General features: G+C 43.5%; 7 protein-coding genes and 1 long non-coding RNA gene across 9 annotated transcripts in view; 5 read left to right on the top strand and 3 right to left on the bottom strand.

Annotated features, from left to right (window-relative positions):
• Positions 1 to 19,469: 19,469 nt before the first annotated feature.
• Positions 19,470 to 21,321, bottom strand: LOC120110123 (uncharacterized). Its single transcript, XR_016396457.1, has 3 exons — positions 21,214 to 21,321; positions 20,629 to 20,733; positions 19,470 to 19,670 (listed from the first exon to the last, which is right to left on the bottom strand). It is a non-coding gene; the product is annotated as an uncharacterized LOC120110123 (long non-coding RNA).
• A 4,686-nt stretch (positions 21,322 to 26,007) lies between these two features.
• Positions 26,008 to 40,322, top strand: LOC120108112 (glutamate receptor 3.5-like). Of its 2 annotated transcripts, XM_039121667.3 has the most exons (7): positions 26,008 to 26,294; positions 26,425 to 26,896; positions 27,553 to 28,898; positions 29,026 to 29,303; positions 38,310 to 38,341; positions 38,925 to 39,331; positions 39,420 to 40,322. In XM_039121667.3, the coding sequence occupies exons 2-7, from the start codon at positions 26,545 to 26,547 to the stop codon at positions 39,876 to 39,878; spliced, it is 2,874 nt and encodes a 957-aa protein (XP_038977595.3). In that variant the 5' UTR covers positions 26,008 to 26,294; positions 26,425 to 26,544; the 3' UTR covers positions 39,879 to 40,322. The 2 variants fall into 2 exon arrangements, with proteins under 2 accessions (XP_038977595.3, XP_088560526.2); XM_088704400.2 differs by lacking the exon at positions 26,008 to 26,294 and having other exon boundaries at positions 26,720 to 26,896; positions 27,454 to 28,898.
• A 15,245-nt stretch (positions 40,323 to 55,567) lies between these two features.
• Positions 55,568 to 60,668, top strand: LOC103717151 (uncharacterized). The gene is made up of 2 exons (XM_008805434.6): positions 55,568 to 56,076; positions 60,188 to 60,668. The coding sequence occupies exons 1-2, from the start codon at positions 55,753 to 55,755 to the stop codon at positions 60,362 to 60,364; spliced, it is 501 nt and encodes a 166-aa protein (XP_008803656.3). The 5' UTR covers positions 55,568 to 55,752; the 3' UTR covers positions 60,365 to 60,668.
• A 22,221-nt stretch (positions 60,669 to 82,889) lies between these two features.
• Positions 82,890 to 86,743, top strand: LOC103717153 (septum-promoting GTP-binding protein 1-like). Its single transcript, XM_008805436.6, has 6 exons — positions 82,890 to 83,828; positions 83,926 to 84,046; positions 84,198 to 84,294; positions 84,607 to 84,646; positions 84,798 to 84,881; positions 86,387 to 86,743. The coding sequence occupies exons 1-6, from the start codon at positions 83,520 to 83,522 to the stop codon at positions 86,549 to 86,551; spliced, it is 816 nt and encodes a 271-aa protein (XP_008803658.4). The 5' UTR covers positions 82,890 to 83,519; the 3' UTR covers positions 86,552 to 86,743.
• Positions 86,744 to 108,914: 22,171 nt separating this feature from the next.
• MEE40 (Pentatricopeptide repeat (PPR) superfamily protein) lies at positions 108,915 to 112,881 on the top strand. Its single transcript, XM_089925401.1, has 2 exons — positions 108,915 to 111,838; positions 112,441 to 112,881. Exon 1 carries the CDS (start codon positions 109,363 to 109,365, stop codon positions 111,658 to 111,660), a length of 2,298 nt encoding a protein of 765 aa, XP_089781527.1. The 5' UTR covers positions 108,915 to 109,362; the 3' UTR covers positions 111,661 to 111,838; positions 112,441 to 112,881.
• On the bottom strand, positions 109,248 to 116,180 carry LOC149752871 (uncharacterized). The gene has a single exon (XM_089925402.1). It carries the CDS (start codon positions 114,334 to 114,336, stop codon positions 113,788 to 113,790), a length of 549 nt encoding a protein of 182 aa, XP_089781528.1. The 5' UTR covers positions 114,337 to 116,180; the 3' UTR covers positions 109,248 to 113,787.
• Positions 116,181 to 116,185: 5 nt separating this feature from the next.
• On the top strand, positions 116,186 to 121,189 carry LOC120112416 (putative disease resistance protein RGA4). The gene is made up of 2 exons (XM_089925400.1): positions 116,186 to 120,699; positions 120,843 to 121,189. The coding sequence occupies exon 1, from the start codon at positions 116,973 to 116,975 to the stop codon at positions 120,684 to 120,686; it is 3,714 nt and encodes a 1,237-aa protein (XP_089781526.1). The 5' UTR covers positions 116,186 to 116,972; the 3' UTR covers positions 120,687 to 120,699; positions 120,843 to 121,189.
• Positions 121,190 to 123,832: 2,643 nt separating this feature from the next.
• The window catches only part of LOC113461820 (condensin-2 complex subunit H2-like), a 63,859-nt gene continuing 43,512 nt past the window's right edge, over positions 123,833 to 144,179 (bottom strand). Inside the window, exons 6-8 of the mRNA XM_089925648.1 lie at positions 124,534 to 124,635; positions 124,259 to 124,414; positions 123,833 to 124,159 (exon numbers count right to left, since the gene is read on the bottom strand). Coding sequence (XP_089781774.1) covers positions 123,833 to 124,159; positions 124,259 to 124,414; positions 124,534 to 124,635 — 585 coding nt within the window. The remainder of the gene's footprint in view (positions 124,160 to 124,258; positions 124,415 to 124,533; positions 124,636 to 144,179) is intronic.

Here is a 144,179-nt window from a genome sequence, read left to right on the forward strand (position 1 = left end):
CAAAACCGTTGGAAGTCCAATTAGAGATGAATTATAAAGAGTAGAAGTCTCAATGCTACGTAAAAAAGCCATTGGAATATCAAAGAAGTGATAAGTTCGGTCTAAAAGTGGAATGCATAAATAATATTCTATATTATTTAATGAGAAGGAATTTTATTAAAGTTTCGGCAAAAGGTTGATACAAATAATATTGTCCTAGTATGATGAATTTCTACGGGTCTTTCATACTTGTTGGGGGGAAAAACCCAAATCAAGTTATTTTAGAGGCGCTCGACTAGAGAGCGCCGACCAGAGAGGCGCTCGACCAGAAAGCGCCGACCAGAGAGGCGCTCGACTAGAGAGCGCCGACCAGAAGCAACCCCGCCACAGGACACTCCGCTAGGCGACTTGCTCGGCTCGGCACCTGTGCTAGGCCCATGCCTTAGCCGAAAACCCAATCCCGCCTAATCCTCCAAAAGATCTGACGACTAAAGTACATGACTCCATTACAATCTGCCACCATCCCTAAGTCATCAAGGCACGAGATCTCCACAGGAACTCGGCACGACCTATCATTAATGCATAAGACCCCCTCAGGCCTCCGATGCACTCAGTCATTAAATGAACACAGCTCAAGACGATCTCCGGATCACTGAACCGTCAAAGCGTGTGGTTCACCCTGACCACCGGTTCACTCAGCAATTAATGCACTTACCATCTACGAACCCCAGGCCCGCCACGGCCGGCGGTTCGACCACCCCCAACGGGTCCGATCAACCATGACAGCTCCCTGACTCCAGTCTGATCCGGCCTTATTCTCCACAACGCCATTAATGAGCATGATCGTGCCCAATTATTACAAAAGGAGACAAATTCCCGTCACCTCCCAGGTAACATAATATCCCTCTATAAAAAGGGAACCTGGGGGAGAGACAGAGGGACGAAAAAAATACGAAAACATTCTCCTCCTTTATCCCCCCATATTAGCCCCCTCTGACTTAAGCTTCGGAGGGCCGGCGCCGGAAAGCCCGGCCACCGGCTTTCTTGCAGGACTCTCCAGAGGACGCCGCCCGTCGACGTACCGCCACCCCTGCAGCGGAGCTCCTCCCCTCTCGGTTCGCGGCAGCCCCCGGGTCGAATTTCCAGCAACAGTTGGCGCTAGAGGAAGGGCCCGAGTTGCTGCCATGAAACTAAGAAGTAAAGGGGCCTCCAATGCCTCTCGACGTCCTCCACCTAGTCCTGGACACTCTGTCCAGAACTCGCCACCTCCGGCCGAGTCAACTCCTCAAGTTCGGCCGGAGCAGTTTGATGCCCTGGTGCAACAGGTGCAGGCCTTGGCTACTGCCGTCCAAAGCTTGCAACCCAGGGGCGTCCCGACGGTACCGCTCCCTCCGGCCCCGGTTCAACCGGAGCCTCCTACAAGTGGACTTTCCCTTCGAGGTCAGGACTCTCAAATCCGGGCCTCCTTCTGGAGAGAACACCCAGTTAGAGGCCCTGGTGACTGGCCACAACCCTCAGAGGCCGAGTCAGTTCCAGGGCAACTCGCACCAGAACAGACCGCTGCAGCGATCCCTCAGAATGACGAACTCGACAAGAAAGTCGAGGAGCTGGAGCGCCAGATCCATGCACTCCACGGAAGGAAATCGGGACGTAACAGTGACTTCGAGTTCACTACGAAGTCCCCCTTCTCCCTGGAGATCGAAGATGAGCCGGTCCCGTCGCGGTTCAAGATGCCCCAGGTGGAGCCTTACAACGGCAGGGCCGACCCCCTAGACCACCTAGAAAGTTATTGGGTCTTAATGGCCCTACAAGGAGCCTCGGAGGCCATGATGTGCAAAGCTTTCCCAGCGACACTCCGAGGACCGGCCTGGCTTTGGTTTACCGGGCTAAAGCCGAGTACTGTCTCCTCCTTTGAGCAGCTCGGCAGGCAGTTCGCCGGCAATTTTGCCGCTAGCCAGCCCCAGCGGCGGACATCAGACTCCCTCCTTGATATCAAACAAAAGGAGGGAGAATCCCTTAGGGAGTATTTGGATCGGTTTACCGCCGCAACATGGGAAGTCCGGGAGCTCGACCAGTCAATCGCCATGTCAGCACTAAAGACTGGAGCCCGGTCTTACAGGTTCCTCTTCTCTATCGAGAAGAACTTCCCTGCGGACCTCACCGAAATGCTTGTTCGGGCGCGGAAGTACGCCAAGGCTGAGGAAGCCCTGGCCGTTAGGCGGAGCGGGGTCGAGCAGAACCCCAAGAAACAAAAGAGACGCCGTGAGGAGCGCGGCCAGCCCAGAAGCTCGTCCCCGCGCCGAATTAAAAATCCGCCCCGCCTGAAGAGTCCACTCTGATAGTCAATTTTAAAGACCACGCAATAGCACGTATCTGGTAGGATAGTGATTACGGGTATCGATCCACAGGGATTGGGGTACAGTTGTTTTTCTTTGAAAAAAATAAAATATTTAAAAAGGAAGAGTTGGTGAAGAAAATTAAACTAAAGAATTTTAATAAAGCAAAATGCAATTAAAAAGATATCAGTTTGGGAGAACCTAGAGCAAGGAATTCACCACTAACATCGGAACAAGGATTAATTAATTTTTAATTTATTCTTGGATAAACATGCAAATTGGCTACAAGCCTAATAAGCATTTGAATAAAATTTCACAAAAGTAATTTGGGCATAATCCATCTTCAGTTGGCATGAAATGTCTATCCTAATCTAAGGTGGCAGCACATCGCATCTTCCCTAAGCATGGACTATCTTATATTTACCTAGTGATCATGAAGAACAGTTGTATAAACTTCACATTTAAAATCACAGAAATTAAATATGAGATGAAATAAAATATTTATTAGAAGCAAAATAAGGTTTATACAACTCCAAGAATATAAATCAAAAATATAAAACCCTTGGCCCTTTGTTAGGGCTGCATCCAGCCCTAGTGAGGAGATCAGCCTTTCATGGAGTGGTGGACGGCAGCAGCAGCACAGCAGCGGGTTCCCATCTTCATATGAAAATCTTCTGCTTTCGTCTCACTCCCTCTATTCCCAAAATATCACAAAGTATTCTCTCCCTCTCCTTTTTTTTATTCTTTTGTGGGAACTCCCTAAGAAGAGCCAAGCTCTTCTTCTCCCGGTGGGGAACTTGGCCTCTCAGGAGAGATGGGAGAAGCCTCCCCCCCCCCCGGTGGGGGAAGAAGGAATGGGACGGAAGAATGCCTTCCTCTGATCAGAAGTCCTCCCTTATATAGGCTGCATACCTCCTTCTCCTCTTCCCTGCTTCACGTTGAGATAAAGACGGATCTAAGCGGAATGAGGCTTAGATTTGTTCGGGATGCTCATCCCGACTGGCCGCAGGAGATCCGGATGTGGGAGAAGTTGAGCTGGGAGCTGATGTGTTGATTGCTGGATCCTTGAAGCTCGCCGAACGGCTGGATTGGTTAGTTTGAAGTCAGCTTGATCCTCGGTTGCAGGGGATGGCGAGGACGTGGACGTCAGGTTGAGCTTACAGCCGAGATGGAGATGCTGGAGGCTTGAAACCGGTGGATATGGCTGCGAATAGAGGATCTTTGGAACGAATTTGATAGGTTGGTTCTCAGATTATTGGAGTCGGGAAGTTGTTTGGATGGATTCGGGAGATTGAGCTGCTGAGAACGGAAGAAACGGCTGAAGCTCGTGATGGTTTTGTTCCGCTGAAACAGGGGATGCATGCGATTTGTTCCGAAGAGGAGATAAGGATGGAATGCTGGATTTGAATGGGATTGGCTGCGGATGTTTGGGATTAATCCGGGAGTTTGGATGAAGCTCACGGCTGGGAATGGATGTAAAGTGATCCGGAATAGGGGAAATGATGAGAAGATAAGCTTGAATCTTATCCGTGGGAGATATGGAGATGAAGCTAATCCAAGCTTATCCGGGTTGGGAGGAAATCCTTGGACTGCGGACGATGTGGACGCTGATGTTGTTTGGCATGCATCGCGGGGGGAGATGACGCTGGATCCGTGGTTGTGAAGTGATCTGGATGATTGGAATTAATCCAGGTTGAATGAAGGGTTAATCAGTTGGAATGACGGAGTTGTTCGTTTTGAAGTTTTGAATTTGATTCAGCTGGAAAGAGCCAACGGCTCTGTTCTTTGGATTCGGAAGAAAGATATGGGAGCTAGAAGATAAGGATGAGAAGCAGGGGAGGATGCATTTGGACGTTGGGAATTTCATGAGATCAAGCCGTGGACGATGGGATTCTATTCTCATCGGAAGAGGAGTTCTGTCTTGAGGTAGGGAATAATGTGGATGAGGAGTTCTGTCTTGAGGTAGGGAATAATGTGGATGAAACGAGCTGGGCGATGGAGTTGGATCCATGCGGACAGTTTGAGCCGTGATAAGATGATATGAGCTGGGAGCAGGGGATTTTGTTTGGATGCTAGGATCTAGCGGAAGAAAAGTGAAGGCTTGAACTCCGTTTTGTTAAGCTGGGAGGTGACGTGGAAGCTAGAATGTTGCCCATGGCTGAGAAGAGATGAGGCTTTGGGATCTGTGCAACTAAGATGGTATGCCTTGGGATCTAAAAGACAAATAATTGAAGGGATTTTATTAAAATAGGAGAATTGGATCATGTGGAAAAAGAGTTGGAACGAGTGGAAAGAAATTTAGGTGAACATGTGAAGAGTCAGGAATTAATGGGAAGCACTGGGTTTTGGAGAAGAGTTCTTGGAGTCGACTCTAGAGGATGTAAAATGATGCAATGTAGTTTAGGCTTTACCTAATTAAGCGTGACTTAACCTGCATACATTAAGCTCAATCCGTAAATAAGTAAAACTCGAATTACCTTTAATAATTTATTAAAATGCAATGATAAAGGTAACACAATTTTTTAATTGAATTTACAAAATATGTGAATTAAAATAATGATAAGTGCTATGAATAAGATATTAATTTATGTATTATTTAGCACTTATCACACCCCCCAACCTACATTTTGCTAGTCCTCAAGCAAAATAAAATAAAAAACTAACTCACTTTCGCAGAAATCGCGATTGCATTTACCGTATGCAACAAGGCTTTAAACCCCTAGGTGGCCCTAGTGGACGAGTTTTGTCTCGTGAGGGTTTCCGGCTCAGATACCCACAAACTATAGTCGAAAGAATTTATTTTATTAATTTATAAAATCTAATTTCAAATGCATAAGTGCCAAGAATTTTAAAAGCATACAAAGTTTTAATTACTAAGTCAGCCCAAATCCTAGGTCAGTATGCAACTTAAGTTGAAGTTATTAAGTTCTCCGTTAGAGAGTTGTAAGGCTAATTTATACTTGGGTGCTCGGTGATATCTGGACCATACACAAGCTAAGGCTTTAGATTCTCCAAAATACTGCTAAAGCTAGTAGTTTCCAAGAATTGATCAGATAAGACCTAATCACTGATTCAAAATCATCCTATCTTGCAGGATTTCGAGAGTTGTGGATATTTACTTTAATAACTCATGGGCTTTATCTGTAATATTCCAGTTTACTCGAATTTTTACAATGACGGCTTTCACACTATCGTCTTTTTCAAGGTCAATATTATTTTCTCTTTTTTTTTTCTTTTTTTTTATTTATTATTTTTATTTTTATTTTTTTTATTATTTTTTTTATTATTTTTTTATTTTATATTTATTACGCACTTTTAGTCTTGTAATGATTCCTTCATGTAACGAGCATTCAGTCAACACTCCCACACCAGATGGCATAAGGTGTTAGGCATCAAGACTCCCCTACGGACCTATGCTCGGGTTCATCATCACAAGCCCGCTGACCTTTTAACGATAGGTAGCCCTTTTCGATGTACCTGACTAAATTCACTTTTTTTTTTTGGAGGATAATAGTGAATTAAATAGGTATGATTCATCAGGACTCAAGGTTGCTACCAGACTTAACAACATAATGTTGAACTTAACCCTTAGAAGTGCAAGCCATGTGTGTTGTGAAATTCCAAAGTAAAAATTATCTTACAACTCACTAAAAGAACTTTTAATGAAAAGAACTCAAATAGTCTTACTCCTGACTAATCATTGAGCTTTTTAGATTTTATATACTTTGTGTATTTATCATTTCAGCACTAAGGCATGGAAATTAGGTGTTTTTTTTTATAGGTAAATCTTATTCAAAAATGCGAAAATAAAAATTTCTTCAAAAATTTCAATCTTATTTGATTCAACTGGAAAGAGCCAACGGCTCTGTTCTTTGGATTTGGAAGAAAGATACGGGAGCTAGAAGATAAGGATGAAGCAGGGGAGGATGCATTTGGACGTTGGGAATTTCATGAGATCAAGCCGTGGACGATGGGATTCTATTCTCGTCGGAAGAGGAGTTCTGTCTTGAGGTAGGGAATAATGTGGATGAGGAGTTCTGTCTTTAGGTAGGGAATAATGTGGATGAAACGAGCTGGGCGATGGAGTTGGATCCATGCGGACAGTTTGAGCCGTGATAAGATGATATGAGCTGGGAGCAGGGGATTTTGTTTGGATGCTAGGATCTAGCGGAAGAAAAGTGAAGGCTTGAACTCCGTTTTGTTAAGCTGGGAGGTGACGTGGAAGCTAGAATGTTGCCCTGAGAAGAGATGAGGCTTTGGGATCTGTGCAACTAAGATGGTATGCCTTGGGATCTAAAAGACAAATAATTGAAGGGATTTTATTAAAATAGGAGAATTGGATCATGTGGAAAAAGAGTTGGAACGAGTGGAAAGAAATTTAGGTGAACGTGTGAAGAGTCAGGAATTAATGGGAAGCACTGGGTTTTGGAGAAGAGTTCTTGGAGTCGACTCTAGAGGATGTAAAATGATGCAATGTAGTTTAGGCTTTACCTAATTAAGCGTGACTTAACCTGCATACATTAAGCTCAATCCGTAAATAAGTAAAACTCGAATTACCTTTAATAATTTATTAAAATGCAATGATAAAGGTAACACAATTTTTTAATTGAATTTACAAAATATGTGAATTAAAATAATGATAAGTGCTATGAATAAGATATTAATTTATGTATTATTTAGCACTTATCACACTCCGACTACGGGGACCGCCTCGGCAGAGGTCACCACTCCGCCCGAGGTTCCCACCACGGGCTCGTGCACCTGAAGGGAGGTATGAAAGCTACACTCCCCTCACTGCTCCTCGGGCCGAAATCTTCATGGAGATTGAGGGGCAGGATTGTATCCGGCTCCCACCTCCGAGACGAGATCCCAGAGCTCGGCGTGATTTCCGGAAGTATTGTCGTTTCCATCGGGATCACGGCCATGATACTGAGGACTGCTATCAGCTCCGAAACGAGATCGAGGCACTCATTCGCCGAGGGATGCTCGATCGATTTGTGCGAGGCCGGCGTGAAGAAAAGAAGAAAGCCGAGGAAGCCGCACATCCTGAAAGTTCAAATGCCAACAGGCCCATCGCCGGCATCATCAACACCATCCGAGGCGGGGCCTCTGTTGGAGAAGCTTCGGGGGAAGGGACCTCCTCGAAGCGCCTACGCGCCTCTGAAGCTATCTCCTTCTCGGATGATGATCTGAAGGGAGTCGAAACCCCTCATGACGATGCCGTCATCTCCATGATTATAAATAGATTTGATGTAAAACGTGTCTTGATCGATAATGGAAGCTCGGCGAATGTTTTGTATTTTGATGCCTACTGTAAAATGGGGATGACAAAAGAACAACTGCGGAGGATGAATGCTCCGCTGGTCGGATTTACTGGGGATTCAGTCCCAGTAGAAGGCGAGGTCGACCTCCTGGTCACGGTCGGGCTCGCCCCCCGTGAAAGTACCGTAAGGATGAGCCTCCTTGTGATACGCCTGCCTTCGGCCTACCATGCCATCCTTGGAAGACCAGGTCTCAACGCCCTCCGAGCAGTGGTCTCAACTCACCAACTGCTCGTGCGATTTTCCACCAGCCACGGAGTTGGCGAAGCTCGTGGGGACCAGATGGTAGCCAGACGATGCTACATGGCGACTCATGAGACGAAGCGACCAGCCGAGGTGCCTACCCCAGCAACCGACCGGCCTTCAGCTAAAACTCGGGAGACACGAGTCAGCCCTCAGAAGGAGCGGGTGGAGCCCGGTGAGCTACTAATCCAAATTTCTTTATGTGAAAATTTTTCCGAGCTAACCGTGCAGGTCGGCTCTGGCCTCAATGAGTGCAAAAGGGATCGCCTCGTCAACTTCTTGCGATACAACATGGACGTCTTCGCGTGGTCACCCGCGGATATGCCGGGGATAGATCCAGAGATCATGGTCCACCGGCTCCAAGTAAAGCCAACCTGCAAGCCCGTGCGACAAAAGAAGCGAGGCGCCGCCCCTGAACGACAACGAGCAGCAGCCAAGGAGGTCGACAAACTCCTTGAGGCTGGCTTCATCCGGGAGATATCCTACCCGGAGTGGCTTGCCAACGTAGTCCTCGTCAAAAAAGCCAGCGGGAAATGGCGCATGTGCGTGGACTACACCGACTTGAATAAAGCCTGCCCAAAGGACAGCTTCCCACTCCCCAGCATCGACCAGCTCGTGGACTCCACCTCGGGGCACGAGCTGTTGGCGTTCATGGACACCTTTTCCGGATACAACCAGATCCGCATGGCGCCAGAAGATGAGGAAAAAATGGCCTTCATCACCGACAGGGGTACTTACTGCTACAAAGTAATGCCATTCGGCTTAAAGAACGCCGGAACAACTTATCAAAGACTGGTTAGCCGGATCTTTAAAGACCAAATAGGTAGAAATATGGAGGTCTATGTTGATGACATGCTGGTGAAGAGCAAGGTGGCGCAGGACCATGTGGCCGACCTTGATGAAGCATTTTCCACACTCCGAAGGTACCAAATGAAGCTTAACCCAGCCAAATGTACATTCGGAGTTACCTCCGGCAAATTCCTCGGCTTCATCATTACACAACGAGGAATCGAGGCCAACCCTGAAAAGATCCGAGCACTCCAGGAAATGACGCCCCCGAAGACAGTCAAGGAGGTACAACGGCTTACAGGTCGAGTTGCAGCCCTCGGGAGATTCATCTTCCGCTCGGCCGAGCGCTGCCTTCCATTCTTTGCGGCTCTAAAGAAGCCGAAAAATTTTCTGTGGTCGGACGAGTGCCAGCAGTCTTTTGAAGAACTCAAGCACCTTCTGGCCTCCCCTCCCCTGCTCACAAAGCCCCAACAGGGTGAACTCCTCTACCTGTATCTAGCTGTTTCCCCTGTAGCATTGAGCTCGGTCCTGGTCCGAGAGGAGGGCAAGCTCCAAAAACCAGTGTATTACACTAGCCGGGTCTTGAGGGATGCAGAGACCCGATACTCTAAGCTGAAAAAGACTGTTTATGCCTTGGTCGTCTCAGCACGAAGACTCCGGCCTTATTTCCAAGCCCACACAATGGCCGTGCTGACCGACCAGCTAGTAAAGCAGATCCTACAAAGATCGGACCGCGCGGGCCGGATAACTAAATGGGCCATCGAGCTCGGAGAATTTGACCTCGAGTACCGACCCAGACCGGCGATCAAAGCGCAAGCACTCGCCGACTTCATAGTCGAGTGCACTATACCGGGCGAGGTCGAGCCCGAACCCAAGTCTACGCCAACGGAGCAGACCCCGAGTTTGGCATGGACATTACATGTCGACGGCTCCTCAAACTCGGGAGGTAGCGGAGCAGGTCTCATCCTCACCGGCTCGGAGGGGGTGGTCGCTGAGCAGGCCCTACGCCTCGAGTTTCCTGCTTCCAACAACATGGCGGAGTACGAAGCACTCGTCGCCGGGCTCAAGCTAGCCAAAGAGCTAGGAGTGAAGGACCTGGAGGTCTTCAGTGATTCTCAGCTCGTCGTCAACCAAATCCTGGGTGACTTCGAAGCCAGAGACCCCACAATGCAAAGGTATCTTCAGAAGGTACGAGATCTCGCCTCGTCCTTGGGTTCTTTTTGCATTCAACATGTCGCCAGGTCGGAGAATCTCAGGGCCGACCAGCTGTCAAAGCTGGCGTCTTCTCGCATGAGCGAGCTCCCTAAAACAACGGCATTGGAGTATCTCCAAAAACCCAGCACGGAGGAGCCCGAGCAGGCTCTCTGTGTTGAGTTCGAGCCAAGCTGGATGGACGAGCTCGTCAGCTACCTGCAAGATGAAGTCCTCCCCAATGATGAACAAGAGGCTCGCCGAATAAAGCGCTCCGCCACCCGGTACATATTGTATGAGAGAAAGCTTTATCGGAGATCCTTCACCTCTCCCCTCCTCAGATGCCTTCGCCCGATAGAGGCTGATTATGCAATGCGCGAAGTCCATGAAGGGATCTGCGGAAATCATCTGGGAGGATGAGTATTGGCCTATAAAATCTTGCGCCAAGGATATTATTGGCCGACACTTCAGAAGGATACCACGGACTTCGTCCGAAGATGCGACCGGTGCCAGAGAAACGCCAATGTCCAATGCCGACCCTCGGCTCCCCTAACCTCTATCAGCTCCCCTTGGCCTTTTGCCCAGTGGGGAATTGACATTCTAGGGCCATTTTCTCTGGCTACCGGGCAAAGAAAATTCCTGGTTGTCTCCATCGACTATTTTACAAAATGGGTGGAAGCCGAGCCACTTGCCCGGATCACCGAGCAGAAGATGCGGGATTTTGTCTGGAAGTCAATAATCTGCAGATTCGGGCTCCCCCGCATCCTCATATCCGACAACGGCCGCCAGTTCGACAACCTCCATTTCAGAGGATTCTGCTCCGAGCTTGGCATCGACCACCGCTTCACCTCGGTCACGCACCCTCAGACGAATGGAGAAACCGAGGTAACAAATCGTACTATTTTGCAGGGGCTCAAAGCCAGGCTTGACAAATCCAAAGGACAATGGGTCGAAGACCTATACAATGTCCTGTGGGCTTACCGGACTACATTCCGTGTCCCCACCGGCGAGACTCCCTTCAACCTAACATACGGAACGGAAGCTGTCATCCCGTTGGAGATCGGACTCCCATCTCCGAGGGTAGAGCATCATGATGCCAGCTCCAACTCCTCACAGCTCAGGAACAACCTCGACCTGATCGAGGAAACAAGGGAGGCCGCCCGAGTTCGCATGGCGAGGTACCATCAAAAGACAGCTCAGTACTATAACGCCAGGGTCAAAATCAAATCCTTCAAAGCAGGGGACCTTGTCCTCAGAAGAGCCGAGGCCTCCCGACCAACCGAGCAGGAGAAACTGGCTCCAAACTGGGAAGGACCTTACCGAGTCACGCGCATCCGTCGGCCCGGAACTTACAAGCTAGAGTTTCTAGATGGGACTCCCATTCCACGAAGCTGGAGTTCTGAAAATCTCCGCGTGTACTACCAATAGAACCCCGAGGGGTCCCCCACTATCTAACCATAAATTTCATTTTATGAACGGCTTATGCGCTTGTTCGAACTCACCAATTCTCCTATGTTGTCTCACGAGACCAACGAGCTCGGCTCGTTCTCCTACCCCGACCACGGTCGGGATGCCCCGATACAGCGGAATGTGTTCTCCAACCAACGAGCTCGGCTCGTTCTCCTACCCCGACCATGGTCGGGATGCTCCGATACAGCGGGATGCGTTCTCCATCGGCCAACGAGCTCGGCTCGTTCTCCATCGGCCAACGAGCTCGGCTCGTTCTCCATCGGCCAACGAGCTCGGCTCGTTCTCCATCGATCATAGAGCTCGACCCAACCTCCAGTTCGCGATCAACGAAAAGTCCGTGATTGACAACCGGATTCCTCTTATCGGCATCCCCAAAGAACGGACCCCGAGCAGAAGAGCGTCTTCAGCCGCCAGGCAAAATTTTTAGCCTCGGCATAAGAGCGCTCACGGTACCAGGTACCCATTTAATTAATATTTACATTATTTATTTCCGTTCTTGGCTAATTAATTCGACCACCCGCCTCGGCAACTCGAGGTCCAGGCTCAAAGTTCACTAAAGAATTTCAAATCTAGTGACCCAGTCCTAGGGCTCGGTCGAATTCTGAGCCGAGCTCGAAAAGACCCCCTCCCGAACCCAAGCACGTCCTAGACATAAGCATCGCTATATTACTGGTCTTAGGACCCAAGTTCAGCTGTGCCGAGCACTTGCTATGTGACGGACGAGGTTGGAGCCGTAGAGCCTAATTCCTAGGAGCCTAAAAGCGGATCCAAACGAAAGAAATAAGTTAACCGAAAATCAAACCAAAGCACAAGTCGCAAGTTATAACGAATACGTATATTCATTTCAAAAAAGGCCCGTAGGCTTAAGTATAAAGCTCGGACTTGACCTTAACAAGTAGAGGCCACTTCGGCCTACACAAAAAAGAAGAAAAAACCACACTAAGGCTCGGGCTCGGCGACTTTAGGAGCAGTTGGCTCCTCTGCGGTCAAGGCCTCTTCTCCGGTGGCCCCAGCAGCTTCGGGAGCCGCCTCGGCGACCTCAAGAGCACTCTCGCCCACTTCGGCTGGACCTTCCTGGTCGGCCCCGCCAGGCGGAGTTTCTTCCTCCACCCCTGAATCTTCGACCCCTGCTCCTGGTTGAAGCAGGCTAAGGTCAAAGTCTAGAAGAAGTCGCCGCAGCTGGTTGCGGAAGTCCTTGAAACCCTGGATGAGCCCGTTGACGCCCTCCTCTTCCATTAAGTCGCGAAACTCTTCCGAGTCATGGAAGAGTTTGACAGCGTCTTGGGCCTGCTCCCGAGCCTCCTTCTCCCGAGCCTCGTGGTAGGTGGCCTTTCGCTCCAAATTTTTTATTTTCCGTTCGCGGTCGACGAGCAGAGATTGCGCGTCGAGCAGACGGACTTCGAGCTCTTGGACCTTTAGGTGAGCCTCCCCCACCTCCTGCTCGCGTATAGCGAGCGACGACTCGGCCTCCGACCGACGGGCCTCAGCGGCGCGCACTTCAGATCTGGCCAAAGCGTGCGCGCCCTTCTCCTCTTTAAGCTCGGCGACTAGAGCCCGAACCTCGTCCTCGGCCGCCTCTAACTTTGCTTGAAGCACTTTCTGTTCAGCCTCGGACGTGAGGAACTTCGCTTCGGCCTCCTCACGCCCCCTCTGATGCCTTCGGGCTCGGTCCCGATAGTCTTGAATTATGTGTATCATTGTCTCGGTTTCGTGGAGGCGCTGCAAGAGGGAGACGTAAGAAATAGGTTTAATCCGAAACATAGCTTGCACGGAAATGAAGGTCGACTTACTTGGATGGAAGAGCAAATGGCGGAGTCCATGAACGCGCCTTAGTTCAGGGACCGGATTTTGGCCTGGTCAGCCGGGAGCAGCGCGACCCGAAGAACTTCGCGCGCCACTTGTGGGTTATCAAGGGCCGAGTCGCCCTCGAAAACGGCCCATCCAGGAGCGTAAGGCACCCGCTCCCGGGGACCCGACGAACCCGCAAGGCCGGCCTCAGCTGGCCTGGGTGCAGCCGACCCCGTGGCTTCTTGACTATTCCCCGGCTCGGGACTGGGGAGTTGGGGTCGGATAGGCGGCCGACCTGACTGCCGCAAAGTAGAGGCGGAGTGTGCAAGTGCCAAATCCGCCGAAGTCCTCCCTCCCTGGTCGAAATTTGGAGCTTCCTGCCGACCAGGGATTTGCGAAATCGGCACCGGGCATGGGAGTGCCATCGTAGCTCCGCCAGAGCCCACGCCCTCTCCCCGACCAGCTTCAGAGCGCACGGGGCGAGGAGCGTGCACCTCAACTGTTGTGGTTGCCGAGGTCTTCGCCTTCTTCCTCGGCTCGGTTGGTTCTCCCGAGAGCTCGGCCGCCCTCTTTTGAAACCGGGTGTATAGGACCTCGCTCTTAGTCACCATCTTTGCGATATCTGCACGGACGAGCAGGGTTAAAACTTGGAACTATAACAAAATGAAGAAGACACCCTACTGTTACTCTTACCATGGGGACGCGCCGAGCTCAGGCCAACGTTCACTAGAGCGTCCTCACTTATGAGGCCGCTCAGTAAGATCCCGTCCCCGAGGCCGCGGATAGTGTCGGTGATCCCCTGCTCACGTGGAGAAAGCTTGGGGGCTTTGTTGACGGACCTGAGCTGGGTCGGCCCCCACCTAGGGTCAAATCCCCATGTCTGTTCGGAACCTAGGAAGAAGAACTTCTTCTTCCAGTCATGAATGGACGAAGGAGCACCCTGAAAAAGTGGCCGACCCGCCCGAAGGGCGATGTAGAGCCACTCTCCGTCTCCCGGATTCGACTTCAGCACAAAAAGTCGCCGGAAGACGTTAATAGAGGTCGGAATCCCGTGCAGTAAACACAGCGACAGAAAACCGACCACTGTCCTCCAGGCATTCGGAGCAAGTTGCGCCGGAACTAATTGGTATACCGACAGTAACTCATTCACGAAGCCGTGAAGAGAAAACCGCAGGCCAGCCCAGAGTGATTCCAAATACACTCCAATCCGGCCTACCGGAGGGTCGGTTACCCGATCCCCCCACCTGGCGGGCTCCAACCGGAACCCTTGTAGAGGAAAAAACCATTCCTCGGTCATTTCCACCTCCAGTGCACTCATGGTGGACTCGACTTCATTCGGACCGGAACCCATCAAAAAGAAAAAGGGGTTCTGGAAGAAAAAGAAAAAGAAGGGGGAAAGGGACCTGCGAGACGCCGGGGATAAGGAACTTCGGACTGAGAAAAGCTGAAGGAAGAAGACAGTAAGAAAATAGGAGGAAGCCAGGTGAGGATTTATATAAATCCTTCCAACGGCCCAGATCAGCGAGAAAAAACGCTGCTCTCCGTCCGGATCACGACATGTGTCGACCCAAAATATGGAACGCCACATTTATTTCGGGCTGACGCTTCGAACACAGAAGCGCCCCATCAAATCATACGGCCCCATCATGAGCCCACGACGCGAGGACACCTCGGAGAGAGCGTCCCAATAATGAGACATTTTCGGGAAAGAAGAGACGCCGCCTATTAAGGCGTCTCGAAGCACCCAATAATTTGAAACGCGCAATAATTTGAAAATTTCGGAATCCATAATGACCCAACTAAAGCTACTTCCCGCGTTCAAGCTGGTAGCCAGCTGGAACTCGGAAGTCGGGGGGTAGTGTTGGGGGGAAAACCCAAATCAAGTCATTTTAGAGGCGCTCGACTAGAGAGCGCCGACCAGAGAGGCGCTCGACTAGAGAGCACCGACCAGAGAGGCGCTCGACTAGAAAGCGCCGACCAGAAGCAACCCCGCCACAGGACACTCCGCTAGGCGACCTGCTCGGCTCGGCACCTGTGCCAGGCCCATGCCTTAGCCGAATACCCAATCCCGCCTAATCCTCCAAAAGATCTGACGACTAAAGTACATGACTCCATTACAATCTGCCACCATCCCTAAGTCATCAAGGCACGAGACCTCCACAGGAACTCGGCACGACCTTTCATTAATGCATAAGACCCCCTCAGGCCTCCGATGCACTCAGTCATTAAATGAACACAGCTCAAGACGATCTCCGGATCACTGAACCGTCAAAGCGTGTGGTTCACCCTGACCACCGGTTCACTCAGCAATTAATGCACTTACCATCTACGAACCCCAGGCCCGCCACGGCCGGCGGTTCAACCACCCCCAATGGGTCCGATCAACCATGACAGCTCCCTGACTCCAGTCTGATCCGGCCTTATTCTCCACAACGCCATTAATGAGCATGATCGTGCCCAATTATTACAAAAGGAGACAAATTTCCGTCACCTCCCAGGTAACATAATATCCCTCTATAAAAAGGGAACCTGGGGGAGGGACGGAGGGACGAAAAAAATACGAAAACATTCTCCTCCTTTACCCCCCCATATTAGCCCCCTCTGACTTAAGCTTCGGAGGGCCGGCGCCGGAAAGCCCGGCCACCGGCTTTCTTGCAAGACTCTCCAGGAGGACGCCGCCCGTCGACGTACCGCCATCCCGGCAGCGGAGCTCCTCCCCTCTCGGTTCGCGGCAGCCCCCGGGTCCAATTTCCAGCAACAATACTATTTTTTAATCTCTCTCACTTTTGTTGGAGAGCTTTGGACGTCGCTTTGGAGGCAACTATCCTATCGAAAAGGGTTGGAAGTTGAGATGCATGCTTCTACCCATTTTTGAGGGTTGGAAGTTGAGATGCATGCTTCTACCTATTTTTGAGTAGCAATTCGGGACTGTAACTACAGATCTCTACTCCACAGGAACCAATGAGAGACAACAAACATTTCATGTAGTTCTTGATCATCTACCAACAAGATGTAGGGGATTTATTATTTACACTCTATCCTAATAACTTAGCTAGAGGCTATGAGTAAACATCGCATGGACAAGTTTAGATGAAGTAAAGGAAGATGGAAATCACGGGACTTTTATTGAGCTAGATAGGGTTCAGGTACGATGAATCCTACCTGCAAACATACAAACTCAAGAGGAAGAATTCGACCATGATGCTGATGAGTAGCCTAATAAATCAAGACTTAGCCGTGATTAATCACAATATAAGAAGTATAAAGTCGGATGGTCCGTAGGAGTAGACCAAGATGGCTAAATCAATCTCAAAAGTATTCTCTAGTATAGGAGATCATATTATAGGTCGAAGTAAAAATAAACGGCCAATATAAGCCATATTGAGATAAGCTATGGTCAATAAGATATGATTATTGGTCTAACAGTCATTGCCGAGCAATTATGCTAATGAGCATGCATAGTGGGAGGACGATTGGCATCAGTTATTAGAACCGTCAAACGTAGAGGCTAGACATGGATAATAACTATCAGAGTGGACAATTATTATATTATAATATAAATAAATAAAATTGTACTTTACAATCATCCTGCAACAATCTAATTTATCAATGCAATTTATCTTATCTTATCTTACATTACTAGCTGATTTCTGCTTTAGGAGTAGTCTACATCCTATCCTTATACAAATCTATTTTCTTCGAACGGTGGTATGATGATGACGGAAGTTTCAAAGGTCAAGATACTTGCACTCATGCTAGTGTCGTATCCTCCCTTTGACCACCAACTTTTTGGCTGCTTTAATGACGATGGTATGCCTACGTACCTATCTATCCTACCATTTAACTTGTTATTCTTTCCATCCGTCAGCGAGTTTCTTGGCACATCCGGACGGGACTAGGAGAGGGCAAACAATCACAAAAATAAAACACCCATAACTTGGTAAAATTCTTTATATCTTATTACCCCATCATTGGTTTCCTTAGCATGGTCATCAATAAAATTATTAGGCGTTGAGGTTCGAACTCAACCTTCCTTCTGCAACTCGACCTCATCACAAGTGGCCCGTGATCCAAGATGAGGGCAATATTAGGCCTCATGAAGGGCACCAATTATTTGTCAAACCAAATCCCTCCTCCTCGTCACCCAAAAAGGACAACAGAAGACCAAGATAGGGCCTACTTTGCTTGATGTATAGAAATATAAAGAGACTACGAAGGGGCACGGTGGCCACGCTATGCCTTTGTTTAAGGGATATCAGCTCAATTAGAGTGGTTGTCACCGCTACAAAGTGCTTGAAGTAAAACCTCCCATTGACCATATTCTCGGAGCCAATGTATGGTACCTGACCTCTCTTTGAACCCTAGACTTCCTTTGAATTCCTTGACTTGGTTGAGCTATTGCTTGACCCTACCATTCTTGACCAAGTCTATATCTGCATCACAAATAACATTTGCATAAAAACCAGAAGAATAGACTTGCAGAAATAATTTTGGATTTGTATAAAATGTCATACATAAGAACAAAAGATACACAAATTCAGATATTATATAATTGGATATGTTAGTCAATTATCAAATATGAAATATTTAACATTCAAACATGAATATAACAAAAAATGAATCATTTTTCACTTGTGGCATCATCTTAAGTATGTGCAAATAAACAAAGAATGTGTGCAAGGTTTTATACTTGTGTAATTGGTCAAAAAGTGTGTGCATATTTGCACAAACAATAGTCATAAAATAGTAATTATATGCAAAATACGGTAGTTAATAAGTATGTGCAACTTCATATTACTTGTGCTCAAGGGAATCGAAAGTGATGCTTAATTGGTTTATTTTTGTACCAGTGTATAGTAAGTATGTGCATCTTTACATTGTTTCGGCGTAAGAGAACAATTTTTATCATACAGTAGAAAAGAATTTCTGTGACACATTGGAAATTTTGTGCAGGTGAACAATTTTTAAGACATAAAAAGATAGAAAAATTAACAACCAAAATTAAGTGATATAAAATTCAACTTTCTTTTCATAAACACAATTAATATATGGATATAGAATCAACCAAAATAAACAAAAAAAAAAGAAATAATTACAGAAAAACCTAGGGCAGCTATAGCAACGATGAGATGACGGTAGAGTGTAGACAATCATTGCAGCAACGACGAGATCGAAGAGGGGCTTAAGGGTTAAACCTAAATTCTGGAAAAATGAATAAACAAACCCATATAAAATATATGCTATGAATAATCCAAAAATGGCTATACTTACTGAAAAAATCGAATTTGTAAAAAATTCATACCAATTCATAGAATAATTCGAATTTGAATGTAAAAAAATTTGGGATGGGGTTAACTATTTTGATAATATATCAAAATCCATTACTTCTTGATCAAAAAAAAATTTATTAATCCAACGAACAAAGTAAATAGTACTAGGAGTCTAGGGGATATCGGTGAGGATGACATTGAGGTCGAGAGGGGTGAGGCCAAGGCCAGGGGGCCATCCCTAGAGACTAGCTCGATGGTGCATTTGTCGATGAAGTAGAGGAGATAGCTAGGTGCAGGGGTTGGGGGTGGGGAGGTAGGGGAGCTAATGATTGACGAATTTAACAAAAGGCGAGGGAGCAAGGCCTAGATGGATGGTGAGTTTGATCACCAGCGAGACAATGAACTTCATCTTTTTTGTGCGGCCAATCAGGTCGGAGATTCTACCTTTTTCTGATCATTGTTAAAGAAAGTTGATAGCGAGGAGAAATTTTTGTAGTTTATGGCAGTGCGCTAACTAGGACCACATTGGATCGTTCGTGGGCCATAGGACCACATTGGAACCATTTGGTAACTCAAGGAACTCAATTAAAAATGTTTAAAGAAGAGGGGGTGCAAGGGGGAATCGCTCAAACTAGAAAAAGTGAAGCTATAATATCTCCAAATAAGCTGCTTGAGATCCTACACGTAAGGCCTCCCACATAAACTATAATATCTCCAAATAAACTGCTTGAGACCGTGCAGGGTGACAAGCACTGCAGCTTTATGACTCGCATAAATGATAGTTCAGGATCTTCACGGATTTGCATCATTTGCTGGTAACACGAATTTCAAAGATAACCATGCGCTGGTCATACCCCACACCCGTTGCAAAATAGATTAATCCGCCCCTGAAATATATGTCCTATAGAACAATTAGAGTTCAAACTAAGAGTTAAGTGGTTACAAAGCTACCCCTTTCAAGCTGGCATCATAAGCGCTTCCAGGTTGGAGGTGTCACGCCCCGAACCCAACACCCGGGTCCGGTACGCGACCGGCCGCATGAGCCCTAGAGCAGTGCCCTAAAGATCATGCAAGGCCTATGATTAACAAAAATTCCAATAAATCCACAACTAATTTAATAATTCAAATAGACAAATCCGACATGTCCAAATAAACAAATTGGTTCAATTACAAAGTCTTCAAATGTTCATCGACATCAAAGAAGAATAAACAAACTAACTAACTAATAACTCTGGTACTCGCACTCTGCGCCCATCCCATCCAAATCTATGCATCCTGCAACTCTGATAAAAAGAAAAAGAAAAAGAGGGGGGTGAGCTTTACAGCCCAGTAAGAATCCCTACACATCCATACCGACACAATAATAATATGAATTCGAAAACCACGACAAATCGATGCACATTTCATGAAATCATAAACAGTTTCCATAAAAACTCAAATAATCAATATAAGTATGCATGTCAAATATCAATGAAAGTCCAACCACGCAAGAATGATATAGCATACGATAGCTCATAAATCTTCATTAATGTTTTCCAATGCTTTTTCTTTCCATTCTATATTAACTTGATCCGGATCAATTATCTTTCCGACTTTGGGCTACATCCCGGTCACGTTTCCGGCCCGTGACGGGGCAATCGATAGTATCACATTTCCAGCCTGTGATGGGGCAATCGATAGTATCACATTTCCAGCCTGTGACGGGGCAATCGATAGTATCACATTTCCAGCCTGTGACGGGGCAATCGATAGTATCACATTTCCAGCCTGTGACGGGGCAATCGATAATATCACATTTCCAGCCTGTGACGGGGCAATCGATGGTATCACATTTCCAGCCTGTGACGGGGCAATCGATAATATCACATTTCCAGCCTGTGATGGGGCAATCAATAATAACGAGATAAGCCCAAAGTCCCTGTTCATTTAATCAATTCACAAACACACATCCATTCCCTTTTCCACTTTATTTCCGGCCTAGACTAACCATGGTCACGTTTCCGGCCCGTGACAGGGCAATCGCTATAACATGGTTAGTCCATACCACCACATCCATAAATTCAATTATGCAGGTATAAGTTATACACATACAAGCATCCATCACACTACCAACCACAAGCCAACACGATCAAAATATAATTAAATATAAAACTATTTTGCTTTGTCTGGATCATAGCATATCAAACATATATAGTGCAAAAATATGTATATCATGTAGGATTGGCGTACAAGGATTCTTACTCTTTATTGAAAACTCAGACAACTAATCACCCGCCCTCACGGCGATCTATGAACCGGAATGCGCAGGACTCTGCTCAGCGTCCTCTCGTCCAATAGATTGTTCCCCTACAGAACCAAATCATCATTAAAATTTATCAAAGATATATGATGTTCTAGGACCCCAGTTTAATCCTCTAAAGGGTCCTCTAAAATCTAACATCCCAAGACTATCTAGAGTCCTCAAAGCCCTGATCTCCCTGGATTCAAGTGTAAGAAGGGAACCCAACAACAATTAATATAATAAGAGCAAATATATAATAAGAGAAAGGGAGGGGAAAAACCCTCTCTCTTTCTCTCTTCTTCCTTCTTCCCGACGGAAAGGGGAGAAGGGGGTTCGGTCGTAGGTGGCCCACGGCCGGCGACGTTCCCTGGTCGTCGGCCTGTGTGGTGGTGCCGGCGGTGCCACGCCCGGCGACGGCCGACCGGAACGGGAGAGGAGAAGGTCGAACAAGGCATCGGCTTCTCCATCAACCCGGCGGCTTTCCGGCTACATTCCCAAAGAAAACAGGGGCCAAAAGCAATGGAGGAGGAAGAGGAGATGCTCACCTTGCCTCCGGCGAGGTCCTCCCGGCCGGATCGACGGCGAAAGCTCCAATCCTTCCCGCGGCAAGGTAGAACCCAACCTCTTTTTTTTTTCTTTTTTTTTTTTTTTTTGTGTGTGGACGGCTCTCGACGGAAGCCCTAGAAAGAGGAGGAGGTCTCGGCCCGAGATTGCTAGGGTTTTTATCACCCTAGGATCCTCCTCTCCGGTGGATTCGGGAGGAGGGGAAGGCTTCCGAAAAAACAGGGGAGGGAGCTTTTCGATTCGGGAGACTCCCTCCCCCATTTTCACGAGTTGGGCCGCCCTTCTCCGAGGCCGGCCCAACTCAACATGGGTCTCTACAGGAGGAGCTATGAAATTATGAAAAGAACACATAAGCTGGTTCAGCTTATGTTAGATTTTAGTGTCAATCATGCTCCAACAAAACAGATTGCTGCAATTTGTTATTCACTTAATCCATGGGAGTTATGAACTAATCTTACACGAGCAAGTCACACGAATCTCTTTAATTTTATCTCTTACTGGTTGGGATTTTATAAGAAGTTGTCTCGAAGGTTTGCTGAGAACCCAACCCAACCCAACCCATGCTTCTTGTAATAGGTGGAGGAGACCAGAGCGTCAACCAGGTAAAGCTAAGGTCGAAAGTCCACTGAACGAACGCTGACCCACTTGTAGCCCTAACAAGGTGGCTGGCTATTGCCCAAGTTATTATTTCAAAGTGGATTTTTTTTTCTCGAGGAAAGAAAGTGGCAGGTTGACTTAGGAATTCTTAGCAAGGAGAAGGAAGAAAGTATAGTCAATAAAAAAAATAAATAAATATTTTATATTTAGTTGAAGTTTTTAAGGAAGGGAGATGCAGAGTAACTTTTCTATCGAAATAAAAAGAAAAACGTACATGGAATATGAAAAAAATCTAATTCCTACCATTAGGAATTAGTATATTTTTTTTTCTCAAAAATATCTTTAAGCTTTTGGATAGAATGAAATACAGTTTTTTTTTTTAAGGGCATAAAAGATATTTTACATAACTTTTCTAAGAAAGTAGATACTCATCCAAATATAAACTAATTTGAAATGTGTCATTTTTTCATAATCAACCAAATATGCAAAAATTACTTTTTCAAGCATCATATATTCACATATCAATTTTATAAAAAAATATATTTCAGTATAAAAGAATTCTTTCCACGAATCAAACGGGTCTTTAAATATAGTTTCAATACCCCAAAATAGCAAGCGACATCCATGGGACATGTTTTTGCTGCAAAAAGAAATCGACCAAGTTTTGCACCCGACCGAAGCTATTTTCTTTGTCTCATTTCATAAGTCGATTATAAATATAAGGTTGCAAATATCATACAAGAAAAATAGGGCTAATTATACTTGGCACTCATATTATCATCCGATTTTCTTCCAGATTATAGAAGATGTAATAAGGGGTATTTTCTTTTTCTTTTGTTTGAAGCTTTAAGGATATAATATGACTTATGACCTGAAGTCTTCGGTGGGTTTTAGCAGAATCGACGAAATTTTGTGGGTCGCCATATGATATTTATCAAATTGTAGCCCTCGAAATCATTCCCCGACCCACCAGACAAGTCCTGTTGACCATGTGTTAACCCAACGTGTGGTCCGGGTTTATCAAATTGAATTCATTCCAATCTAGATTTGATTCAGTTGAGGTCGACGACATGGCCTTTAATTCATCCCACCCACTCTTTCAACAATATCTTAGATTTACATAGATAATTTATACACATCTTCATCAAGTTGCAGTGACATCTTGGCGGTAGTGTCCGTCAATCATGTCTCCATCAAGTAGTTTAGTTTATGGCTCTGGTGATTAGAGTGTGGAGCAGGAAAGCCAAACTTTGTGAGGATTTACTAAATATAGTCAACGTAACTACGTAAGTAGCATCATCCTTTTCTCTCTGCTATAATTATATATAAAGTTCATTTGTAGATTGATTTGCTATCTCAAAAAGATCCGAAATTTATAACAGTTGATCATTGTTTTGGAGCAACCAAACTGTACCTAAACCTATCAGCCCAAGGCGCAAGTTAAGCAAGCGAAGGGCTTCCAATTTCCTTTACAAGGCAAGTATAGTGCATTAATAGACTGTTTTACTAATATTATACTTTCAATACCTTTTTTGTTATCAAAATAATAGGAGGGATTCCTAATTACTACCTAATTCGCTGAGATTCTAAATTTAAATGTGTGTAAGTAGAGCAAGAACTCGATTCATTGATAACAATTCTAAATAAGTTTATTAACTGAATTAGTTGATACCCATGCTTCTAACATAATTCATAAAAAAATGACCGTGTCACAACGAATCATATTCTGCAATTTCCTAAAATCTTGTTCCAAAAGTCTATCAAGCATAAAGAATCAGATTCATTTTTGAGTTGAACAATCAAGTGACTTTCACTGTTCATGTTTGTTAAATTTTCTTTTCAAAAGAATAAAGTAATGGAATGGGGGATAACAATGTTTCTCACGACTTAGAGGAGGAAGAAAAGCATGGCAAGGATCACAACGTGGCCAATCCCAGACCGTATCTTTCCCTGGCAATGGTGGGTCTCGTTGCGGGTCCAAATAATTAATAAGAGATCTTCGTCATCGTGGCCAAGATTTTGGAGACGAAGGAATTTATCCTTATCTTTTTTGTGCCCTCAGAGGTTTACAAATATCCTTCTTATGCACCAAAAAAATCTTTGTACCTAACGCTGTTTAGACAAACCATACTAATTTTTCCATATTAACAAATGGGTTATGTGCGCAAATATCTTTTTCCTTGGAAGGTCAAAACTAGTTTAGTTATGTGTGGTCCCTTCTCCGACCCGGCTTAATCAATTTCTAATGAGCACGATTGCTAGGAGTGTGAAAGATCTTTTCTACCGTCCAAAAAAATAAAAAGTGAAAAAATGAAAAAAAAAGAGTACGTTATGGAAGCAGAGCTTCTATCTCAAAAATAATCTTAGAACAAAGAAAAATATGGCATTTGTAGATTATTTCAAAAAAGTCAATTTATAGGTTCTATCTACATGACTGAAAAGAGACAATAGTTTCAAAAATACGTGATACTTCGTAAATATCATATCTTTTTGAAAAACAACGTGCTTTTTTAAAGAAACATAACTTTTCGAGAAAAAAATGTTCGGCAAAAGAAAATATTTAAACCAACTAAAATCTAGAAAAAAAATTTAATTTTTTCAATATAATTTTTTTTAAATTAAAACTAGAACACTTTTGGCCTACCATTGTCTCCATGGGTGTCAAGGGACGACTGGTCTTTGTCAAAAAAAGTTAGGGATTTATTAAAAAAAAAATAGTGGGGATGTAAACTACTTGAATTGATGAAGTCTCTGGATATTGGACATCAGTGATAAATGCCCTTTTTTACCAGCTTCTTTGAAGCAAAGCATGCGAGTCCAATACGCATACCCATCCTTTGTTTACTCTTTTGGGTGATCAATAATTCAATATCCCATCCTCCAGTTAAACCCAAGTTGCGGTCCTCCCTCGGCATTGGCCTATTCAGGCCAGGGTTGAACTCAGGTAGGTCATCTCATTGGCAATCAATAGAACCACGTCAACCACACGGAAAACGTGGTAAATAAGAATAATTGGGACCCATATCAAAGGTGTCTGCATCACTGCAGCCAACTTTGGTGGGCCAAAGCAGAGAAAGGTTAAAAAGACTTCAAGTCTTCAACCAAAAAATTAGAAGGAAGGTGAAAAAGAAATAATAACATTCCCCCCCAATGTAGAACCATCATGCAGGAGTACAAGTCACGTTGCATGCTCCCATACGGTTGATATGAAAGTCATGTAGCTACAGTTCGCCGTACCCATCAAATCAAACGGTATGAATCGTATCATATTCGTACCAATTCAGTACCAATATACAGTACGAAAGGCATACTGATACTTGGTATACTGAAAATATTTTCTACCGTACTGTACCGATACTATACTAGTATGATACTAATATGGAGTCCGGCATCGAGACGGAGAACCATACATATAGCCTTGTATTAATGATGTCAATACCAAATAAATAATAATTACTATAATTTCCAGCTTACTCCAAGTATGATAAAATGCCAAATTTCTGATGTAGTTTTTACCCTATGCTAGAACAAGTAATATGGTGTACCAATAATTACTATGGTCGCCTGCAACGAGTTCCTACACTAAGATATGATGTTAAAGTTGCAACGTACAACATATTCCAATTTATAGCACTTATCATGTCAAAAACTCAGAATTATGTCAAAAAAATTGCAGTTTTGCGATATACCAGTTGCTGAAATTTGGACACTATGGATTATGGTTTTAGATAACAATGTCATAACTACTAAAGTTATTGCTGAAATTATTGTTTTAGATTGATTTGCTTAGACATGCTTGCACCATAATAACTAAAAAGAATAGGCTACAAAAATCCATAGGAAGGTAGATTCGGTAATCAATTTGAAGCCTTACATTTATCAGGGACAAAAGTTAATGTCCCAAGCTTTTTACAGGCTATCAATGCATATATATTCCAAAATAAAGCATGAGACATTGGAAGGTAAATGAGGATTTTGCATGGAACAATCATATGCCTTTCTCCGAAACCTATAGGAAAAGAAGAGATTCTTTGACGGCCGTGGACCTCAACATCAATGGGTAGCGAGACAAGTCATTCCTTTCATCAGCACACGGTGCGAACTGTTCCTCCCCACGCACGCACTCAAAGCTCCTGCCATTGTCTTTATATGTCTCCCATCCCATGCCCACTCCTTTTAACCAACCATAGTCGATATATTGCCTCTGGGTTCTCCTGGTATCTCTGGTTCTATCTATGCGTTTGTTTATTCCAACTAGCTCTAGATTTCCAAGTATTTTGTCCCCAAATCCAGTGCCATCCTATTCTAATCACATCCAAACTTATTCCAGTCTTCTTAATTTATACAGCAGGTAGTGTGTTGTCTCAGTAGAGTGGAATCTGGGAAGTCTTGCTATCCCTCTTCTTTGCCCCATGGTGGTCTGAAATCTTGGTCGTTCCATAAGTCTACAAACCATGTCAATCTGGTATCTTTGTTCTATCTATGCGTTTGTTTATTCTAACCAGCTCTAGATTTCCAAGTATTTCGTCTCCAAATCTAGTACCGTCCTATTCTAATCACATCCAAACTTATTCCAGTCTTTTTAATTTATACAGCAGGTAGTGGGTTGTCTCAGTAGAGTGGAATCTGGGAAGTCTTGTTATCCCTCTTCTTTGCCCCATGGTGGTCTGAAATTTTGGTTGTTCCATAAGTCTGCAAACCATGTCAATTTATCCATGAATAGCAAAAAAAACCACCACTCTCCCCTTTGCCGGAATACTGGTGGGAAACTTGGGTCTGTTCTTTTCTCAAAGATGGGCTCAGTTTCCCTTCTGGCTTTGTGTCTCTCCGTTCTTCTGATTGGGGCTGCGGCCGCCGGCCGGAACGGCACCGGCGTGCCCTCGAAGCCGAGTGTGGTCAACATAGGGGCTCTTCTCACCTTCAATTCTATTATTGGGAGGGCGGCGAAGCTGGCGATTCAGCTCGCGGTCCAGGATGTGAATAGCAACCCGAACCTTCTGGCTGGGACGAGGTTGAACGTGATTGCACAGGACACGAATTGCAGTGGGTTTCTTGGAATTATGGAAGGTATGATGATATAATTATTTGGTGATATAGTTTTAACTGTTACCATTGTTTTGCTATTAGGAACTTCTCGGTAGTGACCTTTTTTGGAAATTTAAATATTTTGTTTAGAGTGCTTTATGGCAGTTATTCAAGTTATGACCATAGGATTTCATGAGTCTCCTGCTATCTGCATTCTTTTTAGTTTTTACTAGGATTCTAAATTTAGTTATGTGTTATTGCATTGAATATTTTTAATTGAGTCTCCATCTGTGCAGTGTTGTTTCTTGAGGATGTCGAACTTTAAATCTTTAAGCTATGGTGTAGATGCATATTTAATATGGGAAGTGTGGTCATCATGAACTGTTGTTCTTTTCATGTCCAATTATTATAATGTTACTCTGTTGTAATTTACAATTTCTTTGTTTATTTCTTGTTCAGTTTGATGAAGTATATTATGGTATGTAGTGTTTTTTTTTAGTTCCTACTTCTCTCTTTCGTTATGATGAATAGGGACATGCTCATATCTTTACAAATACAAGGATTGACTAGTTACGGCCTGTAATTTTGTGCAAACATAGGGTGATCTAATGTTATTGGACTGCCTTCTCCTTTTATGACAATTTGTGATGACCAAAGTCTTGGATATGTTTGATGAGGAAAGCTCGTGGTTTGTGCAGCCTTGCAGCTGATGGAGAATGATGTGGTTGCCATAATAGGTCCACAATCCTCTGGAATTGCCCATGTCATCTCTCATGTTGTTAATGAACTCCATGTTCCTCTTCTTTCATTTGCAGCAACTGACCCCACTCTCGCTTCTCAGCAATATCCATTTTTCCTACGCACAATTCAGAACGACTATTTCCAAATGAATGCAATAGCTGACATGATTGGATATTATGGATGGAGAGAGGTCGTTGCCATCTTTGTAGATGATGATTATGGGAGAGGTGGGATCACTGCTTTAGGTGATGCCCTCGCAATGAAACGCTCTAAGATCGCATACAAAGCTGCCTTCCCTCCTAATGCTGATAGAAGTGTAATTAGTCAGTTGTTGGTACAAGTGAACCTGATGGAATCTCGCGTTTTTGTTGTTCATGTGAACCCCGACTCGGGGCTTGATGTTTTTTCTATTGCAAAAGATCTTGGGATGATGGCTAATGGTTATGTGTGGATAGCAACAGATTGGCTTGCTTCTGTTTTGGATTCATCGAAACCTTCCTATCCTGACATAATGGTCTTCATACAAGGGGTCATTGTTCTCCGCCATCATACCCCAGATTCTAATCTCAAACGAGCATTTATGTCCAGATGGAATAATATGCTTCAGAAAGGGAATGCTACCTCAAGCTTAAACACTTATGGGTTGTTTGCATATGATTCGGTATTGTTGGCCGCCCATGCCATTGACCAGTTCCTGAATGAAGGACAGACAATTTCTTTCTCTAATGATCCTCGGTTGCATGACGCAAATGGAAGTACACTGCATTTAACTGCACTCCGATACTTTGATGGAGGTGATGAGTTACTTGAGAAATTGCTGCTTACAAATTTTACAGGCCTGACTGGTCAAGTTCAGTTTAGTTCAGATAGGAACCTAATACATCCAACCTATGATATCCTTAACATTGGAGGGACAGGTGTCCGGAGGATAGGATACTGGTCTAATTATTCTGGTCTCTCGGTCGTTGCTCCTGAAACTTTGTATGGAAAGCCACAAAATGCTTCCAACACTAGCCAACAGCTTTATAGTGTCATTTGGCCTGGTGAAACCACAACAAAGCCTCGTGGTTGGGTGTTTCCAGACAATGGGAAGCCTCTGAGGATAGGAGTCCCATACAGAACAAGTTTTAAAGAATTTTTATCGAAAGATAGTGGTCCTGATAATGTAAAGGGGTACTGTATTGATGTGTTTAAAGCTGCAGTTAGTTTGTTGCCATATCCAGTTCCATTCTCATTCATTCTATTTGGAGATGGTTATAAGAATCCGAGCTACAACGACCTTGTGGAGAAGGTTGCTGATAATGTGCGTATTGCTTCAGTAACAGAATTGCATTTTAGATTTAACTGTACATAGTTTATGGATCTATTTTACTTGAATTTGTATGTTTTATGTTCTATAAGCGTCTTAACCTACAAGCTTTCTTCTTTAGTACTTTGATGCAGCTGTAGGGGACATTTCTATTGTGACAAACAGAACAAGGATTGTAGATTTTACACAGCCATACATTGAATCAGGCCTCGTAATCGTTGCACCTGTCAAAGAGATTAACTCAAGTGCTTGGGCTTTCCTAAAACCATTCACTGTACCGATGTGGTGTGTCACAGGGGTTTTCTTTCTTTTCGTTGGAGCAGTTGTTTGGATTCTTGAGCATCGCACAAATCCTGAGTTTCGTGGATCTCCAAGGAACCAACTTATGACAATATTCTGGTCAGTATCCTTGACTACTTATGTTCTTTTTATGGATAAAACATATACAAACAGTCAATTTTTCGATTGAAAGCTGCTAAACCACATGTTTTGATATGAATTGGTAAAACAAGAAAAAAAGCTTGATATGACTTGGTGGCAACCAATTATTGCAAATATTAAAGATATATTCTACTGCAATTTCTCTTCTCTACTGTTTATACAGGAGTAATAATTTATAGGGGACAACACAATCTCCATCAATTAAGTTGAATCCACGAAATGATTGTTTATGAATTTACAGTAGTTTAGGTCGTTTTCTTTTCAACACATTTTATCAAATATGAGTGCAAGTGCTGGAATGAGTGCTACTATCTCCTTAGAGAAAGAAATCATTATATACACCTATAGAACCTGCATCCAAATGAGCATATAACACTCTAGGATGCATGTGTATTCAAATCATGGTATGCCGTACCGGCCTGAACTGGGCGGTACGGGGCGTACCGTACCGGTTCGGTACCAGTACCCAGTATGGGTGGCATACCGATACTTGATACACCAAAAAAACTCCATACCGTACCGTACTGACACTGTGCTAATGTGGCACCGGTACGGGGTCCGGTATCGAGATGGTGAACCTTGATTCATATTGTATACATACAATTCATATACAGTGTTATAAACAAAGCTACCTATCCACATCAAGGATCGAAGAGATATGCAACAATAATATACAAGACATACATTTTGTGTAATATAGATATGATACTGTAGGTGCTATGCTTATAATTTATTTTCTCAACCACGTGCCCCCTCCCAAAGAAGAAGAAAGATAAAAGGAGAAAACTTTCTCCTAACTCAAGGTGGAACTGATTCTTGTCAACAAAATTTGTTAGGAAAAAAAAGCAATATTTCTGTGATATCCAATCTTTAATTGCAAAGAGCGACAAGCGAAACTCTCTTTTTGTTGACTGAGGGAACAAAGTGAGCTCCAATAGCGAAGGCCTTTCAAAGGTAGACAATTTGTGACCTTGAGCGGTTATATTTTGGCTTCATCCATCCGTCCCCAATCCCACCATGGAGTTCTGGTAGAGCTTACTTGTCTTGGTTTTTGTTGTTGGCTTCAAGCCTTCCAAGTGCCACAAACAGTGAGCTCATTCCATTTTTCATTCTTAGATAGTGAATTGTGAAGCATTGGTGGACTATAGCATAGACTAAGTTGTTAACTTACCACTAGAAGGTGTCAACAATGTATGCTAGGCCTAGAAACGCCCACTCACGTGGAACCCAGACCAAGGTCCGCCGTACTGGTACCGGTCGGCGTACCGGTGGTGGCCCGAATTGGTACGTACCGGTCCCATGCCGGTCCCATACCGGTCCCATGCCGTTCCCGTACCGGTCCCGTACCGGTCCGTACCGGTCCGTACGAGTTCCATACTGGTTCTCCAACGATAAGCTACTAGTACTGGATTTCACGCTGATCCGATACCGGTCCCAGGCCGGACTGGTACGTACTGGTCCATTTCGGCTAGTACGGACCGGTACGGCAGACCATGACCCAGACCATGCATGTGAAAGCACAAATGCAACTCAAGATAACGAGTTTAGAATGACCCAAGTAAATGGGATTTGAACTCATGGCCTCCAACTCTGGTTCCATGTTAACTTACCACTAAACCTTAAAACCTTAAACCATCAAGGAAAGGGACTGACAATATATATTGAGCTTTTACCTGTTGGGGTAGGGTCCAGCCTCATGTGGACCCCTATCCTAGTCTAGTTTTGATCCATGCCTTTCTCCTTTCCTAAAGTGAGTGGAGAGAGAGAGAGAGAGAGAGAGAGAGTGGTGTGATGGGTGTGGTTATCAAAATAAAACACTAAAGCACTGTTGTGGCCATGGTGGAGAGCACAACTGCAACACACATGAGAGAGGAGAGAAAAGTGGGAAGAAAAGAGAAGAGAGAGAAAAAACTCTCCTCGAGTGATTTGTTGTCAGCTCCAGATATTGACATGCAGGATCAGTTCAAGATTTGGCACGTTCTGTCGCATCCACCTGCTCGGTATTGTTTCTGATCTCTACATATTTTCGCTTGTGATCCTCCCTGGTACTTTTATGGTTAGGTGATACTGGCATGTGTTGTGTATACAAGCAGTGAGCCTCAGGATAGGATTAAGTGGCCTGAGTGGTGAATTTGTAACTACTCATTGCTTAGTGGATTGATCTTACTGCCTCTTAGGTTTTCCCTCCTGAGATCCTTCCATGTAAAATTTGTGTGCCTAGTTTATTGCTTATTTTATTCTCTCTTGTGGGTTGGCAATCCTATTGATACACACACAGAAATGCTTTGTCGCTACACCAACTTGCACAAATTTCAGCATGACGTTGCATAATTTGCATAACTACTCAAGATAATGAGTTAAGAATAACTTGAGTAAATAAGATTTAAACCCATGACCTTCAGCTTTGATACCATGTTAACTTGTCACTAGACCCCAAAAATTTAAGCTGTAGGAGAAGGTATCGACAATGTGTATCACGCCTTAACAAAGTTGATGGTGTGGATGAAGAGCAGTTAGAAGGCAGCAAAGTCTGTTAATGGTGGTGCTTGTGTTTGAGTCAATTTATGGGTTTTAGACCTTATCTCTCACGTTGTGGAAGTCAATGTGATGGCCAGTGGGCTGCTGTTGTAATATCTCATTTTAAATCAGGGAATAAAGATAAAGAGACCAGTTTGGATCTTATGCAGAATTTGCCACAACATAAATGGACTGATTGGTGATAAGCAAGGTTTGTTGTACCATACTGAATTGGGCAATGTGGGGCGTACTGTGCTGTACCGATTCGGTACCGGTACATGGTAGAGGAGGCGTACCGACACTTGGTACGCTGAACCGGCTCTATACCATACCATACCATAACGACACAGTGATAGTGTGGCACCGGTACGGAGCCCGATACCGAGACGGCATACCTTAGTGATAGATAAAATATTTGTTATAAAAAATGTAGAAAGCAAAGAACGTAATGTAGCAGCCATTGCATGAACATGATTGGATAGATGGTGGCTTGAGTGCTCGGCTACAATATGAGTTAATAGAATGCTTATATTCTAAGATTAGGAGTCACAAGTACATAAAGGCATTAGCATTGTTGACATCATCATGATGACTTCGTAATGTTGGATATAATGGAAGCCCATCAGCAAGCTTAAATAGTGGCTCAAGAATTTGCACAACGCTGAACAAATAATCATGCTAGGAATAGAAAATAATGAAGGTAATTGGCAGAACTCCTAGCAAGTGGGGCTAAACCAAGGTTTGATGTTTCAACCAAAACCAATCCAAAGTTGACCGAAGATTTCAGTTTGGTCCAGTTTCAGCTAGTACCGGTCAGTTTTGACTTGGTTTTTGTAGTTTTATCTGAAACCAACCAAAACTATTATTTTTCTTTTTTTGTTTAATAAGTTAATGTTGTTAGTATTTTCTAAAATTGACTAGGTACTGTTGAACCATGTTTTTCTAAGGCTTTAAATATCAAATTTGTGTTATTTGTATTGAAGTTTTGTTATTATGATGGGTAAGCTGCATATTGAAATATTGAAATAAAATTTGTTCTTATTTGTATGGGTTTCTTTTTTGCTTAGATGGGTTATTCAAGTGAAATAGAATGAAACATGCTTTTATATATATATATTATTTTTCTTGCTTAGATAGGCTACTAAAAATGGGTAGGTTGAAATGCGTAGATCACTTTTTTTTCTTAGTGAGTTATTAAAATTGGAAATAGAATTAAAATCGATGTAGATGGATTTGTTCTTGCTTAACTAAGCTATTAAAAATTGGAATAGAATGAAATACATAGAGGGAAAAGTTTAGTTTAATAAAAAAAGGAGTAAATATGGGGAATTTATTAAAAGTAAAGAGAAGTGTAGGTAATTTAGCAAAGCTATGTGAAGTGTGGTAAAAACACAATATATCTTATTGTGGGGTAGAAATTTTGTTGTAACGTATCAAGTTTAAATATAGTTTACAGGTAACCTAGATCTACCCAAAGTACACAAATTATAATCCTAAATAATTCAAAATATAATAAATAATATGAAATAACTTTACCTCGTATTATTTTCATAACTTTTTTTCTAAGATTTTTCTAACTTTTTGACGGAAACCTAAAACTCGGTGTGGAACAGTAGAAACCATCGAAACTGCCTACTTGGCACAAGGCTTTTCTTGCCGCCTAGGGATGGGCATACTAAAAAGCTTGTTTCACAACTCCTCGAGGCAAAGGTTAGATAGCTGTGCGGGTATTACACCGACATTCGAAAAGCCAGAAAGAGGTTAATCGAGAGGAGGATACGAGAGTAGCATAGGTCCATGTGCCTTAACCTTTAAGGACTTTCGCCAACGTCACACTGTCGTTCAAAATATGGATTAGATTAGGATGTCTCCTGAAATACAGTTTGAGTATATTCCTACTTTTAAGGTAGAGTTCTACTGGTACTGGTCAATAAAGTGCGAGATAATGTAAAACTAATGCAAAGATAATAAACATAAATTAAGTCTCATTGATGTGTTCTTAGTTGAAAAATCTTTCTTTTAGCATTACAATATAATATTTATAAATGACCCTCATTAACTACCTTGTACTTGTCTATGCCATTGTGTGCCATATGGGCCATTATTGCTAAGATAGGTACTACCGCCACTCCACTCACGTGCTAAATAGTGGTCGATGGGTATTAATACTCACTGTGGCTTATCCTTGCTATTGTGTGGCACATAGGCCAAAATTGCTTTACATGATATGTAGTTCGACCACTCCTTCCATGCATAGGTAGTGGTAACTGCTGGCCAACCACCATCCTTGGATTCTACTCTACTAAGACTTCCTCCTAAGTCGATAGCTTTTGTTCTCTCAGTTTACGTCACTCGGCCTGCATCCTTGGTATTGCGACCTACGCCTTTGGTATTCCGGCCAAAAATATTATTTCGGTCAGAAATCTTAGTGTTTCAACCAAAAATCTTATTATTTTGGTCAGAAATCTTGGTGTTTCAGCCAAAATCTTCTTTTGTGTATTTATTAAAAATCTTGATGTTTCAGCTCGAAACCTGGTGTTTCAGCTAGAAACCTTGGTGTTTCAGCCAGAAATCTTGATGTTTCAGTCACGAACCTTAGTTTTTCTGCCAAAAATCTTGGTGTTTCGGACTGAAATTTTAGTATTTGGGCTTTAAATCTTGGTGTTTCAGCCTGCTCTGACACTTGGTAGGAGACTGCGCAACTTGGCCTGGTGGATACATACGACTTCGGGACAAGTATTTCATCCTAAGATTCTCAGTCTACACCTTAATACTTGAAGGTTGACATCCTTCCAAAACCTTCTATTCAGCTTGCCCAAGATGTCCCTTTGGAAGACTTGCTATTACTCGGTCTATACTAAATAACCTTCTAAAACTTATTGTTGATCAGTCTTTGAATTATAGGTTTTGGTCTAGATGTGGTGTAAACATTGCCAAAACTAAAACTCCGCTTAAGGGACCAAAACTGAAATCGAAATTGGATTTTTAAACCTTGCGTTGAACCATAGTTCGCCGTCTCGGTACCGGACCCCATACTGGTGCCACACTAACACAATGTCAGAATGGTACGGTATGGAGTTTTTTTGTTGTACCGAGTATCGGTACGCCATCTGTATCGGGTGTTAGGAACCCGCCCATGCCGCAGAAAAATTTCAAAAAATTTCAGATGCAGCGGAAGAGGCATGCGCGGGATCAACCGTTCATCGCATGAACGTTGTTTAAAACCGTTCGTAGATAGATAAGGATTAAAAAGTTTTTAAAACATTAGAAGATCAGATCTTCACCTTATGCGGGTAGATGATCACCGCAAACTGATGATCGTGGTTTTGGATGAAGATTCGCTTGAAGCCGTTCAAGTGCCCGGCCTCTACGGGTATCCACACGAAGCAGGAACCGATCCAAGCTTTCTATCTCCCCGGGGTGCTAGCTCCCTTGCAGAGATAACTTTTGATGGCTGATGTCCTCCCTTTTAATCAACCCTTGATTGTGCTTGGGAGGAGGAAGAAGAAGGATGAAGAGAGGAAGAAGATCAAAGCCCCTGCAGCCTTCTTTCTTTTCCCTGCGTTGGAAGGAAGAAGGGAGGAGGAAGAGGCCACCAAACAATCTTCCTTTGCTTTCCCTTGCTTGCGGCTGAAGATGGAGAAGGGGGAGAGGGAGGCCACGGCTGCAAGGAGAGGGAGATCACATTCCTTAGGGCGCCGGCCCTTGCTCCCCTTTTAAAGCCATCTAGGGCTCCTACAATTTAGGAGCCCTAGACTAACTTCCTAAGAGGGGGCGCCGGCCCCCTCTCTTCATGCCACACCAAGAAAAGGAGAGGGGCTCATGCCCCTCTTATTTGGTTAACCTAATCCTCCTCCAAGGAGGATTAGGTGTCCCTCTTGTGGCTTAGTCCTAATCCAATTAGGCTTAAGTCAAATCATGAATCAATTGGGTTCAATCTATACTAGTCCTAATCCAATTAGAACTTGAATGAACCATGACTCAATTGAACCCTTCAATCCTAATCCAATTAGGAGTCATGTTGATTCATTAGATTAATAATTAATTAGGACTTAAGAAACCCTAATCCAATTAGGACTTATTTAATTTTAGTCCTAGTCCAATTAGGACTCTTATTTGAATTCGAAGTCCTAATCCGATTAGGACTCTAGAAATCCTACTCCAAGTAGGAATCCAAATTTAATTCAAAACTCCTAATCTAATTAGGATTGTAGGAATCCTACTCCAAGTAGGAATCCTAGTCCTACTCCAAATAGGATTTCCAGTCCAAGTAGGAATCCCAGTCCAAGAAGGATTCTTGTTTGAAGTCCAATTAATTATTTCCCTCTGTTCCTTCTTCAACTTATTATCAATCGAATTGATTACTTGTGATTCCTAATCACGATTCAACCATCGGATCGGTCAATACCTCTAGTGTGTGTGACCCCATAGGTTCTACTCTGACTGGTAGTGAGATATATTGTGATCTCTATCACAATATCATTAAAAACTCCTTTCAATAGATTGGAACGTTTCCAACTCTACTCATTAGGGTTTATCGATCATCGAGATAATCCCTATGAGTCCCACCATCCACCAGTGACACCTAGCAGCATGTAGTGGCTACCCAGTAGAATAGAATGATGAACCTCTAGGTGCAGTTATCATGTGATACAGTCCTACTATCGTGGATCCCTACAGGACGGAGGTCATGGACAACTCGTCAAACCCCATCGCCTGTCATATGTCAAGATTTATTCGACTTAAGTTCGAGAGTGGAAAACTCTTTCTCCACTGTGCATACTGCCCCGGCCGAGGTCTTACGAACTCAGTCTTATAAATCACATAGGATCTCTCTTTATCTATCAAGGTCGATAGATTCCTTATAGGTGCATACCCTACTACAGGAAACCTACTACAGCCAATCTACACTGCATAGACTCATATGGCTAGAGACCATGCATGTGTGCAGTCAAACTACAATAACCTTACTGTGAGTGGCCGAAGCACCGCAGGTCAAAGGACCAGTCACACTATTGCAACATTAAGCAAGTCACTGACGAGTGGATAGACATCCAAGTGATTTCTTGTCTTGGTGACGCTCAGTACCCTTGTTCTCTAACAAGCACCTGCACTATTACTTCAGTGTCTCCACACCGTGGACTCGAGTCTCGTCCATCCATAGGGAAAGTAATGTGTGCACTGATCTCATCGGATCGATCACCGTCCTCGTGATGATCCATCGATCTTGAGCGTTTAGAAATTAATCACTAATGATATATGGCTCAAATTCTCAACTCTTGAGAATATACATCGTCATCTTATTAATTCCTTGGACGATTCATAGACACAATAACAATATGAATGAAAAAGATGCATTTCATTTATTCAATAATAAATAGTCAAGTACAAAATTATGTTCCTAGAATTAACAATGTGTCAGCCAGATTGGCTTCTAGGGCATACATCTAACATCGGGTATTGGTACTTAACCGGTATGGTATGGTATGCCCTGCACTGTCTGATTCGGGCCGGTACGCGTACCATGCATTGAACCATTTTATAAAGCCTCAAGCTATAATTTCAGTAGTTAGAAGTTCTTTTAGAGTGATAATCACATAACTCTGGCGAACATCTTTTATGTTTTTCTTCTAAGCACAAGGAAGGCTGCATTCAATTGGCTGAAGGAAAATGCCATGTATGATCTGTGGTGAAATTTAATTAGAATAAAAATACTCTTTAATTTTTCAAATCAATCAAAAATGGTTATTGCAATTTTGGAGTGTAATCCCTTCTATATCCCTGCAAAAATGTGCAGTTATGTGTTTTCTTAGTCTTCTCTGATATCAAGAATGGTGATCAGATGTAAATCAATGTTTGAAACCTCACAAATTTAAACAATCAAATATTATGCAATAATTGCTAGGATAGCAGTCCTGGTTTATCTTTTAGATGTAATGGTTGGGCTGTTACTTGCTGAGGATTTGTGATTAGTGTTTCTTCATAATCAAAGCTGAGTGTTTATGTACTACTAACAGTGGTGATGACATGTTTTTTTATGAATTTGGGACTTATTTGAACTTTTCTCTTTTCAGTTGGTTTCAAAATCATGCTGGAGTTTGTCTAGATGTAGATGGCTTAAATCAATCTGTCTATTTGTTTGTAATCTGGATGTTACTCTGTTCAGTCTCAATCCAAAATTCTGGTTGGATACTTTATGATTTGACTGCATTATCAAATAATGGTGGTTAACATATCTGATGGATTTGACTTGGATTGAAAACTATAAATTTGTTACCTGAAAAAAAAAACTTATCATCTTATTCCATTTGATATGCCTTCTTTCACGTTTTAATTTCGTAGGTCTATCATGATTCAATTTCTCTTATATGTATTTGTCTCTTTATTTTTTTTCTACTTTTTTGCTTTGAATACTGAAGAATTCATTCAGCTTTGTTTGTTTTGCAGGTTTAGTTTCTCAACAATGTTTTTTGCTCACAGTAAGTAAACATCACCACTATACCATAATCTTGAGATTTCAGTTGCTGAGGGTTTTGCTTTCTCCCTTAGCACAAATCTCTCAAAAGAGAGAATAAATTTGCGAGCCTTACCGGCGGCGGACCGGAACGATTCCGGCAACCGAAATGAAAAGCTGTTGGAGGGGGAGAAGGAGAAGGAAAGAGAGGAAAAGAGAGAGAGAGCGAGCGGGGGAGGGAGGGAGAGGGAGAGGAAGGAAGAGAGAAGGCCGTGGAGGCCGGCGAGCCGCGCTGAGGAGGGGCTCCGCCTCTGGGTCAGGTCCCCTCCCCTGCCTCCTTCGCAAGCTCGCCATCCCTCTGCCAGCCTCCACCACCCTCTTTCTCTCTCCCTCCCTCCCCCTTCTCTCTCTCTTGTTCTCTCTCCCGTTCTACCTCTCCCCTTCCTCTTCTATTGTGTCGGTACGGGCCCGGCACGGAATGGTGCGAGGGCGTACCGATCCGTGCCGCCGGACAACTGGTCCGGATCTCGGTTTCAGCACAACAAACCTTGCTTTTGAGTATGGAAGTCCAAAATTCCTATGTTAAAGTTGTGTGGGGTCTGTTTCAGGAGAGAACACTGTGAGCACCCTCGGACGGCTTGTGCTGATCATATGGCTGTTCGTAGTGCTAATTATCAATTCAAGCTATACTGCAAGCTTGACATCGATCCTCACGGTTCAACAGCTCTCTTCTAGGATTGAAGGTCTTGACAGCTTGATATCCAGCACTGACCCAATTGGTTTCCAGGTAGGATCATTTGCAAAGAACTATCTGACACAGGAACTCAACATACATGAGTCCAGGTTGGTCCCGTTAAACACTCCTGAAGATTTTGCAAGTGCTCTTGAGCGTGGGCCAAAAAATGGGGGCGTCTCTGCAATAGTAGATGAGCTTCCATATGTTGAGATCTTCTTGTCCAATTACTGCAAGTTCAAGACAGTAGGTCAGGAGTTCACCAAAAATGGATGGGGATTTGTAAGTATCAAAGGTTCATAATCATTCATCGCATTTCTCTTTGCAAATGTATCATATGGTCTGAAAAATTTTGATATCCTTCCCACAGGCCTTCCCAAGAGACTCTCCCCTTGCAGTGGACTTGTCAACGGCCATCCTGACACTGTCAGAGAGTGGTGATCTCCAAAGGATCCATGACAAGTGGTTAACACGTAGCGGATGCACTTCACAAGATACAGGAATCGATTCAAACCGGCTGAGCCTCGGAAGCTTCTGGGGCCTCTTCCTTATTAGCGGCCTGGCATGTTTAACTGCTGTCATGGTATTCACTATGAGAATACTTTGTCAGTATAGCAAGTATAGCAGCCGAGAGGATGTTGAATGCCCCGAATCCGAGGGAAGTAGTAGACGTCCAGCAAGCTTAACTAGCTTAACTAGCCTCAGGGGTCTGATGTCTTTTGTTGACAAGAAGGAAGAAGAAGTTAAGAGTGTTATCAAGAGAAAACCCAGTGATAGCCTGAATCGAAGTGGTCCGGGTTCAGATGGACAGTCCATGTCACCAGCATAGAGGGATTTATTTTTGTTTGGGACCAATGGATGGACTTGATTGTAGACTTGTAGTTTCTGATCAATAGACATCATGATATACCAAGCAAGGGTTCTTTTCGCGCCGCTACAAAATTAGCCTGGAGATGCTGAAGACTTTTCTAGTTAGCTGTTCATCGTGATTACGTGGTAGAGCAGAAGGAATTTCTTGCAAATTTTGCAAGGTTATGACTAGAGATCACTTGGTGATTTAAAATTTGCATTGCTCATATACGTCAACCAAAGTTTCAGTTATTCTGAATACAGCTTTGTAGTGATTACAAAGAGAAATAAACTTGGCTGTCATGAAATATTTGGCCATTTCCCAATTGAAATGCAATACGACCATGCAGATTATGTGTGTACCAAGGTATTGCAACATTTGCTTAAATAGAAAAAGCTTGCAAGATGTATAGAATTTTGTGAATATGTTCCTGTCAACATTGCATAAATGGTTTCATGCATGTGCGTATATTATACTGTATAACTTTATACTGCAATAACTTTATGCTGTATAATTACAGAACTGATTCAAACTTAACTGTCTGTGTTCCAATATATAATTATTATCAAAGATGATCTTCCATTTAAGCTGCATATGTTTAGTGTTAGTTGTGATGTGCTGCTATCTGCTTGTTAAGTATTGGTTTTTCTTATTTGGTAATTGGGACTTCGAAATGACCAAAACTCTCTACAAACACGCATGTATATGTATATTGTTGCTGGAAATTGGATCCGGGGGCTGCCGCGAAACCAGAGGAGGAGGAGCTCCGCTGCCGGGAGGGCGGACGGCGGTGCGCCGGCCGGCTGCGTCCTCCGTGGAGGGGGTGAGCGAAGAAGAGTGCGTTCTGTCCTGCAAAAAAGAGCCGGTGGCCGGGCTTTCCGGCGCCGGCCCTCCGATGCTTAAGTCAGAGGGGGCAGATATGTGGAGAGAGCAAAGAAAAGAATATTTTGTTCAATTGTGTCTGTGCTGTTTTCTTCTTTTTTCTTCCGGTCCCCTTCCTCTTTCCTCCCAGGTTTCCTTTTATAGAAGGGTATTATGTTACCTGGGAGGTGACAGGGGAATTTGTCTTCTTTTGTGATAATTGGGTACGATTTGGCCCATTAATGGCATAGTGGAGAATAATGTCGAATCAGGCCGGAGTCAGGGAGTTGTCGTGGATGACCAGACCCGTTGGAGTGGTTGAACCGTCGGCCGTAGTGGGCCTGGGGTTCGTAGACGGCAAGTGCATTTATTACCGAGTGAACCGGCGGTCAGGGAGAGCCATATGCTTTAATGGTTCAGCGATCCGGAGATCGTCTTGGGCCGTGTTCATTAAATGACTGAGTGCTCTGGAGACTTGAGTGGGTCTCGTGCATTAATGATAGGTCGTGCCAAAATACCTGCGGAGATCTTGTGCCTTGACGGCTCAGAGATGGCGGCAGGTGGCAAGTTGTAGTGGAGTCGTGTATATAGCCGTCTGATCTTTAAAAGGTTAGGCGGAGATCGAGTATTTGGTGAGGGCATCGGCTCGGCAAGGATGCCGAGCCGAGCTGGTCGCCCAGCGGGGCGCCCTGTGGCGGGGTTGCTTCTAGTACTTCTGGTCGGCGCCCTTTGGGCGAGCACCTTCTAACCGAGCGCCTCTACTTGGCGCTTTGGTTGGGCCTCTTCTGATCGGCGCTCTCTTAGCTGAGCACCCTTCTGTTCGGCGCCCTTTGGTCGAGCGCCTCTACTTGCCGGTATTTCCCTCTGGTCGGCGCTCTCTAATCGAGCGCCTTCCTGGTCGGCGCTCTTTCGCCGAGCGCCTTCCTGGTCGGCGCTCTTTGGCCGAGCGCCTCCGTGGCGGTATGACTTGGTTTTTCCCCCAACACTACCCCCCGACTTCCGAGTTCCAGCTGGCTTCCAGCTTGAGCGCGGGAAGTAGCTTTAGTTGGGTCATTTCGGATTTCGAAAATTTTAATTTATTGCGCGTTTTAAATTATCGGGTGCTTTGAGGTGCCTTTAATAGGCGGCATCTCCTCCTTTTCGAAATATCTCATTATTGGGATGCTTTCTCCGAAGCGTCCTCGCGTCGTGGGCTCATGATGGGGCCGCACGATCCGATGGGGCGCTTCGGTGTTCGAAGCGTCAACCTGAGTTAAATGCGGCGCTCTGTCTTTCGGGCCGACGCGTGTCGTAATCCAAACGGGATGCAGCATTTTTCTCGCTGATCCGGGCCGTTGGGGAGGTCTATATAAACTCTCCCCTGGCCTTCCGTCCTCTTCTTATTGCCTTCTTCTTCCAGCTTTTTACAGTCCGAAGTTCTTTTTTCTCCGGCGTCTCTCTCAGGTCTCCCTTTTTCTTCCTAATCTTCCTTTTTCTTCCAATGGGTTCTATCCCAAGCGAAGTCGAGTCCACCATGAGCGTCCTGGAGGTCGAAATGACCGAAGAGTGGTTTTTCCCTCTTCACGGGTTCCGTTTGGAGCCCGCCAGGCGGGGGGATCGGGTAACCGATCCTCCGGTAGGCCGGATCGGAGTGTATCTAGAATCACTCTGGGCTGGCCTACGATTTCCTCTTCACGGCTTCGTGAATGAGTTGTTGACGGTATACCAACTGGTTCCGGCACAACTTGCTCCGAACGCCTGGAGGACAGTTATCGGTTTCCTGTCGCTGTGCTTACTGCACGGGATTCCGACCTCTGTCAACGTTTTCCGGCGGCTTTTTATTTTAAAGTCGAATCCGGAAGACGGAGAGTGGCTCTATATTGCCCTTCGGGCGGGTAGGCCACTTTTTCATGGTGCCCCTTCGTCTATTCATGACTGGAAGAAGAAATTCTTCTTCCTAGGTTCCGAACGGTCATGGGGGTACGACCCTAGGTGGAGACCGGCCCAGCTCAGGTCTATCAATAAGCCCCCCCAGCTTTCTCCACGCGAGCAGGAGATCGTCGACACCATCCGCAGCCTCGGGGACGGCATTTTACTGAACGGCCTCATAAGTGAGGACGCTCTGGTGAACGTGGGCTTGAGCTCGGCGCGTCCCCACGGTAAGGATAGTAACAGTATCTTTTTCGTTTTATTACTGTTCTAATGTTCTAATCCTGCTTGCCTTTGCAGATATCGCAAAGATGGTAACTAAGAGTGAGGTCCTCTACGCCCGCTTCCAGAAGAGGGCGGCCGAGCTCTCGGGCGAGCCCACCGAGCCGAGGAAAAAGGCAAAGGTCTCGGCGACCTCGGCGGCCCTGGCGACAGCAGTGGCTGAGGCGGGCCCTTCTCGCCCCGCGCACTCCGAGGCTGGTCGGAGTGAGGGCGCGAATTCCAGGGGCACGGGCTCCCGGGGAGCTTCGGTGGTGCTGCACAAGTCCCTGGTCGGCAGGATGCTTCAGTTGCCGACCAGGGGAGGAGTCCTGCGGGTCTCGCGCTTGCGCGCCCCGCTTCAGCGATGCGGCAGTCAGATCAGCCGCTTGTCTGACCCCAGCCTTCTAGCTCCGAGCCGGGGAGCAGTCAGGGGGCCTCGGGGTCGGCTCCATCCAGGCCAGCCGGTGCTGACCTTCCAGGCCCATTAGGCTCGGGGGAGCGGGTGCCCCTTGCACCCGTCTGGTCGGTATACGAGGGCGATTCAGCCCTCGACAACCCTCGAGTGGCGCGCGAAATATTTCGGGTCGCGCTGCTCCCGGCCGACCAGGCCAGGATTCGGTCCATGAGCTATAATGCTTTCATGGACGCTACCCGCTGCAATGCCGTCCGGGTAAGTTAATTTTTTTGTCCGTATAATTTGTGAAAATTTTTACTCGTAGCGCCTAATGTTTTTTTTTTACGTCTCTTTTACAGCACTTGCATGAGATAGAAACGCTGATGCACGTCGTCCAGGACTACTGGGAGCGGGCCCGGAGGTATCAGCGTGGATATGAGGAGGCCGAGGCGAGGTGCCAGGCCTCCGAGGCCGAGCGTCAGGTGCTCCAAACAAGAGTGGGAGCAGCTGAGGAAGAAATCCGAGCTCTGACCGCCGAGCTCGATGAGGAGAAGGGCGCGCATATACTGACAAGGTCTGAAGTGCGCGCCGCAGAGGCTCGTCTAGCCGAGGCCGAGCTGGTGCTGGCCTCCCGCGAGCAGGAGGTGGGGAATGCCCGCCTCCGACACTTAGAGCTCGAGCGGGAAATAAGAACCCTCGAGCGGAAGGCCGCATATCATGAGGCTCGGGAGCTCGAGGCTCGGGAGCAAGCTCAGAACGCGGTGACGCTCTTCCGGGAGTCGGAGGAGTTTCACGACCTCCTAGCAGAGGAGGGCGTGAACGGGCTGATTCAGGGCTTCCGGGACTTCCGCAACCAACTGCGGCGACTCCTCCCGGATTTTGACGTGAACCTGCTTCAACCGAGAGCAGGGGTTGAAAGGCCGGAGGCGGAGGCGGACACCCCGGAGGCCGACCAGGGAGGTCTGGCCGAGGCGGCCGAAGCCATCCTTGAAGTCGCCGAGGTCGCCCCTGAGGCTGCTCCTGCTGCCGCCGAGGCCATTGAAGAGGTCCCGACTGCTGAGCCAGCCGCTCCCGACACCGCTGGAGCCGAAGTAGTCGAACTCGAGTCTTAAAGTGTAATTTTTGTTGTTTTTTGTTAAGTCGGGATGGTCCCCACACTTGTAAGGGCCGAGCCTGAATCTTTGTACTTGGCCTACGGGCCTTCTTTTGAAATGAATATATGTTTTTGGAAACTCGTCTGTTGTAGACTGAAGTTTCTCTGCTCGGATCCATTTTAGGTTCCAAGGATATGGGCTCTATGGCCTCAACTTCGTCCGCCACAGGGTTCGGATTTAGGTTCGGCTCGCCGAGCTCCATTGCTCGGTCCTTCGGCCAGCGGTACAGTAATGCTTATGCCTAAAGGGATTTGGGCTCGAAGAGTCTTTCCGAGCCTGGTCTAGAATACGACCGAGCCCTAGGGCGGTTATTAGGACTAACTTTTCAGTAAAGTTAGTGAACTTTGGGTCCGAGCCTCGAGTTACCGGGGCGGACCGGATTCTTTTCCAACGAATGGGTTGAATGCTCGTCAGCTCGTGACGGGGATTCACCAGACTTAGTATAAACTAAGCTTGCTGGTACCGTGAGCATTTTCACGCCGAAGCGACTGAAGACGCTCTGCTCGGGGTCCACTCTTTGAGGACGTCGAGAGAGAAACCTAAGAATAGGTAGGATAATGTAAAAACATTAAATAAATGGGTACCTGGTACCGCGGTTGTTTTTTCGCCGAGGCGACTGAAGACGCTCTGCTCGGGGTCCGTTCTTTGAGGACGTCGGCAGAGAAATCCAAGAATAGGTAAGATAATGTAAAAACATTAAATAAATGGGTACCTGGTACCACGGTTGTTTTTTCGCCGAGGTGACTGAAGACGCTCTGCTCGGGGTCCGTTCTTTGAGGACGTCGGCAGAGAAATCCAAGAATAGGTAAGATAATGTAAAAATATTAAATAAATGGGTACCTGGTACCGCGGTTGTTTTTTCGCCGAGGCGACTGAAGACGCTCTGCTCGGGGTCCGTTCTTTGGGGACGTCGGCAGAGAAATCCAAGAATAGGTAAGATAATGTAAAAACATTAAATAAATGGGTACCTAGTACCGCGGTTGTTTTTTCGCCGAGGCGACTGAAGACGCTCTGCTCGGGGTCCGTTCTTTGAGGACGTCGGCAGAGAAATCCAAGAATAGGTAAGATAATGTAAAAACATTAAATAAATGGGTACCTGGTACCGCGGTTGTTTTTTCGCCGAGGCGACTGAAGACGCTCTGCTCGGGGTCCGTTCTTTGAGGACGTCGGCAGAGAAATCCAAGAATAGGTAAGATAATGTAAAAACATTAAATAAATGGGTACCTAGTACCGCGGTTGTTTTTTCGCCGAGGCGACTGAAGACGCTCTGCTCGGGGTCCGTTCTTTGAGGACGTCGGCAGAGAAATCCAACGATGGAGAATGAGCCGAGCTCGTCTGGTCAATCAAGACCGCACCTCGACGTCTCAAGTCTTCCCGACGTATCGGGGCATCCCGACGTCTCGGGGCATCCCGACCGTGGTCAGGGTAGGAGAACGAGCCGAGCTCGTTGGCCGATGGAGAACGAGCCGAGCTCGTCGGTGGAAGTCGATGGAGAACGAGCCGAGCTCGTCTGGTCAATCAAGACCGCACCTCGACGTCTCGAGTCTTCCCGACTTATCGGGGCATCCCGACGTCTCGGGGCATCCCGACCGTGGTCAGGGTAGGAGAACGAGCCGAGCTCGTTGGCCGATGGAGAACGAGCCGAGCTCGTCGGTGGAAGTCGATGGAGAACGAGCCGAGCTCGTCTGGTCAATCAAGACCGCACCTCGACGTCTCGAGTCTTTCCGACTTATCGGGGCATCCCGACGTCTCGGGGCATCCCGACCGTGGTCAGGGTAGGAGAACGAGCCGAGCTCGTTGGCCGATGGAGAACGAGCCGAGCTCGTCGGTGGAAGTTGATGGAGAACGAGCCGAGCTCGTCTGGTCAATCAAGACCGCACCTCGACGTCTCGAGTCTTCCCGACTTATCGGGGCATCCCGACGTCTCGGGGCATCCTGACCGTGGTCAGGGTAGGAGAACGAGCCGAGCTCGTTGGCCGATGGAGAATGAGCCGAGCTCGTCGGTGGAAGTCGATAGAGAACGAGCCGAGCTCGTCTGGTTAATCAAGAGCGCACCTCGACGTCTCGAGTCTTCCCGACTTATCGGGGCATCCTGACGTCTCAGGGCATCCCGACCGTGGTCAGGGTAGGAGAACGAGCCGAGCTCGTTGGTCGATGAAGAACGAGCCGAGCTCGTCGGTGGAAGTCGATGGAGAACGAGCCGAGCTCGTCTGGTCAATCAAGACCGCACCTCGACGTCTCGAGTCTTCCCGACTTATTGGGGCATCCCGACGTCTCGGGGCATCCTGACCGTGGTCAGGGTAGGAGAACGAGCCGAGCTCGTTGGCCGATGGAGAACGAGCCGAGCTCGTCGGTGGAAGTCAATGGAGAACGAGCCGAGCTCGTCTGGTCAATCAAGGCCGCACCTCGACGTCTCGAGTCTTCCCGACTTATCGGGGCATCCCGACCGTGGTCAGGGTAGGAGAACGAGCCGAGCTCGTTGGCCGATGGAGAACGAGCCGAGCTCGTCGGTGGAAGTCGATGGAGAACGAGCCGAGCTCGTCTGGTCAATCAAGACCGCACCTCGACGTCTCGAGTCTTCCCGACTTATCGGGGCATCCTGACCGTGGTCAGGGTAGGAGAACGAGCCGAGCTCGTTGGCCGATGGAGAGCGAGCCGAGCTCGTTGGTTGATGGAGAGCGCATCACGAAATCACGAGCATCTTCAGGGAGCCCACGTAGGTACTCCATCATCCCGAAACATCGGGGCATCCCAACCGTGGTCAGGGGAGGAGAAATAAACCTGGCACCATGGGATAATCAGAAAAATTGGTGAGCTTGAAATAAGTACGCAGGCCATCATAAAATGAAATCCATAAAATGAAATTCATAGTTGAATAATGGGGGACCCCTTGGGGTTCTACTGGTGGTACACGCGGAGATTTTCAGAGCTCCAGCTTCGTGGAATGGGAGTCCCGTCTAGAGACTCTAGTTTATAAGTTCCGGGTCGGCGGATGCGCGTGACTCGGTAAGGTCCTTCCCAATTCGGGGCCAGCTTCCCTTGCTCAGTTGGTCGGGAGGCTTCAGCTCTTCTGAGGACAAGGTCCCCTGGTCTGAAAGATTTGACTTTGACCCTGGCGTTGTAGTACTGAGCTGTCTTTTGCTGGTACCTCGCCATACGAACTCGGGCAGCCTCCCTTGTTTTCTCGATTAGGTCAAGGTTGCTTCTGAGTTGCGAAGAGTTGGAGCTGGCATCATGATGCTCGACTCTTGGAGAAGGAAGCCCAATCTCCAGTGGGATGACAGCCTCCGTTCCATATGTTAGGTTGAAGGGAGTCTCGCCGGCGGGGACACGGAACGTGGTCCGGTAAGCCCACAGGACATTGTATAGGTCTTCGACCCACTGTCCTTTGGATTTGTCGAGCCTGGCTTTGAGACCCTGCAAAATAGTACGGTTTGTTACCTCGGTTTCTCCGTTCGTCTGAGGGTGCGCGACCGAGGTGAAGCGGTGGTCAATGCCAAGCTCGGAGCAGAATTCTCTGAAGTGAATGTTGTCAAACTGGCGACCGTTATCAGAGATAAGGATGCGGGGGAGCCCGAATCTGCAGATGATGGACTTCCAAACAAAATTCCGCATCTTCTGCTCGGTGATCCGGGCAAGGGGCTCAGCTTCCACCCATTTTGTGAAATAGTCGATGGAAACGACCAGGAACTTCCTTTGCCCGGCGGCCAGCAGAAATGGCCCTAGGATGTCAATTCCCCACTGGGCAAAAGGCCAAGGGGAGCTGATTGAGGTTAAGGGAGCCGAGGGCCGGCGTTGAATATTGGCGTTCTTCTGGCACCGGTCACATCTTTGGACGAAGTCCACAGCATCCTTCTGGAGTGTCGGCCAATAGTATCCTTGGCGTAGAATTTTATGGGCCAATGCTCGTCCTTCCAGATGATTTCCACAAATTCCTTCATGGACTTCGCGCATGGCGTAATCAGCCTCCGTTGGGCGAAGGCATCTGAGGAGGGGAGATGTGAAAGATTTCCGATAAAGCTTTTCCTCATGCAGTATGTACCGGGTGGCGGAGCGCTTTATTCGGCGAGCCTCTCGTTCGTCAGTAGGGAGGATTTCGCCTTGTAGATAGCTGGTGAGTTCATCCATCCAGCTTGGCTCGAACTCAGTGCAGAGGGTCGGCTCGGGCTCGTCTATACTGGGCTTTTGGAGATACTCCAGTGCTGCCTCCTTGGGAAGCTCGCTCATACGGGAGGACGCCAGTTTTGACAGCTGGTCGGCCCTAAGATTCTCCGACCTGGCAACATGTTGAATGTAAAAAGATTCCAAGGTCGCGATGAGATCCCGTACCTTCTGAAGATACTTTTGCATGGTCGGGTCTCTAGCTTCGAAGTCGCCCATGATTTGATTGACGACGAGCTGAGAATCACTGAAGGCCTTTAAGTCCTTCACTCCTAGCTCTTTGGCTAGCTTGAGCCCGGCGATAAGCGCTTCGTACTCCGCCATGTTATTGGAAGCAGAAAATTCGAGGCGCAAAGCTTGCTCGGCGACCACCCCCTCCGGGCTGGTGAGGATAAGTCTCGCTCCGCTACCCCCCGAGTTTGAAGAGCCATCGACATGCAGAGTCCATGTCAAACTCGGGGTCTGCTCCGTTGGTGGCTCGGGCTCGGGCTCGGCCTCATCCAGTATGGTGCACTCGACTATAAAGTCTGCGAGCGCTTGTGCTTTGATCGCCGGTCTGGGTCGGTACTCGAGGTCGAATTCCCCGAGCTCGATAGCCCATTTAGTGATCCGACCCGCTCGGTCTGATCTCTGCAGGATCTGCTTGACAGGCTGGTCGGTCAGCACAGCCACTGTATGAGCTTGGAAGTAGGGTCGGAGCCTCCGAGCCGAGATGACCAGAGCATAGACAGTCTTCTCCAGCTTGGAGTATCGGGTCTCAGCATCCCTCAAGACCCGGCTGGTGTAATATACTGGCTTTTGGAGTTTGCCCTCCTCTCGGACCAGGACCGAGCTTATTGCCATAGGGAAAACAGCTAGATATAAGTAGAGGAGCTCACCCTGTTGAGGCTTTGTGAGCAGGGGAGGGGAAGCCAGGAGATGCTTGAGCTCTTCAAAAGATTGCTGGCACTCATCCGACCATAAAAAGTTCTTCGGTTTCTTGAGGGCTGCAAAGAATGGAAGGCAGCGCTCGGCCGAGCGGGAGATGAATCTCTCGAGAGCTGCAACTCGGCCTGTTAGCCGTTGTACCTCCTTGACCGTCACGGGAGGCGTCATCTCCTGGAGGGCTCGGATCTTCTCAGGATTGGCCTCGATTCTCCGTTGCGTAATGATGAAGCCGAGGAATTTGCCGGAGGTGACTCCGAATGCACATTTGGCTGGATTGAGCTTCATCTGGTACTTTTGGAGTGTGGAGAATGCTTAATTGAGGTCGGCTATATGGTCTTGCACCATCTTGCTTTTCACCAGCATGTCATCTACATAGACCTCCATGTTTCGGCTTATCTGGTCTTTAAAGATCCGGCTGACCAGCCTTTGATAAGTTGCCCCGGCATTTTTTAAGCCGAATGGCATCACTTTGTAGCAGTAGGTTCCCCCGTCGGTGATGAAGGCTGTCTTTTCCTCATCCTCTGGCGCCATGCGGATCTGGTTGTATCCAGAAAAGGCGTCCATGAATGCCAGCAGCTCATGACCCGAGGTGGAGTCCACGAGCTGGTCGATGCTAGGGAGTGGGAAGCTGTCCTTTGGGCAGGCTTTATTCAAGTCGGTGTAGTCCACGCACATACGCCACTTTCCGCTGGCTTTCTTGACGAGGACCATATTGGCGAGCCACTCCGGGTAGGATATCTCCCGGATGAAGCCAGCTTCAAGGAGCTTGCCGACCTCCTCGGCTGCTGCTCACTGCCGTTCAGGGGCGGCGCCTCGCTTCTTTTGTCGCACGGGCTTGCAGGTTGGCTTTACTTGGAGCCGGTGGACCACGATCTCCGGATCTATCCCCGACATGTCTGCAGGCGACCATGCGAAGACGTCCATGTTGTCTCGTAAGAAGTCGACGAGGCGACCCCTCTCACGCTCGTTGAGGCCAGAGCCGATCTGCACGGTTAGCTCGGAAAAGTTCTCACGTAGAGGAACTTGGATTAGTAACTCACCAGGCTCTACCCGCTTTTTTTGAGGGTCGGCCCGTGCCTCCATAGCCTTAGTTGAGGGCTGGTCGGATGCTGGGACGGGCACCTTGACCGGTCGTTTTGCCTCGTGGGTCGCCAGGTAGCATCGCCTTGCCACCATTTGGTCCCCTCGAACTTCACCGACTCCCTGGCTGGTGGGGAATCGCATGAGCAGGTGGCGGGTCGAGACCACTGCTCGGAGGGCGTTGAGACCCGGCCTTCCGAGGATGGCATTGTAGACTGAGGGCAAGCGTATCACGAGGAAGCTCATCCCCACGGTACTTTCACGGGGAGCGAGCCCGGCTGTGACCAGGAGGTCGATCTCGCCCTCCACTGGGACTGAATCCCCAGTGAATCCGACTAAAGGAGCATTCATCCTCCGCAGCTGCTCTTTTGTCATCCCCATTTTACAGTAGGCACCAAAATACAAGACATTCGCCGAGCTTCCATTATCAACCAAGATGCGTTTTACATCAAATTTATTTATGACCATGGAGATGACCACGGCATCATCATGGGGAGTTTCGACTCCCTCTAGGTCATCATCTGAGAAGGAGATGGCTTCAGAGGCGCGCAGGCGCTTCGAGGAGGATTCTTCCCCTGAAACTTCTCCAGCCGAGGCCCCGCCTCGGATGGTGTTGATGATGCCGGCGATGGGCCTGTTGGCATTTGAACCTTCAGGCTGTGCGACTCCTTCGGCTGGCTTCTTCTCTTCACGCCGGCCTTGTACGAACCGATCGAGCACCCCTCGGCGGATGAGTGCTTCGATCTCGTTTCGGAGCTGATAACAATCCTCAGTATCATGGCCGTGATCCCGGTGGAAACGGCAATACTTCCGGGGATCACGCCGGATTCTGGTGTCTTGTTTCGGAGGTGGGAGCCGGATGCAATCCCGACTCTCAATCTCCATGAGGATCTCAGCCCGAGGGGTATTGAGGGGAGTGTAATTTTCATACCTCCCCTCGGGTGCACGGGCCCGCAGTGGGAACCTCGGGCAGAGTGGTGACCTCTGCTGTGGCGGTCCCCTCAATCGGGGTGGACTCTTCAGGCGGGGCGGATTCTTGGCTCGCCGCGGAGACGGGCTTCTGGGCTGGCCGCGCTCCTCGCGGCGTCTCTTCTTGGGGTTCTGCTCGGTCCCGCCCCGCCTAACAGCCACGGCTTCCTCAGCCTTGGCGTACTTCCGCGCCCGAGCGAACATTTCGGTGAGGTCCGCGGAGAAATTCTTCTCGATCGAGAAGAGGAACCTGTAGGACCGGGCTCCAGTCTTTAGCGCCGACATGGCGATCGACTGGTCAAGCTCCCGGACCTCCCATGTTGCGGCGGTAAACCGGTCCAAGTACTCCTTGAAGGATTCTCCCTCCTTTTGTTTGATATCAAGGAGGGAGTCAGATGTCCGCCGCTGGGGCTGGCTGGCGGCGAAATTGCCGGCAAATTGTCTGCCGAGCTGCTCAAAAGAGGAGACAGTACTCGGCTTTAGCCCGGTAAACCAAAGCCGAGCTGGTCCTCGGAGTGTTGCTGGAAAAGCCTTGCACATCATGGCCTCCGAGGCTCCTTGTAGGGCCATTAAGACCCGGTAACTTTCCAGGTGGTCAAGGGGATCAGCCTTGCCGTTGTAAGGCTCCACCTGGGGCATCTTGAACCGTAGTGGAACCGGCTCATCTTCAATCTCCGGGAAGAAGGGCGACTTCGTAGTGAACTCGAAGTCGCCATCACGCCCTGATTTTCTTCCGTGGAGTGCCTGGATTTGGCGTTCCAACTTCTCGACCTTCTTGTCGAGTTCGTCATTCTGGAGGATCGTTGCAGCGGTTCGTTCGGGTGCAGGTTGCCCCGGAACCGACTCAGCTTCTGAAGGTTGTGGTCAGCCTCCGTGGCCTCTGACTGGGTGCTCTCTCCAAAGGGAGGCCTGGACTTGAGAGTCCTGACCTCGAAGAGGAAGTCCGCTTGTAGGGAACTTCGGTTGAACTGGAGCCGGAGGAAGCGGTGCCGTTGGGATGCCCCTGGGTTGCAAGCTTTGGACAGCAGTGGCCAAGGCTTGCACTTGTTGCACCAGGGCATCAAACTGCTCCGGCCGAACTTGAGGGGTTGACTCGGCCGGAGGCGGCGAGTTTCGAACAGAACGTTCAGGACTAGGTTGAGGACGTCGAGAGGCATTGGAAGCCCCTTTACTTCTTAGCTTCATGGCAGCAACTCGGGCCCTTCCTCTAGCGCCAACTGTTGCTGGAAATTGGACCCGGGGGCCGCCGCGAAACCAGGGGAGGAGGAGCTCCGCTGCCGGGAGGGCGGACGGCGGTGCGCCGGCCGGCTGCGTCCTCCGTGGAGGGGGTGAGCGAAGAAGAGTGCGTCCTGTCCTGCAAAAAAGAGCCGGTGGCCGGGCTTTCCGGCGCCGGCCCTCCGATGCTTAAGTCAGAGGGGGCAGATATGTGGGGAGAGCAAAGAAAAGAATATTTTGTTCAATTGTGTCTGTGTTGTTTTCTTCTTTTTTCTTCCGGTCCCCTTCCTCTTTCCTCCCAGGTTCCCTTTTATAGAAGGTATTATGTTACCTGGGAGGTGACAGGGGAATTTGTCTTCTTTTGTGATAATTGGGTACGATTTGGCCCATTAATGGCGTAGTGGAGAATAAGGTCGAATCAGGCCGGAGTCAGGGAGTTGTCGTGGGGGACCAGACCCGTTGGAGTGGTTGAACCGTCGGCCGTAGTGGGCCTGGGGTTCGTAGACGGTAAGTGCATTTATTACCGAGTGAACCGGCGGTCAGGGAGAGCCATATGCTTTGATGGTTCAGCGATCCGGAGATCGTCTTGGGCCGTGTTCATTAAATGACTGAGTGCTCCGGAGACTTGAGTGGGTCTCGTGCATTAATGATAGGTCGTGCCAAAATACCTGCGGAGATCTTGTGCCTTGACGGCTCAGAGATGGCGGCAGGTGGCAAGTTGTAGTGGAGTCGTGTATATAGCCGTCAGATCTTTAAAAGGTTAGGCGGAGATCGAGTATTTGGTGAGGGCATCGGCTCGGCAAGGATGCCGAGCCGAGCTGGTCGCCCAGCGGGGCGCCCTGTGGCGGGGTTGCTTCTAGTACTTCTGGTCGGCGCCCTTTGGGCGAGCACCTTCTAACCGAGCGCCTCTACTTGGCGCTTTGGTTGGGCCTCTTCTGATCGGCACTCTCTTAGCTGAGCACCCTTCTGTTCGGCGCCCTTTGGTCGAGCGCCTCTACTTGCCGGTATTTCCCTCTGGTCGGCGCTCTCTAATCGAGCGCCTTCCTGGTCGGCGCTCTTTCGCCGAGCGCCTTTCTGGTCGGCGCTCTTTGGCCGAGCGCCTCCGTGGCGGTATGACTTCGGTTTTTTCCCCAACATATATATATATACATGTATATATGTATATATATACATGTATATATATATATATCTATATGTGTGTGTATACATGTATATATGCATGAATGGGTGCATGCATATGATATTAAATTTTATTTTTTTATAGTATATCATAAAAATATAGTATATCATAAAAATAACTAATTTGTGCGATTGGTAAAGTAGGTGCGGTGTCTTTATATGTATACATATAATATTAATTTTTTGTTTATTTTTTTATAGTATACCATAAAAATAAATAATTTGTGCGATTGGTAAGGCATGTCCGGTGTCATTCACTAGAAGAGTGGTGCGAAGATGACAATCTTCCAGTTAACACGTGAAAATCCAGAAGTGTAGAAGAAAAAAATTAGTAATCGATAGGATCTTTTTTATTATTACTTTTTCTGACATTTTTTTAATTATTACTATTATTTGGTTTCTTGATGCCTTGCTTCGAGCGCGGTCCACACGTGCAAAATATTCCGGGCTCCAGCTAGCTGGCAGGAAACATCAACCTTTTGGCTCGACCTGCTTGCATCAAATTTGAAATAAATTCAAACTACGTGCACTCCACTGTTCACCCACTTGCCTCGCCACCCACGCTCCTGGCCCGATGGAGTCATGGAGATGTGTCAGAGACTGTCCCTTTTGCTTTCCTTTACGGGTGATGACAGTTGGGTGTAATCGAACGGTTTTAAATCTATTTTCTTCAATACTAGAGATTCGGATCCAAGTGGGCCACGTGGACATGGAGTTTCGGTAGCCATGCGCCTCTGAAGCATTTTAACTAAGATGATCCGCACCTACTTTCCAAGGCGACTGATCCTTGCACATGAGGGTTGGCTTTCGTTCTTTAATTTTGATTCCTGACCGGTCTGGTCTGCCAACTTCCAACGCTTCTCTGCTTTTTTTAATTAACCTTTCTTATTTCATTCAAAAAAAATACACTTTCTTATTTTTTTGGAAAACAATCTGAAGTTTAGAAATGCCGGAACATGAATTAACTACAATTATTTTTTTAAATTTAATCTTTATTATTTTTATTCAATTATTTTTTCTAGATTTCTTGTTTTTCTCTGAGTGTACACATATTTATTGGATTGTGTAATTTTTTTGTATCTTATGATTTAATATTTTTGTTTTTTCTAGTGATTAGCAAATTAAGAAGCTTTGCAAGATAAAACTCAAGACAGATGAGACATTCCCACAACTCCATTGCCAACATTTATTTTGATTTAACATATCTTACTCCTCATTTAATAGGTCAAACAAAGCCTAACAGTTTAACTTATAAGTTATAGATAAGTCAACTCTTATTCTAGGTGAGATTGGTTGGCTTATGTCTAATTTGATTGGTCTAACAAATTCTAGGCTTGACTTGACTTGACTTACCAATATTGCAGTGATTTAGACCCATGTCCAAGTTGTGTCCATCTTCCATAAAGCAACGGTTCATGTAAACCGTCACCCGGTCGGTGTTGCTCCGACCCGGCTCGGCGGTCTACGAGCGCGGTTCGGTTCATCTAACCATCCCGGATTCCCCCGGTCCCCGATTTCAGGCAGCCAACCTACCCTCTACGTTTACTCGATATAATGACTCGCGGGACAACAGAACAACGCCAACCATTCCCATCGGTCCGTTCACCGGTTCCGCTTTACCATGTCACTCGCCTCGGGCGAACGGAGAAACCGAGAGACAGACCCAGAGAGAGAGAGAGAGAGGGAGAAAGAGGGACAAAAACAGAGACCCTTCGTAGAACGGTAGAAGAAGAAGCCGAGAAAGATGGGGTTGATCTCGGGGCTCGTTGATGCCGTGGTGGTGCTGTTCTCGGCGGTACTGGCTGTGGCGGTGCCGCTGATCGACTCCCAGACCGTCCTCCCCAGCTCGCTCTTCCCGGCGCCGCTGGTGGAGCTCAAGAAGTGGTACGGCGAGGAGTACGGCGACTACCTAATGGTCGAGAAGCCCCACTTCTTCGTCGGGCTCGTCTGGGTCGAGATCGCCTTCCTCTGGCCCCTCTCGCTCGCCAACATCTACGGCATCCTCGCCCGCCGCCCCTGGGCCACCACCACCACCCTCATGGCCGGCGTCTCCGCCGCCACCTCCATGGTATGCCTCCTTCCCTTCCTTCATCGAACACCTCCCCCCCCCCCCCCCCCCCCCCAACGAAAGATCCTATCTTTTCTCGTATTTATGTCCCGTTTCGCGAAGAATTATATATTTTTGAAGATTAATTAGTTGTTCGTGTTTTTTGTAGGTTAATTAGTGAGATTCGTTGTTTTAAGTACTCTATATGACTATGTGATAATCGAATCCCAATAATGACGAAGATTGGGTTCGGTAAAAAGTCTTAATGTTCTAATTAATGTTCTATAAATCTTTTGGTTTCTGCCCTTACCACGAAGAAAAGATCTTAATTTGATTTCTTTCGGGATGGTAGAGAAGTGGGTATTTTGGAGCCAAGTTGGGAGGATCAAGTTGCTGCAAGAATGATATTTTGGTTATCCTGCAAAGATCCTAAAAGGATTGCACTAGGAGGTTCAGGTTATCCTGAATTGCTGACATGTTACAGCTGGCTCCATAGTGACAAATCTCTGATTCTTTTTTTCCTCCTTAATATATATTCCAAAAGTTTTTGAGATTTTGTAAGAGAATGATAAAAACCCGACAATAAATGATATTTATCTGTTGCCATTGGTCTCTAGGCAAGATCTTGATATGATAGCTTTAGGCTGATGATGTTATTACAAGTATTATTATTTGGTTATCATGGTCCATTTTGTGAACTCCCACAACTCAAGCTCTAAAAATATTAGACCTTCAACACTATTTCCATGGATTTTAAGATATTGCAAACTATTATCATACCTGTAGAAGCTATAAATCTTCTAAAATAGGAATTACACACTATTCTTATCAGAAGCAGAAAATAATCAAATAAATAATATTTCATCGTTGAGAAACATGATTGTGTGGTACAGACTATTTGTCGCTATACTAAAAAACAAGAGTTTGGATGTTCTGAGATAGTCCATGTATCATTTGTGTCATCTTTTTCCCCAGAATACCTTCCACTTAACTCTGAAACACCCTCCACACGGTAGAAAAAATATTTCCAATTTTCATATACCATCTCAGAGAACAGATGTATCTATTTGTGCATGGCTGTGCATGGCTCTATCCATGTAACATGTGGTGTTAGAATCAAACTCTGAACAAATGCAAACTCTATCTCTCTTCTTTGCACTTACGAGATTTTAAGGGGAAAAATAAAACAAGTATGTCACAATAGTAAAGAGGGAAAAAAGCCGAGATGGAAGGAGCCCAAGACAACTGCCACCAATCCTGCTTAGCCCCTCCTTTGTCAGCCCTCTCAGGACCCTACTCTAGCACCATTGATGTTAATCATGACCTTTTTTCTCTCTCCATCTCTATCTCATAACTTTACATTTTTTTTTAGATTTATATAGTAGCAATCCGATATCCTCTCTTTGCTATTTGCCATTGGCAGCTGCTCTAGCACCACTCTTGGTCAGAATTCATCCACGTATATTGGATAGGGCTGCTTTTCTCTTTATCTTCATTCTCTTTTCACTCCCATGATATTTTAGGAAAATCTATATCACAAAAATAACATGATGGTAACAAACACTTGCAATTATTGGGAATTTATTAGTGTAATCTTTCAATCTCTCTTCCTCTTGAAAGTGCAAATTCTTGTTTTCAAAAGCCAATAAAGGCGAAAAAAATTCTGATTATAATATTCATCAAAAATTAAAGAAATCGTATTGGTATATGAAAGCAAGTCAATTCCTGTGAACTATCTTGTACTTTGATGAGATGGGGATGAGAAGGGGCCAAATCCTACATTTTGAATCTGATCTTGATGTGAAGGGTGCCAGAGTGGGACTAATGACAAAGGATGGCAAGGAGTAAGGTGGTGTCAATCCCCTTGATCTCCACCTGTTGTCATACCCTTTACCTTTTAGGTTGGAGAGACCCTAAAGAGCAAGGTTTTAAGTTTCAGCCAATGTCAAATCTGTTTCAGCGGAAGATTGAACTGAATGGACCCCTAATTTTTGGTTTTGGTCAACTTCATTGGTTTCAGTCAATTTCAGCCGAAATTGATCTAGGTGTTTTTTTTTAGTTCTGATTTGCTTTGCTATTATAATGTGGTCATTTCCTTTTTGTCTAAATACATAGGCTATATAATACCAAATTTAAGAAGGATTTCTTTCTTTTTCTTAAGTTAAAAGAGAGTATAAATACATAATAGACAGTCCTTGATATATCAAGGCCTCATAGATCATGGCCTCTAATATAGCCCTTACCATAGTACCCTACGTATATTATCATAAACAACTAAATATGATATATTTCACAAACATAATAATTTTTTATAGAATAAATTTAACATTTCATAACTCAGTGGATTGGTCATGAGCTATCACATTAATATCATCCTCCCTATCGATACTCCCACCCATGTTGTGATGATGATAATGATGAAGACCAGTATTTGCATAATCCACCTTAAAATAGTATCTGGTACTGAATAGAGAAATGTAATTTATTTTATGCAATTGTACTTGTCTTGTTAGTTTATGAAATTTGTTATTTTACCAAAGAGAGAATATTCATGTGATATATTTAAAGCATAAGCATTAATACAGCTTAATTTCGGACTAAAACTAACCAAACTATTTAAATGATATTCCTGAATAACTTAAACACAATTAAGTGATGGGAAATAAGCTTCCTTGATTTTTTTTTACTAATTTTCTCTTTTTTTTAAATTTTTCTGACCTTTTAAACTGAAACTCCATTATTGGAGAGACACTTGAAATCGCCAAAACTGAAGCCTAGTTCTAAAACTCTACTTGCAGGACCAAAATTGGAAGTGAACTGAAACCTAGTTCTAAAACCTTGCTAGAGAGATAATTCTTTTGTTTTCTCTCAATTTTTTCACATTTCCTCCTCTTTTTCATCTATCTTCTTTGATTTTGTTGGAAGCAAAGAGAAGATAACAAGATCCTTCTCTTCTACCCAATTGAACTTTTTATTTTCTGTCTTATTCGGCTGTGAGGTATTCATTAGTTATTCCATTGATATCTCGTAAATGCAATGAAACGAAATGGAACTAGAACTCGGCTTTTTAGATTTGATTCCAATACCATGTGCCACCTGTATAAGGCTGTCCACCCTAGATGCGTCCCTATCCGCTCCTCCCCTTCCCTTCCCAACCCTTAAATCTAACCACTAACCATCTGAAGAAATCTGAGCCCCGAATTACCTTAAGAAAATAGGAGTCCTGACATTTCTAAGTTTACTGAATATAAATTTACTTCAAATTTTAAAACCTGGTCAACTTAGGAAGTTCAATCCAACAAGATTTGGATTCTCATTGGAGAGAATGGTCTAGGCTGAAAAGAATTGTTTCCTCTGTTATTCCCTACGTCGCAACACCTCTTTGTTTGCAAGTACATTCAAATATATCAAAATCAAATTTGAGTACTTTTTCCAGACTTCCTATTTTATATTTAATGTGTATTACAGTGCCCATTCACCAGAACTTAAATCCAAGGATAACTAATCATGGATTCAGGCAGTAACTATTATTTGGCGATGCAAATGGGCTCCATTGTTGTCAGTTAACCTGATACTTCGATTCAACTTATTCTTATATTAGCTTCATTGTTTGTATGGGACATGGCTTTTGCATTATAATTAAAACTCTCTATGGCTCAGAGTTTTTTAGAGTGCCATTAGAATAGAGAACATGCTAATCTACTCAATTATTCACCATACCAGCATATACAAATAAACTCTTCTTTTATAAAATGCATATCTTCCTAAAGAATTGGTTTAGAAAGATCCGCTTATTTTTTTTGCAAAATGATAGCAATGAGTGGGTCTAACTAAGTATAAAAGTGATGGGAATGCTGACAATACTTATGCTTGGAAGAAGTTAACAAGTCATTAGTTCCATCTCCTAAAGGGAAGGGTTAGGCTGTTGCTGTGATAAATCACAACATTCTGGGTTGATATATAATAAGGGTGGCTGGTCTCATGGTGGCAACATCCGTCAAGCTTGATTAGTATGGTGTGATGGATGAATATATTGATAGCAAACCTAAATCATTTCTGTAGTGCTGAAATATAGTTGGATAGTGTTTTCTTTGAGTTTTTCTACCATCTGATATTGTGCTTATTTATTCAGGCTGCTCTAATGGCGGAGCTGAAACTTTCAGGCAAGGCATCAGACAAGCTGATTCAAATGTATTCTCCGTTTCTGGTTTTTGCCTTCTTTGCAACCCTAAGAGGACTTTTCTCCCGCCCTCGACGCACAATTACAAGTGCATCTCATTCTGCTGCTGCTAGGAAGAAGAGGGCTTAATCTACCAATTGGTGCTTTTCGATTTTGCACTATTCCATTGCTGAGAAATTAGTTAGGAATCTTCAGTTATAATGGAAGTTTAATGTTGGTGGAGAAACTGGGGGACACCCAAGATTTTTCTGTTTCAAGTATTCTGCTAGAAACAATTTATGATCGCCTAGATGGTTTTGCCTTTGAATTTTGTTGTAGTTTTTGTCTTAAGTTCTGATCAGTGTTCTAACGACAGAGATAAATTGCTCATTTAACAGGGCATCTATGATTAACTCTAGAATGATATGACATTGTTGCAATGATTTTCATGCCATTAACAGTCCAAATATTTAAGAAACGTTTACTATAAGACCATGGTCTTCAAAATTCAGGTGTGGGGAGGCATAAACGGCCGTTGCTTCTCTCCTCTGAAAATTGGATAAATTTTATATGAAACCAGCAGAGCGAGCAATCACTAGTTTGCAGCTTGTCTCCAAATCCTACATTCAAGGAAAGCAGTTGCAGAGGACAGCTCCAGGTCCAGCATAACCCGGAGATCAACCAAGTTGGTTTGTGTTCTTGGCTTTAATCTCAGATCTGGTCTGACTTTGTAATTGCATTTGTTGTCCTGGAGAAAGTCATATATTTCCAGGAAACTCGAGGCTGAATTCCATGTTAATTCTCGAGTACTTGCCATAGTGCCATTGCTGGTCTGTCATTCCTGCATCTTCGTCATGGGAGCTTACTCCTTGTTCATGGTTTTTAATTGATGTAGATCAACTGACAACCAGGTCCCTGCAGTACACGGCGAGGGGCACGAGTGGCCCGCTTGGCTGAGGAGCAGGCGAAAACAGTTTCATTTCAGGTTTTGTTGCTAACCTGCCTTCGATTTCTGTCTTTATTGCAGCCATCAATAAGACTGCAAACAAGTCGGTTTGATTAGAATTTGGTTCAGACATGAATCAGCTGTAGAAGAGCTAACTTTAGATTGAGACTGATGAATAGTTTCTCATTCTAAAGCTGGAGTTGCTGGCATAAGCTTTTGGCTGTCTGATATGTTCCAGACTAAGGTGGTGATATTCTACTCGGCTTAGGTTCCATGTCCAATTTAGCTCTGTGGTCAGTACCTTTCACTTCTTACTGAAAGGTCAGCAGTTTGAATCAATGGGACTTGGTGTAATGACGCTACCAAACTAGGTTCTCAGAGCTGGAGAACTTTGTTGATTGTAATGTTTGATCAGTTATTTGACTTACTACTTGGATCTTGAGAGGGTGGGTCAACTCTTCTCCCTTCCAAATACAGCAACTTAGTTTGGACCTGTCTTAAAAACAGAGCTGCTTTTTAACTTGTGTTCCTGTGATGCAGCATGATAAGCTCAATGGAAGGTTAACATGTATAGCTTAGATGCAACTTTAAAATAACATCTGTGTGATCCAAGAAGTAGAATTAAAAGAGTCCGCCTAATCCAACCGGCATTTATCGCATGTCATGCACATGAGAAGAAGCAGGATGGATGGATTGAATCCAACTCAAGATCTTCAATGCATTACGCTTTTGACTGCTAACCTAAAGGAACTAAGCAATGTGGGGGCATTTAGTGAAAAAGGAGAAATATTTACTAAAATTGCTAGTAGAAATGCAAGCTCTTAGTTGTACATCTAGTCAAAAGTTTACTGCATCATAGAGATGACTTCGCGAAAAGCGATTAATCTAATCTATGGATATGTATCTCAGTTAATTCTACACCCGACATGGCCCGTCTCAATCAAAATATGATAATTCATGTATACGTAGTACATACATGATATAATAATTAGGTTAGACCAACCTACAACAAGTTCTAAAACTATTTGGTGGTTACCTAGCAGTGACCAAAAACAAACCTGAGTCATTACATATCGCTTAACACATGGCATGAGTACCTAAATGCTACTCACAACTACACTTTTAATTTAATTCCACACCTACAACCGCCTCCCCTAACTATAATTCAAACCTATGACCTCATAGTTAGGGGGCAAGCATGACAAGTGTCTTACCATGAAAGCTAAATAATGAACTTTAATTCAAGCATAGGAGGTCATGGCCAGTTCCTTGCAGCCATATCTAATTAATCCTCAACTCTTAACATGATAGAAAAAGAGAATGCAACAACCCAATCCCTCGAAAAAGAATTTGTTTCTAGCACTTTCATGGCTTTGTTTGACACCAGGGCCTTGAAAAGCTTGTCCCTTGTGCATCACCAGCTTGAAAGAGAACTTTGCTTAAGCCAGTGACTCATGATCACTATGAGACAAGTTGTTCCCCTTCTTCACCTGTTCAAACAAGTACACAATTCAGACACGAACCTAGCGATGACATAACTTAATGAACTCTTGCATAATGCAGTGATGGTAATCATTATATAAATCCACCAATTATTTTGTGGTAGTAATCACTGTTGTGGTTCCAAGCCAAATGCCTGGAAGAGGAGAAATTCTGGTGGCTGAAATCTTATTCGTTTGGCAAAGTAATCTAGATCGAACATGAATAATGCACTCCAAAATTCTTAAAAGAATACTACTTTATGTTGACTGGATATATGATATTATAATTTGTTTGGTTAGTAGTTTTGGTAAGGGTCATTAATCCCTTGTGTGCTAACAGAACTAATCCACCAATCATAAATCTCCACCCATTTACCATAGAAAAGGATAATTACATTTTCCAAATCGATTAACTAGAACAAAAGTTTCCTTAAATGGTTTAAAGCACCTAATTGATATGGGTGCTGTCAATTTCCACAGCACTATGTAAAGCTTTTCTCTCTTTTTTTTTTTTTTGGAATAACCATGCAAAAAAACCCTGAACTATGTGAAAATTTTCAATTTTCTTCTGAATTTAGTATAATTAAGTTATCGAATTTTTAAATTCATTCAATTCGAATCCTAGCTATGAATTCCATCTGACTGCTGTGACGGAATTGTCACGTGATGTTATATGAGGCATCATCCTCTACTGCCATATAAGCAGGTCATATAACAATTTCATCATACCAGCGAGACGGAACTCATAGCTAGGGTTTGAATTGAACAAATTTAAAAGTTCGTTTCTTTTAACTACTCTTTTCTTTTCTCTATCCGTCTTTTTTTTTTAGGGTAAGCTTTCCTCTATGGGTTTAATGAAGTAAGATGGTTCTCTCGTGAGCAACTTAATAACAATTTGGTGGGTAACTTACATGGTGATGGGATTCAAGTCTCTTGTCTATAGAGCGACCCTGTGGCAAATTAATACCAAGAAATAGAAATTTATAGATGATTGCTGCCACCATTAACCACATTTCAGTATCATAGTATACGACATGTCTTAGTTCCAACTGCATTAAGACACCACACTGTTGTTTGGTGTGGATGGTTGCTTCTTACTAATTTTCCTTTCTAAAGTGGATTAGGTGTTTACCAATGGAGAGTTGTCCCAATCCACTGCACTCATCATGTCGTTCTTAGCTTGTTCATATTTTTCTGAGTGGCATATGCACCAACTCCCATTCCTCAGACACTTGATTTAGCTGTTCTACATGTTCACTCTTGTAAAGCCGGTAGGTATGGCTCAATGGATGACATTTCAGCTTCCACAACTTGGCAAGAAAAGATTAGCTGAGAAAGAAAAGAAACAGAGACATAATATCTTTATGCTACACTAGGGAAGATCAAGTTATAGCCATCACTCGATCTTATTTAAAAGCAGATGGCCTAAAAAGGATGATAGATTGTGAAAGATGTAGCACCATATATGTAACCTTTAATGAAATTTATGATGGCTATCAAGCTCATGGAATAGTAATGTCTATTTCGTTGCGCATTATGTAGTCCATTGAATAACTTTTCTCGGGTTTGAGTTTGCAAGAATTTAGTTGAATTGACCTAAACTTTTAGAAATCAAGGAAGTCTTGAAATCATGAAACATTGGTCATTCATACACCAATAAATTTGTCCAAGGGCATGTGCAGTATTCTCAAAAAAATATTTTTGTGAATTTTAAAAAGGAAAATATTTTAAAAATAATAATAATGTCTACAAAAATATTTTTTAAAAAAAAGTCTGAAAAAAGATTTTTAGGAGAAGCTAGAAAATCTAGTTTCTAATTTTGTTTTCTTGTTACAAAGTAGTCTTCTATGTCCAAGTAAAATAGCAAGTCCTCTCCTGCATGACCTTCAAGATATCAAAAAACACCTTACCATAATTAACAATCCTTAAAAGAGAAAAACAAAGTCAAGCCATGGTTTACAGAACTCCAAGGTCTTGAGACCTCTTGCACCAAACCCACTAAAAGCTCCCTTTCCACTGGACGCCACAACTAGCCATTACTTACTCTTAACATCTATAATAGTAACATATAATGCATGTGTTAAAAAAAAAAAAAAAAACCATATTTTCCTATCTCAAATTATAACACTAATTCTAATTTGACGCTCATATATCTCTCTTGTTGGTCATTTTTAACATCTTATTGGGTCTTTATTTATTTAGTTAGTTAGTTAATTTTTGATATGGATAGTATTAAAATCACCATTTGTTTCAAAAACTTAAGTTTGGAGAATAAAGTAGACTTATTAATATATTTTATATTTTTTTATATAGGATCTTTACTCTGATATTATGTTGAAGTCACTGTTTGTTCTAAAAATTTAAATATGTAAAATATGATGGATTTATTTATATATTTTATTTTTTTTATATGTACAAGTGGCACGTTACGGGTGTTATTATTATCCTGGACCATTGATCAACCTGGTTCCTTTTTCCTCAAGTGGTTTCGTTAACAATTATTTTAAAAAAGCCTTGAAGTACTGATCCGTGGACTGGTTGGCGACCCATAGATTGACAACAACGTTCACCAAATGAATGGATAAACGTATCAATCTATTCTCATGAGTTGGTAATGCCATTGTCGACGAATGGGGCCCAAGTTTGAAATTGATGTTGGCCAACCAAATACAAGAAAGGGGGTCAATTTTAACTTGTGGCAAGTACCTTCCTAGAAAGAGCCTCTCGAGCACTCTTCAATGCCCAAGGTGCCAACCCTTGGAAGCCTTTCTGAAAATCTAATCTGTGGCTCGGCTTCGCATGGACCAATGGGAATCATGATTCCAATAAGATACGTTTGAGACGCTGTGGTGAAGTATTCTCTACTCCAGCGTGATTGTTTTCTATAAGAAAATAATTAACGTTATTAAACATATGCCAAATTAATAATTACACCTTTGGAGAATGGATAAGGGTCCTAGGGGATGATTTATTGACATCAAATTTTATTATCATGCAGCATAAAAGTAGAATTATCTTTAAATACAAATCTATGACATATATTATTTTATACACTATGTTATATAACTTTTCGATATTAATGTCCAATATTTTTAGCATGTTTGGTGGGGTTCATAGGCACTTTTCTTGTACAGAAATTTCCAGCCCATCCTTATATTACATTATGTTTTCCTTTCATAATGCATCGAAGAGGCACAATGAATAACCAATATTAGGTCATCGTTTGCAAAATTAGATGATGATGCAATTGCTACATGATGCGAAGAACATCACCTTTAAGTTTCTCCAAGGATCCCTTATCATTGGTTTTTTAAAAAATTAAAGATCGCCTTACCATTTGCTTTTCTATTTTTGGGTACAAATCATTGTCTTTATAATTAGAATTCCATCTCTGGAGTGATAGTTATATATTAGTCTCTAAATGGGGTTCCAATGGTTCCCCTTCTGAGTTTTTTCTTTTTTTATAAAAAGAGAAGAAAAAACATCTTGAGGGATGCAAAGTATGTGTTATATGGGAATCTAAATGCTATATTATCAAATAGAAGAGTATCTGTGAGATCTGTACGGGCATATGTTTAATCCCACATCGTTAGGATAGATCTTGGATACTTATATAGGATCAAGAAACTTAAATAATAACTTTTAGTTGGCTTTCTAGATAAGGCCCTCGATTGTTACAAAATGGTATCAGAGCGTATCTAGTTTATGGTCAATAAAGACCAGAAAACACTGTAGCCAATAGATTTGGACCTTTAGCCTGGCAAGGATGCTAGGGCTTAAACGGGAGATAGGACATGTATTTAGTTTGATATTGGCTATACATTGGATAAAATCTTGAGTACTTGTACATGACTGAAAAAACCAAATAATAACTTATGGCCGGCTCTTTTGGATAAAATTCTGAATTGTTAGATGCTCAAATTTTTTACAAGATGTAGCAAAATTTCTTTACTTCGGCATATGTTGAAGTTTCTCCCATATGTTTGTATCGAAATTATCTGCCATAATCCGGTGCAAGTACGGTGTTGTTTTCCACAAAGATGTTGTATCCACTGATGAAGTTCTTAAGTGAGATTCTGTCATGCACACGTGTCATGGTCTACACCTACGAAAGAAGAAAATGTAACGTAGTTAGCTACTTTGCCTTCAAGAAAAGCGACCAAAAATCTTGGCCATTTCGTGTTTCATGGATGTGAAAATTTCTAATACTTCAGAGCTAGCTGAAATTCCGCGTTGTTAAAAAATCTAAATGCACCCCACCTTGGTGGTACAATTATGTCAAAAACTATTATACTTTTTCTATTGAAACGGTCTAAAAATGAATAGTAGATAATTTATTTGATATAGAATATGTATGATCATGTTATGTAAAAAGATAGATAAAAATTTTGTAAAGGGGCAGCGGTGAAACGGCGGTTCTCTTTTTTTTTTTTTTTTGTTCTAATTGCAAGTTTCTTTATGATACCCAAATCCCTCATAGCAACATTATTCTATGTCGGTGATCATATTGCCCTATTTCTTTAAAAAAAGAACACAGACAAAGATTCCTGTTGGGGGAAAAACTCCAAGTCATGCGTCCACGGAGGCGCTCAGCCAAAGAGCGCCGACCGGAAAGCTGCTCGGTCAGAGAGCGCCGACCAGAGAGCTGCTCGGCCAAGGAGTGCCGACCAGAGAACTGCTCGGCCAAGGGATGCCGACCAGAGAGAGCGCCAAGAAGAGGCGCCCAGCCAAAATAATCGAAGTAGGGATGTTCGGCCAAGGGATGCCGACCAGGGGGCAAAAAGCGCCGAATAGAGGCGCTCTGCTAGAAGGTGCTCGCCTAAGGAGCGCCGACCAGGAGTACTCAAAGCGGCCCCGCCACAGGGCGCCCCATTGGGCGACCAGCTCGGCTCGGCACCTCTGCCGAGCCGATGCCTTAATGCTTAACCTCCGCCTAAAGTCCAAGTGACTTGACAACTCTTACAGCTTGTAACCTGTCGTTATCTCCAAGCCATCAAGGCATAAGATCTTCGCAGGCATTCGCCACGACCTGCCATTAATGCACGAGACTCCCTCAAGTCTCCGATGCACTCAAGTCATTTAATGAACACGGCCCAAGACGATCTCCGGATCACTAAATCATCAGAGCGTATGGCTCTACCTGACCGCCGGTTCATTCGGTAATAAATGCACTTACCATCCACGGACCCCAGGCCCACCACGGCCGGCGGTTCAACAACTCCAACAGGTCCGATCGACCGTGACAACTCCCTGGTTCCGGTCTGATCCGGTCCCGTTCTCCACTACGCCATTAATGGGCTAAATCGTGCCCAATTATCACAGAACAGGACAAACCTCCTGTCACCTCCCAGGTAACCAAATCCTTTTATAAAAGGAAGCCTGGGGGGGAAGAGGAGGGGGATTCTCTCCGGACGGACTCTGAGAAACCCCTAACAAAAACTCCCCGGACTGGACCCTCCGGGAGGGGGTGGGAGGAAGCACAGACACAATTGATGACATCATCCCTTTCATCTTCTTGATCTTATCCAAATATCCTCTGTGTCTTCTCCACATACTCTCCTCCCCGCTCTCTCCACATACTTGCCCCCTCTGACTTAGGCATCGGAGGGCCAGCGCCGGGGAGCCCGGCCACCAGCTTTTTTGCAGGACAGGGCAGGACTGGACGCACCACTCCCCTCCTCGGACGCTCCCACGCCCCACGGTGGAGGACGCAGCCGGCCGGCGCACCGCCGTCCGCCCCCTGTAGCAGCGGAGCTCCTCCTTCTCCGGCTTCGCGGCGGCCCCCGGGTCCAATTTCCAGCAACAGTTGGCGCTAGAGGAAGGGCCCGAGTTCGCTGCCATGAAGCTAAGAAGCAAAGGGGCTTCCAATGCCTCTCAACGACCTCCACCTAGTCCGGAGCGTTCCGTCCGGAACTCATCACCTCCGACCGAGTCAGTTCATCAAGTTCGGCCGGAGCAGTTCGATGCCCTGGTACAACAAGTGCAGGCCCTGGCTAACGCTGTCCAAAGCCTGCAACCCAGGGGCATCCCAACAGCACCGCCTCCTCCAGCTCCGGTTCAGCCGGAGCCTCCTACAAGTGGACTTCCCCTTCAAGGTCAGGACTCCCAAGTCCAGGCCTCCCCCTGGAGAGAGCGCCCAGCCAGAGGCCACGGAGGTTGGTCACAGCCTTCAGAAGCTGAGTCGGTTCCAGGGCAACCTGCGCTCGAACGAACCGCTGCAGCGATCCTCCAGAACGATGAACTCGACCGGAAGGTCGAGAAGCTGGAACGTCAAATCCAGGCACTCCATGGGAGGAAGTCAGGACATAACGGCGACTTCGAGTTCAATACGAAGTCGCCCTTCTCTCAGGAAATCGAAGATGAACCGGTCCCGTCACGGTTCAAGATGCCCCAGGTGGAGCCCTACAACGGCAAGGCTGATCCCCTGGACCACCTGGAAAGCTACCGGGTCTTAATGGCCCTACAAGGAGCCTCGGAGGCCATGATGTGCAAAGCTTTTCCGGCGACACTCCGAGGACCAGCCCGGTTGTGGTTTACCGGGCTAAAGCCGAGTACTGTCTCCTCCTTTGAGCAGCTCGGCAGACAGTTTGCTGGCAATTTCGCCGCCAGCCAGCCCCAGCGGCGGACATCCGACTCCCTCCTCGATATCAAACAAAAGGAGGGAGAATCCTTCAAGGAGTATTTGGATCGGTTCACCTCCGCAACATGGGAGGTCCGGGAGCTTGACCAGTCAATCGCCATGTCGGCACTGAAGACTGGAGCCCAGTCCTACAGATTTCTCTTCTCGATCGAGAAGAGTTTTCCCGCGGACCTCACCGAAATGTTCGCTCGGGCGCGGAAGTACGCCAAGGCAGAAGAAGCCGTGGCAGCCAGGCGGGGCGGAGCCGAGCAGAACCCCAAGAAGAGACGCCGCGAGGAGCGCGGCCAGCCTAAAAGCCCTTCTCCGCAACGAGCTAAGAATCCGCCCCGCCCAAAGAGTCCACCCCGGCTGAGGGGACCGCCACGGCAGAAGTCACCACCCCGCCCGAGGTTCCCACTGCAAGCCCCTGCACCTGAAGGGAGGTATGAAAGATACACTCCCCTCAACGCTCCTCGGGCCGAAATCCTCATGGAGATCGAGAGTCGGGATCGCATCCGGCTCCCACCTCCGAAGCCTGATACCCGAACCCGGCGCGATAACCGGAAGTATTGCCGTTTCCACCGGGATCAAGGCCATGATACCGAGGAGTGTTACCAGCTCCGAAATGAGATCGAAGCACTCATCCGCCGGGGGGTGCTCGATCGGTTTGTGCAAGGCCGGCGTGAAGAGAAGCAGCCCGCCGAAGGAGCAGCACAGCCTAAAGGTTCGAATGCCAACAGGCCCATCGCCGGCGTCATCAACACTATCCGAGGAGGAGCCTCGGCTGGAGAAGCTCCGGAGGAAGAAACCTCCTCAAAGCGCCTGCGCGCCTCTGAAGCCATCTCCTTTTCAGATGATGATTTAGAGGGAGTCGAAACTCCCCATGATGATGCCGTGGTCATCTCCATGATCATAAATAGATTTGATGTAAAGCGCATCTTAGTTGATAATGGAAGCTCGGCGAACGTTTTGTACTTTGGTGCATATTGTAAAATGGGGATGACCAAAGAACAGCTGCGGAGGATGAATGCTCCGTTGGTTGGATTCACTGGGGATTCAGTCCCAGTAGAGGGCGAGATCAACCTTCTGGTCACAGCCGGGCTCGCCCCCCGTGAAAGTACCGTGGGAATGAACTTTCTCGTGATACGCCTTCCCTCGGTCTATAACGCCATCCTCGGAAGGCCAGGCCTCAACGCCCTCCGAGCGGTGGTCTCCACTCATCACCTGCTCATGCGATTCCCCACCAGCCAGGGGGTCGGCGAAGTCCGAGGGGACCAAATGCTGGCAAGGAGATGCTACCTGGCGACCCACGAGGCAAAGCGACCCGCCGAGGCGCCTGCCCCAGCGACTGACCAGCCCTCAACCGAGGTTATGGAGGCACGGGTCGACCCTCAGAAAGAGCGGGTAGAGCCTGGTGAGTTATTGATCCAAGTTTCCTTACGAGAGAGCTTTCCTGAGCTAACCGTGCAGGTCGGCTCTGGCCTCGATGAGCACGAGAGGAGTCGTCTCGCCAATTTCCTGCGAGACAACATGGATGTCTTCGCATGGTCGCCTGCGGACATGCCGGGGATAGATCCAGAGGTCATGGTCCACCGGCTCCAAGTAAAGCCGACCAGCAAGCCTGTGCGGCAGAAGAAGCGAGGCGCCGCCCCTGAGCGCCAGCGAGCAGCAGCCGAGGAGGTCAGTAAGCTCCTTGGAGCCGGCTTCATCCGGGAAATAGCCTACCCGGAGTGGCTCGCCAATGTGGTCCTCGTCAAGAAGGCCAACGGGAAGTGGCGTATGTGTGTGGACTACACCGACCTGAATAAAGCCTGCCCGAAGGACAGCTTCTCACTTCCCAGCATCGACCAGCTCGTGGACTTCACCTCGGGTCACGAGCTGCTGGCATTCATGGACGCCTTTTTCGGATACAACCAGATCCGCATGGCGCCAGAAGACGAGGAGAAGACCGCCTTTATCACCGATGGGGGAACCTACTGCTACAAGGTAATGCCGTTCGGCTTGAAAAATGCCGGGGCAACCTATCAAAGACTGGTCAGCCGGATCTTCAAAGATCAGATAGGCCGGAATATGGAGGTCTATGTGGATGATATGCTGGTAAAAAGCAAGGTGGCGCAAGATCATATAGCCGACCTCAATGAAGCATTCTCCACACTCCGAAAGTACCAGATGAAGCTCAATCCAGCCAAGTGTGCATTCAGGGTCACCTCCGGCAAATTTCTCGGCTTCATCATTACACAGCGAGGAATTGAGGCCAATCCAGAGAAGATCCGAGCCCTCCAAAAGATGACGCCCCCCAGGACGGTCAAGGAGGTACAACGGCTCACAGGCCGAGTTGCAGCCCTCGGGAGATTCATCTCCCGCTCGGCTGAGCGCTGCTTTCCATTCTTTGCAGCCCTCAAGAAGCCGAAGAACTTTTTATGGTCGGACGAGTGCCAACAATCTTTCGAGGAGCTCAAGCATCTCCTGGCTTCCCCTCCCCTGCTCACAAAGCCACAACAGGGTGAGATCCTCTACTTGTATCTGGCCGTCTCCCCTATGGCAGTAAGCTCGGTCCTGGTCCGAGAGGAGGGCAAACTTCAAAAGCCAGTGTATTATACCAGCCGGGTCTTGAGGGACGCCGAGACCCGATACACCAAGCTCGAGAAGACCGCCTATGCTCTGGTCATCTCGGCTCGAAGGCTCCGACCGTACTTCCAAGCCCACACAGTGGCTGTGCTGACCGACCAGCCGGTCAAGCAGATCCTGCAGAAATCAGATCGCGCGGGACGGATCGCCAAGTGGGCCATCGAGCTCGGCGAATTCGACATCGAGTACCGACCCAGACCGGCGATCAAAGCACAAGCGCTCGCAGACTTTATTGTCGAGTGCACTATACTGGATGAGATCGAGATCGAACCTGAACCACCAGTGGAGCAGACCCCGAGTTTGACATGGACTCTGCATGTCGATGGCTCTTCAAACTCGGGGGGTAGCGGAGCAGGGCTCATCCTCACTAGCCCAGAAGGAGTGGTCGCCGAGCAAGCCCTGCGTCTCGAGTTCCCTGCTTCCAATAATATGGCGGAGTACGAAGCGCTCGTCGCCGGGCTCAAGCTAGCCAAAGAGCTAGGAGTGAAGGACTTGAAGGCCTTCAGCGATTCTCAGCTCGTCGTCAACCAAATTGTGGGCGACTTCGAAGCCAGAGACCCGACCATGCAGAAGTATCTTCAGAAGGTACGGGATCTCGCCTCGATCCTGGACTCTTTTCACATTCAACATGTTGCCAGGTCAGAGAACCTCAGGGCCGACCAGCTATCAAAGCTGGCGTCCTCTCGCATGAGCGAGCTTCCCAAGGAGGCAGTACTGGAGTATCTCCAAAAGCCTAGTACAGATGAGCCCGAGCAGACCCTCTGCACTGAGTTCGAGCCAAGCTGGATGGACGAACTCATTGGCTACCTGCAAGATGAAGTCCTCCCCACCGACGAACAAGAGGCTCGCCGGATCAAACGCCTCGCTACCCGGTACATATTGTACGAGGGAAAGCTCTATCGGAGATCCTTCACCTCTCCCCTCCTCAGATGCCTCCGCCCAACGGAGGCTGATTATGCCCTACGCGAAGTCCATGAAGGGATTTGCGGGAACCATTTGGGAGGGCGAGCATTGGCCCATAAAATTCTGCGCCAAGGATATTATTGGCCGACACTCCAGAAGGATGCTATGGACTTCGTCCAAAGATGCGACCGGTGCCAAAGGAACGCCAATGTTCAGCGCCGGCCCTCGGCCCCTTTGACTTCTATCAGCTCCCCTTGGCCCTTTGCCCAGTGGGGAATTGACATCTTAGGGCCATTTCCACTGGCCACCGGGCAAAGAAAATTTCTGGTCGTCTCCATCGACTACTTCACCAAGTGGGTGGAAGCCGAGCCCCTTGCCCGGATCACCGAGCAGAAGATGCGGGATTTTGTTTGGAAGTCCATTATCTGCAGATTCGGGCTTTCCCGCATTCTCATCTCTGACAACGGTCGCCAATTCGACAACATTCACTTCAGAGAGTTCTGCTCCGAACTTGGCATTGACCACCGCTTCACCTCGGTCGCGCATCCTCAAATAAATGGAGAAACCGAGGTAACAAATCGTACTATTTTGCAGGGTCTCAAAGCCAGGCTCGACAAATCCAAAGGACAATGGGTCGAAGACTTATATAATGTCCTGTGGGCTTACCGGACCACGTTCCGTGTCCCCACCGGCGAGACTCCCTTCAACCTAACTTATGGAACGGAGGCCATCATCCCACTGGAGATTGGGCTTTCCTCTCCAAGAGTCGAGCATCATGATGCCAGCTCCAACTCCTCACAGCTCAGAAGCAACCTCGACTTGATCGAGGAAACAAGGGAGGCCGCACGAGTTCGTATGGCGAGGTACCAGCAAAAGACAGCTCAGTACTACAACGCCAGGGTCAAAATCAAATCTTTCAGACCAGGGGATCTTGTCCTCAGAAGAGCTGAAGCCTCCCGACCAACTGAGCAAGGGAAGCTGGCCCCAAACTGGGAAGGACCATATCGAGTCACGCGCATCCGCCGACCCGGGACTTATCAGCTAGAGTCCCTAGACGGGACTCTTATTCCGCGGAGCTGGAGCTCTGAAAATCTCCGCGTGTACCATCAGTAGAACCCTAAGGGGTTCCCCATTATTCAACTATTGAATTTCATTTTATGAATTCCATTCTATAATAAACTTATGGTCCGCATACTCATTTTGAGCTCACCGATTTTCCTGATTATCTCATGGTGTCAGGATTATTTCTCCTACCCTGACCACGGTCAGGATGCCCTGCCGCAACGGGAGGCCCCGGCTATAGGGATGCCCGAGACGTCGGAATATGAGTTAGCGGTCCTCTCTGACCGGACGAGCTCGGCTCGTGCTCCATCGGCTATGAGTTAGCGGTCCTCTCTGACCGGACGAGCTCGGCTCGTGCTCCATCAGCTATGAGTTAGCGGTCCTCTCTGACCGGACGAGCTCGGCTCGTGCTCCATCGGCTATGAGTTAGCGGTCCTCTCTGACCTGACGAGCTCGGCTCGTGCTCCTACCCTGAGACGTCAGGATGCCCCAATATATTGGGATGCCCTGCCGCAACGGGATGCCCCGATCCGTCGGGATGGCCCGAGATGTCGGGATATGAGTTAGCGGTCCTCTCTGACCGGACGAGCTCGGCTCGTGCTCCATCGGCTATGAGTTAGCGGTCCTCTCTGACCGGACGAGCTCGGCTCGTGCTCCATCGGCTATGAGTTAGCGGTCCTCTCTGACCGGACGAGCTCGGCTCGTGCTCCTACCCTCACCACGGTCAGGATGCCCCGAGACGTCGGGATGCCCCGATCCGTCGGGATGCCCCGAGACGTCGGGATGCCCCGGCTATAGGGACGCCCGAGACGTCGGGATATGAGTTAGCGGTCCTCTCTAACCGGACGAGCTCGGCTCGTGCTCCATCGGCTATGAGTTAGCGGTCCTCTCTGACCGGACGAGCTCGGCTCGTGCTCCATCGGCTATGAGTTAGCGGTCCTCTCTGACCGGACGAGCTCGGCTCGTGCTCCTACCCTGACTACAGTCAGGATGCCCCGAGACGTCGGGATGCCCCGGCTATAGGGATGCTCGAGACATCGAGATGAGTTAGCGGTCCTCTCTGACCGGACGAGCTCGGCTCGTGCTCCATCGGCTATGAGTTAGCGGTCCTCTCTGACCGGACGAGCTCGGCTCATGCTCCATCGGCTATGAGTTAGCGGTCCTCTCTAACCGGACGAGCTCGGCTCGTGCTCCATCGGCTTCAGCCAACGAGTTCGGCCCACTCTTCATCACTGGATCTCTGCCGGCGTCCCCGAAGAACAGAGTCCGAGCAGAGAAGTGTCTTCAGTCGCCTCGGCGCAAGGACACACGGTACAAGAGAAGCGTCTTCAGTCGCCTCGGCGCAAGGACGCACACGGTACAAGGTACCCATTTATGTAATGCTTTTACATTATTTTATCTATTTTCGGATTTTTCTCTGCCGACGTCCCCAAAGAACGGAGTCCGAGCAGAGAAGTGTCTTCATTCGCCTCGGCGCGAGGACACATGTTAAAGGTACCCATTTATGTTTCTACATTAATGTTTACATTACCTATTCTGTTCTCGGATTTTCTCTGCCGATGTCCTCAAGGAACGGACACCGAGCAGAGGAGCGTCTTCGATCGCCTCGGCGAAGGAGTGCTCGTGACACCAGCACATTATCATACAAAGTCCGGCGAATCCCCGTCACAAGCTGACGGGCATTCGACTTGTTCGTTAGAAACGAACGTGGTCCGCCCCGGCAACGCGACGATTGAAAATAGGTAACTTCGCTGAAGTTCGAGTACTGGTGACCGCCTTAGGGCTCGGTTAAGTCCTGGACTAGGCACCGAAAAGCTCTCCGAGCCCGAATCCTTGGTATAAGCTCAAGCGTTGCTATACCACTGGTTGAAGGACCGAGCAATGGGGCTCGGCAAGCCAAACTTAAACTCAAACCCTGCGGCGGGAGAAGCTGAGGCCCTAGAGCCTATATCTTCGGAACCTAAAACGGATCCGAGCAGAAAAACTTTGGACTACGACAGGCGAGTTTCCAAAAAGAAATGTATATTCATTTCAAAAAGGCCCGTAGGCTAAGTACAAAATTCGGGTTTGGCCCTTGGAAGTATGGGAGGCCATCCCGACTTTACAAGAAATAACCAAAATTACATCGAAGGCTCGAGCTCGACCACCTCGGCCTCGGCAGTACCGGGACTGGTTGGCTCAGCACCCGGGACCTCTTCGGTGGCCTCGGCAGCAATGGGGGTAGCCTCGGAGGCGACCTCGGCAACTTCGGGGACGGCTTCGGCCGCCTCGGCCAGACCTCTCTGGTCGACTTCCGGAGTTTCTGCCTCCGCCTCCGCCCCCGGCCTTTCGACCCCTGCTCCTGGCTTGAGCAGGTTTACATCGAAGTCCGGGAGAAGCCGCCGCAACTGGTTGCGGAAATTCCGGAAGCCTTGGATCAGCCCGTTCACGCCCTCCTCTGCCATGAGTTCGCAAAACTCCTCCGACTCGCGGAAGAGCTTCACTGCGTTTTGGGCGTTCTCCCGGGCCTCTATCTCCCGGGCCTCGTGGTACGCGGCTTTCTGCTCGAGGCCCCTCAGCTCCTGCTCGAGCTCCGAATGTCGGAGGCGGGCGTCCCCCACCTCCTACTCGCGGGAGGCCAACGCCTGCTCGGCTTTGGCCAATCGAGCCTCTGCGGCGCGCAGCTCGGACCTCGCTAATGCGTGCGCGCCCTTCTCTTCATCGAGCTCAGCGGTCAGAGCTCGAATCTTTTCATCAGATGCTCCGACTTTCCCTTGGAGCACCTGCTGTTCGGCCTCAGAGGCCTGGTATTTCTCCTCGGAGGCCAGGTACTTCGCCTCGGCGGCCATGTACCTCTTCTGGGCCTCCTCGTAGCTGCGCTGGCACCTCCGGGCTTTCTTCCGGTACTCTTGAACCAGGTGCATCAGCATCTCCGTCTCGTGCAAGTGCTGTAAAAGAGAGACGTAAGGCGCCACGAGTAAAAAATCTCTACAAATCACGTAAGAGGAAAATTTTACTCACCCGGACGGTATTGCAGCGGGTAAAGTCCATGAAAGTGTTGTAGCTCATGGACTGCATCATGGCCCGGTCAGCCGGGAGCAGCGCGAGCCGAAATATCTCGCGCGCCACTTGTGGGTTTTCGAGGGCTGAGTCACCCTCGAACACTGACCAGGCGGGTGCATAGGGCACCCGTTCCTCCGAGCCTGATAGGCCCGGAAGGCCAGCATCGGCTGGCCTAGGCAGAGCCGACCCCGGGGCTCCCTGACTGCTCCCCGCCGCGGAGCTAGGGGGCTGGGGTCGGATGAGCGGCCGATCTGACCGCCGCACAACTATAGCGGGGCGTGCAAGCACGGGACCCGCTGAACTCCTCTCCTGGTCGGCAACTGGAGCGTCCTGCCGACCAGGGACCTGCGCCAAGGGCGCCGGGCATAGGGACGCCATCGGGGCTCTGGAGCCCGAGCCCCCGGAGCCCGCGCCCTCTCTCCGATCAGCCTCAGGGCGCGCGTGCTGAGAAGGCCCCGCCTCGGAGTCAGCGGGGCGAGAAGGCCCCGCCTCGGGATGCGCAGGGCGAGAAGGCCCCGCCTCGGGATGCGCGGGGCGAGAAGGACCCGCCTCGGCCACCACCGCCGCCGAGGGAGTCGAGGTTGCCGAGACCTTCTGCTTCTTTCTCGACTCGGCGGGCTCTCCTGAGAGCTCGGCCGCTCTCTTCTGGAAGCGAGCATAAAGAACTTCGCTCTTCGTCACCATCTTTGCGATGTCTGCAAAGACGAATAAAATTAGAACATTAGAACAATTAAGGAAATAAAAGGTTGCTGTAATTATCCTTACTCTGAGGACGTGCCGAGCTCAGGCCCACGTTCACCAGAGCGTCCTCGCTAATGAGGCCGTTCAGCAAAATCCCATCTCCAAGGCTGCGGATGGTGTCGAGGATCTCCTGCTCACGCGGAGAAAGCTGGGGGAGCCTGTTGATGGACTTAAGCTGGGCCGGCCTCCACCTGGGGTCAAACCCCCAGGACCGTTCAGAACCCAGGAAGAAGAATTTCTCCTTCCAACCATGAATGGATGAGGGGGCACCATGGAAGAGTGGCCGACCCGCCCGAAGGGCAATGTAGAGCCACTCCCCGTCCCCCGGATTCGACTTAAAAATAAAAAGTCGCCGAAAGACGTTGACAGAGGTAGGAATCCCCTGCAGTAAACACAGTGACAGGAAGCCCATCACTGTCCTCCAAGCGTTCGGAGTAAGTTGCGTCGGAACCAACTGGCATACCGCCAGCAACTCATTCACGAAGCTGGGAAGAGAAAACCGGAGGCCGGCCCAGAGTGACTCCGAGTGCACTCCGATCCGGCCTACCGGAGGATCGGTTATCCGATCCCTTCGCCTGGCGGGTTCCAAACGGAACCCGTGAAGAGGGAAAAACCACTCTTCGGTCATCTCGACCTCCAGGACACTCATGGTGGACACTACTTCACTAGGCAAAGAACCCATTGCAAGAGAGAGAAGTCAAAAAGAAGGGGGACCTGGGGAAGATGCCGGAGAAAAGGGACTTCGGTCTGAGGAAGACTGGAAGAATAGGAAGCTGGAACAGAAAGCAATAGAAAGAGGACAGGGGGCCGGGGGAGAGTTTATATAGACCTCCCCAACGGCCCGGATCAGCGAAGAAAATGCTGCGTCCCGGTTAGATGATAACACGTGTCGGTCTAAAAGACAGAACGACGCATTTAATTAGGGCTAACGCTTTGAACATTGAAGCGCCCCATCGGATCGTGCGGAAAGGCGTCCGCAATCGAAGATCGTGCGGCCCCATCATGAGCCCACGACGCAAGGACGCTTCGCAAAAAGTGTCCCAATAATGAGGCTTTTCGGCAAGGAAGAGACGCCGCCTATTAAAGGCACCTCGAAGCTTCCGATAATTCAAAACGCGCAGTAAATCGAAATTTTCGGAATTCGTAATGACCCAACTAAAGCTACTTCCCGCGCTCCAGCTGGTAGCCAACTGGAACTCGGAAGTCGGGGGGTAGTGTTGGGGGAAAAACCCCAAGTCATGCGTCCACGGAGGCGCTCAGCCAAAGAGCGCCGACCGGAAAGCTACTCGGTCAGAGAGCGCCGACTAGAGAACTGCTCGGCCAAGGAGTGCCGACCAGAGAACTGCTCGGCCAAGAGATGCCGACCAGAGAGAGCGCCAAAAAGAGGCGCCCAGCCAAAATAATCGAAGTAGGGATGCTCGGCCAAGGGATGCCGACCAGGGGGCAAAAAGCGCCGAATAGAGGCGCTCTGCTAGAAGGTGCTCGCCTAAAGAGCGCCGACCAGGAGTACTCAAAGCGGCCCCGCCACAGGGCACCCCATTGGGCGACCAGCTCGGCTCGGCACCCCTGCTGAGCCGATGCCTTAATGCTTAACCTCCGCCTAAAGTCCAAGTGACTTGACAACTCTTACAGCTTGTAACCTGCCGTTATCTCCAAGCCATCAAGGCATAAGATCTTCGCAGGCATTCGCCACGACCTGCCATTAATGCACGAGACTCCCTCAAGTCTCCGATGCACTCAAGTCATTTAATGAACACGGCCTAAGACGATCTCCGGATCACTGAACCATCAGAGCGTATGGCTCTACCTGACCGCTGGTTCATTCGGTAATAAATGCACTTACCATCCACGGACCCCAGGCCCACCACGGCCGGCGGTTCAACAACTCCAACAGGTCCGATCGACCGTGACAACTCCCTGGTTCCGGTCTGATCCGGTCCCGTTCTCCACTACGCCATTAATGGGCTAAATCGTGCCCAATTATCACAGAACAGGACAAACCTCCTGTCACCTCCCAGGTAACCAAATCCTTTTATAAAAGGAAGCCTGGGGGGGAAGAGGAGGGGGATTCTCTCCGGACGGACTCTGAGAAACCCCTAACAAAAACTCCCCGGACTGGACCCTCCGAGAGGGGGTGGGAGGAAGCACAGACACAATTGATGACATCATCCCTTTCATCTTCTTGATCTTATCCAAATATCCTCTGTGTCTTCTCCACATACTCTCCTCCCCGCTCTCTCTACATACTTGCCCCCTCTGACTTAGGCATCGGAGGGCCGGCGCCGGAGAGCCCGGCCACCGGCTTTTTTGCAGGACAGGGCAGGACTGGACGCACCACTCCCCTCCTCGGACGCTCCCACGCCCCACGGTGGAGGACGCAGCCGGCCGGCGCACCGCCGTCCGCCCCCTGTAGCAGCGGAGCTCCTCCTTCTCCGGCTTCGCGGCGGCCCCCGGGTCCAATTTCCAGCAACAATTCCAATTCAATCTTAATTCAGATAATATTCTGCTCTAGTCAAAACCAATATCTTGAAGGATTGAAGTTCTTATCTTATTGCAAGCTAACCAATATTCCCTATCATTTTGCATGGAGTCAAACAATTTTCCTTGCATCACATTCATTTTAAAATATTTCGAGCCAGTAGCAGTAATGGAATCTGATGCAGGCTGAACAAATTCAAAGCATGCTCATGAATGAGTAAGTGGCACTCCATCAGACGAGTATTAGTCTTCATCCTAGGGCCGTTGCTATGTCCAAATAGGCCTATAAATAAAACTACCAGTAATTAACAAAAGATCTTCTATACTAATAGTCTTTATTAATTATGTAACCACAAGGCTGAAGCATTGTCTTATTCACATTTCAAAAATGTGCTGAAATGGAACACATAGCCTACTCTAAGGTGTACAATTTAAATCATAAGGGCGGGTAGCCCGACAACTGATTAATTTATCTTGAAAAAATCGCCATGACTAGCTCCCATTTCGAGGTTGGTGGTGCAGATGCCATTAAAATTACTTTGAGGATACCCCACAAAAGTACTGACATCCATCAACTTTTTAATGCCGGGCTTTTAACTTGAGTTCTGACGGAGCCCAACCTCATGAAAGGCTTGTACTTGGTGTATGGATAAACTATAGCTCTCAGCCTTCCTTTAAAATTAAGGGCTCGTTTGGTTCGCGAAAAAAGAAGAAAAAAAAGTGTGATCAACGAAAAAGTAATGAGATGCCTCTTATTTGGTTGGAGTTTTCAAAGGAGAGAAAAGAAAAAGTTGTATTCCCATAAAAATGTGATTTCCACATTTTATGGAAAAGTCTTTTCCATGAGAAATATGGGAAAGTTACTTTCCCATGAGGCGGGAATCACTCCATTTTTACTTTTTCCCAAAAAGTCCCTTCAGCATTAAAGAAGCATTAAAGAGGCATTAAAAATCTAATTTTTATTAAGGGCATAATAGGAATTATATATAACTTTCCTAGGAAAGTGGATGGCCAACCAAACATAAGCACCTTGAAAATTTGTCACTTTTCCATGATCAACCAAACATGCCAAAAGTACTTTCCTAGGCATCCTCTTTCTAGAAATTTGTTTCCCAGGAATCATATTCCTAGGAATAAAAATGCTTCCCGCGAACCAAACGAGCCCTGAAGGGAAAGTGGACCCTTCTCCTGCACTCGTCCCTTGATTCCCCAGCCATTCAACTCCAAAACCTAAAGAGGCTTCTAATTTGTGGACTACTAATCTTTGTTAATTAGCACCCATATAATAAGATCATGAATATAAACACGCCCATAGCTTTTCAGTGAGCTTTAACTTTCTTGGTTTAGATGTTCCACAAGCCAAACAACCAATGGGTATATCGAAATCAGCATGACTTCATTCGCACTTAAATACAATGAATTTGCTCCTAACAGAAGTTGAAGTTGCTTAAAGTTGCTTGCTATTTGTTCCAACCTTAAAAACAATGATTGGATAGCTATGCCCATGGACCTTCCAACTTACCTATCAATTCACATGGGAACACTAGGAGCTTGTGATAGACATAACGGTTGCTTTATATTTTAGACAAGGTTGCATTATTATAAGATTATATAAAAAAATTACAATGAATTTGTATAGTAATTACCCTATAACTGATGCAAATTTGCAACCTTTCTTCAGTGGTAGGTGTTTTAGTATGTTAACCATGGCATGACTAAGAAGTCAAATACCTTAAGGTCCTAGGTAATTAAAACCAAAGTTCTGATTGGTGGCACAAGTTATATAGCAAATGAGAATCTTTCTTTGAAAAACTAACAATTCCATTTTTTTGGGTTAGTTAATGTATATATACGAATTATTAAGAGATGCACATGAAATCCTAGGATGAAAAAAAAGTGATGTAGATATATTTCGATAAAAAGCATGAGTTTCAAAATCTAAATAATCACCATTATAGTACGTACGCCACGCCATGCTGTACCGAATCAGATGTAAGAAACATACCGTACCAAACCAAATAGTAAGGACATGGAGGGTGTACTGAGCGTCGATACGTTGAACCAACTATTATATCGAGCGTACCGATACAGTAATAAGTGACACCGGTACGGGGTTCAGTACCACCATAGTGTTTTTCTTTCTTTCTTTCTTTTTTAGATGAACCACCATAGTCTATTTGCAGTGGGAATTCTTTCGTATACCCCGTGCATCACAATTTCAAACAAACCAATCAACTTTCTGTTACTACCTATATGTTCTCGATGAATCAAACTAATTCTAGAAGAATCCTTGTCACTAGGATTCTGCAATAAAGGATTAAACTATGTGGTTATTCCTCTCTTACGATCGTGCACTGTTGGTTTGACTTCAAATGACTAATATGATGTACTCTTTTCAAGTTTGAAGCTCTCATCATTATTGGATTTTCTCATAGACATACACTAAACGATTTTAAACATCAGATCTCTGTAACCATTTGATAGCACTCTTCTGAAAATTGCCATCTAATTATCGCTTAGCAGCTAACACATTCTAAGAAGAGTTGGCAGCTAACTATTAGCAGTACTTTCCCCATTGTTATTGTCTAGTTAGTTTCTTGGATTCTCTATATATTGAGTTTTATCAGATTTTCTATATTTTCCTTTCATGTTTATAACAGAGAACTTACCCTTAAAATTCCCACCACTCAAGGACTTCCATTTAGCTTCCAAAATAGGTTACATTGTACTCCTGGGTAACACATCAAACAAGCAATTTGACCCCTAGGAGGTTATAATCCAAAATGGCCAAAAAGACCAAGTGTCTTTGGTTCGAGTTTGAAATTTAAAAAAATTGAAATTAAAAAAATAAAATCAATCTTATATTCTAAATTTTAGTTAGTTTCAATATTTTAAAATATTTTTTTAGTCTCATATAAAATATGTTTTAGGGGAAGTAGATTGGTTGCGCGCATGTATAGTCACCAGCCATCACTATGTTATGATGTTTCAGAAATATAGTTTCCCTCCACCATCAACTAAACTTTAAATTTTTTTAAATTTAAAAGGTCAGATTGATTTTATTTTTTTTAAAATTAAAAATTCCACCACCTTAGATAGGCCTCCCTCTTGCCAAGAAGCCGGCATTTTGGACTGACCAAAGATATCTCTCCTCTCTTATAATCGGTCAACCATCCCCCTCCCCACGCACGCAGTCTTCGTACTATCCGGTCGTTACCACGATAACAAATGATAGATAGAGAGAGAAGGCCAGATTAAAGAAGAGGGGAGGAGAGAGCACAAAGAAAGAGAGAGAGAGAGAGAAAACAGAACACCACCTACAATAACAAAGATAACTCCTCTATCCCCTCCCTTGTTGATGGCCAACCCTGTTCTTCAACCCTCCATCACCACCACCACCTCAACATGACTCACCTCCGCCGGACCTTGCTTCGCCTCGACCGCAAATGGGCCTGCTTCGTCCAGCTCGCCGTCGTACGCCGCTTCTTCCACCTCCTTTGGGACCGCCTCCTCACATGTTCTTCGCCCGGCGGCCACGCCCGGTACCGGCGGCTCAAGGGGTGCTTCTCGCCGCAGCTCATGGTGGTCGAGGACGCTCCCCTGGCTGCCGCCTGCCCTGCGGCCGCATACGGCGATGTCGACGTGGATTCCGACTTGGTGCCGCTGAAGATCAGCCTCCTCGGCGACTGCCATATCGGAAAAACAAGCTTCATGGTAACAAAAGTTTTTGATGGTTTTTAATAAATTTTGTATTACATTTAATGCTAATTTATTGTGTTCTGTTAATTTTGATGGTTGCTTTTATTGGCAGGTTAAGTATGTGGGTGATGTGGAGGAACAACAGGGGTTGCAGTTGACAGGACTGAATTTAATGGATAAGATTTTAGTCGTTAGGGGGGCGAAAATTGCATTTAGTATTTGGGATGTTGGAGGTTTGTTTTTTTCTTTTTTTTAATGGCCTTTTTTTTTCCTTTTCTTTCAACATTCTAATTAATTTTGTTATTTCTCATTTAGTTAGTTCTATAATTCAACTTTTTCTTCCATTTTAAATTTTTTTCTTTTGCCTTCCATTGGTACTCGTAGGTGATCGTCAATTTCTTGATCATGTTCCCATCGCTTGTAAAGATGCTGTGGCGATTCTTATTATGTTCGATCTAACCACCCGTCGCACACTAAATAAGTAAGTATTGTCTCTAATTCTATTTATTTATTTATTTTTATTATCTACTTCTTAAGTTTGGATTTCTGGTTCAGAGTAAATATTTCTTTTGTGGTCTGCTTGAAAATTATGAGATTCAGAAATGGTCTTTGAGTAGAAACTTAAGGAGGGCTTTAGATTTGTCAATATACTAATTAATTCCATGTTTTGTGGTGCTAAATATACCCATAGGAAATATGTATTTCATCTGAACCAAGCAATATATGTCATAGATATCATGTGGATAAGCTTTTGATCTGCCACATTATGATTTGTGTCCTTTTTTTGGTTCAGTGCTATCGGCTGGTATCAACGGGCAAGAAAATGGAATAAGGTATTCAAATCTATATCATCACTGCCCTAGAGCTTATGTTTGCTTGGATATGTGCAAAAAAAAAAAAAAAAATTATGTTATCATATTCTGATAAGTTGTTTAAGCTGATCATTATGTTAACTTTTTTCTCCTTTTTTTCTCCTGGATTCAGAGAGCGATCCCTATATTAATAGGAACAAAATTTGATGACTTTGTTCAGCTTCCTCTCGAAATGCAATGGACGGTTGTGAATCAGGTAATCTAAAATTTTATCTTCCTTATGCCGGTTGATACATATGTTAGTTGCAAAAGCCCCCAAAAGTATGAGTGTATTGAGGCTGAGCTTCCTTCCTACTGAGTAGTTTTTTTGGTTGGGAAACAGGAAAAATGTTAGGTGCCATTAGGATGGCTGAACTATATGATTTAGACCTGAACTGAAAGTTGCAACAGCTATGTATATGGTAGGCCTGATGAACCCATGGGAAATGATGGCACAAATCAATACAAAAGTGAAAAATAATTGAAAAAATCATGCCACAGTTACCTATACTTCTCTGTATTAGAAGGGAGAAGAAAACAGAAGAAACAATTGATGTATGAAACTAGCAGAAGTAACATGTCCCATGAGTAATGCTCCTAATATATAGGTAGAATCATGTCATCTGATTTCTTCAAACCTCTAGGTTCTACTCAACACATGAATTTAAATTGGCTTTCCGATTGGATTCTCCTAGAAAAGTTGCGTGGGAAGCAATATTATATGGTTCAAGTTCCATCTTGGAACAAATCTTTTCTTTGGGAGTCATGACTTCTGTGGTGGAGGTTGAATCACAAACTATTTTGATTGTTGTATTGATTGTCTTTTTTGATGAAATTGTATCAATTGTCCCCATCAAAATAGTGCATATTTTCTCTAAGCCTTGTCTCCATATCAAAAGCAATTGAGACTTCCATACACTCTAATGTGAGCATTAGCAATTAATACTGTCGATATTGAGTAGACCCCCAGCTAAGTACTACGGAGGCAAAGCCATCATTTCTTCACTACAGCAGCCTGTTTTAGAAATTATATACCTGAAATAAAGATAATCACAAACTGATCCAAATATGAGAAAAAATAATGCATGTACTTTCTTGGACCACCGAAAACTAGTGGCCCTCAGCTTGATGGAGATCTTGTTCTGAGCCTCTTCAAAAGTAGAATAAAGAGCTTTCAGAATGGGGTCCATTCCATGGAATAATTGAGTCCCCATCTGCTTGGGTTGTGATTTTCCACACGTTCAGGCCGAAGAGTTCAAATTTGATGCATTGCAACACGTTTTCTTTCGGCTTTGTCCCCAAGTCAGTAGGTGATAGGTTGATAGCTACTCTGCGCCGATGAAATGATCACCGATTATTGTCGAATGGATTAATGATCGGCGGTCGAATACCTTTTCCATCTTGAACAGAAGTGGAAAAAATGATCTGCTAATTATTCTTCTTTACAATGAATTCTACAATTGAATTTGGAGCTGTCTTCAATTCAGATAGACTTAACAAAAGAAGACAATTTGGACAGAAGTCTTGAGAATTGGTCTAATAGAACCTTCCATGATGGAAATCTTGCTCTTAGATGGAAGCCAATGGGAAAGTGGGACCATGGAGCAGTTCAGGCTTACTAGTTAATTTATAACTTTTTTAATAAAAATATTTATTTATAACTTTATTAAACATGGTTTCTGAAAGAAACTAAGTTGGATTTTGTTCTTGTTCTTTGGGCAGGCCAGAGCATGCGCAAGAGTGATGAATGCAACTCTCTTTTTTTCAAGTGCCGCCCACAACATAAATGTGAACAAGATTTTCAAGTTCATCATAGCCAAGCTCTTTAACTTGCCATGGACTGTAGAGAGAAACTTGACACTCGGAGAACCCATCATCGATTTCTAGGGTTCTCTCTTTCTTTTTTCTTTCTTCTGTTTTGCTTTCTTTAGTTAACCTTTTGTCTTGCAAGTGCAAGATTGTACAAAGCAAAAAATCCCATCATGCCCTGGTGTTTATCCAGGTGTTTCACAGTAATTTTCCCTAAAACTAATTGTGTTATAATCATCATTATTATAAGGAAAAATAAATTTTGATGCAGCATGTCTACAACACTTGTAACTCCTCACATCATTACCATTGGTTATTGTCATTTGTTTAATTATTTATTTATTTATCTTAAGGTTGAACATCAAGTTGTTAGTTCCTAATTTAGAACCAAATCCATCATCTACTTCCAATATAACAAAACTGAGATACTGAGGTGCTTTTGATGTTTTTATGCTAACTGCCAATTTAGCCTAATAATTAGTCCATGAGATTCGATAATATTTATTATCAGCAGCTGTTATAAGGGATAGTGATGGAGTGGACTACAAGGCTCAAATATTAATTCATTCGAATGCTGCCCTTATCCTCTAGTCTTCTCTTCTACTTCTCTTATGCTTTCCGACCATCCTCTCTTCCTCTTCTTTTGCCATATCTGACATTGCTCGAAAAAAGATATTTTCCTAACATCGAAAGTAAAAAAGGTGTTTTATGAAAAGAATAATTGTTTGGTTTATGGAAGAAGCATAAGCCAGAAGGTGGCTTTTGGCAGAATCTAAGAAAATGGCCTCTGGCTTTTGCTTTAGTGAGCTTGCTCTTGATCTTCCAACTATGACAAGTCCATCCATAATAAACATGATTGAGGATGGGACCAAAGGGATTCAGCATCACCAAGAAAAGGGCAACCAGAGTATACTTGAAGGATTAAGGAAATAAGCATGCTAGACTAAATATCTTTTCTTTCAAACACCGATTGAAATGCCCAGGAATTTTGGATCTTAGCTCTTTCATATCTATTTCCATTTGGTAGATAAAGGTAATACAAGCAACATGTTGGTGATCTTTCGGCTGGGTCTCATCATCTGTAGGCACCTGAGCAGCAACATAGCCTAAACAGAATGTAAAAGGGCTCATACTCATCATGAACATGAAGACATGAGATTTATGAAGTGTCTCACATATATGCCCTTCAGAACATTAGTATTAACAATTTTCACAAAGGGTTAGATCTAGAGATCAAATGAGAGATTAACAACTGAGTCATCTGAACTTCCTTTTTTTTCTTCCCATCTAGCAGGCATCAACTAAATATTCCTGTTGGAGTTTTAATTTGTAAAAAGATTCAATTGTTTTTAAAAAATGAAACCAATCCTATCTCCTATTTGTCAAGTGTTTCAAAGACTCTAAAACTCTTTCTTGCTCAAAGGAAACTTTTTCCAATAAGCCCAAATCGGGCTTTGAGGGAGTGGGCTGGTGATCACACACGCATAGTAGGCTCAGCCGACTATGCTGTGCACGTGGCGAGTTGGGGCACAGGTGCGTCGCATGACTCTTCGGAAGAGAATGAAACATCACATAACCTCAGAACCGTAGCATTTCCTCGGCCATAGAGTCTATAAATAGGCTCTAGGTCCACTCCGCTCTCACTCACACCCTTCTTGGCCACCTAGATAGAGTCTATAAATAAGCTTTGGGTCCACTCCTCTCTCACTCACACATACTGAGATAGATATTTCTTCTCTTCTTCTCTCTTCAAATTCCTGCTTTTTTTCTGAACATCTAAAGGAGTCATTTGTGAAGGTTTATTTCAATTCATTTTTTCAGAGCGTAAATAGCAATTTCTGGGTATATTCCTCCAACAATCCCAACCTCAGCTAAGTCCCCTTATATGACATGTACAAGATTCAAATCCAATTGGTGGCATCTCACCATGTATTGATGCAAAGAAATGATAATAAGATAGTTCCATATGTGATCTTCTATGATTAACCCAAGCATGGCCAAGTTCAAATAATTTGTTCGGTGTTAGCGGTGCCTACTTCTGATCACTGGCCACTCCTCGATACTGGTCATAACTTTACAAGAACTTCTTATTCCATTTCTAGAAAATTTAGCTTCGATATGAAGAACTTGAGGATCTTATTAAGCAGGGGTGGCTTGGTGGAAGAGAAAAGCAATGCAGCAGATGACCTGGTAGTGATGCTTAGATTTCTCGGACAGAAACAGAGAAATTGGAGTAAAACTAGTGTAGTGGATGTTACGGCAAGAAGAAAATTAAGTTTGGATAGGATGCATTGGTTGGACTTGGAAGAAGAGAACAGATTGTTGCTAAAAGAGGAGCTTTCTGAACGTTGTTATCTAAAAGTGGAGGAATTCAGCATTCTTCCACCGAGCTGCCAATAGTACCAGGAGGAAGAATCATATTAGCCGGCTTCTAATTAGTGGGAAACATAGATGAGTCAGAGATTGGAAGCGTGACTTTGGTCTACCATTTGATGAAATTTATGCAGGCAAACAAGAGATTGGAAGGTTGAAGTTTACTATTAAACCCTGATACAAAAGAATGCTATGGGATTATCTCTCTAATGAATGGTGTTCTTAAGATTGTTTCAAAGATCCTTGCTGACAAGGCTGGATGGCGAAATTCATAGGTCGGTGAGTCACAATCCACCTTTGGATACTTATTTCTAGGAATTGCTAATAATTGCACAAAATTAAATTTATGAATAATTTTAAATTAAATAGTAAGAAAATTTGGAAATTGTGCTTGGAATGAGGTCTATGAAGATAAATAAATTTCACCTTATGCAAGTATTTGATGAGATTGTCTCGAAGGTACAACAAACTCGACTCAGATCAAATTCTCCAATCACGAGCACGATCATATGGAGGTGTGACCTAACAACTCTTTTGGCTGCCCAAGAAGAAAGGATGGAACAAATTTAGGAAAAGAATGGAAAAATTAGGAGTGAAAAATAGAGTAGAATTGGGAGAGAGCAGAAGTTCAAAGCAGGCTAAATTGTAACTCACACAAGCTTTCTTTGCCTTGTATTTCAGACCTAGGACCTGGAGTTTTTTTACAGGTTCAGTCCAGGTAATCCTTAGAGATGCCTATAAATGTCTTAATGGCTCTCTCAACAAAGACCTTAATGATCTTCTTATACTGGAACTTTATAAAGACTAGGTAGCGCATGTGCAAAAGACTCCCGTCGAAATTTTTGAAATTTGTAATGCATCATGCCCGTGCACACTATGCCTGCATGCATGCCACGCCACGGCCAGCTAAGCCGAGCTGAGTGAGTACACGCGTGTGGTTGCAAGCCCAACATCTCCAAAGCCCAACTAGGCCTAAAACTACTATATGTTAATAAATACAAATTTACTTGCATTTATGTATCCAATTTGGGACTATTAACAACGAGTTTAAAAATTCAGACCTTTTCAAAAAGGGAAAATCAATCAAAATTTTCCAACACATTGAAGGGAGACAGATCCAAGATACCTTTGCTTGTGCTATTGAGGTAATGTGTCACTGCAAGTTCACTAAGGAAGAAGGAATGTTATGTAAACTAGATTTCGAGGAAGCTTACGATGAAGTAAGCTTATCCTTTCTATTTTGGATATTGGAAGCTAGGAGATTTGGCATGAAGTGGTGTAGATAGGCTATTCCCCTGAATGGTAAACTGAAAGGGCAAGAGTGCAATCGAACATCGTGATGCGGCGGAATGTTAAGAGGACTAGATCCCTATTTTCAATAACTCACTATAAAAACTTAGGTTTCATGAATATCAAGATAGACCATTACATTCTCGTGAAGGCGTATCAGTCAGCGACAGTGTGTCAAAGTCGACTTGTTGCAAGCTTGGGGTCGACTGTTGAGGTAGCTCAGGATAATATTTTTTTTTTGTCTTATATGTAAATGTGAGAACATAATAAGATGTAGGAATATGGATGAATACTTCTCTAGACACCACTTAGATGTACCAGGCAAGCCCTTAAAGAATTACTCATAAGTCCACATAAGAGCCCTAGGGAGAAACCCTAGGCTATGTGATGCCACACTAGGACGCCTTTAGTGGCAGCCACTAAGGGTTCTCACATATGGTCGGCCAACTAGAGTTGGTCCCAGGACCCAGCCACAGGAAACCTTAATCCAATGTATAGATCCAATTCATTGTCCATTCTAATTGGGCTTTGTTTTCCCATATGAACCAATTTCTATTCCAAGGTCTTGGTCCTTCTTGTCAGATGAATTTGGTAAGTATGAGATGAGAGAGACTGAGAGAGCTAAGGCTGATGGACAAGTATAAGACTTGAGATCAATTTAGGTTTCTAATCTACACTCACAGTAAAGCAAGTTAGACTAACCTTTCAATATACAATGATATAAAATTAAACTGTCTTAGATATAATGAACCCAAAAGTCTCTTTTTATATATGATAACTATTTCTGCAACTCAATCAATTTTTTGGATAAAACCAAAAATCGATGTGAGCGCAAAACCAATTTTGGATAAAATATTTTGTTTATGTTCAATATAATATTTGTATAATATAAAAATAGATTTTGTTAAAATATAGTCTAGATCTAGGACTTCTATATATGAATATCTCTATTGTGATATGGATAAACTCCTATAGATGGATTTCTTGTTGGACAATCTTTACCCCCACTAATGACAAAGCACAATAAACTAGTGTGCTTGCTAAGATTATTCCAAAGCATCCTAGAAGGTACAAGGGTTTGGCCCTAAATTTATTGGACCAACTTCAAAATAGATAGTCATGTCTTTAGGTTGGAGGACCACTTGCATACCATACAAAATGAGATCACAGTTATGATAGAATAGTAGAGGTAAATAGAGCTTTTGTATATTTTCATAGTCCATGAATAGGATTTGTATAGTGTCACGCCCCGAACCCAGCACCCGGGTCCGGTACGCGACCGGCCGCATGAGCCCTAGAGCAGTGCCCTAAAGATCATGCAATGCCTATGATTAACAAAAATTCCAATAAATCCACAAGAAATTGATAATTCAAATAGACAATTCCGACATATCCAAATAAAAAAATTAGTTCAATTACAAGATCTTCAAATGTTCATCAACATCAAAGAAGGATAAACAAACTAACTAACTAATGACTCTGGTACTTGCACTCTGCGCCCATCCCATCCAAATCTATGCATCCTGTAACTCTGGTAAAGAAAAAGAGGAAGAAGAGGGTGAGCTTTACAGCCCAGTAAGAATCCCTACACATCCATACCAACACAAAAAATATTATATCATTATGACTGTTTTCAATACTTTTTCTTTCCATTCTATGTTAACTTGATCCGGATCAATTATCTTTCCGACTTTGGGCTACATTCCGGTCACGTTTCTGGCCCGTGACGGGGCAATCGATAGTATCACATTTTCGGCCTGTGACGGGGCAATCAATGGTATCACATTTCCAGCCTATAATGGGGCAATCGATAGTATCACATTTCCAGCCTGTGACGGGGCAATCGATAATATCACATTTTCAGCCTATGACGGGGCAATCGATAATATCGAGATAAGCCCAAAGTCCCTGTTCATTTAATCAATTCCCAAAAACACATCCATTCCCTTTTCCACTTTATTTTCGGCCTAGACTAACCATGGTCACGTTTCCGGCCCGTGACAGGGCAATCAATATAACATGGTTAGTCCATACCACCACATCCATAAATTCAATTATGCAGATATAAGTTATACACATACATGCATCCATCATACTACCAATCACAAGCCAACACGATCAAAATATAATTTAATATAAAACTATTTTTGATTTGTCTGGATCATAGCATATCATACATATCTAAGCATAAAAATATTATATCATGCAGGATTGGCGTACAAGGATCCTTACCCTTTGTTGAAAAACTCAGACAAACTAAACACCCGTCCTCACGGTGATCTCTGAACTGGAATGCGCAGAACCCTGCTCAACGTCCTCTCGTCCAACAGATTGTTCCCCTACAGAACCAAGTTATTATTAAAAATTATCTAAGACATATAAAAACCCAAAACTCCCTATGGATCCTCTTAAGGTTCCACCAGTATCTAACACCCCAGGATTAACCATCAGTCCATGATTTTCCTATATTAAACTAGAGAGAAAACAAAGCAATAAAAGAGAGCAATTAGAGAGGGAGAAAAACAAAGAATTGTTCTCTCTCTCTCTCTTTCTTTCTTCCTCCCGTCAACAAAATATCAAAGAAGAGAGGGTTGGCTCTCTCTCTCTCTCTCTTCCTTCCTTCCTGACGGAAAGGGGGAAAGGGCGCTCGGCAGTAGGCAGCCCACGGCTGGCGACGCTCCCTGGTCGTCGGCCTGTGTGGTGGTGCCGGCGGTGCCACGCCGGGCGACGGCCGGCCGGAACGAGAGAGGAGAAGGCCGAACAAGGCATCGGCTTCTCCATCAACCCGGCGGCTTCCCGGCCTCATTCCCAAGGAAATAATAGCCAAAGACGAAGGAGAAGAAGGAGAAGATGCTCACCCTGCCTCCGGCGAGCTCCTCCCGACCGGCTCGACGGCGAAAGCTCCGATCCTCCCCGTGGCAAGGTAGAAACCCAATCTCTTTCTCTTTTTTTTTTGCGTGGAAGCCTCTCGACTGATGCCCTAGGGAGAGGAGGAGGTCTCGGCCCGATTGCTAGGGTTTTTATCACCCTAAGATCCTCCTTCCCGGTGGATTCGGGAGGAGGGGGAAAGCTTTCCGAAAACAGAGGAGGGAGAGCGTTACGATCGGGAGACTCCCTCCCCCATTTTCACGAGTTGGGCCGCCCTTGCTTGGAGGCCGGCCCAACTCAAATGTGGGTCTCTACATTCTCCCCCCCTAAAAAAATTTCGTTCACGAAATTAACATACTTAAGTTTCAGACTTTGAGAGGTTGCAACCGTCACATACTCCTCGAACTTCTAAACAATCTCCCTCTCAAAATGCAAGCTCACAAGATTTGACATACAAAATCATGGTGAGGATGATAGTGTTATTTTGATGATTAACAAGTAATTATCTAGAGTATGTTATAAGTTAAATTGATACTTCATTTATAAGTTCATTACTCTCAGTATATTTGTGTGATTGATAATAGATACATGCTTTGTTCATTTGAATGAATCTAACCTTGAGAATGCAGCAAAGTGTGGATTGAGTCGACCCAAAGATTGTTTGAGTCGACCCCGGCACATCAAGAATCATTTGGCACACTCCTGCAAAAATGGCACAGATGAACAGTTGGTTGGGTCGACCCAAGGTAAGCATGAGTCGACCCAAACTTCAAGAACCTCAAACCATGAAGGAAATATGTTCTCTGGATTTACTGAGAGGGTCGACCCAAACAGTGGTTGAGTCGACCCAAGCTTGAGTCGACCCAAACTCTGAGAGGGTCGACCCAAAGGCAAGACAGAAAGACAGACAGAAAATGGTTCTCTGAAATTACTGAGAGGGTCGACCCAAGAAGAAGTTGAGTCGACCCAAGTGAACTTTGAGTCGACCCAAAGAAAGGATGGGTCGACCCAAGTGAAGGAAGGCTGAAATCAAAGTTTCTGTGTTCTCTGAGAGGGTCGACCCAAGGAATGTTTGAGTCGACCCAAGGCAAAGTTGGGTCGACCAAAGGACAGGTTGAGCCGACCCAAACACGGGCTGAACAGTAACGGCTAGTTCTGCAGATGTACTTTTTGTCCTTCCCAAGGTCAGTAACGGCTAGTTTTTGAATTCTAACCATTGGGGCTTGACCAAAGAAGGTGGGAAGCTATTTAAAGGGGCACTATTCATCAGAGAGAACAACTTTTGAAAGGAATATCAAAGAGTACTCAAGAACACAAAAGTGCCCTAATCTTCTTCATCAAGAGCTTCATTCAAGAATCAAAGAAAGGGATTGAGCAGATTCAAAGAGGCATCAAGAGCTCCATCCCCCCTTGAAGAGTGAAGCATCCTTGACAAAGAAGAGCAAAGCCATTTCAAAGCGATAAATACTTTCTAACTTTTCTTTGTAGTTTATATTGTTTCATATGCTCATTTAGGAGTTTGAATCTTTTCTTTTTGTTTGTCAAACACTTTGTAAAGGTTCGTTGGTTAGCCCGCAAAACCAACAAAAGTTTTTGGTGAACCCGGAAAACCAAAGTGTAAAGGTTCGTTGGTGAGCCCGCAAAACCAACAAAGGTTTTTGGTGAACCCGGAAAACCAAAGTGTATAGGTTCGTTGGTGAGCCCGTAAAACCAACAAAGGTTTTTGGATTGTGAGCCCGGAAAACAATCCAACTGTAATCCGCGGGATTATAGTGAATTCCCAAGGGGTCGCTTGGGGAGTGGACGTAGGTGCTAAGGAGAGCACCGAACCACTATACTTCTTGTTGTTTGCATTGTGATTTGTTTAAGTTCACTAACTCATCATTTAACACAAGTAAGATAGTTAAAATTAAAAGAAACCAATTCACCCCCCCTCTTGGCTTGTCACCTTGGGCAACAAGTGGTATCAGAGCAAGGTGCTCTAATAGTACTCATTGATCTCACAATCAAGAGTTAAAGATCATGACAACCCAAGTGGGATGTTCTATGAGTGAGGGACAATTAATTGATAGACCTCCACTATTTGATGGTATAAACTACACACATTGGAAAGCACGCATGCGCATTTTCATTCAAGCACATGACTACGATTTATGGAGTATCATAGTCAATGGGCTACATACAAATGCTAATCATGATAAGAAAATGGCTCAGCAAAATGCAAAAGCCATGAATATTCTATATTGTGCATTGGATGATAGTAAACTTAATAGCATATCTTTTTGCATAACTGCTAAGGAAATATGGAATATGCTTGAAGTTAAATATGAATGCACTAACGTTTCTAGTGAATTTGAAACTAGTTCCGAAGAAGAAGAGCATCAAACTGAAACTGAAAATCTATGCTTTGTAGCACATGAAGATGAGGTATGTACTCGAACACAAAGTGATTTCTCATTCAAAAATCAAGTACATACTGAAGCTCAATCTGATTTTACATTTGATGAACTTCATGATGCTTTTTCTGATTTATACTTAGAATATAAGAAGCTTAGTTTAAAGAATAAAAAGCTAAATCAGAAAAATCTATCTCTTGCTGAAAGCTATGATATAACTCAGAAAAATAATAAATTACTTTCAGAAGACAATGAAAGGCTAACTAAAGAAGTTAACAAATTTAAGCCTATAGTTAAAAAATTTACTATCAGCTCTGAAAAACTGAACTTAATGATAAATAATCAAAGAGCTGAATTTGAAAAGGCTGGATTAGGATATCAATCTTGGTACACACAAAAATCCCTTAATGATATATGTGTTAAATCCTCCACTATCTATCCTAAAACGGATTCTAATTTATCTGATGAACCTAATGAACAAAAACAAAAAATTAAAAATCCATCATCTACTTATATTAAATCGATGTTTGTTAAATTTAATAAGAGTATGCAGAAATATATTCCTTATAATCCTAAAATCTGCAAGCCTATGGATAAAATAGCCATTAAGAAAATATGGGTTCCAAAAGGAACAATAATAGCTAACCTACAAGGACCCAAAAGAGCTTGGGTTCCTAAGTTGAAAATCTAAATATTTTCTGTAGGTGTGTCTAGCACTCAAGGCTCCAACAAAAGATGCTAATTTAGAAATTGGGTGCTCTAGACATATATTAAAGAATGAAACTTAAAATATACTTTAGAAAAATAATTGAAATGAAAAGAATAATGAAATTAGTAATCCTTGCATCTCATCATTCTCTTTGCCTTAGTATCTAATTAAAACATAAATTGGAGGTATTAATCAATTTTGTGATATAGGTAATATTTTTAAAAAATATAATCAAATCACTTCATTTTATAGTATGCCTTACTTACTGCTGGATAAGTTGCTAAATGATTAATCAATTTATTAAGAATAACTCTATGAATTCTCTATATGCTTGATTGAGAATTTTTATCAATGGTATTATCTTATTGATCATAGACATGAGAATGTATACTTGGTATGCCTTTAAATATATGCACTATGAATACCAAGATTAAAGAAACCACTTTTGGCATATAAAATCAACTCATACTAGTATGGACTTAATCTCAAAAGACCTTGTCATTGGTTCACTTAGATTAATTTTTGCAAGGTCAAAGTTTGCTATGTATGTCATCTAGAAAAATAAACTAGAATCATTTCTAAATTTGAAAACATTGTTTCCACCTTTTAGCCGTTGGAAATTCTCCATAAGAACTTATTTGGATCTCTAGGATTGTGAACCTAGGAGATAAGCTCTCTAATTTTGTAATTATGGATGATTTCTCAAAGCTAATGTTGGTTTTATCCTTGGCACTTAAATTGAAATATTTTCTGCTTTGGCACAAACTTACAAAAGGTTTCAAATGAAAAAGGTTTGCAAACTGTGAAAATTCATAGCACAGCTTTGAAAACCAATTTGTTGATAAAATGGTATTGAATACAATTGTGCTTGCACCAAGAACACTATTGCATATAGGGGTTATAAAAAAAAAAAAAAAAAAATAGAACCTTTGTTGTATAAGGACAATGCTTTGTGATAGCAGTTGATTAATACTATCATCACAGCTTGTCATATTATAAGGTTTCTATTAAATCTATTTTTAAAGAAAACCCCATGTGAACTCATGAAAAACAGAAAATCAAATGTTGCATACCTTCATGTTTTTCAGTTATACATATTATGTTCTCAAGAATGAAATATATGCCAAATCTGATAAAACAAGTATTTCTTTGGATATTACTCTTTAAGCAATGCATATAGAATATTCAATGAAAAGATACTAGTTGTAGAAAGATCAATTTATATTATTCTTATTAAAACTAGATCTTTATTGAGAATATAGTTTATCACTTTGATTCTATGTAACAATCTGAATTTTGATAGAAACAACTATTTAAGATAATTTGATTAAAACTTAACTGGTATATCTTATTGATAATTATCTTAAGCAAATAGAATCTAAGCTAAATTGCTTTTGAAAATAAGAAATCGGTTTGACTTTGATAAATCTTCTTATTGCCTCACATGGGTGTCCTTGAACCATATTATTTAATAAAGTTATCTCTTTAGTTCAAGTGACTTGTGCTTGCTTATATTTAGACAATCTCTTGAGTAAAGTGACTTAATATTCAATTATTGTCATATCTTATGTTGAGTCATCTAGCTAAGAAATATATTGTATGAATGTTCTGTATCTTGAAGAAACTAATGACTTTCCTTCAAAAAAAAAAAAAGGATTTTATTAATGATACAGGATTTATGAGCAAGAAATTTCAACTTGAAGGACACCTCGATGAAAGATACAATAAACATTCCCTTGCAAACAAAAAAAAAGGAAGATTTTCTTCAGCCAAGGGTGTAAAGAATCTAAAAGGTATTTGGCTTGAAGAATGCTAAATGCACTGGTAATCTAAACTCTTCTCTTGTGAGTTAGTTGAGCAAAATCAATAGTCTGAAATTATATGGTAGCATGATTAAACCTTTAATTACTGATCATCTTGATATCATGCTTCATTCTCATGCTAGTGATGATTGTTTCATGGTGTGATTAAATTGAAGTTTACTTTTTCCGTTATAATGCATAACCATGAAATACACAAGTTTATACCTCAAATCTCTAATTCAAAATAACTTGTGATAAGCTATGAATCATTGGGCATAATGAAAATACTGTTTGCATGATATACATTTATATGCAGCATATAAGATTATTTCTTTATTCTGCTCTTTCAGTTAAATTACTTGAGAATAACAAAAAGAGAGAGAGATAAAGAAAAGAAAATGGATATTATTCAAGGGAAGTAAAATCTAAGTAAAGGCAAATACTCCAATCTTTAGGAAAAGCAAAACAAGCATAATACATTCGGCACATTTGTGAGACTAGTGAAAGGGATAAAATCCGTAATAAATTACACTTAAACAGGGAGAGTTTGAAGTGAACATTTTAACATTTCTATATTGCTCATCATAGGGATGGTGCCAATGGGGAGGCTAGTGGTAGTACCCGGCACTATTTGACCCAGCTATTCGGTGTAGGGTATATTAGGGACGGCACAAGAGGGAGGCTAGTGGTAGTACCTCGTGCCCCTTCCAACTCCACCGGATAGGAAGCAAATAGAGTATAGAGCATAAGAAGGTAAAAATGAAAGACAAAGTAAATGAAAGTATATAAGAAGAATCAAGTCAAATTTTTTAATCACTTGAAAACACACTTTAAGGATGAAATCAGTACAAGATTATATTTAAATAGGGGGAGTTTATTTGAAAAGAATTGATTTTGATCCTTGACATGCTTGTTCTTAATATTTTAATGCATAATATATTTTGCATGTCACATGATGTTTTGAATTATATGTTTTCAATATTCAAATAACAAAGATCTTTCCTAAATATAACTTGTAATGCTTCATGCCTATAAAATTTGATTGAAACATGTTATTACCAACAACAACATCATTTTGTTTTAATGAATATATTTTAAAAAATAAAAGAAAAGAATAATTTGAATTTGCAAATTAGGCAAAATGAATTGATTCCGATTTATCTTTTATCTTGCCTAACATTAGTACATAATGTCCTCCAATTTGTACCAAAATTCAATATGAATTACAAAGATTCTGGATGTGCTCTAATGTTCTTGAAATATGTGTTTTCAATCTTAATAATTTAAGATAAGCTACAATGTAGAAGATGCATATCTCAAATTATAATCATGAAAGCCTCCTTGAAAATTTTTATGAAATTCAGAATCTGATTTTGTATAAAAGCTTAAACTTAATTTAAAAAATGCTTCTATCATTGCATTTTTGTAACTTTCATTATATGCTTCAATGATTGCATCATTTTGAGGAATAACTCAATATGATTCCTGGATGAAAACTACGGTCTAAGAAAAATAGAATTAATTTTGATGCCTTGATTGTTTGCTCCGATACGCATCTGAAACATATCATTTTCTATCTTATAAGTTTATTAAAATTAGTCTAAATGATGCGTTTTTCAATGATCTTGATTGCAAATAAATGGTTCTAAACATATGATATTATTTTGATATTAAAAAGATTTATGGTGCTTCATATATACATTGCTGAAAAACTATGACTAAGAAATTAATATTTTGAATATACACTCCTACATAATTAAATGCTTCTATCATTAAAAAGAAAAGCTATTTTTAAGAAGAGAGTTAATGATCCTAAAGCTTAGAATATTTCAACTCACTTCAATAATTCCTACAGGAAAGAAAATGTAATTACTTTTGAAAGAAATTTGAGCCTCAAAAGAATTATTTTCTGATTAATATTTTCATACATATTCAAAAAAAATAAGAGGAAATATAATTTATTCTTGAAAGATTAAAAAGAGTGATTGCTATAAATTTTGAAAAATTCTAGATCACTCTACATTCTTGATATTATAGAAGAACAAAAAAAAAGGTTTGAAAGAAAATGCATCTTTTGAGGGGGAGCTTTAAATACTCAATCTTTTTATTGAAAATTATCTTCAAACTCTAAACTCTCAAATGGAATGATTAATTAAGGGGAAGAAAGAAAATTTCAGAGTAAGAGATCATATAGAACTTAATCATGTAAATTCACAACTAAAGATGAGAGAAAAAATACTAAATGTAAAGTGGTATTAAACTTTGTGCTTCATTGAATATCTTTTGAAAGTTGGATTTTTATCTGTACTTAATTGGTAAATCACTTGTTTTGAAAACTAAGTGAAAAGGATTCCATTTGTCTTAGTATTGGAAATTTACTTTGGAATCTACTAATGAGCTCTTATTGGCTTGCACTTTAGTGTTTCAATCCTGAGCCAATTCATTTTAATTGATTTTGATGCTATGATCTTTAAAGGAGTAAAAGAAAGTCTTTAAGAGAGCTATAAAAGAACTTTCAAAGCCCTGAATTTTATGTATCCTACATTGCATAAATTCATATTTTGGTATCTATGCTCCAATATTTTTATATCATGAAAGAACTTTGAAATCATTAAGAATTAAGGATTCAACATAATCTTATGTTTTTCGAGTATATAAGTTTTGATCTTTATCTGCTCTTATACTATACTCTAAAAAAAAAAATTAATTAGATTGCTCTCATGTTGCTATATACTTAATATATTAAAAAAAAAAAGGGTATTGGATTTTCATTCGTGCTTTCTTTGAATATTATTCTTGATACTCCTTGAAATAACTTGAAAAAGATTCCATCTACACTTGATTTCAAAACTATCTTTGGAATCTACATTTAGAGATCACTTCTGGCTTACATCCTAAATATCTCATTCCTAAAGCTAAACACATAGAAATAAGATATCATTTTATTAGGGATCATGTGCAAAATGGAAACATATGTATTGAGCATATATGCACTGAAAAACAATTAGCCGACATATTCACAAAATCCTTGAGTGAAGATAGATTCTGCACGCTAAGGAGGGAATTAGGCATATGTGATCCTTTTTATTGAAGAAATATAAAAGGAAGCTAGTAGTCTCATGATACATTACTCCAATTTCTAAAATCCCATGACACATGAGTCAAATTTGTTATCTGTAGATTCCTTACTCATGTATCATTGTCCCAGAAAGAATTTATAAGGATTGGAAGCAAGGAAAATGTTTAGAAGCAAAAAGGAAGAGAAAAGAAAAATTCTGCACTTGGGTCGACCCAACCCAGGATAGGGTCGACCCAACGTTGAGTCGACCCAAGAAATTTCTTGAGTCGACCCAACGTCGGGACCCCACTGTTAAAAGGGGGACCCGTGAGCTATCTAGGGCACTGTTTACCCTTTGTCCTCTTCCGAAAACCTTATTTTCCACTCTCAAATCTTCTCCAATCATCTCCAAACAGTAGATTACTTCAAGATCTTGGAGAAATGGGACCCGAGAGAGCCGTAGCCAAGCGATCCGGGAGAGTCTCACGATCTTGTTTAGAGACTAGGATATGTATCTAGTTCTCATATGTATTTGGTGGTTATCATGCATCTTTAAACTTTGATTGAGGAATATTGTATTTGCTTTTGCTTTTGATATACTAAAATGTTCCTATTTTGATCAATGAAGTTTGAAGTTTGGTATTTATTGCATCTTTTCCCATGTACCTATTTGATGATAACAAAAAGGGGGAGAAGTAAAGAAAGAGTAATAGGGGAGAAGTAAAGATATCTTTAGAGTAAATAGAGTAACAAAAAGGGGGAGAAGTAAAGAAAGAGAAATAATTTGTAAAACAAATAGAAAATCATATAGGAAAGCATATACATCCAAGGGGGAGCAATTTGCAACAATGAAAATGATCAACTCAAAAATTTATATCAAATTTCAGAATTTGGCACACATAATTTCAGAATTTGGCACACACCTTTCACACCTCGATACATAATCTGAAACTCATGTTTTATCTCAAATTTTTGGACTTTCATCTTTAATGAATTATAAATGAAAGGGGGAGCAATTCAAAGAGTCAAATTGGCAACATTTAAATGATATAGGGGGAGATTTCACTCGTATATATGAAAAGCTGAAATTCAGCAATTTAATCCCTTTTACAAACTGATTTTAAAGACAAGTATCAACAGGCTTATACTCTTTATTTTGTAATCATCAAAAAGGGGGAGATTGAGGATGATAGTGTTATTTTGATGATTAACAAGTAATTATCTAGAGTATGTTATAAGTTAAATTGATACTTCATTTATAAGTTCATTACTCTCAGTATATTTGTGTGATTGATAATAGATACATGCTTTGTTCATTTGAATGAATCTAACCTTGAGAATGCAGCAAAGTGTGGATTGAGTCGACCCAAAGATTGTTTGAGTCGACCCCGGCACATCAAGAAATCATTTGGCACACTCCTGCAAAAATGGCACAGATGAACAGTTGGTTGGGTCGACCCAAGGTAAGCATGAGTCGACCCAAACTTCAAGAACCTCAAACCATGAAGGAAATATATTCTCTGGATTTACTGAGAGGGTCGACCCAAACAGTGGTTGAGTCAACCCAAGCTTGAGTCGACCCAAACTCTGAGAGGGTCGACCCAAAGGCAAGACAGAAAGACAGACAGAAAATGGTTCTCTGAAATTACTGAGAGGGTCGACCCAAGAAGAAGTTGAGTCGACCCAAGTGAACTTTGAGTCGACCCAAAGAAAGGATGGGTCGACCCAAGTGAAGGAAGGCTGAAATCAAAGTTTCTGTGTTCTCTGAGAGGGTCGACCCAAGGAATGTTTGAGTCGACCCAAGGCAAAGTTGGGTCGACCCAAGGACAGGTTGAGCCGACCCAAACACGGGCTGAACAGTAACGGCTAGTTCTGCAGATGTACTTTTTGTCCTTCCCAAGGTCAGTAACGGCTAGTTTTTGAATTCTAACCATTGGGGCTTGACCAAAGAAGGTGGGAAGCTATTTAAAGGGGCACTATTCATCAGAGAGAACAACTTTTGAAAGGAATATCAAAGAGTACTCAAGAACACAAAAGTGCCCTAATCTTCTTCATCAAGAGCTTCATTCAAGAATCAAAGAAAGAGATTGAGCAGATTCAAAGAGGCATCAAGAGCTCCATCCCCCCTTGAAGAGTGAAGCATCCTTGACAAAGAAGAGCAAAGCCACTTCAAAGCGATAAATACTTTCTAACTCTTCTTTGTAGTTTATATTGTTTCATATGCTCATTTAGGAGTTTGAATCTTTTCTTTTTGTTTGTCAAACACTTTGTAAAGGTTCGTTGGTTAGCCCGCAAAACCAACAAAGGTTTTTGGTGAACCCGGAAAACCAAAGTGTAAAGGTTCGTTGGTGAGCCCGCAAAACCAACAAAGGTTTTTGGTGAACCCGGAAAACCAAAGTGTATAGGTTCGTTGGTGAGCCCGTAAAACCAACAAAGGTTTTTGGATTGTGAGCCCGGAAAACAATCCAACTGTAATCCGTGGGATTATAGTGAATTCCCAAGGGGTCGCTTGGGGAGTGGACGTAGGTGCTAAGGAGAGCACCGAACCACTATACTTCTTGTTGTTTGCATTGTGATTTGTTTAAGTTCACTAACTCATCATTTAACACAAGTAAGATAGTTAAAATTAAAAGAAACCAATTCACCCCCCCTCTTGGCTTGTCACCTTGGGCAACACATGGCATCACAAAACTTGATCCTTTCCATATATAACACATAGTAGGTTATTTTGATCTCCTTCTATTATTAGCATAACTCTTTTAACGACTCTGAGCTGTACGAAGTCGTTCTCTGATCACTTACACCTTATCTATGGTCTATTGCACTATCTTTGGGCCTAATAATTTTCTCTCGCCCACATCATCCCAACAAATAGGAGATCCATGTTAAAACATTCCAAGTCTAAGACCAACCAAGGAATCATCAACCGTTAATGCTAAATTTAACATGCCCAAGATTCTTCCAAAAGTTGTCAACAATAGAAGAATCCATTGGTGAAAATTGCGTAGCTACCTCTAGATTGTCCATAGAATCAACAACATTCTCCTCTACTAGAAACTAACTCAAGTATTCCATCATACTGCCTTTTAGATCAAATATTAATTTCCTTAACCAGTTTCAAAATAACTCAAACCACCACACTTCCGCTGCGCACTCTGATTTAATCCATTAAATACTCTAAAGCCTCTAAATGATTTATGACCGATATATCGCTTTGCACTAGGAGTAAGAAAATCCAAATTTCAAAACTTTAATTGAGCAGAACCTCCAGATCTCTCTGTCCTCAATTTATGTAGAGTAAACTAACCATAACTAGCACTCAAGCCATTAATCATGTTTAAGGTCACTACATGATCTTCACAACCATTTTAAAATCCAAAATATCTAGGTTTAATTTAAAATAAATTAACCATGGATTTCCTCCGCAATTCGATTAGACAATCTACGTTGATCTTCTTTCCAAAAAGATTTACTTCAAATTCAATGGGTTAAAAGCCATTGAGCCAATACACTATGATTAGAATTAACTCTATCGATCTCCAGATCTTTCTCCACCAAAATTCTTAACATTCATCAGCAATGCTATATATGATAATTCATGTAAGCATCTCATGATCGAAGTCTTTACTCAATATGACATTTATTAGTGGCTTCATCAACAATGACAAAAGATCCCTACTCAAATCTTAAACCTAGGCTTGAGTTTTACATCTACACATCAAATAGTCTTCTACAATTACAAGTAAAATCCAGTAGCCCAATCCAAATGTGAGAATTCAAATAATTAGAATTCCCTCATCAATATGCATATTCTATGGCCTCAAAATAATCAAATATATTAATAAGAAATAAACCTATTTGTAATATCCAATATGCCAATACCAGATATAATCCACATACATATTCAACTTCGAAGAACATTCCTTTCAATATTATGAAATCTCCTTAGCTCACTCCAATACTATAGAAGATCTATGTACAAATCCCACTCTAATAATTAGCAGCAAAACCAAAAGTACAATTACATCAAAACCTATATCAAGTTTGAACTTCCAGGTCATTTAAATAATATCTAAACATGGTATAACCGATATGCCATTGTTGACCCTCCTACAATTATCTTAGGTCAAACCTCTCTTATCATGATCAAAGACAATTTATACTTTCCTTCTACACTCATCGAGAACCAAACCCGATGCATACATTTTATCACAATGCCCAGTGATCTTACACCTTAAGTACTGAATTTAATTATCATGTTCCAAGTGATCATAACCTTAAGCTATGAGACATTTCTGTCGCAAACCCTAGTGATCACTTATTTTTTGGTTCTAATTTTGTCACTATCCCCAATGATCTTAAACCTCAAACTCTAATGCCACTTAAGCCATAGTCCCTCGTGGTCTTAAGCTCTAATATCATTCCTGCCACAATCCTAAGTGATCTTAAATCAAGGCTCTGATAGTTTTTCTATTATAATTCTCTACTCACACTCATCCGAACTTGAACCCTAGGATACCTAAACCTTAAGCTCTGATACCATTCTGTCACGCCCCAAACCCAGCACCCGGGTCCGGTACGCGACCGGCCGCATGAGCCCTAGAGCAGTGCCCTAAAGATCATGCAAGGCCTATGATTAACAAAAATTCCAATAATCTACAAGAAATTAATAATTCAAATAGACAAATCCGACATGTCCAAATAAAAAAATTAGTTCAATTACAAGATCTTTAAATGTTCATCAACATCAAAGAAGGATAAACAAACAAACTAACTAATGATTCTGGTACTTGCACTCTGCGCCCATCCCATCCAAATCTATGCATCCTGCAACTCTGGTAAAGAAAAAGAAGAAGAAGAGGGTGAGCTTTACAGCCCAGTAAGAATCCCTACACATCCATACCAACACAAAAATATTATATCATTATGACTGTTTTCAATGCTTTTTCTTTCCATTCTATGTTAACTTGATCCGGATCAATTATCTTTCCGACTTTGGGCTACATCCCGATCACGTTTCCGGCCCGTGACGGGGCAATCAATGGTATCACATTTCCAGCCTGTGATGGGGCAATCGATAGTATCACATTTCCAGCCTGTGATGGGGCAATCAATAATATCACATTTTCAGCCTGTGATGGGGCAATCGATAATATCGAGATAAGCCCAAAGTCCCTGTTCATTTAATCAATTCACAAAAACACATCCATTCCCTTTTCCACTTTATTTCCGGCCTAGACTAACTATGGTCACGTTTCCGGCCTGTGACAGGGCAATCAATATAACATGGTTAGTCCATACCACCACATCCATAAATTCAATTATGCAGGTATAAGTTATACACATACATGCATCCATCATACTACCAATCATAAGCCAACACGATCAAAATATAATTTAATATAAAACTATTTTTGATTTGTCTGGATCATAGCATATCATACATATCTAAGTATAAAAATATTATATCATGCAGGATTGGCGTACAAGGATCCTTACCCTTTGTTGAAAAGCTCAGACAGACTAAACACCCGCCCTCACGGTGATCTCTGAACTGGAATGCGCAGAACCCTGCTCAACGTCCTTTCGTCCAATAGATTGTTTCCCTACAGAACCAAGTTATTATTAAAAATTATCCAAGACATATAAAAATCCAAAACTCCCTATGGATCCTCTTAAGAGTCCACCAGTATCTAACACCCCAGGATTAACCATGAGCCCATGATTTCCCTATATTAAACTAGAGAGAAAACAAAGCAATAAAAGAGAGCAATTAGAGAGGGAGAAAAACAAAGAATTGTTCTCTCTCTCTCTCTCTTTCTTTCTTCCTCCCGTCAACAAAATATCAAAGAAGAGAGGGTCGGCTCTCTCTCTCTCTCTCTCTCTCTTTCTTCCTTTCTTCCTGACGGAAAGGGGGAAAAGGCGCTCGACAGTAGACGGGCGACGCTCCCTGGTCGTCGGCCTGTGTGGTGGTGCCGGCGGTGCCACGCCCGGTGACGGCCGGCTGGAACAAGAGAGGAGAAGGCCGAACAAGGCATCGGCTTCTCCATCAACCCGGCGGCTTTCCGGCCTCATTCCCAAAGAAATAATAGCCAAAGACGAAGGAGAAGAAGGAGAAGATGCTCACCCTGCCTCCGGCGAGCTCCTCCCGACCGGCTCGATGGCGAAAGCTCCGATCCTCCCCGCGGCAAGGTAGAAACCCAATCTCTTTCTCTCTCTTTTTTTTTGTGTGGAAGCTTCTCGGCTGATGCCCTAGGGAGAGGAGGAGGTCTCGGCTCGATTGCTAGGGTTTTTATCACCCTAAGATCCTCCTTCCCGGTGGATTCAGGAGGAGAGGGAAAACTTTCCGAAAACAGGGGAGGGAGAGCGTTACGATCGGGAGACTCCCTCCCCCATTTTCACGAGTTGGGCCGCCCTTGCTTAGAGGCCGGCCCAACTCAAACGTGGGTCTCTACATATAGACATATAGATCTATGGACCATACATCTCAGTTAGAAAAGAAACAATAGAAAAAGAATTAAATGATATCTTTCTTGAAATATGTAAAAAAAAAAAGAAGAAGAAAGATGAACACATAAATCATGATTAATTAAGCCCAAGTTTGCTTAAAAATAAGAAAGAAAAATCTTGATGCCTACCTCATATATAGCTGTGAACTATTTGCAAGTGTCGAGAATGATCCAATTTTTCTTGTGAAATACATAATTGTCCACTTAGTTATTCTATCTATAAACGATTTTTATGGTCTCTTTTCTATCTCTAAGATCGATGTGTGACGCAATGCCCTAACAATTTACGAGCGTGACAGGAGAGATACCTATAAAAAATCTCAAAGCACTGTGTTCAAGACTTCTAGGCATATCGTAGTTCCAACGTGGCCCAGCATTGAGTCAGAAGAATGCACAGCAGCAAGGCTCTCTTCTTGCCATGCCACCTCTTCGAGGGAAGGCACAGCAGCCCATTAGAAGGCTGCAGGCTCGAAGTTGCTCGGCAAGAAGTTCATGGCTATGCCTGGGACCCCACTATTTTTCAGTAGATTGGAAGAAACTCCATTAGTGGGTCTCCAGTGAGGTGATGAGGATGTCCTGTGAGGCAGGTTGGGTGTGGCTTTTGGTGCTGACGATCCTTTGGCATCTCCAATATGAAAAACTTGTTACAAGATGCAGTACCTAACACCAGCATGAAGAGAAGGCACAAGTTAAAGGTCAGGATTTGATGCATTTGCTATGGCATCTTCATTAAGAAAGAAAAAAAAAAGAGAGAGAAGAAGAAAAGAAAGAAGATGAATTGCTTGGAAAAGAAAGAAGATTTTCTGGGCCTCCCAAAAACCATTTCGAGCTTGGTTAGTTTCCTTCGAATATAATGTTCTTCCTCGTCAAACTAGCCTAATTGGATAGCAAATATATATTTTCTGATATTAAAATATTGATACAACGAAGGATCTGGATTGCATTAGGATTCTTCTTACATCATAGAAAGGGTTCTAGTTGGTCCAGATTTGGAAATTTGTAGCTGGCAGGAAGACTGGATCCTGAAGGTATGGCCCCTGCCCACTGGGAAACCAGGTCCAATCCTTCTCTTATAAGGCCACCACAAAGTGGAACCCCAAGCTTGGCCCATGACCATTTGGACTCAAGCTCGATGTACCAAGTCTGGTTGAGTCCAATCTGACCCATACATAGGCAGGCAAAAATTATATCCTATACTGTATGCAACACCACCAATCATCAAGGTACATTATGGGCCAATCATCAAGACAGATGTATATACTTTGTGCACCATGTGGCATCGCACATAGCTATTGATAGCCGCTTGTTTTTATAGTTTCTATTCATCAAGCGCTCATCTGGATGCACTGCTAGAGAAATGGATGATTGTGATTATGCGCATGCAAGTGCTTTTCTTTGGAACACGGCAGCCAAAGGAACAGGAGGGCGCACGGCACGTGCATGCAGTGTGGGGTATGATATCTCCCGTTATGGTCATCCCTTCCCTCAATTCTCAAATTGGGATAGCGACTGGACCTCTTATCCATTTTCACTCCACCTGTAAACATCTTTGTTTCCAAAACAATTCCTTCTCCAATTTCCCTTGTTTTATCCCAATTCTTGTCCACTTCTAGTCCTGCAATCCTTTCTCTTGGAAAGAAATCCTCTTCAGCTGATTTCTATTTCTAAACTTTCCAAGCTCACGATTTCCAAGTGCCATCCGCCTCGTATATTCTCACTACCATTTTGATTTTTCTCTTTAAGGAGCTGGATCTTTGCACCTCCATCTCCCTTTCTATTATTTTTTAGATAATCCCCAGCTGTTTGAGCGCTTCAACTGAAGAACCCACTTCTTGCAGATATCTGTTCCCTGTTCGAGCGCTACATGTTTGAGATATTTCCCCAATGGCGCCTTTTTTGTCAGCTCTGATGCCTCATCCCTTTGTTCTTCTTCAGAAGTTAAGCTGCCCCCCTCATACACTAGACCGAAAGCTGCCGAAGTTTGTCCCATTTGCATCCGTCCAAGGTCGCCAAGAGCTTGCGGTATCGACTGCTTCTGACGCCAGTCCTATCCACCAAATCCCTCCTGATTTTACCCCGGATGATCTTCTTGGCGTCCTCCGCCGCCAGAAGGATGCGGAGTCCTCTCTCCGCCTACTTAATTGGGTGTCAAAGAAAGAGAATTTCACACTCACTTCCTCTATTTACAAGGAGATCCTTCAGCAGCTCGGAGAGGCCGGATCTTTTGATCAGATGAAGGGCCTTTTACAGGAGATGGGGTTCTCCGGCTGTAAGATTGATGCAGGTATTTTCCAGATCTTCATTGAAAGTTATTCTAGATTCCAGCTGTTCGATGAGGCTGTTAATGTGGTTCTCAATCTGATGGAAGAATTTGGAGTCAAACCCAATACATATATTTGCAATTTTGTGCTAAATATCCTTGTGGAAGAAAGCAAGATTAAATTGATTGAATTGGTGTATTCTACAATGACTAGTAGAGGAATCCAACCAGATGTATCTACTTTCAATATCTTGATTAAGGCTTTGTGTAAAACGCATCAAATTAGACCCGCAATTTCGATGATGGAGGAGATGTCAAGCTATGGTTTGGTGCCTGATGAGATAACATTCACTACCCTGATGCAGGGCTTCATTGAAGAAGGGAATATGGAGGGTGCATTAAGAATAAAGGCAAGAATGTCGGAGATGGGTTGCATTCGGACCAATGTAACGGTTAATGTTCTGATACATGGATACTGCAAACAAGGAAAAGTAGAAGAAGCTCTTGGGTTGATACAAGAAGAGTCTGTAAAGGGATTCAGCCCTGATAAGTTCACTTTCAACACTCTGGTTAGTGGGCTGTGCCGAGCTGGGCATATCAAGCATGCACTTGAGATATTAGATGTGATGCTTCAGGAAGGTTATGATCCTGATGTTGTGACTTACAATACTCTGATTTCTGGGTTGTGTAAATTAGGAGAGATTGAAGAAGCTACATGTGTCCTGAATCAGATGGCCGAGAGGGGTTGCTTACCAAATATGGTAACCTATAATACTCTTATTAGTACTATGTGTACAGAGAACCGACTTGATGATGCTATAGAACTTGCCCGTGGCCTCACTCTCAAAGGTATTCTACCAGATGTATATACTTTCAATTCCTTGATCAGTGGTCTCTGCAAGGCTGGGGATTATGAGATAGCTTTGCGAATGTTTGAGGAGATGAAAAACAGTGGTTGCTCGCCTGATGAATTTACTTACAACATATTGATTGACCACCTTTGTCTCCATGGGGAGCTAGGGAAAGCTCTGGGCTTGCTGAAAGAAATGGAACTGAATGGCTGTGCCCGAAGTGTTGTGACATATAATACTCTAATAGATGGGCTGTGCAAGAACATGCGAATTGAAGAAGCAGAAGAGATATTTGACCAGATGGATATGCAAGGAGTCTCAAGGAATTTGGTGACTTATAATACTCTTATAGATGGCTTGTGTAAGAGTAATAGGGTTGACGAAGCCACTGAACTTATGGATCAGATGATAATGGAGGGATTGAAACCTGACAAGCTCACATATAATTCCTTGCTCACACATTATTGCAAGCAAGGAAACATAAAGAAAGCTGCGGATATAGTTCAAACTATGACTTCAAATGGCTGTGAACCTGATATTGTTACGTATGGGACTCTCATCGGTGGCCTGTGCAAGGCAGGTAGGACACAAGTCGCTTGTAAGCTCCTTAGAACCATACAGATGAAGGGGATGGTCCCAACTCCAAAAGCTTATAATCCTGTGATACAATCACTCTTTAAGCAGAGGAAGACTAGAGAAGCTATAAGGCTCTTCAGGGAGATGGTAGAGAAGGGAGAGCCTCCAGATGCTGTCACACATAAATTTGTTTTCCGTGGTCTGTGTCTTGGGGGAGGACCAATTGGAGAAGCTGTTGATTTCCTGGTGGAAATGACAGAGAAGGGATTCTTGCCCGTATTTTCCTCTTTTTCAATGCTAGCTGAAGGTCTGTTATCCTTAGCCATGGAGGATACGCTTAATAGGGTAGTTGAATTGGTAATGGAGAGGGCTGATTTTACAGAAAGTGAAATTGCCATGATAAGGGGTTTTCTTAAGATACGCAAATTTCATGATGCACTGACCACCTTTGGCCGTCTATTGAGAAGTAGAGTGCCTGAGAAAGTTTACAATTAATGCTAAAATGTGGAGAAAGTTCTGCTGAACAGCTTGTTAGCCTTGAATATCATACACAGCACCATCGGATGTAAAGCCAAGTCTGTATAGAATTAGATGGAATATGATCATACATAAAAGGATGGAAATCATTCTGGCTGTCAAAGGTCAATAGGAACTGGTTATCATGTAATGATATGTAAGGAGATCCTTCTGGAATATTTTTCTTGCAGTGAAAGCCTGTTCAGTGACGTAGTTTGATTTCTAGATTGATGAATCAACGTTTTAAATCCTGTGGGACAGGAGTATTCTGGTTTCTCCTTTTTCTTTCTTTTCCTCCTCTTTCCTTCCCTTTTTTTTTCCTTACTTTTCTTTCTTTCCTTTTTCTTCTTTCTTTTTGCTATCTCTTCTTTTTCTTCTTTCTTTCCGTTTCTTCTTTCTCTTTCCTTTCTTCTTTGTTTCTTCTTCATTTTTTCACTTCTTCCTTCTTTTTTCGTCCTTCCTTCCTTCCTTTCTTCCTTTTTCTTCTTCTTTCTCTGTATGGATAGGTTTCGGAGTCCTGACCCTATCCCGGTCCCATTTTCTCACAAGAATGGGAGAGGACATATGTTACTGTTGTAAATTATTCCATCTGAAGAAACTGATCTTATGTTTAACATTGGCTTTTCTTCTCGACTATGATTGCCTTTACTGAGCTTCTCTTCAGATCCTATTCCTCTCATGGCTTATTTTAGTTTGCAGTTTGTTTGCATCTTAGTTTTATTTTGCTAGTTCTTTTTTAACATTATTGTTTTTCTGAAGGAAACAAAGCTCCGAACTCGTGATTAGTCTCTAGAAATCTGCAGTATGCTAATGGTTTGCTGTACTGGACTGTGGTGCAACTAGTGGAATACCTGGCTCTGTATATCTAGTACTTGTGGCTGGCATATGGAATATCAGTAAATGAGCTTCATACAAAATTTGAATGCATCACCTGGAATGCTCTTCAAACATGGCACAGCAACATTGTGTTTTGTCTTTGTTTGGCATATTCTAACTGGTTCTTACTCTTAGTCCTCATCTAAATGCATTTACTCTTGTAAGACCTATTTATTGTCATGCATTGGTTAGCCTTTATGCTTGCCATTGTACCACTTTGCGTCCTTATAGTTAGTTTATGGTCCAAACTCTGTAGCTTTGAAATTGTTAGGAGAATATGCTGCACCTTGCTATACTAATATCTTGATCTGTAATCTTTTTCAACTTAATTGTTTGATATTGTTGTTAAATTCTATCATGCACTTGATAACTATATTTAGGAATTACTAACTATTAGCATTTAGTTACTTGAGCATAGTGTTAATATCTTCTTGGCTAATCGACTTTAAGAATACTTTAGACTTTAATGAATTATCTGCATGTAGTTAATTTTGGTTGGTCCAATAAAGCTAAAAGATTTTGTTTTGCTCTTGTATGACTTAAGAGAAAAATCATTGACTTTTTTTTGTGTGACCGATACAGAGGTAATATACCACCACTTAGAACCTTGAACCTATGGTGAGCTCTTGTGAGAGAGGGGTGCCAACCAGGTGAGCTAACAGTTGTCGGTGACCATTGTCTTATAACTAATAAGCATATTCTGATAATCTTCTTTGCTAATTGCGGGAGTGCTTGATTTTCATGGGCGATCTGCAGTTTATTGATTTCAGTTGGATGTGAAATTTTGTAATCAGACCACTGCCATCGGATCTCTTCACTATATGATATCTCCCTCTCTGCACTCACCATTCATTGGAGGTTACAATTAGAGATTGGTATTGGGCCGTGCCGGGCTCAAGCCCACCGGGCCACAGACCAAACGGGCCGTGCCTGGCCCGGCTTGTTACTAAATGGGTTGTGCCTGGCACGGCCCGTTTAACCTAAAGGCTAAGCCCGGCACGGCCCTAGGCCCGTGGGGTAGCGGGCCGTGCCCGGCACGAGACGGGATCTGGGCCGCCGGTTTCTCGGAGTCGAGAGAGATCTTGGGGAGGTCCTCGTGGTCGGGACCGGAGGAGGAAACGGATAGCCGGGAGGAGATGGATACCGACTCGGTGTCCAAGTCGTGGAGCAGTGGGAGGCTCAAGGACGAGTCCGCTGGCCGCGATCTTGGGTTCCGATGGAGCAAATGCTTCAGAGATTTGGGGTTCGGGTTTTGGAAGCGGCGACGACGGGCTTCCGGGAATCGGGCTTCGGGGTTTGTGCCTTCTTGAGGCCGAGTAGCTCCCTCCACCGGCTGGAACACCGTGGCGCCTTGGGAGAGAAGATGTAGGGGTCCAATCCAGAGGCGTTCTCCGCCCTCCGCCACGACTTCAGCGGCTCGGGCGACCGGATCTCGGAGGAGGACTCATCAGGCAGCTTTGACGCCGTCGGCGACGGCTGCAGGGGGACCAGCTTCCCGTCAGAGAAGAGCTCGTCAGCGGGGAGCATGGCGACAGGATCGTCCAGCCGGAACTCGAAGTCGACCAGGTCATTGCTGGCAGTCTCCAGCTCTTCCAACGGGTTACAGGAAGGCGCCGCCAGGGCGGCGGCGGAGGCAGGGGCGGGCTGGTCGCCGTTAGCGTGGTCGCGGCTGAGCGAGATCCGAGGGCTGAGCCAGCCGTAGGGGGAGTAGGACGCCGGCGGGCAGTCAAGTAAGCCCTCCGGCGACACTCCAACGTTGTTTACCACGGCCGAGGCCATCAGCGATCATGAATCGGGGGAGGAACGCTCAGCGATCTCTTTTCGATATATCGGACAAGAGGGAAGGAGAGGGGAGGGCCGTTCCGGGCTGGCCCACGACCGTGTCAGATTTGGCCCACGAATCGTGCCAGCCCAGGCCCTTATGGGCCGTGCCGGGCTCGGCCCGCGGGTCAAAAATTCTTAACCCAGCCTGGCCCCCTTTTATGAGCCGTGCTAGGCACGGCCCGCTTCGTGCCGAGCCGTGCCGGGCCATAGGCAGCCCGGCCCAATGCCCATCTCTAGTTTCGATAACCTGCCCCTCTCCTTTTGAAGGATCATTCCATTTTCAAGGCATAGAATCGGCCAAACTTGAACTCAGAGTTCTGTCACCACGTCATGGCCCTTGTTATTGGACAAATCCTGTTGAGTCCTGCTGCGATACAATTACTGCCGTGCTGGCTCGTCTGTGAATTAGCCATCATTAAGACTAGGGGTGTGAATCACCTGCTGGCTGCGATGTAAAGTGGTTCACCTACTTCAGTTGTTCAGTTTACTACGAGTCCTAGCCATCTCCAATCCTTCGGTCCTTTTCTTGCCTCTCCTAAGACTTCCTTACACTCTACCCATCCGCCACTCAAGATCCCCCTTCGTCCACTCTCTTTGTTGCTTGGTCCCTTTCGCATTGTCAGTGGAGGCCCGAAGGAGGCACTCCTCTCAATATATTTGGCAATGTCTCATTGGACGTCAACAAGCTCTGCTTCATCAAATTCAAGATCTCTCCTACAGCCTTTTTCTTTGATCCCCATTCCACCTTTTCTACTCCTCAATCCCCATTCCACCTTTCAAAAATTAGGGTTTTGCAATTCTTTCTTCCTTCAATCAATCACTTTTTCTACTCCTCAATCCCCATTCCACCTTTCAAAAATTAGGGTTTTGCAATTCTTTCTTCCTTCAATCAATCACTAAGATGAGTAGATTCATGTTTCAATCCCACAGTCTCCCGCTCTTTGGTTATCATTCGGTTTGTTCAGAGAAGGTGGAGGCGGAAGCCTCATGTAATTGACAGCTAGGATTCTCCATTTGAGGATGATGGAGCTAGAGGCGATAAGCCGAAGGAGAATTGGCACTTGGTGGGGGTTTCTGCCTCCATGTTGAAGAGACTCTCGAGCACAGGTAGATCACACTGTAGCAAACTTATTCCTCTATAATTGCATATTCTCCTTTCCTCCCCCATCATCCTCATCACCGCTCCTTTTCGAAGAGGGGATGATGTTCTAGCAAACTCGGGGGATGATGTTGTAGCAAACCCGATAAACTGAACGAAATGAATTTTTCGAGTCAGTTTGAATCAGTTTTCACATAAGGTCAATTTTGTTTTAGTTTTGGTTTTAGAAAACTGATTGAAGTTGGTTCGATTTTAAAAATATCCCTGAATCATGCAAGCCTCTAGTCAAGACATAAAAAAGCTGGGCCAGGACGGCCCAATGGTCGATCTGCTTTCTGTTCTCTCTCCTATTTTTCAGGTTTCTTCTCTTCCCTTCTTTTTTTTTTTTTCTTTTTTCATTGAATGAATGATTTGATGGGTTTTTATGTTAAACTGTTCAAACTTTAAAGGCTAATAATAACATGACTAACAGGATAATGAGGCCATTATTTTTTGATGCCGGCACCTTGTTACAATATAGGAAGAGGAACAAGATATGCTCCTCACACCCATAAGCGGCATCTTCAAAAAAAAAAAAAATTGTATAAATATCTTTCTAAATATTAAAATTTGCATAATTTTTTTTAAAATTAATATTTAATTTATATTTTTACAAAACATTATTTTTTATGAATATTTTTAATATATATATATATATATATATATATATATATATATAGACTCTGCGTCAGCAGCAGAAGTCTCTCTATATCTGCCAAATTTACAAGGAACCACTTCCATGTCCCTCTAAAATATTATTTTGGGATGCCACTTTATTCCCCACCAAGTATACCGATCTCCGTGGCAACCCTGCGTATTACACCGAATTGAGTGGTCCCGTGAAGCATTTCTTGAACTATACACGCCCACTTGGACGAGAGGTGGAACCTTTGGGGTGTAGTCGAGTTTGCATCAAAGGCGTGCAGCTGTTGGTATTTCTAGATATGCTTATGTAGAAGATTTGAACCTTTTCAAAACAGTTAAAGGTGCCTATTTCAAATATTGTTTCTTGAATCATGCCAAATCCACTGATTGAACCGGAGGCTCTTCATTGGCAGATCCCTCTATCTATGTAAGATATTTATTTTTGACCACTTCAGCTTGATGCCCACCACTCTGTCATTGTTTTTTTAACATTATATATAGACAACTTGTACGATAAGTAAACCAGTCACTTTCTTGCTTGACAATAAGAGAGAGAAAAAAAGTTGAACATTATCTGATCTCCTGCCTTTCTAAAATAGAGATTATCCTGTCTTTCCACCCATTGTCAAACCTACCGGAAGCTCTCCACTAACTTCTCAATAATTGAGGCGAAGCACACCAGCGATCAACTTCCCAATAATTGAGGCCACATACACCAGCCATCCCAGAAAAGCAAGTATATTTCCTGGAGAAAATCTCTCTCTCTCTCTCTCTCTTCTGTAGGAGGTGCTTTTGTCCACCGATCGATATGGAGGCACTGCGATCAGTTGGAGGATCCATCACTTCCGCCGTACTGGACAACTTGGCCGGCCTGGTGATCTCCGATGTCATCCAGCAGTTCGGGCGCCACTCGGGGCTTCAGGATGACCTCATGAGGCTGCAAGCTACCCTAGCACGGACACGCTTCATCCTTGGCATCGCGGAGAAGAAGCGCACCAAAGATGACAACCTTGCCCAAATCCTCCAAGTACTCAAAGATGCTGCCTACGATGCCGAAGACTTACTGGACAAATTCAAATACCAAGTCCTGCAGCAAAAGGCTGAAAGCCAAGAAAATCAGAGAGGTACCTTCTTATTTCCTTCTCTTACACTTGCCAGAAATGTGTTCAATCGTGACGGTGATGCTGTGGCTAAAGTGAGGGAGGTTATGGGGAGGTTAGATAGCATTGCTGATGATATGGAAAAAGTCATCAGACTCCTGGATTTAGATGATGAAGGAAAAAAATATCAGAGATCGGCGAGACGAGAGACGAGCTCATTCTTAACTGAACCCGAAGTGTTTGGGCGAGAAAAAGAAAAAGAAAAGGTGATAAAACTGCTGTTAAATTCGCCAGATGCAACTGAATCCGGTGATGATCCTATCCGTGTTTGTTCAAAGAGACAAAAGAAAGATAGTATTTTTATTGTGCCAGTGGTCGGTATCGGAGGGATCGGAAAAACTACTCTTGCCCAACACATTTACAATGATCCGAAGCTAAATGATTATTTTGATTTAAAGATTTGGGTTTGCGTGTTTGATAATTTTGATGTGAAAAGGCTAACTAAAGAGATAATAGAGTCTGTTACCCGGGAGAGACTCTCTTATCACCAAAATTTGAATTGTCTCCAAGAGATCCTTAAGGAGAAGATAATGTCAAAGAGATTCCTGCTCGTCCTTGATGACATCTGGAATGATGACCGCAACGAATGGAATCTTCTGTGTGCTCCATTAAGGTCCGGGCTGCAGGGAAGCAAGATCTTGGTAACAACTAGATCTCAAAAGGTAGCAAAGATGATGGGCACAATGGAGGCAGTCTTCTTAGAGGGTTTACCAAATGATGCCTATTGGGAATTTTTCAGTAGACTTGCATTTGGTTCTCAGAACCCCAAAGAACATCTTGAGTTGGAAGCTATTGGTAGGAAGATTGCTGATAGGCTGAAGGGATCTCCACTTGCAGCAAAGACGCTAGGAGGCCTATTGAATTTAGACTGGGATGAGAGGCACTGGAGGACCATCATGAACAGTGAAATATGGGAACTAAAACAACGTGAAGATGACATTATACCAGTCCTACAGTTGAGCTATCAATACCTGCCTGGATATCTGAAGCAATGTGTTGCATATTGTTCTATATTTCCTAAAGATTACGCATACACAAAAGACGGGCTAGTCCAAGTCTGGATAGCACAAGGCTTCATTGTACCTCAAGGAAATGTGCGGATTGAAGAGGTAGGGAGTGAGTTCTTCCATGATTTGCTTGACAGATCTTTCTTTCAGCATAAATGGGAGGATGTATATGTGATGCATGATTTGATACATGATCTGGTTCAATCTGTCTCAGTAGATGAACATCTAAGAATAGAAGATGGCAAGTGGCAGGAAATCCCCAGCAGGCTCCGACACCTATCAATAAATACTCTGAATCTGAAGTTGAGTAACTTTGCCAATTGTAAGAATCTACGCACCCTTGTCTTCAAGAATTTGTATTATACAAAATTTTGGTCTGTGCTTGATTGCTTGTTCACAGCGTCAACAAAGATCCGTGTGTTGAAATTCAGGAATTGTCGGATCAAAGAGTTGCCTGAAAGTATTGGCAATTTAAAACATCTTCGATACCTTGATATCTCTTTCACCAGAATTCGAAGGTTGCCTGAATCACTGTGTAACCTTTACAATCTTCAGGTGTTAAATATATCTGGCTGCCCAATTGAAAATTTTCCTACACGCATGACCAACCTAGTTAAATTGAGGCAGCTTAAAGCAGATGAGGAGACAATTTGTAAGATGGCTGATATCAGCAAGTTAACATATCTCCAAGAGTTGCGGGTATTCAAAGTTGTAAAGCAGAGAGGGCACAAGATTGAAGAATTAAAGGACATGATACAGCTTCATGGAAGAATTTGCATTAAAAATCTTGAGAGCATCGAAAGTGAGGAAGAGGCCAGTCAGGCTAAGCTGAATAATAAACAGTACCTTGATGAATTGGCCTTGATATGGAATATTGATAGAGGCACCAGCTCAGGGAACGATGATGTACTTGAAGGCCTCAAACCGCATTCCAATCTCCGAAGGTTGGAAATCAGAAACTATGGTGGTGTCCGATTTCCAAGTTGGCTGGAGCCACAATCGCTCAAATATTTGAAAGCTATTTGCCTAGAAAATATCCAAAGTTGCGGGCAACTGCCATCTCTTGGACAGTTGCCATCCCTCGAGATTCTGTGCATCAAAAATATGCATGCGGTGAAGCAAGTTGGTCATGAATTCTTTGGCTCTCCAGAGGTCCAAGGATTCTTGTTGCTGAAAGAGCTGGAGATTTCAGACATGCCGGAATGGGAAGAATGGTTCAGAATTGAAGGTATCCAGATGTTTCCTCGACTGCTTAAACTCTGTATCCTGAACTGTCCCATGCTAAGGGGTTTAGCCTCCCTCCCTCCCTCTCTCAGAAATTTGTCCCTAGAGAATGTGGGAATAAATATGCTCCCAGAAGCATGGGACGGAGACTATGGTTTTACTGATGAGAGCAGTATGACAGAGCGCAGCAGAAGCAGCAGTAGGACCTCTTCAATTTCTTGCATGCGTATCTTGCATTGTCCAAACCTGGTAAATCTGGAACAATGGCTGTTGTCACACCACCTGCCGGCTATCAGGGACTTGAGTATTTTTGGCTGTCAGAAGGTTGTGCGGTTGCCAATGGAGAGGTTTAAAGATTTTCTCTCCCTCGAGTATTTGACAATCATGGACTGTCCCTTGCTCCCGTCCCCAGTGCAATTGATCCTTCCCTCTTCTATCCGATGGCTTGCATTGGATTCATGTGGTCATCTGGATGAGTCACTACCCGGCTGCCTGCACAATCTCACCTCTCTTACCTCATTGGAGTTAAACCGCTGCCCACACATAACATCTCTTCCAGGAGAAGTGCTCGGCCGCATGATTGCTCTCACAAATTTGACTATTCGGGACTGCGGAGAACTGAGGTCGCTAGGGGACTTACGAGCTCTCAGATCTCTTGAATTTTTGGATATAGGAAGATGTCCTCGGCTCACAATACTGGCAAATGAGGAAGAGCAGGGCGAGGATTCGGCACGTCTTCGCGTCCTGCGCATCGATGACACGACCCTGGTCAAAGTGCTGTTCCCCACAATCACCCTGCCCTCACTTGAATCACTCACAATCGTTGACTCAACTCAAGTCATATTGTTCGCTGGAGAGGAGCAATTGTGGTTGCAAGGACTCAAATCTCTCAGATGGCTACGCCTTGTAAATTGCAACAATCTTCAGTCCCTGCCAACAGAGTTGTTGCATAGCCTTTCCACCCTCCGAGTTTTGGAGATAATAAATTGCCCTGAGATCCGCTCGCTGCCAGAAAAGGGCCTGCCTTCATCCCTAGAAAAGTTATATTTCCAAAGTTGTCATCCGGTGTTGACAGAGCAATTGCGAAGGCACAGGCAAATGATGAAAAAGTCGCATAATGTGATTTCGTAGCCTACTGAGACAGGTACAGCCCATCACACCGCCCTCTTTACCGACTTTCTGTTTCCTATTTTGTAGAAAAAACTGCATTATTTAGAGCAGAGAAGAATGTTTCTATTTACTGGATTTTTTTTTTTTTGAAAAAGTATTTACTGAAAAATGTTTCAGGGTCTCCGTCCATTGCTGCCGCACCAGCTCTCCATGTTACTCTTTTTGTGCAAACAGATGGCCGTTACTCTTTTGTACTTGGCCAGCGATAGCAAATGGATTGCTTCTTAAAAAGCAAAAAATGAATTGTTTGTATTTATGATAAACTACAGTGCTTGTAAATATATGTAGACTGATGATTTACAGCAGAAAGTGCGTGAGAATAAGTACGCATTTTTATTGATGAAAGTGAGCCCTTTTTGAAACTGAGACTTATCTTGTACTGTATCTATTATATGGTTTATATTAATAAACATAATGGCCACGGTAGGCTTAGCCCTGCTTTCTCCCAAAAACAACAACAATAACGGTTCGAGTAGCCCCCCTGGTTTAGCCTCTTGGTGGACATACCTGCAAACTGTTTAAATATTAATTTCATCAAGATTGGTCAGAGGTCAGGCTATGAAGGAGGACTGCCTCTATTTCATAAGCCAATCTTGCACACTGGCCTCATTTGCACACTATTATATGCAAACAAAAGGTGCAAGGAGGAGGAGAAGGAGAAGAAGAAAAACAAAAGAAGCACCGCTAGGACTTCTAGTGCCCAACATATGCTGTTTGGTCAAATACAACATTTGCATCAACAACATAACCAGGCTCCAAATTTGTGATCAACCTCATAGGCAACGATGCCGCAAAAGGGGCAAACAAGTATCAGATAAAGTAGCTGGGAACAATTTTGGCAGTGGCCACATCAAGAACCGTGCAAACGAAATCATGCTCACATTCTTTCAGCAAATCTAGGCATCACAGGAGGCTGCTCACATTATTGCATCGCTCGGGAGCAAGAATTATACAGACCACAAATTGAAGACGGTCATAGGCCAGATTGAACAACTAAATTGGGAGATTTGTTCAGCATATTGCATGCAAATATTGGTGGAAAGTTGCACGGTGCTCTTTCAGAAACTACATTAAAAGAAAAGAGCAAAATATAAATATTGGTGGAAGGTTGCATGGTGCTCTTTCAGAAAGTAAATAAAAAAAGGCAAAATATTGGGAGACACAGGTTTTGTTCGAACTATAAGCCTCAACTAGGTATCATGCAAGAGCTTGGATGAGGTTGCACTACCTATAATTTTCCTATAAATACCTCCTTCTAGTAAAAATTATCATAAATTATGAAAAAATTTCCATGATTACATTCATGCAAAGCCGACACTTTTTAAAGTATTATTTTTGTTTGCATCCACTGTACGTAATTTTGGAAACTTTTACCCCTCCATTTAATTGGCCTGATTGGATCAAGACGAACTCATTTAATTTGTGGAAAGAAGTTCTCCTCACTGAAATATTTTTTCAATAAAACTAATGCTTAGTTATATGATACTTGAAAAAGTGGCTTTTGCATGTTTAGTTGACCAACAATAAAATGACATATTCTAGAGTGACTTATGTTTGGTTAAACATCTATTTTCTTGAGAAAGCTGTGCAAAGTACTTGTAGTTGTGTAAAATACTTGTTATACCTTTAATAATAATAATAAAAAAAAAACTTACCCTATTCTTTCTAAAAAGCTTAAGGGTAGTTTTGCAAAAAAAAAATCCTAATTCTCAGCCGGTGGGAATTGGACTTTTCCGTAGCCCTCGTAGTTTTTTCTTTCTAATGAAATGTGGGAATCTTATTCCCATGGAAGAAGCTATTTTCTCATCTCTTTTCTTTAAAAACTCCAACCAAACGTAAAGTATTTCTCCATTTTTTTATTGACCATAGTTTTCCCCTCCTACTCCCACGAACTAAATGAGTCCAACATGGCCTCTCGTATGGACTCCATAATTAAAGTGGTCGTGCATTTGACGTTCCTCTGATTTCCTCTTGGCAGGTCTATACATACCTCTCTTCCCCACGACAAAGCCTTCGTTTCCCACCCAATGATGGCCTCACCCAAATTAGCTCAATAAATAAGAATTCTTAACGTTGGTGGAAGATAAAAAATCCTGAAAGATGAATTGCTTTTCACCTCAAATGAAAACAAAGTGGATTCGTTATAACTTGTCCATGCTCCTTCACCTCGTCCATCATGACATATTTCGCAGCCCAACCTTCGGTGATAACCTTCTTCCCTCGAGGAGACGAGATATCGCTCGTTTGTTCACTCAGTTTCAACCCATGCACTGCATCACTATCACATTTCATGCTTGGTTTCGACTCCTTTCTCCTACTCTCCACCCTGGCCTTACCCACCTCGACATAAAGAAGGGAGATATCGTCCATATCTTCTCCACCAACCCCAACTCTAGAGCCAATGTGAACGAAGAGGCCACGGACATCAGACAAGACATAAAGGGCTTCGACACCTTGCTCAACTCATGGAGCTAAAATCAAGCGATTTATGAACCCCACGCAAGAGATATCATGCATCGATCCAATCAAATGATAAAACACGGAGAAAAAGCATCCAAAAACATGTACAAAAATCATAGACGAAAATGACGCCCCTAATGTTTTGTGAAAATGATATCTTGTACGAAAAAAGAAAAAAGAAAACATTTTATCTATCCACAATAGTAAATCATACAGATATTGAAATGAAATGCAAAAGAGAAGTCACCTAGAAACAGGCATCTAGCCTTGTCGAGAAGTTTTTGTTTGTAGCTAAAAATGTTTCATCTTAGACACTATCTCAAATGAGATTGACACAGACAACTTTAACACAAAAAAAAAGTTTAGATTTATTAATGGGGCATTGCTACTATTACATATAAACAAGGATGGACAACCGAAAAATATATTGATTAATGAATAAACATACAAGAATTACAGAAATTTTTAACATATATACCTGCCTAGACCTAAGCCATAAATTAAAGTGTTGTCGCCTACCCACTTGTTAGAGGGAACTGATATACCGAGTTACATGAGTATGGTACTGATATATGATCTCTAGACCATTCAACAACCATTTTACATCATCCTTAATTTTTTTTTTTTAAAAAAAAAATTGTTTCATGTCAACCAGCAGACTGAAAATCAAATAGCTCTATAAACCGAGTAGAACTCCGTCTTCTCTTCCCCTCAGGAGTACACCTGATAACACTGCCCTTCCCAAGCTTAGGAGAGAACCTGCCATTCTGATGCAATGATTTTAAAGGTGAGGTGGCTTCTGAGGTGGAGGAATTTGCTTTTATGCACCCTTTCCTCAAAGGGAAATTAGCTCTCTTCCTTGTCGAACAGTTGCCCATATCTTCTCTTCTGGCATGGCGAAGGAACTTCACATGGATGGACAAACTCATCACTTGCTGGAGCTCTTTTAGATCAACATTCCCATTGTTCACCAGAAATCAAAAGTTTGTGGTAAATACATAAAGTTTCTCAATTTTTGATCGCAAGAACAAGTATGCCATATATGCTTGCAAGCAGAAAAAAGTAAATACCAGCTGCAGAAGTGCAGAAAATGTCCTTGCAACATCATGCTTGGGTTGGCCCATCACAACATCAGTAGAGGACATGCTTCCTCCACTGTCCACTTTGAAGGAAAGCTTGTCCAAGATTCTCTTGCCATATAAGTGAATGTCAAAAGGAGGGTGTGTATCCTGTCTAAACAATTCCCAATCAATGAAAAAAAACAAGGAAATCTCAAATAACCAGAAGAATTCTTTGGCTAATATAGATCAGGACTGGAAGAGAACGGAAGCAATCTCCTGCTACCCACTTGCTCTTCCGAGGTGTGTTCAATCCGTTCTTTCCATGTTGAAACTCGTGTGGCCAACTCTGTTTGCTTCTCTGTTTCAGCTATGCTAGCAAGAAGGGCATCCTGAATGAAGAGAGGATAGATTACGAAATCAGCATGAAGAAATTGGAGAGGTAATATAATAAATTTTAAACAAACAATATAGTGCCCACAAGATGCAATATAAAACAGGACTTGAGGGAGCCAAGTGAAGTAGAACTGACATCTGGTCCGATACTCTTGGGAACCATCCCTGAAACCTTAAACATCTGACCAGATCCTCATGAAAACCAACTCATTGCCCAACAAATTGAACGATCATTAAAAGAAATATGAATTCACCTAATATATTCTCACTATAAACACCATAGCCACTGCCACAAGTAGAAGTTTCCTTAACAATCCTTCATTTAATACACAGATCATCATCTGCCTAACCAGTTGATAAACCCTTAATAGTTGATAAACCTGCTGAAAGGCAACGTAATACAAGGCAATCCATGTTATCCTCAAACCTAAGAACTGGCATCTAGAGGCCAGAGTTTAACTCATCTGCAATAAGCAATGGACTGATGTAGCTCCTTCCATGGCCATTCCCACAAAGCACCATGACTGGATAACAGGAAAATTGGGCGAGAGACCCATTTACCATTGCAGTCATGCAGTCACATCATGGTTCAAATTTAACCTATTATTAAAGCTTAGAACCAAGTTCATTCATCCGCCAGCTGCCCTACAAAAATTAGATATTGATGTAGTCTCAGGACTCCATCTTATACATGATTTATATTTTTTGTTGTTTCTGTGTTTTCCATCTAAAGCTCTGTTGACCCCCTAATGGATTTTGATGAATACAAAATACTAGAGTATAATTCCATTTATCTTAACAATTTATTTGAAAATTTCAGGTGATTAATTAATAATATTGTTAAGAAATGTCTAGGCAAGTTCCCATAATTTTTAAGGATTTATTGAAGAATTTTTGAGTTGAAGAAAATAGATCAGGGACAGCCGAGACGTCTCCGGGTTGTCTCAGAGACGTCTCTGGCACAAACAGGAAGAACTGGCACGTCTGGAGACGTCTCCGGCACCTGGCGAGGCGTCTCGCAGGGTCGGAGTCGACTCTCTCAGAGGCGGAGTCGACTCTCTCAGAGGCGGCAGAAAGGCCGATTTCAAGGGATGCGCGCGAGTCGTCTCCACAGGACGCGGAGTCGTCCCCGCGAGTAAAAAGCAGACTTCTGGAGTCGTCCCCGAGGTAGCGGAGTCGACTCTCTCAGGGTATTCCAGAGGATATCTTTTTCGGTGATAAGGCAGCGGAGACGTCCCCCGAAAAAGCGGAGTCGACTCTCTCAGAGAATTCCAGAGGACTTGTTTTTCGAAGATAAAACAGCGGAGTCGTCCCCATGCAAAAAGTGCAAACATCCCGAGACGTCCCCGTAAAGTGCCGAGGCGACCCTCTCAGAAAAACAGAAAAACAAGCATTCAAACGGTTCATCATCAGAGTCGTCCCCGTAAAGCGCCGAGTCGACCCCAAACAACGTCAAAAGAAAAATCTTACAGCCGAGACGTCTCGCGTTGAAGCGGAGACGTCTCCGGAGCGCCTGGGACGCGACTGACACCTTTTTGCAGGTTTGTTGGAATTTCAAACGTTTCTTTTTTTGTGTCTAACGGCTATATTTGCTTTTTGGGCTATAAAAGGGAGCTCTTAAGTGCCTTCCAACATCTTCTCACCAACCTAACATAAGATCATTCAAGAGAGAAGAAAGAAAAAGAGGTTCAAGGGAGTTAGTGCATTCAAGTGAAGAAATCAAGTGCCTTCAAGCTTTCCAACTGATTTCGTGCTCAACTACTCTCTCCCGCTCGGCATTCAAAGCTCACATTCAAGCCAACGCAATCCACATCGGAAGAACCACCACTTCCCACGCTTCCAACGGCTAAAAGGGTTCTTCCGGGTTTTGTTATTTCTCACTGTTTTATCTGCTTATTTAGAGCTTTCAAATCTTTTGTAAAACCTTTGGTTATTGTGCTTGTTCCAGTCAAGGGACTTGGAACAAGGGAAAGGCGTCCCAAGCCTAGGTGAAATTGGGGGTTGTAGGGTTCGTTGTTAGCCCGGTGTAAAACAACGAGTTGGGTAGTGCACTCGCAAAACTACCGGACTGTAATCTTGGATTATAGTGGAAATTTCCAAAGGTGCTTTGGGGAGTGGATGTAGGAGCAGTGGAAGCTCCGAACCACTATAAAACCTTGTATTTGCGATTGTCTGTTTTCATACCTCTATTTTTACCTTAGCTCATACATTTGTGTGTTTTATTTTTAATTGGACAAAAAGTTTAAAATACCCAATTCACCCCCCTCTTGGGTGACCATCTCTGGGCAACAAGTGGTATCAGAGCAGGTGCTCTGTGTATTTCTTGAAGACCTAACCGTCTTGGCCAAAGATCTAGATGGCAACACCCTTCAACAATGTTCCTGCTGAGGGGCAGGCAACCAATAGACCTCCACTCTTCAATGGGACAAATTATACCTATTGGAAGACTAGAATGAAGATCTTTATTCAAGCACAAGATTATGCCTTGTGGAGGGTCATAATCAAGGGACCACACGAACCATCTCACATGGTGAATGGCATTCAAATTCCCAAACCTGAGGAGGATTGGGATGAGAATGATAACAGGATGGTTCAACTTAATGCTAGAGCCATGAACTCATTATTTTGTGCTCTAGATGTGAATGAATTTAATAGAGTCTCCACATGTAGTTCTGCTAAGAAAATATGGGATAGGCTTGAAGTTACCCATGAGGGTACAAATCAAGTCAAAGAATCTAAAGTGAACATTCTAGTTCACAAGTATGAGTTATTTAAGATGGAACCCAACGAAACCATCTCATGCATGTTCACACGCTTCACCGATATAATAAATGGTCTAAAGAATTTGGGCAAATCCTACACTAACCCAGAACTTGTGAGTAAAATTCTTAGGTCCTTGCCAAAAGCATGGAAAGCGAAGGTCACGGCGATCGTGGAAGCTAAAGACCTCAACACATTGGGACTTGAACAACTATTGGGCTCATTGATGACGCATGAGCTCACAATGAAGCAACATGAAGAAGAGTTGCCAAAGAAGAAGACAATCGCACTCAAGGCTACTTCGAGTGTGTGTGAAGAAGAAAGTAGTGAGAGTGAAGAAGAAAGCGAAGATGAGGACTTGGGTTTAATAGTAAGGAAATTTAAGAAATTCATGAGAAGAAAGAAACCCTTCCTAAGAAAGAAGTTTGGAGGGAGAAATGATTGGGAAAAGGAAAAAGAAAAGGAAAGAGACCCAATCATTTGTTATGATTGCAAGAGACCGGGACACATCCGTTCCGAATGCCCTCAACAGAAGAAGCATTTTGGAAAGAAGAAGAAGGAGGCATTGAAAGCAACATGGGATGATAGTGACACATCATCCTCCGAGGAAGAGAAGGAAGAGACCGCCAATTTGTGCTTCATGGCATTCGAAGACGATGAGGTAAGTCATAGCTCAACTACAAATTTTACTTTAGAAGAATTATATGAAGCTTTTCAAGAACTCATGAGTGATTGTAGTATGTTAGGAGCAAAGAATAAAGAATTAAAAGCCTCCAATCAAAAACTAAAGGATGATATTGAAAACCTATTGATTGAGAAGGAGAGCTTCAAAAATGTTAATACCATTGACTTAGAAAATAAAAATTCAAAACTTAACATTGAAAATGAAACGGCAAAAACACAAATTAAGGAATTAAATCTAAAAGTTAAATTCCTACTCAATAGCAATACCTTACTTGCGCAAAATGTTGAACTCCTTAAAAAGGATAAGGAAGAATTAGTTAAAGAAAATGTGGATCTCAAGAATGAGGTACATAAGTACAAACCAATTGTTGAAAAATTTACACATAGCTCTGAAAAGTTAAATCTTATTCTATCCAATCAAAGAGCTGTTTTTAATAAAGCCGGTCTAGGATATAAAACTAGCAAACAACAAAAGTATCTAAAGAATTTCTTTGTGAAAGCAAAAGATGTCAAATCTGAAAAACCTACATGCTTTCATTGTGGAAAAAGTGGACATAAAGCCTACTCTTGCATTCAAAGAAAGATTCAAACTAACAAGAGTACATTTGTAAGAGGTAAAAACATAACTAAAGTGTGGGTGCCTAAGGGAACCAACTATACTAACCAAGAAGGACCCAAGAAGACTTGGGTACCTAAGAGCATCACTTGATTATTTTGCAGGTATGCCTTGCAGCCGGAAATAGAAAGAGAATGTGGTATCTTGATAGTGGTTGCTCAAGGCATATGACCGGTGACAAGAGTCTCTTCGTCACCTTGAAATCAAAAGAAGGAGGAGTAGTCACATTTGGAGATAATGCTAAAGGTCAAATCGTTGGTGTTGGTAAAATCTCCATATCACCCTCCTCTTTTATTGACAATGTATTGTTAGTTAATGGACTAAAACATAATTTATTAAGTATAAGTCAATTTTGTGACAAGGGCTTTAAAGTGTCATTTGAATCATCACTATGCATAATTAGTAGTCCAATTGACAATGAGATCATACTCACAGAACATAGGCATGGAAATGTTTACATGGTAGATCTTGATGATCTCACCATGAAGGATGGCCAATGTCTTGTAGCCATGGATCCCAAAGTCAATGAGACTAGTTGGTTATGGCATCATAGGTTAGGGCATGCTAGCATGGATTTAATCTCTAAATTAATTATAAAAGATCTAGTCAAAGGACTACCAAAAATAGACTTTGAAAAGAACAAAATTTGTGCTGCATGTCAATTAGGGAAACAAACAAGAAGTTTTTTCAAGTCTAAGAACATAGTCTCAACATCAAAACCCTTAGAACTAATTCACATGGATTTGTTTGGACCCACTAGAACTGCTAGTCTAGGGGGTAAGAAATTTGGTCTTGTAATTGTTGATGATTTTTCACGTTTTACATGGGTTTCATTTCTTGCACATAAAGATGAGTCCTTTCCCGCTTTTATCAAGTTTCATAATAGGGTTTCGAATGACCTCAATCTTAAACTAAAAGCAATTAGGAGTGATCATGGTACCGAGTTTGAAAATCAACACTTTGAAAAATTTTGTGGCGAAAATAGTATCAATCACAATTTCTCAGCCCCTAGGACACCCCAACAAAATGGGGTGGTAGAAAGAAAGAATCACACACTAGCAGATATGGCTCGTACCATGTTGTGCGAATCGGATCTACCAAAATATTTTTGGGCTGAAGCGATAAATACTGCATGTCACATCTTAAACCGTGCATTAGTCAGATCTATTTTAAAGAAAACACCTTATGAGTTGCTGAATAATAAGAAGCCAAATATATGTTACTTTCATGTTTTTGGTTGTCGGTGTTTTGTTTTAAACAATGGAAAGGACAATCTAAGTAAATTTAGTGCTAAATCAGATGAGGGGATCTTCTTAGGTTATTCCTCATCTAGTAGAGCATACAGGGTCTTCAACAAGAGAACTCTCGTTGTTGAAGAATCCATTCATGTTGTTTTTGATGAAGCTAATGGAGATTCTTCTAGAAAAGAAGAAGATAGTGATGCAGGTATACTTGAAGACAGAATGAAGGAGTTCTCCATACTAGACAAATAACTTGAAGATGAAGTCAAGAAAGATACAATTCAGCAAGATGAAGAAGATCAACCTCAAGCAAGAAATCAAGATCTTCCGAGGGAATGGAGGTATGCACATGGTCATCCAAGGGATTTAATCCTTGGTGATCTCTCACAAGGGGTAAGGACAAGATCCTCTCTAAGAAATACTAGTAATTATCTTGCTTTCGTTTCACAAATAGAGCCTAAGTCACTAGAGGAAGCCGAAAAGGATGAAAATTGGATAAATGCTATGCAAGAAGAATTAAATCAATTTGAAAGAAATCAAGTTTGGACTCTAATGAAAAGATCCCCTAATGTTTCAATCATAGGCACCAAGTGGGTGTATAGAAATAAACTAGATGAAGATGGAATAGTTATAAGAAACAAAGCTAGACTAGTTGCCAAAGGCTATAATCAGGAGGAAGGAATAGATTTTGATGAAACTTTTGCTCCTGTTGCTAGGTTAGAGGCTATTAGGCTACTTTTAGCATATGCTTGCTTCATGGATTTTAAACTCTATCAAATGGATGTAAAAAGTGTATTTTTAAATGGTTATATAATGGAGGAAGTTTATGTGGGATAACCTCCAGGTTTTGAAAACCACTTACATCCAGATTATGTTTATAAATTACATAAAGCATTATATGGACTGAAGCAAGCCCCTAGGGCATGGTATGAAAGATTAAGTAATTTCCTAATTGAAAATAAATTTAAGAGAGGAAATGTAGACAAAACCCTCTTCATTAAAAGAAAAGGAAATGACTTATTGCTTGTACAAATTTATGTGGATGATATAATTTTTGGTGCTACTAATGATAGTCTTTGTCAAGAGTTTGCCAAGCTTATGCAGGGAGAATTTGAAATGAGCATGATGGGTGAGCTCAACTTCTTCCTTGGGCTACAAATATATCAAGGAAATGTTGGAAAAATTCAAAATGAAGGATGCAAAGGAAATCAGCACACCCATGGGCTCAAGTTGCAAGCTTGACAAAGATGAAAAAGGTAAAAGTGTAGACTGCAAATTGTACAGAGGTATGATAGGCTCTTTACTTTACCTTACTGCTAGTAGACCAGACATATTATTCAGTGTTTGTATGTGTGCTAGATACCAAGCATGTCCTAAGGAATCACACTTGCAAGCTGTTAAAAGAATTTTTAGATATCTAGTAGGGACATCTAATGTAGGCTTATGGTATTCTAAACAATCTGACATAAATTTAATTGCTTATTCCGATGCTGATTTTGCCGGGTGCAAACTCGACAGGAAAAGCACAAGTGGCACATGTCAATTTTTGGGTACTAATTTGGTTTCTTGGTTTAGCAAGAAACAGAATTCAGTTGCCTTGTCCACAGCTGAGGCTGAGTACATTGCAGCTGGAAGCTGTTGTGCCCAAGTTCTATGGATTAAGCAACAACTTGAAGACTTCGGTATCAAAATGGACAATATACCAATTAGATGTGATAATACAAGCGCAATTAATTTAACAAAAAATCCTGTCCAACACTCAAAATCAAAACATATAGAGATTAGGCATCACTTTATTAGGGATCATGTGCTGAAAAATGATGTGATGATTGAGTATGTATGTACTGAAAATCAATTGGCCGATATCTTTACAAAGCCCCTTTGTAAAGATAGGTTCAACTATTTAAGGAATGCTTTGAGCTTGTATGATCCTAGCAAATAAATTGAACTTGTATTGCAATGCTTTGCTACTCAAACTAATAATCCACCTCAAAGTCACAAATAGCAAACCTAGTATCTATTAAGTGAAAGCATGAATCTATCTAAGTTAAATGACGAACTGTTTGACTTTCTGGAGGATGGTTACCCTCCCTTGGACTCTTCATGGAGATATTTTCAGAGCCTATTTCATAGGTATTCGAAATTTGGTCAAACATTCCTCATTTCAATATTAATAATTCAAAAAATTATTATCAAACTTTTATAGGGTATATTATTAAAGGGAAGGATCACAAACAAACTCACTCTATATTCACCAAAAGAAATCATGTTGATTAGTGTGGTTAAATAAAATAAATTGGGAAAAGATAGAATTCAGTCTGAAATTTTTCAATGCCGGAGACGTCTCTGGCAAATCGCAGAGACGTCCCCCCCGGCGAGACGTCTCGCATTAGTCATGGAGACGTCTCGGGGACCGAACGAGGGTTTTTAAAATAGGTCGAAACAGCTCGAGCCGACACGATCTATCTCTTTCGTCCCCAACAAAATACAAAACCCTAGCCTCCATTTTTCTCTCCACCTCAAACCGAACCAAAACTCCCCATTTCCCTAGGATTTCCGAGCCATGGCACCCAAAAGAGCTAGGAGAACAAGTGGGAGGCGTCCTAGGGTAGCGACCGATGCCGAGGAGCGGAGGGAAGAACCTTCCGCACCGTCTCCTCCGGTTGCTCCGCCAACCACGACCATTTCCTGTGCGAATCGCACAGTAACCACGGGTAGGTTTATAGATTTCCATTTTTTAGAGAGTGAGGGGTTCTCTATTGGAGAGAGACTCCGTGCCCAAGGTTGGAAATATCTTTGTACTCTCAACACATCAACCTACCCCGGTCTAGTTAGAGAGATGTTTAGTAATATGGCCTTAGGGGACTCGGGGTACACTGCTTATGTCCGAGGGACATTGATAGAGATCAATGAGGATACCCTATCTAGTGTATTACAAATCCCTAAAGACGGTGAGGCTCCGACCTCACATCCCCAAAGGGAAATAGCCCTAAACCTAGTTTTAGGACGAGAGGACTGCGGCCCTCTAGATGTGGTTAACTCACAAGACCTAAATGCCGAGATGAGACTACTTTTGAGTATTGTCAACCGGGTCTTGTTTCCAAAAACCGGTCGCTTCGATTTTGTTTCGGAGCGAGACTTAGTCATCATGCACCACATCCTACTAGGGATTCCCCTAAACCTCCCTAGACTTATGCTGAACTACATTTCTATATGTCATAGGTATTCTAGGTTTAGCATATCCTATGGGATGATCTTTACCCTAGTATTCAAACATTTCAAGGTTCAAATTCCAGAAAATGAGCCTGCAAAACCCTTGAGAAACACCGACTACTATAATGAAAGCACAATGCGTAGAATGGAAGAACCACTCGGCATTCAAAGCTCACATTCAAGCCAATGCAATCCACATCGGAAGAACCACCACTTCCCACGCTTCCAACGGCTAAAAGGGTTCTTCCGGATTTTGTTATTTCTCACTATTTTATCTGCTTATTTAGAGCTTTCAAATCTTTTGTAAAATCTTTGGTTATTGTGCTTGTTCCAGTCAAGAGACTTGGAACAAGGGAAAGGCGTCCCAAGCCTAGGTAAAATTGGGGGTTGTAGGGTTAGTTGTTAGCCCGGTGTAAAACAACGAGTTGGGTAGTGCACTCGCAAAACTACCGGACTGTAATCTTGGATTATAGTGGAAATTCCCAAAGGTGCTTTGGGGAGTGGATGTAGGAGCAGTGGAAGCTCCGAACCACTATAAAACCTTGTGTTTGCGATTGTCTGTTTTCATACCTCTATTTTTACCTTAGCTCATACATTTGTGTGTTTTATTTTTAATTGGACAAAAAGTTTAAAACACCCAATTCACCCCCCTCTTGGGTGACCATCTCTGGGCAACAAGCTCTATTTAGGCTTGAATTTTCAGTCGATTAATGTACTAGTACTGCCAAGCAAAAAGGATCTACCTAGGTGTGACAGGAAGCCTAACCCAACTCCAAACCACCACACTTAATTGCTTGAATCTTAGCATTTCTTCAATGCCCACGGTCATCATTCATCTCTAGGAACGGAGGAGGATGGATGATAGTCTTGAAAATAGAATTGTGTGTATATGGAAGAAGGGGAGAAGAAAGTTAGAAAAGAGAAAAAAAATGCAGAAATCTGCAGAAAACATCACAGAAAAAAATACCGTTTACGTGAATAGTAACCCGACCCATTACTATTCACGGAACATTAACTCGGCCTATAAAAAGACAGGACAACAACCAAAAAAAAAGAGAAAATCCCTAGAAAGGTGAGTGCCACCATGGACGAAGCTCTGAAAGACCATTTTCCTTCCACTTTCATCCTGCTTCTTGACCTATTTCTTCTTGAAACCACCTTCTTGACCCTGTCATCCTTCATCTCGATACTTTGGTGGAGCGCGGCCTGAAGATTCTCATTGGATTGAAGGAATCAAACTCGTAGAGGTAATTATCCGACTAGTTCTATCACCATCTTTTGCCCAACCTTTGTTTCTTCGTCCATCAATCATTATCTTCATCCATCACCATTACCATCATTTCCATTTATTACATCCTTGGAATCCGAGTTTACTGGCAGTATTTTTTTTATTGTTCTGTTGTAGTTATTTTCAGTTTGCTGCACTAGTTATATTTCATTGATAAGATATCTATCATGTTCTGTTTTACGTTTACTTTTCTCTATGATGATCTTTTGAGATGATGAGTATTTGCCGAAGTGTCTAATCAATCGCATCATAATTGATTATTATGAAATTAATTTACATCTATAGTAATCGATTATAGGTTGCACCAAAGTGATATCAGAGCAAATAGGTCCTGCATATCTAAAAATCTTCATTATTGTATTTGCATCATAACATTCATTTTTTCTGCACTTTAAATTCTGAAAATTAAATTTCTGCACTTCAAAATAGAAAAATATATTTTTTGGATTAATAAAATCAGTAAATTATATTTTCAGCATTTAAAACTACAGAAATTTTAATTTTTGGAGTTAAAAACATAGAAAAATTAGTTTCTGCATTTTAAAAAAATTCTGCATTCATTTTCCGCATTTAAAATATAAAAAAAATATTTCTGTACTAAATATTAATTTCTGTATTAGAATATTTATTTTCAGCATTAAAAAAATAAAAAAATGGAAAAAAAATTCTGAAAAAAAATCTTTTTCACCTCCATAATATTAGAAGCACCTTTGAAAAAGTTTTGGATCGAATCTTAGCCTACAATCATATCTGATAATTGGCAAGATGCATGTAGAACTCAACAACAAATCTTAGAGCAGATCTAACGACAGGTAGAACACCTCTCCAACTTCATAACTAGACTAGAATTGAACATCACTGAGATAGTGAGACCTAGGAGAGAGAAAAATCATCAGGATGAACCAAGACGTAGAGTCAGATCTCAAGATAGACAAAGGGTCAATCAGATGGTAGTCAAGAGTAGTGAGTCAGATGAGATAAAAAATAACTTAGATGATCGACCACTACGTAGAAACAGAGAGAGAGACCACCACATAGAGAACCTCTTTATGCCAGACGTTGGGATGATGGCATTAAAATAGATATTGGAGATTTTGAGGGGCATTTCCAGCCAAATGCTTTTCTTGATTGGGTCAACAAAATCGACCAATATTTTGGTTGAAAGAAAATCCTTGAGGATAAAGAGGTCAAATTTGTGACTCTCAAATTAAAAGGACATGCACTAGTTTGGTGGAAGCAACTCCAGGAACGAAGAGTTCATGAGCAAGGTAAGGATAAGATCCGTACCTGGAGTAAGATGAAGAAAAAGTTGAGGAAGTGATTTCTCCCATTGGATTATCGCAAAATCTCTACTTGAAATTCCAAAACGTCCAACAAGGACTAGGATCGTGGATGAGTACACCGAGGAGTTCTATGAGCTCCAAGCAAGAAATGGCCTTAGTGAGGACCCCATTCATGTTACTAGTAGATATATCAATGGCTTGAGACGGGACATCTTGGACCAAGTGGAGATATTCGATGTCATGAGTATTGATGATGCCCATCGCTGTGCACTGAGAGTGGAAGCACAACAAAGGCGAACTGGTGGTCGAAAGTGGGACTCAAACAAAAACTCCATTCCCCAAGAAAGTCAGTTCGGAAACAAGGCAATAAGTTCTCAGAAACCTACCAAGACCACAACTGCCCTAAAGCCAAATTTTAACAAGGACTTATGGGACAAGGGCACAGGCGTACTGGCACCGGCACCTAATTCCACTATCATTTGCTATAAGTGCCGACAACCCGAACATAAATCCTCTGAATGTCTTCTAAAAAAATTCCAGTCTCAGTCACACCTGATTGAGCAAGGACACCAGGACGATTCAGATGAACCCAATCCAGAGGCAAATGATGATAAGTCTGAACAACAGAATGAGTCGGAGAACAACGATGTCCACATTATAGGTGATGAGGTGGGCCCACTCATGGTGATTCACCGTGTCATGGTTGCGCCTAACCTGCCCAAGAGAATTAGTTTAGGTGAAGTATTTTCTTGACTATGGGTACTGCTGTCACGCCCCGAACCCAGCACCCGGGTTCGGTACGCGACCGGCCGCATGAGCCCTAGAGCAATGCCCTAAAGATCATGCAAGGCCTAAGATGAACAAAAAATCTAATAAAATCCACAATTAATTCATTTATTTAGATAGACGAATCCAACATGTCCAGATAATCAAATTGATTCAATTACAAAATCTTCAAATGCTCATCATCATTAAGAAAGATAAACTAACTAGCTAGCTAATAACTCGGATACTCGTTCTCTACGCCCAACCCATCCATGTATGCATCCTGCAACTCTGAAAGAGAAAAAAGAAGGGGGTGAGCTTTACAGCCCAGTAAGAACCCCTACACATCCATACCAACACAATAGTAATATGAATTTTGAAAACTACGGCAAAACGATGCACACTTCATGAGATCATAAACCGGCTATCAAAAGACTCAAGTAATCAATATAAGTTTGTACGTCAAACATCAATGAAAGTCCAGTCACACAAGAATGATATAGCATAGGATAACTCATATATATTCATTACTGTGTTCTTTTTTTTTTTCCATTCTATATTAACTTGATCCGGATCAATTAACTTTCCGACTTTGGGCCAAATCCCGGTCACGTTTTCAGCCCGTGACAGGGCAAACCAATAGTGTCACACTTAGAGCCTGTGACGGGCAAACCAACATTGTCACACTTAAAGCCTGTGACGGGCAAACCAATATTGTCATACTTAGAGCCTGTGATGGGCAACCAATAGTGTCACACTTAGAGCCTGTGATGGGCAAACCAACATTGTCACACTTAGAGCCTGTGACGGGCAAACCAATAGTGTCACACTTAGAGCCTGTGACGGGCAAACCCATAATAACGAGACGGCCCAAAGTCAATGTTCATTTAATCAATTTCACATCCACACATCAATCCCTTTTATTTACAACTATAGACTAATCCGGTCACGTTTCCAGCCCGTGACGGGGCAACCAATATTAACAAGGTTAGTCTATAGCACCACATCCATAAATCCAATTATACAGGTGTAGGTTATGCACATGCATACATCATAATATCAATCACAAGCCAACACAATCAAAATATAGTTTAATATAACAATTTTGATTTGTCTGGATCATAGCATATTAATTCAGATCGTAGCATATTATACATATATAAGTATAAAAATATTAATATTATGCAGGATTGGCGTACAAGGATTCTTACTCTTTATTGAAAAACTCAGACAGACTAAACACCCGCCCTCACGGCGATCTATGAATCGGGATCCGCAGAACCCTGCTCAGCGTCTTCTTGTCCAACAGATTGTTCCCCTACAGAACCAAATCAATATTAGAAATTATCCAAGATATATATATATATAAAAACCCCAAACTCTCCATGGATCCTCTTAAAGGTCCACTAGTATCTAGCGCCCCAGGACTAACCAACAATCCATGATCTCCCTATATTGAACTAGAGAGAAAACAAAGCAATAAAAGGGAGCAACTAGAGAGGAAGAACAAAAAAAGAATTGTTCTCTCTCTCTCTCTCTTTCTTCCTTCTTCCCGTCAATAAATTAATAGAGAAGAGAGAGTTGGCTCTCTCTCTCTCTTTCTTCCTTCCTTCCTCCCGATTGGAGGGTAAACTCCATGGCGGCGGCCCATGGTCGGCACCGTCCCATGACCGACGGCCTCGGCAGTGTCGGCGATGCGCCATGGCCGGCAACGGCTGGCCGGAATGGAAGAGGAAGAAGTCGCACAGGGGCTCGGCTTCTCCATCAATCTGGCGGATTACCGGCCGTATTCCCAAAGAAACAATGGCCCTTAGACAAAGGAGAAGGAGGAGAGGGACCTTACCTCGTCTCCGGTGAGCTTCTCCGGCAAGCCCGACGGCGAACAACCCAAGCCTCTCACGGATCGCCTAGAACTCCAAATCTCTCTCTCCCCCTTTTTTTTTTTTGAAAGGATCTCTCGGTTGGTGCCCTAGGAAGAGAGGGAGGAGGTCTTGGAAGAGGATTGGCCCAAAATAGTAGGGTTTGATCCCCTCCTAAATCTCTCCTTCCGGTGGATTCGGGAGGAGGGGAAAAATTCCCGAAACAGGGGAGGGAGAGCATTCAATCGGAAGACTCCCTCCCCTTTTTCTTTCACATGTTGGGCCGCCCTTGCTCAGAGGCCGGCCCAACTCAAACGTGGCCTTTACATTCTCCCCCCCTAAAAGAAAATTTCGTCCTCGAAATTGACATACCTGAGGTTTCAAAAAGCTGCGAATACTTGACTTTCATCTCTTCTTCGAGCTCCCAAGTAGCCTCTCTTTCCGTATGATTATTCCATTGTACCTTCACAAAAGAAATAGTTCGATGTCGTAGTACCTGATCTTTTCTGTCCACAATTCGTATCGGGATCTTCTCATAGGTCAAATCTCCTTGAAGATGTAATGGCTCATATGCTACCACATGACTCGGATCTGGAACGTATTTCTTCAACATTGACACATGAAAGATACTGTGCACACTGGATAAAGTCGGGGGTAAAGCCAGTCGATATGCCACCTCCCCAACCTTGTCCAAAATCTCAAACGGACCAACATACCTAGGGCTCAATTTGCCACGAATCCCAAATCTCATCACACCTTTTGTGGGTGACACTCTCAAGAAAACATGATCTCCAATTTGAAATTTCAGTTCTCTCCTTCTATTATCAGCATAACTCTTTTGGCGACTCTGAGCTGTACGAAGTCGTTCTCTGATCACTTGTACCTTTTCAACAGTCTGTTGTACTATTTCTGGGCCTAACAATTTTCTCTCGCCCACGTCATCCCAACAAATAGGCGATCGGCACTTCCGGCCATACAACGCCTCAAAAGGAGCCATTTGTATACTTGCTTGATAGCTATTATTGTAAGCAAACTGTATTAGTGATAAGTGGCCATCCCACGCTCCTCCTAGATCCATGACACAGGCTCTCAACATGTCTTCCAAAATCTGGATGGTTCTTTCTGACTGTCCATCGGTTTGGGGGTGAAAAGCTGTACTGAAGCTCAATTTGGTTCCAAGAGCCTTATGAAGACTCTTCCAAAACTGTGATACAAATCTACTGTCTCTATCCGACACAATGGTAACTGGGACCCTATGCAACTTCATAATATGCTCTACATATAAACCTGCCAATCTCTCTAAGGAGAAACCGACTCTGAAAGGCAAAAAGTGTGCTGATTTGGTTAGCCGGTCAACAATTACCCACACCGCATCATTACCTCGTAGGGTTTTTGGCAACCTGGTCACAAAGTCCATGGTGATATGCTCCCACTTCCATTGAGGGATAAGTAGAGACTGTAATGGTCCCGCAGGTCTCTGATGTTCTGCCTTTACCTATTGACATACTAGACACTGAGCTACAAATTGAGCAATATCCTTTTTCATACCACTCCACCAAAAATATTTCTTTAAATTCTGATACATCTTTGTGCCTCCTGGATGCATCGTATAAGCCGAGCTATGAGCCTCCTTTAAAATTTCATTTCTTAATTCTGGAACTTTAGGGACGCACAACCTGCTACCGAATCTTAAGGAACCATCCTCATGCACATGAAATTCGCTTTGAACACCAGATTCTACTGTTCCTCTTATCCTCTGTAATTCTGAATCCTCTTTTTGAGATGACTTAATCATCTCAATCAGGGTAGGCTGCACCATAAGATTAGCAAGTTGTACTTGAGGATCATGCAGTCGTACTTCAATTTCATATCTCTCCAAGTCCAACAAAATGTTTCTTTGTGTAGTGATCAGAGCTGCTAATTTACTTGAAGATTTCCTGCTTAGAGCATCAGCCACAACATTTGCTTTTTCCGGATGGTAATTTATAGTTAGGTCATAATCCTTTAATAGCTCTAACCATCTCCTTTGCCTCAAATTCAGCTCTTTTTGAGTATAGATAGACTTTAAACTTTTGTGGTCCGTAAAAATTTCACAATGTTCACCATATAAATAGTGTCTCCATATTTTTAAAGCAAAGATCACAGCTGCTAACTCCAAATCATGAGTAGGGTAATTCAGCTCATATGATTTCAGCTGTCTAGAAGCATAGGCTATCACTTTCTCATTCTGCATAAGAACACAACCAAGGCCCCTGCATGATGCATCACTATAGATGCTGAAGCCTCCTGTTCCAGATGGAATGGCCAATATCGGAGCTGTCACCAATCGTCTTTTCAACTCCTAAAAACTCTGCTCACAATCCTCCTTCCATTCAAATTTTACTTGCTTTTGGGTTAGGCGAGATAGAGGCATGGCAATTCGAGAGAATCCCTCAATGAATCTCCGATAGTATCCCGCCATTCCCAAAAAGCTGCGCACCTCGGACACATTAGTAGGTCTACTCCAATCAACTACTGCCTCCACTTTCTTTGGGTCGACAGAGATGCCATCCTTAGAGATCACGTGCCCAAGAAAGGTGATACTGTTTAAGCAGAACTCACACTTCTGCAACTTGCCATAAAGCTCATTTTCTCTAAGAGTTTGCAATACTATCCTCAAATGTTCCTCATGCTCTTGTGGGCTCTTTGAATAGACTAGAATGTCATCAATAAACACCACCACAAATTGATCCAGGTAGGGCTTGAACACCCGATTCATAAGATCCATAAAGGCTGCTGGTGCATTTGTTAACCCGAAAGGCATAACCAAAAACTCATAGTGTCCGTATCTAGTTCTGAATGCAGTCTTAGGTATGTCTTCAGCCTTTATTTTCAACTGATGATATCCGAAGCGTAAATCAAGTTTTGAAAACATTTGTGCCCCTTGCAGCTGATCGAATAAATCATCAATTCTCGGTAGAGGGTATTTGTTCCGTACTGTTACTCCATTTATTTCTCGATAATCTATGCAAAGCCGAAAACTGCCATCTTTCTTTTTCACAAATAGTACAGGAGCACCCCAAGGAGAAACACTAGGCCTGATGAAACCCTTGTCCAACAGCTCCTGTAGTTGTTCCTTTAGTACTTTTAATTCAGCTGGAGCCATCCGGTATGGGGCCTTAGAAATCGGTCCAGTGCCAGGAATCAAATCAATGGAGAATTCAACCTCTCTATCAGGAGGTAATCCTGGCAAATCCTCTGGGAAGACATCAGGGAATTCCCTCACAATAGGAATGTCTTCTAGTTTGAGTTCTTCCAGTTGAGTGCCCATTACCATAGCTAAGAATCCTTCATCACCTTTCCGAAGGAGTCGCTTGGCTTGTATGGCTGAGATTATTTTTGGCGGAGGTAACATTCTATTGCCACTAAAAGTAAACTCTGGATGACTAGGGATTTGTAATTTTACTGTTTTCTTGAAGCAGTCAACAGTGGCATGGTATGCCGCCAGCCAGTCCATCCCAAGGATCAAGTCAAAATCCTTCATCTCTAGGACCAGTAAATCTGCTTTCATCTCCCTGCCTCTCATATTCAAGATACGATCTTTGCAGATAGAGTTAACTAGAATTACATCTCCACTAGGGATGGAAACACAAAATTCAGTCTCTAATGGCATGCAAATCATTGTATTATTTCTTCTAACAAAATCGACAGATACGAAAGAATGAGTAGCTCCAGGATCAATCAAAACATAAGCATTGGTGGATGAGACTTTAATCATACCTGTCACCACAGTGTTAGAGGCGTTGGCATCCTGTTGTGTAAGAGCATAGACTCGCCCTTGAGTTCTAGGCCTCTGCTGCCCTCCTTGTGGTTGTCCATCTTGAGATACTCGATTTTCTAGTGCTCCCGAAATAGGCTGAGGTGTCCGTTGAGTCTGTTGCCCACTATTATTAGGGCAGATGTCCGCCTTGTGGCCCTGTTGGCCACACGAAAAGCAATTCCCTTCGAACCAGCTGCAATCCTTTCGATAATGGGGGCCGCCACATCTATGGCATCTTATAGTACCTTTTTGTTGAGTTTTATCACTCGCAGTAGTTTGTTTCTTGGGCCTTGATTCAGTATTTCTGTCCTGCTCATTTTGAAAACCAACCTGTCTGTTCCTCTTTTTCATAATCTTTTCCCTCTCTTCCTGAGTGTCATTCAAGCCCCTTTCAACTACTAAAGCTTTGTTAACCACATCCTTGTAGGAAGAAAGCTCGAAGGTAGACACATGTTGTCTGATTCGGGCTCTAAGTCCACTTTCAAACTTCTCAGCTCGTTCTCTTTCATTCTCCACCTGTCCTGGAGCATACCTGGCCAGTTCTTCAAACTTTGCAGCATACTCCGCGACCGTCATGTTCCCTTGCTCTAACCGGGTAAATTCTCGAAATTTCTGCCGCCTCACACTTTGAGGAACATACTTGTCACGAAAAATCTCCTTAAATCCTTCCCAAGTCAAAGGTGTAGTGTTCTGTCCCATCTTTCCTCTTTCCACATTCCACCAAATATCCGCTTCTCCCAGCAGCATAAATGTAGCAAATGTGACCCTATCCTCATCAGGGCATCTCAGGGCATTGAAAACTTTTTCCATTTTATTCAGCCAAGTCTCAGCCTCTAAAGGGTCAGAAGTGCATTTAAAAGCTGAAGGTGCAAACTTTTTGAATTCGACTAAACTAACATGATGTTCCTGCCGACTTGTAGCCCCCTGTAGATGCTGAGAAGACACCTGCTGTTGGTGCTGTAACTGTTGTTGCATAAATTGTTGCTGCTGTTCCATGAAGCGTTGTTGCATCTCCATCATTCTCATCATGTCTGATCGAGAAGCAGCTTGTTGTTGCATCATTGCTTGCATCATCTGAGAAGCACTCAGTGGTTCATTAGGCTGAATTCCAGGCTCACCCGAGGTTCCTGTCCTTGGAGTTTCTGGGGTTTCCTTCTCTCGAGCACTACCAACAGGGTTGACGTGATGTTCCTGCTGGTGCACACTCCTGGCCGGCGAGGGTGGAGCACCTTCTTGTTGTTCGGAGGGCGTCCAAGCAGCAGAGCCATCGGCAAAGCGAGTCGGCCTCCTATTACGCCCACGTCTACTCCCTCGTGCCATATCAACCTACACAAGTGCCATATCAAGAGTGCATTAGATGTCCCCCCCCACTCACACTCACTCGAATCTAAACCCTAGGATACTTTAACCTGGCTCTGATACCACTCTGTCATGCCCCGAACCCAGCACCCGGGTCCGGTACGCGACCGGCCGCATGAGCCCTAGAGCAATGCCCTAAAGATCATGCAAGGCCTAAGATGAACAAAAAATCTAATAAAATCCACAATTAATTCATTTATTTAGATAGACGAATCCAACATGTCCAGATAATCAAATTGATTCAATTACAAAATCTTCAAATGCTCATCATCATCAAGAAAGATAAACTAACTAGCTAGCTAATAACTCTGATACTCGTTCTCTACGCCCAACCCATCCATGTATGCATCCTGCAACTCTGAAAGAGAAAGAAGAAGGGGGTGAGCTTTACAGCACAGTAAGAACCCCTACACATCCATAACAACACAATAGTAATATGAATTTTGAAAACCACGGCAAAACGATGCACACTTCATGAGATCATAAACCGACTATCAAAAGACTCAAGTAATCAATATAAGTTTGTACGTCAAACATCAATGAAAGTCCAGTCACACAAGAATGATATAGCATAGGATAACTCATATATATTCATTACTGTGTTCTTTTTTTTTTTCCATTCTATATTAACTTGATCCGGATCAATTATCTTTCCGACTTTGGGCCAAATCCC

Source organism: Phoenix dactylifera, chromosome 9 (genome assembly GCF_051530095.1).
Source record: "Phoenix dactylifera cultivar Ajwa chromosome 9, Ajwa_hap1_PhDact_Kaust_v1.1, whole genome shotgun sequence".
Classification (NCBI taxonomy): Eukaryota; Viridiplantae; Streptophyta; class Magnoliopsida; order Arecales; family Arecaceae; genus Phoenix; species Phoenix dactylifera.

Bases quoted from the DNA above. Each gene is read 5' to 3' on its own strand.
- LOC120108112 (XM_039121667.3), top strand. From the start codon at position 26,545: ATGAATAGCAAAAAAAACCACCACTCTCCCCTTTGCCGGAATACTGGT. The intron at 28,899-29,025 runs GTGCGTATTGCT...TTTCTTCTTTAG, and splicing joins TGGAGAAGGTTGCTGATAAT to TACTTTGATGCAGCTGTAGG. The intron at 38,342-38,924 runs GTAAGTAAACAT...GGTCTGTTTCAG, and splicing joins AACAATGTTTTTTGCTCACA to GAGAGAACACTGTGAGCACC.
- LOC103717151 (XM_008805434.6), top strand. From the start codon at position 55,753: ATGGGGTTGATCTCGGGGCTCGTTGATGCCGTGGTGGTGCTGTTCTCG. The intron at 56,077-60,187 runs GTATGCCTCCTT...TTATTTATTCAG, and splicing joins TCTCCGCCGCCACCTCCATG to GCTGCTCTAATGGCGGAGCT.
- LOC103717153 (XM_008805436.6), top strand. From the start codon at position 83,520: ATGACTCACCTCCGCCGGACCTTGCTTCGCCTCGACCGCAAATGGGCC. The intron at 83,829-83,925 runs GTAACAAAAGTT...TTTTATTGGCAG, and splicing joins TCGGAAAAACAAGCTTCATG to GTTAAGTATGTGGGTGATGT. The intron at 84,647-84,797 runs GTATTCAAATCT...TCCTGGATTCAG, and splicing joins GGGCAAGAAAATGGAATAAG to AGAGCGATCCCTATATTAAT.
- MEE40 (XM_089925401.1), top strand. From the start codon at position 109,363: ATGGCGCCTTTTTTGTCAGCTCTGATGCCTCATCCCTTTGTTCTTCTT.
- LOC149752871 (XM_089925402.1), bottom strand. From the start codon at position 114,336: ATGGCCTCGGCCGTGGTAAACAACGTTGGAGTGTCGCCGGAGGGCTTA.
- LOC120112416 (XM_089925400.1), top strand. From the start codon at position 116,973: ATGGAGGCACTGCGATCAGTTGGAGGATCCATCACTTCCGCCGTACTG.